General features: G+C 39.5%; 5 protein-coding genes and 1 non-coding gene across 7 annotated transcripts; 3 read left to right on the forward strand and 3 right to left on the reverse strand.

Annotated features, from left to right (window-relative positions):
• Positions 1-1,710: 1,710 nt before the first annotated feature.
• Positions 1,711-15,520, reverse strand: naa15a (N-alpha-acetyltransferase 15, NatA auxiliary subunit a). The gene is made up of 20 exons (XM_062425921.1): positions 15,326-15,520; positions 13,512-13,596; positions 11,651-11,755; positions 11,331-11,488; positions 11,087-11,221; positions 9,628-9,781; positions 9,327-9,446; positions 9,046-9,141; positions 8,572-8,678; positions 8,411-8,483; positions 7,021-7,190; positions 6,768-6,920; positions 6,465-6,593; positions 6,114-6,327; positions 5,010-5,203; positions 4,813-4,921; positions 4,586-4,684; positions 4,339-4,482; positions 2,956-3,053; positions 1,711-2,864 (listed from the first exon to the last, which is right to left on the reverse strand). Exons 1-20 carry the CDS (start codon positions 15,377-15,379, stop codon positions 2,652-2,654), a joined length of 2,610 nt encoding a protein of 869 aa, XP_062281905.1. The 5' UTR covers positions 15,380-15,520; the 3' UTR covers positions 1,711-2,651.
• Positions 15,521-17,237: 1,717 nt separating this feature from the next.
• Positions 17,238-20,639, forward strand: ndufc1 (NADH:ubiquinone oxidoreductase subunit C1). The gene is made up of 4 exons (XM_062425907.1): positions 17,238-17,357; positions 18,682-18,785; positions 20,333-20,408; positions 20,538-20,639. Exons 1-3 carry the CDS (start codon positions 17,312-17,314, stop codon positions 20,390-20,392), a joined length of 210 nt encoding a protein of 69 aa, XP_062281891.1. The 5' UTR covers positions 17,238-17,311; the 3' UTR covers positions 20,393-20,408; positions 20,538-20,639.
• A 2,119-nt stretch (positions 20,640-22,758) lies between these two features.
• Positions 22,759-38,239, forward strand: mgarpa (mitochondria localized glutamic acid rich protein a). Its single transcript, XM_062426179.1, has 10 exons — positions 22,759-22,935; positions 25,550-25,650; positions 25,770-25,875; positions 29,125-29,142; positions 29,459-29,537; positions 31,232-31,238; positions 33,735-34,149; positions 36,503-37,548; positions 37,800-37,846; positions 38,057-38,239. Exons 1-9 carry the CDS (start codon positions 22,860-22,862, stop codon positions 37,833-37,835), a joined length of 1,884 nt encoding a protein of 627 aa, XP_062282163.1. The 5' UTR covers positions 22,759-22,859; the 3' UTR covers positions 37,836-37,846; positions 38,057-38,239.
• A 5,224-nt stretch (positions 38,240-43,463) lies between these two features.
• elf2a (E74-like factor 2a (ets domain transcription factor)) lies at positions 43,464-56,098 on the forward strand. 2 transcript variants are annotated; one of them, XM_062425970.1, is made up of 9 exons: positions 43,464-43,733; positions 45,454-45,537; positions 46,518-46,800; positions 47,653-47,760; positions 50,672-50,788; positions 50,889-50,972; positions 52,280-52,472; positions 52,570-52,809; positions 54,287-56,098. In XM_062425970.1, exons 2-9 carry the CDS (start codon positions 45,463-45,465, stop codon positions 54,849-54,851), a joined length of 1,665 nt encoding a protein of 554 aa, XP_062281954.1. In that variant the 5' UTR covers positions 43,464-43,733; positions 45,454-45,462; the 3' UTR covers positions 54,852-56,098. The 2 variants fall into 2 exon arrangements, with proteins under 2 accessions (XP_062281954.1, XP_062281955.1); XM_062425971.1 differs by having other exon boundaries at positions 50,675-50,788.
• A 773-nt stretch (positions 56,099-56,871) lies between these two features.
• nocta (nocturnin a) lies at positions 56,872-68,295 on the reverse strand. The gene is made up of 3 exons (XM_062425481.1): positions 67,708-68,295; positions 58,361-58,645; positions 56,872-58,270 (listed from the first exon to the last, which is right to left on the reverse strand). The coding sequence occupies exons 1-3, from the start codon at positions 67,922-67,924 to the stop codon at positions 57,408-57,410; spliced, it is 1,365 nt and encodes a 454-aa protein (XP_062281465.1). The 5' UTR covers positions 67,925-68,295; the 3' UTR covers positions 56,872-57,407.
• Positions 68,296-139,536: 71,241 nt separating this feature from the next.
• trnap-cgg (transfer RNA proline (anticodon CGG)) lies at positions 139,537-139,608 on the reverse strand. The gene has a single exon. It is a non-coding gene; the product is annotated as a tRNA-Pro (tRNA).
• Between the last annotated feature and the right edge of the window lie 155 nt (positions 139,609-139,763).

Consider the following 139,763-nt stretch of genomic DNA (forward strand, 5'->3'; position numbering starts at 1 on the left):
CAAATAAGACATCGTTATGGCATAATAAAAGCCTCAGGATAGGTAAAAAAAATATTTTTATGGGTTGGTTGGATCAAGTTGGGCATTGTTTATATTAGCGATTTATTTGATGGAGACCAGTTACTTTCTTTTGAACAATTAAGTATAAACTCTCAAACAAGGATTTTTGGAAATATCTGCAGTTGCGGAGTTGTATGCTGTCACACCTTAAACAATTACCACTTATACCTAGAACTGAAATACAAATTAGACTGGAACAGGAGGGGCACTTCACAAGAAGAACACAGCGTGCTTTTACAACCTCTTGAGGGGGTCTCAGCCATCCAGGTTTGAAGGCCTTAAGAGATGCTGGGAGAGGGATATAGGGGAAGAGATATCTTCATCATTGGATCATGGTTTAAAGTATCGAGGGAAATGCAGACCCGTTTGATTAGTTATAAAATGATTAATAGAACTTATTGGACTCCATGTAAAATGGCACGGTTAGGACTTAGACATTCTGACTTATGTTGGAGATGTGATGCGTTGTTTGGTACTTTTGTACATATGTTGTATGCATACCCCATGATAGACTTACTGTGGTCTAAGATTATCTCCTTTATTAACACTGCGATGTGCTCTTCACTGGCACAAGAACCGCTGCTTTGCCTATTAGGTGTGCTACTGAAGGGAAGTGGGCTACATGTCCACCAGATCGCATGGTGCAGAGCAGCACTTAGATTGCTTCTTATGAAAGGCTTTGTTACAGGCTGCGAGACAAGGAAGAGCTATACATGAAAATATGTGGCCCTTATACAGCAGTATCTTAATATAATGGTGGGTTTAACCCTTTCTGTTCACTTTTTTTTTTTTTTTTTTTTAAATCAGTCTGCATTTGTATGCACATATTTGTATATGTGTAGGTACTGTCTCTGTTGGACTCCCTCTGTGTGTCTGTTTGTTTTGTTTTGTAGGTGTTCTGTTTTGGCATTGTGTTCACTTGTGGTATGGTATGTACGTGTATGTCTTTTTCTGCTGAAAACTAATAAAGTGAATCACAAAAAAAAAAGAAGAAAAAAAAGAAAACGGGCTGTTTGCGGTCACATGAAATAACAACTTTGGGAATAATCCAAGTCACAATGACTGACTTTAATAAAAAAAAACACTGATGATACTGCTGTCTTGGACAAAAGTTACTATTTTTTATCTGGTAATGTCATGAAGAGATGTTTTCAAAACTCACTGATACATGAAATGATCATTCATTCATTTATGTTCCTCTGACAGGTGTCTGTTGAAAGTAATTTCATTGTCAAGCTTAGTTGTGAAGTTAAATCCAGAACACAAAAAACACTAAATCTGTCAGACTTAACTTAAATTTTGAATGTCCAAGCATCCCTGAACACACCAGCGTGAAGAGTTTTGCCACAGTCCCTGCATGCTGCTTTCAAGTTATACCAGAGCAGCAGTTTCATACCTGATTCAGGACCACACCTTCCTCTGCTCCCACAACACTGGACAGGTGGAGGCTCTGAACACAAACACATACCGACAGCATCATGTTCTCTGCTCCACATGGAGACACACACCAACTCCTCACTCAGGAGTTGCAACATGTAGAACAGCTCTGAATACTGCTATTTTCCACACTTTAATAAATGAAGCTGACTGTATGTGTGTGTGAGTGTATCTCAGTGCAATTCATTCAAATGACTCCTTTCACAAAACAAGTTTTATTCAACCCAGTTTTATTCAGAACTGCTTTGCTGGTTGATAAACAGGAGCAGGTTGAATCCAGTGGTTTTCATTGGACCTCTCGCTGTTGTTTCTCCACCAGGATCCAATGGAAGAGATGCAGGCAGCGTTCAACATCAGTGTGTCACAACACTGACATCTGCAGCTCATTCAGTCACCTCCTCCTCCTCCAGTTCATGTTGGGAACAGGCAGCGCCCTCGTGTGGCACGGCAGAGAACTGCAGGACGGCTACAACCTGCAAAACCAGCTACTTTCCCTTCTTTTTCTTTTTTTTTTTCTTTTTGGCAAACAGCAGCTCACATTCTGAACGACGACATCATCACCACCACTATTACAATGGTACCGTTTTGGTTTTGCAAACATTGTTTTATTAATTTTTGTCAGTTTGTAATATATAAATTACTTTTAAAAACGTGAGAAGCAGATGCACCTACAAGAAGGACATGGCGTGAAAACACAGGAGTTATAGAAAACCTAGACTGTGTTTACAGAAGCCATCTTAGCCAGCCAGTGTCCACTTTTTTCAGAATCCTCTTTCGCCTCTTCCATACCTGTATTTATCTGTTGTTGTTGTTTTGTTTTTTGTGTGGACAGGGCCTTTTTTGTTTTTTATTGTTTAAAAAAGTTAAATGGGCATCGTCTTCCTCTATGTGCCAGCTCCTTTCTCTCTCTCTCTCCTGCGGCGCTCAGTCCATCGAGATCAGTGCAATGCAGGGGCGACACACAGCTGCCATAGCCCGGGGGTGGAGGGGGAGAGGAGAGGTGGAGAGGTGGGGTAGGGGGAGGGGGGGGAGAGAGGGAGAGGGGCTCTAGGTTGGGGTAACGGGCATGTTGGTGGACTAAGGCGTCTGGCGGCGTGTTCGCACCTCTTCCTCTTTTTTTTTTCTCTCCTCCTCCTCTTCTTCCTCTGATGAGCTCACATTTCGTTTGCCATGTCGTCGTGCTCTCCTGCCGACAGGTCGCCGTTGGCACTGATGTTGGTGCTGTTGTCTTGGTAACCGGGAGGCATGAAGGACAGGCTGTAGGGGAAGATCTTGTGGCAGGCGGTTCGGTAGGCTTCGACCACCTTCTGCTGCTGACCCTCGCCCAGCTGCCCGTCGCACAAAGCCTCCAGCACCTCAGTAGAGATCTGCACACGCACACACACACACACAGTAAATTTACATTATCAACCATTCAAAAGTCAACAGGGTGTAACGTGTGTGTGAATCACAGCAGACCTGGATGCTTCCTCCTGTCAGCGACTCATCCAAGGCCGTCGCTATCTCACAGGCCATCTTATCAGAAGAAGGCTCCAGGTAGACCATCATCTTAGCAGCTGGAAAACAAAGAGACTCCAGCTGATGACAAGCTGCTTCACATCAAACATTTAGTGTTTCCTAAGATTGCCTGTATTCTGAATAGTGCACAGGACTCCAGGATGTCTTATGCTGAAATGTCTACTGAACTTGGCTGAAGAGAATGAAGGAATTATCAGTACACGCTTCTAGTGCAATGATGCCACCTTCATTCTGAGGGAACTCTTCTGTAGATAGTCTTTAAGCCTTCACATATAGTACCACAAATACTGTGCCCATAAATGGTCATAATCAATGCTATTGGTTGATTATTCTACAAACAAGGAAACTTATTTACCCATCATGTGGGTTTAGGGAGTCAGACCTTGGTTTTAAAGCACTTCGTGGTCTTGCACCAGCATATAAAGCCCAACTGCTGACAGTGTATGAACCAGTACGGCTGCTCCTCTGTTAGCTGTTCCAAAGTGCAAAACTAAAAACCAACAGTGAGACGGTCTTTTACCATAATGCTACGAGCCGCTGGAACATCTGCCTGAGGATCTGAGAACAGCTGGAAATGTTGAAACGTTTATAAGTAAACTCAAAACCTGCATGTTCAGCCTGGCTTTTGATTAAGAATTATTTATATTATTAATACTTTTTCTTCCATTTAATTTGTTTTGAAGTTTTACATTGTGTTATTTTATTATTATCATTCTATAGGTTTTATCTCATCGATTTTATTCATGTTTCTTTTGTCTTTTAATCTCTTTTTTAAACCCAGTTTCAGTCCAGCTTTGATTAAACATCTTTTATTTCATTTTACTTTTGTCTTTTTAATCTATTTTAACCTAGTTTTTTTACTGTAACCTTTAAATAAACTTTTTCTCTTATTTTACTTTTATTTCCATCATTGTTTTTATTCCTTTTCTTTATCTTGTCACTTGTTCTGTCTTATTATCAGTTTGTCAATCAACTGTGAAGCACTTTGAACTACATTAACCTGTATGAAAGCTGCTGTATAAATAAAGTTTGATTGATTGACTGACTTGGTTACCACAGTTACGCTGCTTCACCATCATCTGCTTTCCACAAAACACCACAGACAGAGAGCAAGACAGTGTGTCTCTCTGCTGAGATGAAGTTCTGTTTCTACTGTGTGTCCCAATATGTGGCATCTATTCACCACTAATAATCAACAGCCCTAAAATGTCCAGATGAGATGAGCTGTTCCTCTCTGTTTGTAGGAGAGTTTCATTCATAAAAGTGAAGGAAACAAAGAGGGAATGCTTTGATGATGAGTGTGTGTCAGTGTGTGTTGCTTACCGGCCAGTCTGTGGGGGATGGAGTTTGAATGTTGGCTCAGGTAGTTCTTGTTGTAGCTCTGAGGGTTGCTCTCCCCAAACAGCCTGGAGATCTCCTGCTTCAACACCGTCCTCACCGCCTCCGGCAGGTCCGCACTCTCGCTCACTGCGCACACACACAAACACACACGCACACACACATTAAAGACCCATATTAAGTTTTAAAGAATTAAGATGATCTAGATGTAGAAAAGTGCTCTGTCTCTTACCTCCTTTGAAGAAGCGCACTAGACACTGGTGCAGCCATGGGTTAGAAGGTTCGATGGCTACAGCTCGCTTTATTGACTGCAGCATCAACAGGTACTTCTCTGGAGGAACACACACACACACAAAAGGTTTTTAAACATCATGTAATGTTTGCTACCTCTGCTTCCAGTTTAACTATTACAATGTATGTATGAAAGCTGGTGAGATGCATGCTGGGAGAGTATCTGACCTTTCCTGAAGTAGATCTCGAAGGCCAGGAGGTGAGTCTCGATCTGGTTCCTCACCAGGTTCTTCAGAGGGATCAGGAACTTCACAGCCTCCTCCAGAGGACTGTCCGGCTGGTTAAAAAAACACAAAACACCACATTATTCATCTGTGTTCTACTTTTTACTGCGTGCTCACACAAGCTCGTACACGTGAGCCCACCTTGGCCAGTTTGTCAGGTATTAGCTCCTCTTTCGGCCCTCCGATCTCCTCGTCGTCGTCCTCTTTCTTCTTCTTCTGGTTTTTCAGCTGCTTCTCTTTCTCTGCGTTCTTCTTCTCCTCCTCTAGCTGTGCCTTCTTCTGCGCTCTTCGCTGTTTGTTGCGCAGTTTCTTCAGCTCCTTGTCTGTCAGATTCTCTACACAGAGCATAACAGCATAGATTCAAGATTCAATACTTTATTGCCATGTCGACATAGTCGATTGGAATTTGTTGCAGTACATCAACATTCACTCTCAGCATTCCAGGATAAAAACAAGTGCATAAATAAGAAATAAAATCCAAGTAAAAGTAAAACATAGAAACATTGAAAAACAGTACTGTGGGGGAGAGCAGCAGCAGCAGCAGAATAAAGTGCACAATGCGGTAAACAATAATGATTAAAATCATACATAAAACTATTGGCTATTAAAAAGTCGTACAGCTTGGGGGAACGTGCTATTTTTAAATCTTGTTGTTCTTGCTTGTATGTTTCTCAGTCTTTTATGAGAGGGGAGAAAGTTCAGTAGGCAGTTAGCTGGGTGGGAGGGGTCCCTTAAAATCTTTAGGCCTCTTTTTTGCAACCTGGCCTTGTAGATTTCATACAATATACAGTATTATTACTTTTAACGAAAACTTAACTTATATTACTGTAAGAGCAGTAAAAGTAGAAGAATGTATCAATGTTATCTGCACAAAAGATGGACAGACTAATTGATGAAAAATACTGCTGTAAAGAGTGTGATATGCGTCACAATGCTATATAAACGATAGAGCAAAATATTAAATGATAGACGTTTCTCTCTTGTCACACAATATATATCGTCATATCACATGTGTGACATGTCTAAGCTTCATCTTTATATAGACACTAGCAGCACCCAGCACTTTATATTTGACCAACGTTTAGTCGCTGGCCCTCTGGAAGAGTTCCAGTGTGAACAGAGCACCTATGTAACAATTCTGAGCCAAATTGTAAATGTAGGCATAATCTACTGCGTTCATGTTATGTATCTGCTGTATGACTGGCTGATGTCACATCTTTGGGAACATTAGAAACTCTCACTAACCAGTGTCTGCCTGGCTCTCCTTGTTGTCGTCGGTCAGAGGTTTGTCGTGCAGGGCCAGGTAGATCTGGATGGCGGTGCGAGCTGCTTTGTAGTAGAACGGATGCTGCCGCAGGACATCCTCCAGCTTCAGCAGGTCCACGTAGGAGCGCAATGTCATCTTCCTCATGCAGTAGGTGTGGAAGTCAAACTGGTCGTCTGTGATCTCCACAAAATGCTGGTGGAGATGACGAGAGGGAGGGAGAGAGGAGAGTTAGGCAAGGTGCTCTCAGGTGTAGGGAGCCAGTTCCATGTCTGAGTCATTAATCACTGATGATAATGAATCTTCTTCATGTGTCACTGCTGCAGACTCACCCTCTCGATCTCGTGGCACTTTTTCAGGGCATCGCCTAACTTGTTCATAGCCTTGTAGGACAAGGCACACTCTGTCTGGAACCACATGCACTGCATCTCATTCAGGTTCTCTACTGCCGACGTCCCCTCCTGAAAACATACACACACACACAGATATATTTACACAGAGTGAGAACAAAAAGACATTTACACTGAGCAGTAATGGTATTTGGGAAATACATAAGAAGCATGACTACAGCTATTCTGGGAGGTAAAACAATCTTCAGATTACTGCAACACACACACTTGAGCTGTGTGTCTCACCCGTGTGAACTTGGAGCACATCTCCTCTGCTTCTTTAACCAGGCCGGCCTTCAGCATGTACTTGGCACACTTGGAGTTGATGAAGCGGTCGGCGGTGTCCAGTGCCTGAGCCTCGTCCATCCATCGAGCCGCCTCCTTTATGTTGCCTGCGTGCTGCGGAGCAAAAAACAGGGACACAGGTGAACACCACAAACAGAGAGCTATAAGGTGTGTGTGTGTGTGTTTGTGTGTGTATGCTGAGTTTATACCATACCTTGTAGATCTTGGCCTTGATGAGGAAGAGCTCGATGAGCGTGGGCGTGCTGTCGATGGCCGTGTTGATGTAGTCCAGGGCGAGGACGGCCTGACCTACGAAGTCAAAGTGCTGTGCCAGAAAATACTGCACCCACAACAGAGTGGTGGGGGGCTCCTCCTTTCCATCATCTGTACACACATTAAAACATCAATCAAAAACCCTTTATTAATACTGCTGATTGACAAGCTGATAATAAGACAGAACAAGTGTAGACCAAGGACAACATCAAGAAAAGAAAAACAATGAAAGAAGAAATTACCAAAAAAAAAAATTTTTTTTTAAATAAAATAAAAGTAACATAAATAAGATAAAAAGAATGATAAAAAAAGAATTTTTTTAAAAATTAAATTAAAATAAATGAGAATAAGAATAATACAATCTAAAGAAATTAAATTAAATAAAGTAACATAAATAAGAATGATTAAAATGTAAAGAAAAAAGGTAAAAATCTAAAATTAAATAAAGTAAAATAAAAAAAGAGAATGAGAAAATGTTGATTAAAAGTCAGAGTAAAAAAAAGGTGAAAAAATAAATTTATATATATATATATATATATATATATATATAAATATATATATATATATATATATATATATATATATATATATATATATAAATATATATATATATATATATATATATATATATATATATATAAATATATATATATATATATATATATATATATATATATATATATATATATATATATATATAAATTTATTTTATATATATATATATTTATTTTATAAATATATATATATATATATATATATATATATTTATTTTATAAATATATATATATATATATATATATATATATATATATATATATATATATATATATATATATATATATATATATATATATATATATATATATATATATATATATATATATACACACACTATTCCTATACTATTCCTATACTTAAAAAAAAAAATACATATATGGCCCTAATACGCCGTAGTAATATATATATATATATATATATATATATATATATATATATATATAAAATAAAAGTAAAATGAAATAAAAGAGACAAAGTTTAATAAAAGCTAGACTAAAAACTATGTTAAAACCTGTGATGTCAATTCCCAGCTGATTTTAAAGTGATTTAAATAAACAACAGATTACATTCACAGTTCATCTTAAAGCAACCAATCACAAAGTGTGTTTCCATCCACCTGTTTCTATGTGGATGTTTCAATATTAATCCAACAGTGCTGGATGGAGCTTTTCTGCAGACTCTGCTAAAATGTGTGTTCAGTTTGAATGGGGAATTGACTACAGAAGGTAAAGTATTATAACAAGCTATGACAAGAAAAAAAGAAAAACACTCACCGTTTTCATTAAACATTCGACAGCTTTTTAAACAAGTTTCATAGCCGACTACTAATTCTTCAATGATTGAAACCTGCATGAGGAGAGAAAAAAAAAACTGTTTGTACTGAGAACAACAGGGATGAAACTTTCAGTATGCAGCCTCGTGCTGTCAATCATACCTTGTCTTTGTCAGTGTAGAGGGATTTAAGGGTAGTGAAGACGGGCGGGCAGCCTTTACTGAAGTTCATCCTTAGATAGCTGTCCAAACATTCACGGAACTTCTCCCCTGCCCAGCACAACACACAGTAAACAGAAAGGTACAGCAAAGTGAGATTTGTACTGCAGCATAGCATAAAACTGCCCTTTAACAGTTGGTGGGAGGAGTTTCTGGAAAATGTTGTGGTTTTAAAAAAAATGTTATGTTGGGGTGAGTGTGATGCTCACAAAAAAAGGATTTTATGAGTTAAATAGTTCATATGCACATTAGTCAGTTTTTCAAATTTAAAACCACCACGGCAACAAAACTGAGGAGAGACTCAGCAGCCAGATGTTTCTCTGCAGCTGAGATAGTCACTACAATGAGAATAGATGGTCCACCTTAAGTAATCTGAGTTTAAGTAAGGTGCTGATGCTGCAGGATGTACTGTGTTTACCTGTGAGGAAATTAAGAGGAAGCCTTCGAGGAACCAGGCCTTTAGGGAACTTCACCCAGGCCTCCTCATAAATCTTCTGACGCTCCTCGGCACTACCTGGAGGAACACAGTGAATGAACAGATGAAACTCTGTTGAATACATCTGGAAGCACAGCTGGCTTAAAAGAATAGAAGTACTGCAGACATCTTCAAAACTGTCCATTAACAATGATTTATAAGAGCCACATCAGTCCATCATATAATGTGGACCACACAGCTGTGGGTCTGAGGATAGTACTCACCTGGCTTTAAGGAGTTTTCCAGACCCTGGTAGTAGGCCCAGTTCTCAGGGTTCCTCTCCTGGAGTTTCCTGTAGACCTCTAAAGCCTCCTCAGGCCTCTCCAGTTTTAGCAGCACCTCTCCTATACACACAAACACACGTCTTAATGATGAAATGGCACTTAAACCTAAAGAATGTCTGATCCCTCAGAAGAAACACCACCTCTAACAGTGTCACTTCTATTGTTGGTTCAGTCACTGTGAGGACAGGCAGAGACAGCTTTGCATTGTGTGCACAGTAAAGTGAGACAACGTGGGACTCACCTCTCGTCTCCTCCACAGCCAGTTTATCACAGATCTGTTTCTCATAGTTGTTGAGGTGATCCAGGGCCTCTTTGTACAGGCCGGCCTCCCTCAGGACCTGGTTCTGATACAGCAGCAGTTCACTGTACTCGTAGTCCACTTTGTCTGGAGACGTCTGCGCACACACACAAACACACTCTTAAGTCCCCAGCAGGTGGCAAACTTTTCCCAAAACTTACTCTGTTATTTCCAGCTACAAAGAGTGTCCTATGATCATATTATGTATAGAAATTGTTGGCTTCCTTGTATTTGCTGGGTAATATTATTGCTTCAAGCACAGATGAGTACACAATGTGACTGATGATAAGAGAGTATAAATACATACAAGTTCTTGTATATGTATACATACAAGTTGTAATATCTCTATAAAGAAACAAATATACCCATTGGCTTTAAAAGCTTTAAAAACAGGACAGAATCATATTAAATTAAACCAATTTAAAACTGCTGAAATTTATTTATATAGTTTAATACTTTTTCTTTTCTTTTTCTTTTTTCTCCTGCATCACGATATCAATACCAAGTCATTCTACTCGTTGTTTTTTTTATGTGATTAAGGTGCTTACAGACAGACAGCCATCGATTTCAGTGTAAACACACAACTATTTGCTGTTGTTGCTTGTAATGTTACCATGGTGAAACATGAATGAAGGGAAACATCAGCTTCAGGGTTTGATCATCAGGTCTGGACCAATACTAGTCCTTCCTGCCTCCAGAGGGAGCCGTGTGAAATCTGTTACACTCCCTCACGTGATGTCACTTGAGTTAGCTCAGTTGGGGCTGAAGACGACAAGATTTTTTTTTTTTTTTTTTTATAAGGGAAAAAAATGTGGGGGTGTGGAGTTAGAAAGCAGTGAGGTCATCAGAGAGGTCTGCTGGAGGCTGGCAGCTCCAGACTACATGAGCCAACAGTAGCATCAACACACCTTCACAGAACAGTTGGTGGTTGAGATGCATTGTGGGTAATGTAGTCACCAGGTTTTGATGAGTTACAAGAATGTGTGGGATAATATCTCTGGTGGTGCTGTGTCAGATTTAATCATTTTTTCAACCGTTCATTGTGAGTCTGTCAATATTAAAGGAGTGCAGTGTTCAACTGGTGGAGAACTATTAACACTTATGTTTTTCACCTTTTAAGATGAAAAAAAAAAAAGGAAATGTAGACATGTATAAGTCATGACAACTAAACAAATGTATACTTATACTATACTGCTTGTTTTATCAACTTGCTGATACAGGTAAGTAAATACCTTTACTCTTGCCAAATACATTTAATTCCCCACAACTGCTAAAAGAACTACAAACTTTGGTCTTCTATCACCTCACATGTAATGAGCCTTTCTTTATACCGAGTGGAGCGTCTTGGCTGTATATAATATCTTTTCTAGTTTCTGTTAAGCAGTCTACAGCTTCTTCATACCTGTTGCGTCTTACGGAACTCCTCCACAATCTTTGCGGCCATCTCAAAGTCCTCCAGAAGGTGATAGGCTACAGCATAACCAATCCATGAAGCCCGCTGGGCTGGACGGAGCTGCAGCAGCTGGTAGCGAGTCTCCTGAAGAGAGAAAGAGAGAGAGACAACCACACACACACACACACCTGTCAGCTATAATACTCAGCCAGCTTATTATACAGGTGTGATCTCTATGGGGGACGATGCTCACCCTGTATCCCTCCAGGTCTCTCATCTGGATCTGCAGCAGGGAGAGGTCTCGGAGGATCTGCAGGTTGTCCTTGTCCCACTTCAGAGCGTTGCGGTAACACTTGATGGCCTCGTCGTACTTTTTATCAGAGCGCTGCAGCAGGCCGTACACATGCCAGCCTGAGAGGGTGAGTTCAGGAAGCAGAACGCCAATGCACAAATCTAACATCTACACACATCCTTTTAATATAATGTCTGAGAGAGCAAGCAAGAAAGTTTCAGAGCAGGTTTGTCATGCCAACTACAGGAACTGGGGGCTCAGAGGGAGCAGTGTAAGGATACAGACGTGGCTCTTGAGGTCGTTGCGGAGGCCTCGCCGCACCAGCTCGTAGGCCTCCTCCTTCTTCCCCAGACAGTTGAGGGTCAAACCCTTCATGGCCAGCGTCTCTGCAGCACAGAGCAGGAGAGGAGAGGACAAGAGTGAGACATTCAACATTGATAGAATAACCTACACAACATGGCAGTTTTTTTCACAATACTTTAAAAAGCTGGAATCATCTTTTCTTCAAAGCTTGATGGAACAGTGTGAGTTTCAAATATGTGACACTTTTGGATGTATTATTAATACTATTATCATACCAGCACACACTCCCAATCATCCACTATTAGTTCTGTTATTAGTATTTTGATGCGAAATTATTCTCGAGTTAAAATAAAGCTTGAATGAAAAAAGCCTATAATTCTTATTCAGGATTCAAGAAGTTATTGGACAGTTAATTAGGAGTAGACAGGATGTGAGTGACGCGGACGGCTCAGTCAGTGGCACAGGTGTTGGATGGGTAGAGGTCAGAGCTCTTCCACAGCAAACTGGAGGAATGTATGTGTATGTATACAATGGGAGCATTAAATACTGTTTTACTGCCTTTGATTGAACACCAACTTAGACCTTAGTCACTTTAAGAGCCTTTATGACTGGTGTTTTATGTGCTTGCATCATTTTAACCTCCATCTTTAATCTTGACTTTCACGTTTTCATTTATTTGAATTTATTATGCTTTAATAATTATTCATCATCCTCACTTTTGTGTTTTTTTAAATAACTTGCTGCAGTAATCTTGTATTTAGTACAAAGCACGTTGAAAGGCTCTGGATATGGAGTGTGCTGTATAAATAAAGCTGCCCTTGCTTTGCATGCTGCTGCAGCAACCCAAACCAGGTACCACATCAAAGACCCAGAGTACACACAAGTATGTGGACTAGTATGTGGTGTATGCTAATCAGATGAAAAAAGGCTCAGTTTAGACATACAGTTAGACTGAATGAGACTCAACAGTGAATGCAACAATGAAACTAAATTGGGTGTTTTTTGTTCTATTTTTTAGACAAGCACATTACGGTAACATCTGGCAGGGGGACTACCAATGGAAATCAACCCTTGGCTGTAATTGGGTGCATTTACATCTTTAGTTCTCTGAAAATGTATAATGATGTACATTGTCCCTGTGGAGAAATAAATAAATTCATAAATTAATTTTATGTTTTCAAAGATGATGGAATCATCCTGAAAGAAAGCACATTTACAACTTCCTCTCAAGTTCTCACTCAGAGACCATCAGTCCATAGCCTGAACAACCTGTCATTATACTGTGTTGTATGTCCTTTTTATCACCGCACCTTGAACAGAACTACATGTACACTCTCTTAGAAATGCTGCTGGGACAGTGTGAACGGCTTCTTCCAATGTTCGCAATCTTACGAAAGCTAAGATAGAAGAAGAAGAAGCAGCAGGTGTGCACAGGTGTTGAAAACAGGCACGGCTCCAGATGCTTCACACATTCCTCTGAATCACTGCGATGACCTGTCTCGCCAGTAAGAGGTGGTGGACCTTCCCTCATCTCTGATTGCCACAGCAGGAAAAAAAACGTAGCCTTCCTATAGCTTTTTTTTACTGCCCCCCCCACTCCTTACAGCTTTGCACCCCACTTTCCAGGAAAGTTATTCCCCTTTATTCCTGAACTTTTTAATATCAGTTTAGCTCTGTTCCTGTTTCTGTGTGCCTGTGAGCACAGCTGTACAAGTGTAACAAGATTGCAATGTACCTCCAGCAAACCCAGACATACAATCACAACCTTGTGTCACTTTTTGTGTATCATGTAATAAACGTGTCAATGTGACAGTGAAACATGATTTTCTCTTCTCTTACCTCCATGTTCTGCAAACTTTGGGTTGCCCAGGATCTGTTTGCAGAACTTCAGTCCGTTTCTGTACTGCTTGTGCTCGTAACATCTCTGCAACGACAACGACGAGGCAAACAAAGACAGGTTAGACATGAGACTGGGGCCCGATAATCCTCAGGTCACAGCAGGGGGGTTAAACGTACATGAAAAGGACATTACTGCTAAAAAACAAAGCTAACGCTAACACAGAAACAGCTCCTTTACCACACACACATATCCTCAACAGTCCCGCCAGCATGAGGAGATTGGGCCACTGACATAAACGGAAAGGACAACACTTGAGAACAGCCTTGATGATGAAGTGCTGCTGATGAGATGTGATCAGACAAGCAGCCAGATGGATGTGCCTGGCTCAGTGGAGACAATGGAGCTCCTGCCAACTCCAACTCCAATATATGCACTCCAGTCGCTGACTGACAGAAGAAAGGGGGCAGACACTCCCTGGTGCCCAAAGAAGTATTAGCTTTAGCATTTTTTTTTAGTTAAATGCAGGTTTCCCACACATTGTTACTATTGAATTTTCAAAAGTTTTCCAGAACTGTTCCATAATTTTTTACCCCATTTGCATGACTTTATTTAAGTAGTTTAACAAAGGGAGGCCCACATAGCGCCGATAGGGCACAGTATTGGGTTTATACCTGCCCACCCATCCCAAATCTGGACCGTCAACTCCATCTGTTTCAGTTGGAGAGCTTTGTTGAGGCTTCTGTTGAAAATCATAGCTGTCAGCTTTTCAGAAAACCTTGTAACGATATTTGAGGGGGGGGCTTTTCAAGAAAGTTTGGCTTTCATGGTCACAACCATACATCAAAATGTTTAACAGAGTAGATGTCATTTCCTGTATTCTGGGGCCTTTTAACAATCCCAGAGAAAGCGTTTGGCCCCAGATCACATATTAGAAGTTATTAAAAAGCTACATATAGAAATTGATGATCAGTATATTCATATTAAATTAATCTAATGATTTTTGACATGTTAAAAATGGGGGGTCCAAGTTCATGCAGCCTCGGATAGTGCCATCCCTAATTCGAAACTAATACAAAACATTCACCTCATTCCAAACCATTTCCAGGCCTGGAAAACACTTTTTCTAATTTCATAGCTTTTCCAGGAATTTCATGACCATGGGAATCCTGTTAAATGAACAAAGCTGCTAATACATGGCTGCACACTTTAGGTTCAATACTTCAAAACATATTTGTGCACGTTTATTAACGTTGAAATAAGACTGGCTCCTCGTGACAACTTAAGCTCATTCGCGCGTGCTGTGTTGTGAAGAAGCACGAGCCGTTTTTAATAGTGCAAGGAGCACATTTAGGAAAATGTAATGTAGTGCTGGAGCTAGCTGTGTGAGCTCCACTCAACTCCAACTATTAGCATGGAACAGGAGGCTAGCACGTAGCACAACTTCATTGACAGCGCAGCCACACAAGTTTCCATTGAGCGGAGAGCTAACTCCACTGCCCGCACACAACTCCTGCATGGCTGTCATGTGTCCAGCAGCTTTGTCATTGATATACTTTGGACGTGTTGCAACTATAAGGCCAAAGCGTAGCCGGGACATCAAAATGCTTTGTCGCTATCTTGTTAAGCAGTTTCCTTTCCAGTATGATAGCTACTACGTGCTAATAGCAGAGACGCGGTAATTACAATGTGTTCGGTGTACCTGAATCTTATCGTTAATTCACTAGCAACTAGCTAGCTACTCGCTCTGCACCGCTACAACTGACGGCTACTTTCGCAAACTAGCATTAGCATTTAGCATTAGCATTTCTCCTACCAATATTCTCTTGAAGAGAGCGTTCTCCTTCGGCGGCAGAGTGATTGTGGGCATTGTGTTGGTGTCCTATGCCTCTGTGGGTTCACACATGAATAATATACTCCTAGAGTCAAAGGTGCTGGACTGTTTCGGTGTCTTCAGGGCTCCTCTCCGCTCCTCTCTCTCACGTGTTGAAGCCGAGGCCCCCCTTCAGAGCAAAATGGCCGCCTTGCTTCTCCTCCGGGTCAGGCTGCTGTCTGAGTCTGCGCGTCAGTCACACACTGAAGATGCTCTGTTAATGACGATGGAACAATACAAAGCTTTATTCCACTGGTTCTCAACATGAGGGTCCCGACCCTTACCAGGGGTTACCAGGGGTTACCAGGGGCAGATGTAGGAGTTGACTAGATTCGGAGTTTAGCCCAGAGCACTCTGAGCCAGGGCCAATATTTTTGGATGGTTCACGTGCACATCATTTCATTTTATTCCTCTGTATGACTACAGCAAGTTACATTAATAGTAGTAGTGATTTATTTTGGTCCTTATTAACTATTTCCCCAGAAAAATGCACATAGAAATAAATAAATAACAATAAGCAGAGGTGGAAGTAACAAATGAAAAGTAAATCTAATTGAGTGGCTATTTAGTTGACTTTATATTTTCACATTCATCTGTTACTGAGTAAATAATTTATTTGTGCTTTAGAATGATTCATGGATATTATGAGCTAGAAGAAAACAGACACCAATCAAAATGCATCGATGCATCAAAAACAGACCAATCAAATCAAAATTTCATTACAAAACAAAGAATCCAGCACCACAAAAAAACAGTCAGCAGCTGGTTGAAGTCACTGTTGCCTTTTCTTAAAAAAACAACACACAAAAGACTCTCTCCATCCCCCCAGCTCCGCCCCTTGAGTTCACTAAAGGTTCACAGGGTCACATGGGCTTTTTAATTTTGAGGGTTGTAAAGAAAACGTAAAGAGCCCCTCCAGACATGTTGGAAGATGCTATATATATATAAAACTTGTTGTCTTTGAATAATAATATGTGTCTAATTTTTTTTTTTTTTTTTTTTTTTAAGTGCACATATTTTTTTTATCAGTTTAACTGCTGGACACAAGTTGTTTCTTACTTCACTGTAAAGTCCATTCTTACTGTTCACTGAATGCTTCAAGTCTCCACATCACAAATGTGTATTGTCCAATTGGTCCACAATTAGCTTCCAAACTAGTTATCGCACAAATCTTGTATACACAGACCCCTTAAAATCAGACTTTTAATGAGCACAGAGAAACTTTCCACTGTCAGCAGATGACTCTGTACTTACATCATTCTGCACAGAGAAGAGAACAACATCCAACTGAAGCAAAAAGAAGAATAATATGTTTTTGAGTGGAGGGGGGAAAAAACTAAATGTAATTGTTATTTTTAAACTTTATATTGTTATTTAAGATATAAACTTAAACAACCCTGCACAGCATGAGAATAGTGGCCTTATTTGTCAGTAAGAAGCGTATTAAAAATTAAAACTTAACAGGTGTAAACAGATGAAACAGGTGTCATTTCTCAGTATCACCATGCATGAGAAGAAGAAACATAGGCTATGGGAGGCATACTACTACTGATCTTCTTCTTCTTCTTTTTTAAACAGCATACTTTTGGTTGGTAAGCCAAATGTAATAGAAGATTTCAAAAATATATCTTAGCACATCTCATAACACCTGTGCATATTTGCCGGCAAGTGATGCATTAAAATAATTAATTTTCTCATGGAATTAAGTGGCAACATCCATTTCAATAAATGTAGAAGATGAATTAGATTGTTTTATATAATAAACGCAGTTATGGAAAAATAAAAAACGATCAAATCTAGATATGTGTTGAATCTTCGTTCGACTGATCAGTGATGTTGGACTCGTCTACTCTGGCCTGCCAGGACGTTTAATCAACCTCGCATAGACAGCAGAGCCAGTCCAAGGCAGAGAGAACCTCTTTAGCTAACATGACTTTGAACCGGTTATTAACCCGAGCTGTTCTCTCCAGCAGAGGTAAGAACACGATACATTGGTAAAGAATGAATTCTAATGATTTAGACAGGTCCGTGTTGTGTCACGCTTTATACTACGTGAACACCGTGTTTATTTTGTAGCCTGACCTTAGCTTAGCTTAGCCTAGCATTCGTGCAACGCTAGCACTACAGTCTCATAGGTATTGTTCGTTCCACTAAAGTTATATATTAAAATACACATATGCATGTTATAGCAGTGTTGTATAACATACTGATTTGTTGCAACGAATTCCTTTGTTAAACTATACTTATATGGTATGTAACGTTATCTACGACTAATAACAATTCATCTTCTTCTTTTAAGTATTATTATTATTATTATTATTATTATTATTATTATTATTATTATTATTATTATTATTATTATGTGTGGAGTTGTACGTAATTCACGCCTTGAACAAGTCAATGCTGTTGTTCCTATTATAAAACACATATTAAAGTAGGAGCCATTCTTCAATTGCTTTAAACCCACAGTAGAGGATAGAGAGCACCTTAAAGCTAACCTGATAGATTGTATTTTAAAGGATAGTGACACCATTTATTTCCAAGTCTGTCCAAAGCTGTTCTAGCTGTTATCATTCCTCCTGTTTATACTGACCATTATAGGATCCCTTCATAATGCACTTACAATGGAAGTGATGGAGGACAAAATCCACAGTCCTCCTTCTGTGTAAAAAAATATTTAAAAGTTGATCTGAAGCTAATATGAAGCTTCAGTCGTCCAAATGAGTCAAATCTTCATCTTCTTTGTTTCAACGTTACAGTGTTTTTGGTGCAAAGTTCCTCTTTTTGTTACTATACTTCCACCACAGCTCAACAGGGAAACACTAAGAGGGAATTTGATGCTAAAAAGACTGTAAATGTGTCAGATATCACTTGATATGACTAATCCAGACTGTTGAAGCTCAATAGAAGCTGATCATCTACTTTTAAATGACTGTGTGGACACACTGTGGATTTTGTCCTCCATCACTTCCATTGAAAGCTCATTTGAAGGAGATCTTAAAATAATCAGTATGAACAGGAGGAATGATTACAGAGAGGAAAACCTCTTTCATTGTTCATATAGACACCTGACTGCTGCTTTAAGACACACTTCAACAATTATGAACCTATCCTTTTGAAATACAGTGTAACAGCAGTGCGTACCAGGTTTGGAAATGGTCTTTAGTCATCTTCTGTCAGGTTTTCAATGCTATGCTCAGATTAAAACTCCATAGAACGTTCTGCTATTTCCAGGGTGTGTGTTCATTTCTATTTAACATAAGTGTGCTTCTTCATGGTTATCTGTCGTATCTTTGCAGTTGGATCCAGATCAGTTTTCACAAGCTCCAAGCCTGACACTGCCAACCCAAACTGGATGAGAGTGGGTCTTGCCGTTGGGTCAACAGCTATCCTTTGGGGCCTGGTAAATGACTATCATTTATTTCACAATTGCAATAACAGAGATTAACATAAAAATGATGGAGATTTATGGTTAAAGTGTTCCAGGGTCCATTCATACATCATACATCATACATCAAACATGACATTTATATGAATTGCTTTGAAATCTATACACCAGTTACAGGAAAATTCAAGACCTTTTTAAAATAAAAGAATGTATCATTTAGTTAGTTTGGGCAGTGTTTATGAATCCTGGTCCTGAGGCAGCCCTGTCCTGTAGGTTTTACATGTTTCCCTCTTTCCTTTCCTCTTCATCATCAACTTCTGACAACCACCCATTCATTTCAATCAGCTATCAGTCTATGCATTTCCCATGAGCTTTTAGCATTTAGCTTTATTTGATGTACAAATTAACTTAAATTTCAATATAAACATACTGTATATATACTGTTACCTTGTTGCCACTTTCAACTGAGCTAATATATAACTCTCCCCTTAACTCTGTACATTTATCTTCCTTCCTTCATGAATTTATCGTCAATTAGCCCTTTTCCGTTTGCCAAAAACGCTTTCAGAATAAAATGCATCTGCTTACCAGGAAATGTCAAAATAAAATATCTGAAACAATACATTGTAAATAAAAGCTAGTATGTACTATGTTAATCACATTTACAAAGCACATGTTTCTCAAAGTTTCTATCGTTGGCTGTGTCTGAAATCTCTCCTTTATTCATTAATTCACTACTCTGTATATAAACACTACATAGTTCACTCAATAGTTAACAGCTAATACATTTTGTATTGTTACCATCAGCTGTAGAGTCACATGATGGTATCTTTTAAAATGTGTGGCATTACATTGTGGTATTGTTAGCAGAAAGTAGTGTACATGACATGAACACTACTTTGTTTTGTTCCATGGTGGAATATTTGAGGGCAAAATGTAGTGGAGACATTTCCACACTCAGCATTCAGACATTCAAATAAAATGTTGGAGGGTAAATGTAAATGTAAATGTAGAGCACTGTGTAGTAAATAGGGAGTGATTTCAGACACAGCCTCTGTTTCTATGATTATTTTTACTCAGTAGAGGGCAGCAAAGAGCTACAAGCTATTCCTAAAGCTTCAATCTGATTCAAATCTTAAAATATTTAGTGGATCAGGATAAAGGACAGTGTGCTGAATTTGCCAGCAGCCAAACATAATAGAGGACGTCTTAAAAATCAGATGAATTCATGTTTGAGAGGGAAATTAATCTTAAATATTACACTGTGAGAAATCCTCATATCCTAGAAGGCTTCTTTCTTTCTTATCTTATCTTGCAGCTTGGACATAAATATTTAATTTAATATTCCCAGGTGGCATTAACAAGTTCTCATAATATCTTTTCATTTTAAAGTCATTCTTAAGTCATTTAAAAATACAAACATTATTTATTGTATTTATATTGCAAGGTTGTAATATAAACTTTGTGATTTAGATGGGGTGCAGTGTGAGTATGAGGAAGTTGTTTTGCTCTAACCAGTCAGCACTGTTGAATAACCTGTGGCTTCTGTCTCCCACCTGCAGCTGTTCAAGCAGCACAGCACAGATGTGCACGAGTACAAAGTGAGGAATGGCCTGGAATAACCCCGCACACTGGTTTGTGAGTGTCTGATTTTGTGACCTGATACCTATAGCACCATATACCATATCGGTATACTGTCATGTGTGAGGATCTATATATGGACCAACATATTAAACATGATACTCTCTTTTTTTTTGTCCCGTGTAGGTCGGCAGGTCCTGTCGAGGATACACCTGTTTCTCCACTTGTTTCTATTTCCGTTGTTCCTGATTCCTCACGCTGTATAAAATAAATATATATCATGTGAAATATACATGAGTCATGATTTTGTTCACATACATTGAAAGCTGCTGTGGCATTACCTTCAATACTACTATATTCTACATGAGTGATTTATACTATTGATTTTTTTTATGAATGAACAAACTGTCATAACTAAACAGTGTATCATGGCACCATATGGAACCCTCATACAGACTCTTACATTCCACAGAAGGATTTTCAATATTGAAGACAACAGTTATCTGAGTGAGTAAATCTAAAACAATCTAAAGTACAACATGATTAAAACATAACCTGTAAAAGAAAATATAAATACAGGAATGAAAAGAAGTTCAAATAAATGAAAACTACATCAAGGCAGCCTTTTGTCCACGTGTTGTCTGTGACCTTCCTTGCTCTACATGACTCTTCTACTGACTGAAATGGGTGGAGAGGATGAAAGTCACCATGTATATGAGGAGTGATCAGTGCCACACACGCAGAGAATCAGGTGTGGTAAGGCTCAAGTACAATCAGAACTGTTTTAGGACAGTCAGAAACACTCTACCACACACCGTTTTCACATTAGATTATGGTGGCATGTGCCGACAATCTCTGCAATTTACTGATACTGACATTCCAACTTTCACATCCACCATATGATGTAATTGGCCAGGTGTGCCAACATGAGTTACTTTATTTCAACTGTTAACTGCAGAAATATGTTCTTAAAGGGATATCACTTTTTAAGTCCTTTTTTCCAAGATAAGCTCCCCTTCTACTGGCTATATGGTGAATATATAGTCATCAAATGTCATTAAAATAATTAGCATTATCATAATGAGTGACAGAGTGATCTTTTTATTTCTATATTTTTGCTTGTTTACTTACTTATTATTTATTGTTCTTATTCTTTTTTAGTGATGCTCTTTCTATTTTTGCTATCAGCTTGCTGTTCTAATACTGTAAACTTCTCCACTGTGGCATTAATAAAGGAATATCTTATCTTATCTGCCTACACAGGCTTGAAGTATTGAACTTCATCCTGCTGATAACTTACACAGTCCAATGTTTCCTTGCCAAAACTACAAGTAATTCATGTTGGGCTTAATTGGCACTTTCACGTCCAGACTGTGGAAGCCAGACAGGAGTGCAGCACTCAGGTTATCTCAGTGTAAATGTGTTCAGGTTCATTGTGCCCACTGTGGATAGGTAACTCTACCGGCTCCTTCTTAGAGGGATGATGATGGCTGGTCACAATATATCAACATAACATCCACTGGTTCAACCTATGGTAGAAAAATGGAATGTTGAAGCTGTTGTCTTGGTGTCTTTGTGGTGTTCCTTATCTTCAAATTGATTTAAACAGTTTGGGGTTTTTTTCTTATATTGAGGCTAAGGTGGTATTTTGGGTAAAAAGAATCTGGATTCTAATCTTTTCATTTTCACTCATTCTGTTTTAATCAACATTAAAATGTCATTGCACTTAATTGATCATACGTCATTTGTTTTTATAACACATTGATACTTTATATATTTAATATAAATTAATAGGGGTTTTTTTCCCCCTAACAAATCTGTCTCTTACCTTTGTGACATCTCTGTTCTTTAAACATTATTGTGCCTCTCTGGCAATTACCAGTCATAATACCTGGAGGCATGTTCCAAATGTAAACGTCATGCTGATTCCATGCAGGTTTTGTGTAGTGTGTACACACTGGAAAAAGTGACAATATTAAGGCTATAGTGTAGTGATTGTAAGGTGATACAGCTCTAGATACTACTTCAAAAACACATTAAAATAACAACAACACACACACACAAAAGTACATTTGAGAAAATACTTCCTGCTTGCTTCTTGGTGAAGCTTAATTGGCAGTAGTGTTCTAGAGGTGTAGTTTAATGTTTTAGGGTGCAAGTACCTATATTCTTGTAAGTATGTTGCTTTCTTGTACACAAAAGACAGTATATTATAAGGATTAATATATCTACAGAACATACTGTAGCCTATAGTCTAACATTGGTGAGTAGTATGCGATTGTTAAGCATGGTTTTTTTCCCCCTGGGTATTAATCACTCCTCATACAGTCGCTCTCTGGCATTAACCACTCCTCATACAACGACACCGCACAACATTAATTGCGCAATTCGAGGGCTGGTCTCTGTCCTCCACCTCCTCGCACGCTGCCTACCAAACCCAGATCGGCCATTCATCCAGCATTTGCTGAAGCGGCATCATTTCCACCGTAGCCCTTTTGGAGCACAGCGATGTTTTCCTGCAGAGCGGCCTTGCAGAGGTGTGGACCTCTGGCACGGAGAGCAGCCTATAGGTTGCCTCGGGATGGTGAGTTTCGTCAGCCAGCCAAAAGACATTATAACACCTGGGTTTTCTTCATTTTTCCATGAGCTTTGTGTTTAAATGCGACGGTTTGTCTTCAGTGTTCGCCGTCTGTCGCCTCTGCATTGTTACAGACGGAATAGTACACTTTGTCCTCATGTGGTTTTCTCTGCATAGCTGCATCCTCAAACTGGAGGATGGCAATGGCTGCCATGGAATGTGAAGGTCAATTTGGTTAAGTTGTGTAAAAAAGGCCTTCGAGGTGGCTTTTGATCCCTCACATTAGACTGATCGAATATATTCGACAGTACATTTGACCGTTTAAAGGGCAGCTTTTTAACTTTGAGCTCTGATTGGAGTATTTCATAATGACACAATTAACACGTGTACATCTGTCAGGTTATCAGACAGGACAGCAGACTAGCAGATCCAAAGAGATAGCCACAGTTTGTTAGTTTGTTGCCTCACTTATTGAATGTAAAGTATACGTTATTATGACCAGTGTAATTTACACCAAACCACTGTCACCAGTATGAGAACAACACACGCTGTTTCTTCTGTGTGATGTGACGTGTTGAACACTTGTAAATCAGTGTGAATGTATAGAACATAGACATAATGTGACCTTCACCGGTCTATAGGTGCAGTGGAAACATGGTTGCCTCTGTCGGTCACGTGGTTGTCGTGTGCGCGCTTCTAATGTAAAGAGTACAGATGAGGCACGAGCTTGTGCCACGAGCCGGTCGGTGGACTGGTGGACCGGGCTCGTGTGTCTTCGTGTTTGATAAACGTTACATAAGCGACACAGTGATGGCTGGACACCCGCGAAACTGACGGTGTCGGCATTATGAAGAGATACGGTGATGTCATGTTGTCTTTCATCACTTGTGTATGCCATGTCTGAATGGAAGACGCCATTCCTGCTCATCTGACAGGGGCCGTTTCTCAGTTTATGTTATATTTTTTTGACAAGAAATTAAATAAATGATTTGACACAAGGAACATTAATATATATGCCATTTTCCTTTTGAGTACAATATCTAAAAAATGTCTCCTGATTTATTAAGGAAACATCTCAGGTATTTCATAATGATATTAGGTGTTGATATAATGTGTTGGCTTATATGGTGAACAAGTCAGAATAGCAAAAAGTGTTCCAGATTATATAGTAACTAGACCTTGAGTTTTGAGTTGTGTTATCTAGGTTTAACGTTCCCTCTGACTGCTCAGGTGTAGCGACCCTTACTTTCCTCCATGTTGTTCACGTTGCCTGGCCTCCTCTGTGTCCTCCTCTGCACCTCCCGGTTTCTTTGACCTGACAAGATACACAGACCTAAAAAAAGACGCTAGCATGACATGCTTTTACCACCAGGCACTACTTGGGAGGGGGGGGGGGCCCCCTCTAAAGTGATTACATCACCGCACTGTCCGCTGTATCCCAGAAAAATCCATCCAATGAGAGAACAAGGATGCTGAGCAGGGGATGCAGGGGATGCAGGGGATGCGGATCTTGTGGATCAGTGGTCCCACTTAACCAGAGAAGGGTATCATGTTTTAATCCTGTGACTTTTTGACCTGAGACCCCTCAGCTAGTCATAAATGTTCAATACTTTACCCCCCCACCCCCCCCCTGCTAGCTCATACCTCCGATTTGACTTGAGCCGATTAGCCGGTATAAATAACAGGGAGGTAGGGAGCGGCGACAGAGGCCTGTGCACCGGATTAGCTCCTGAGAATATAAGAGGAGTTTAACACCCTCAACACTGGACAAGACAGTGCTGAAGGAGGAGTTGGAGGACTTTGGAGATGATGGATTTTGAATTTTATACAGTCACAAATTCCTTCTCTTGTAGATTTGGTTAATTGAGCAATAAAAGCCATTCAGCATTCAGTTTTGAGTTTTAGTTTTGTGTCCAACTACGCTTTGTCTATTAGAAGTGTAAATCTTACTCTTCGGTGTTTGCAAAGGGGTTTTTTTTAAGTGCGAGCTGGTTTCAAGAGCGTTTGCTAAGCTGTTGACTCCGGTCCAAGTTGTCTCCTAGTAAACAAAGCTCGCTCTCCTGCGGTATTTTTAGTCCTGCTGTGAAAGAAAACGCTCTGCTAAACCGAAGCAAATATTTTGCCGAGTCATAAAACAGAATTTGATATCTACCTCCGCCTCTTCTTTTTTTTTTTTTTATTTCACCTCACTCATGAAATTGCAGCATGAAATTGGCCACACCTCACTGTGGTATTTAGACTGAGGATGTGGAGTTGAGTGCATCACCTTGCCCATGTCAAACGTGCACTGACTGAGGCATATTATTGCCAATTTTTCAATCTATTGTGCTAAATCCAATCAAGAGTGGGGGGGCATCATGAGCCAGTAGAGCGCCTTAAGGGAGCTTTCTCATCAATCCCTCTCACACAGAGAGCTGAAGCTTATGGGCTACTGCGGCACATTATTCCTATCCTGCAGGTTTCCTTTGGCTTAATGATCGTAGGGACACATCCTTTCACGTCCTTTGTTACATTTTGGGGGTCAAAGCGAGAACACATAAGCTCTTTGAAGGAAAATGTTATGAAATAAATGCAGACAGGTATGAGAAGCATCTAACATGTGATCTTCAATCTTTTCCAGTCCTGCAGAGGCGGCAGATGTCATCTGTTCCTGGCGGGTCTGGGGAGAACATAGTCTACGCCTTGCTGTGTGGTGGAGCCTTCGTCGGCTCTATAACATATGTAAGTTGTGCTGTTTCTATCAGTTCAGGTTCAACCCACTGCTGCCTCTGCTATTCTACATCTAGCAGCAACAAGCTACTAGAAATGTATGCGACTCAGACTTTGTCCTCTTTTCTCAGGCAATCAGCACTGTGACCTCAGACAGCGAGAGGTTCAATGATCGTGTTGCACAAATCAAGGCCAGACCAAAGGCTGATTGGGTCCCTAAACCATGGCCACCAAAGAGTGAGTATTCCTTACCTGCCACTAAAACATGAGAACGCTCAGAAATGAACAAACCATCTCTAGTTGAGGGGTTGGTCAAATCTAGCTCTCAGAAATGTGAGCTCATTTATAAAAAATAAAAAAAACTACTCTAGATAGATAGATGGACTTTATTCATCATTCCGATTATACACCATACACTGCACATCAGAACAAGATTCTGTTGCAATGGCTCAAAAATAGTGCAAAATATAAGAAAAAAAAAGTGCTGAACATTAAAAATAAAAAAACAGGGGAAATAAATCTATGTATAGAGATACAGAAATATATTGCACATTTGCATAAATATATTGCACAGCAATAGTTTATAAATTTGTACAGTCCAATGTAAAACCACATCTTAATTAAATCCCAATGACATGAATCCCCCCCCATACACACACACACACACACACACACACACACACAGGTACGGTATAGTTGAGCACTGTGGTTGTTCAGTTGTTCATTTTATGGACAGTTCCTGGTGCTGAAATGAGGCCGAGCAAACGCAGCACATTAAAAAACACACACTCACACACACATTGCATTAAGTAAAACTGTATTGCGCTCAACTCAAACACAGAATAATTCATCAGTAGTATTGAGTCACAAACACACAACAAATTAAAACTCTTTAGCTCCTGTTGACTATTGCCTCGCTTAACAGCAGAACTAATAATTAAAATATAATGTCTCATTCTGTCATCATGTGAGTTGAGGTATTTTACAGGTGCTGGTGGTGTAAAGCTATTACAGCACAGAATGAGACTTTCATTAAAACAGTCAGAGTAATTCAGCACGGTGCTGAACGTGAAAGTACTAACCTCCTGATATCTGATCTAACAGTAAATAGTGTGTACTAAAGGTGCGTGAAGCATGAAGTGATTACAACGAATACACTCATGTTTATGTCTCGCTCTCAAAAAAACAGCGAGTTCACCACCCCCTCCCCCCTCCCCTCCTCCAGCAAAGGATTGTGGGACAGTCTCAGATTATCCTCTGCTAATTTCAGCAGTGAAAGAACGTCCCTGACCCCACGCTCCACTGCAGAGCCTGACTGTAGCTGCCCAGCTCAGTCTGAGGCCATCCTGCTGTGTCAGTAGCTTAGAGACACACATACACACACACACACACACACACACACACACACACACACACACACACACACAGAGAGAGAGCTGCTGGTGTATTTTTAACATGGTATTAGGCTTTTGATTGGAACAGACAAACTGAAATGTTGTGGTGCTCCCAGGACAAGTGCCAGACTAGTTAATCACTTTGAAACAGGCCTTTTAATTTACTCTAATTTGATTACGATTTATGGTAACAGGTGATTTATACATTTATGGCAACCCTTTTTAGGGGGATTTTCTTTAGGAAAAAATGCGAAACCATCTTTGGCCGTATATTGGTTTTCATAGTTTTCTGTGACAGTAAACTAAACAACTAAAACAGATCGAATACATCATCATGTGCTGAGGAAAGCTGCGAGGAGTCATTTCTCTGACCAAATCATTAGATCGCTGTGAAAATATAGAGCATAATTCATCATAATTCTACCTTTTTTTTTCTTTTTTCAACCACAAGTGATAGTCTTGTTTGCTGACTCATCATGACCCACTTAACACCTTCTACGAACACTCTGCAGACAGAGATGTGGTTGAAAGTACAGGAAGTGGACTTAAAAGGTTTTTATTTAGTTTCCCTTCCTGTCTGCTGAATGTTTAACTCTTGGTCACATCTCTATCAGTGATACATGTTTCTCATTTGATAAGGTGAAACAGCTGCTCTGACTTCACTGCTTAGAGGCCTGATCAGAATATTTCCTAACCAGTTTGTTGAATTACTCTTTAATCAGATTCCAGTGGAGTTTCTTCGCGTTTTTTTTAATTTAAAAAAAATAAAATTTTTTTTTAAAGCTTTCCGCATTGGCAAGAATGAAATGAATTGAAACATTTACTCTGCACATTATGATAAAAAAGTTGTAATTAACAATAGCAAAAAAAGTGTCACCAATCCAAACCAACATATCGATTTAATTTGGCAAATTGCTCAAATGAGTCAGCCTCTACTCTCTGGTAGCTCTGGACCTCCTCCCCAACACACACACACACACACACACACACACACACACACACACACACACACACACACACACACACACACACACACACACACACACACACACACACACTCACTCACACTCTCAGTGTATTGTGTTTGAATGTGACACAACACACCCACGACTGGTTGTTTATTTGTTCGGACAGATGAGTTAAGTGTACTTGATCCAGTTTGTATTAAGTATGCAGAAAGCAAACAATGTAACTGGTCTCTGTGGACTGATGCATCATCATCATCATCATCATCATCATAAGCAGCAGCAGCACAGGCACTGTGTACATTCACCAATGCAGGCAAGCATATAAAGCCACTATATCAAGTGTTTGTCTTATGACTGCTGGTGGTAATGAGTAATGAGGAAAGTAACCCCAACAACACATCACATGAATCCTAATGTTTCTGAGCTTTTTAACACCATCACCATCAGAACACATTTTCCATTTTTACATGAACATCTTCATAGTCTCATGGGCAGAATTAAATATATTACATTGATTTTTATATGATATTGTATGTTAGCGATGGGAATTCTGACTCTTTTGAGTGAGTCAGATCATTATGTTCAGTTAATCTCTTTCAGCTTCCAAACGGCTCTTCATTAATTACTACTTCCTGCTTTTACAATTCAGCCGAATATAACATTGTGTGTCACTTATGACTGGTCTGTGTGCACATACATCACTGAAGTTATTCAGTGTAATTGTGCTAGACTTAATCATTTCCAGATAACCATTATTTAACATTATGTTTAATATAAAAATATAAATGTAAAACACACCAAGTATATTTAACAATTCATTGATATTAAATGTGTAAATTAGAATTTTAAAAGCTATTCCAATCTAATCACACTCCAAATGGAAAATATATGTATGTTTGTGTTGTATGTAATAGTAATAATAATAATAATAATAATAATAATAATAAAAAGGGATTTGTTTTAAAAATCAGTACATTCATGTTCCCCAGTGGATAAACCCTGTCTGATTATATATGTTAATGTGCTAACCCAGCACCATAAGAGGAACAAACCCACACATTCTAACCTAACCTGATGTATAGTTTTCATGTGTCACTGACCCTTGTGTTTCTGTCTCTTTCCAGGCAGGGATGAAGAAGAAGGTAAGTCCTGTCATCACAGATCTTTTTTGTTTTGCTTTTCATTCATCATCACTGCCTGAAAAAGTTGTTATGTATGCTCACTGAAATGTCAACCTGCACTCAAGAGAAATGGGCCTGATCGTTCTTCTAACATTCATGATTTCACTATCCTGATTCTAACACATGTTCAAATGGAAGTTCGTGATCATATTTCATCCGACAGCCAGCAGTGAGAATTTTAATAATGAGAAGTTAAAACTAACAAATGCAGCATGAGCACAGCATGTAACCTACAATAAGAAGAGAGTATGAAGCAATGTTGGACCCACATGTGCAGTCACGTACACTGTAAGCAGTGTGATGTGGTTTCTATCCAGCTCTGATGATGATGAAGAGGAGGCTGGCTGTGATAAAAGGTGAGGGAGGAGAACTGCTCTGCTTCTCCTCAGTCTAGATGAGATTAGAGGGTGCTGCTCAGTATCCAGTAACTCCTCCTCTTCTATGTACCGTATCATTCAGTGCTAGGGGACAAAACCCGTAATAAAACACAAGAAATATCTAAATTAAACTGGCAGATTTCTATAAAATTACCAAATATATTCATACTCTCCAGAGGATGAAGTGTTTCCAATTTGGACACGAGTTTCCTTCAGTGTTTGACATATCTTGCATAAAAAAGAAGAAAAGAAAAGAAGTTGTAGAATAAATATCACAGCCTCTACAGACTATTTGTTTTTTCTTTTCTCAAAATGTCATTATTGCTTCTGCCAGTTCATATTACAAGCAGACTAATAGAGGAGAGACATAAACATATGTCACATCCCGGGTGCATGTTCACATTTATATACTATATACTCCGAATGTTAAGTCAACAGTCATTCCATTAATACTATTTTAGAAATGAGTATGATGTAATAAACAGAGCAAAAAAAAAAGTTAAAGATAAAACAGTGTAGAACTATCAAACATAGACCGTGACCTTTTTCATTTAACAGTTATATCTATATAATGAATTGTTTGGTCTACTGAACAATAACTTGATAGGATGCTATAAAGAGATTACATCATTACTTTCTCCTGTTTGATTGGCTAAACTGTGACTTAAGTTTGGTTGCAGTTCTCTATTATTATAGATTTAATGTGCTGCAGAACTACTTTGGGATTAGGTATTTTATCTTATTCATCATATAGAGCAGGGGTGTCAAACTCATTTTAGTTCAGGGGCCACATACAGCCCAGTTAAACCATTGCACAATAACCTATAAACAACTACTTTACTATAATAAGCCATATCATCATCTATTATGCCAAAGTCTTTTACAGATTATTTTGCACAGAAGCTGCTGATTGACAACATTTTGCACAATGTTCAATATATAAATGTTTTAAATATGAACACAATATGTATTCATTGTTTTTTCAGAGAATTGTATTCTGGTCAGGGTGGGGAAAAAAAACTCTGAATCAGCAGAAACATTGGAATTAATGTAATTTTCATACTTTGCAAACTTATCCAGTGGGCCAGATTGGACCCCTTGGCTTGCCGATTCTGGCCCACAGGCCCTATGTTTGACACTTAGTCAGATCTACACCCTGCTGTGTGAACTCAGCCTCACATCTCTTCCACATTGTATCATTGTGGCCTAAAGACAAGTTGATCAGAACAGACCCTCGTTTCTTTGATACCACTCAATCCCTCCTTTCTCTCCCTCTCTCTCTCTCACTCTTCACTGTGTACCTCCCACACTTCCTACGTTACACTGACTCAACCAGTGTCTTTTTTAGAAACAACAACAGTCTTGTATTCTTTAACGAACTCGAGTCATTGAAGGACGTCTCCGCTCCAAATGAGACAAACTGGTGACTGTCATGATTTCCTAATAAGCAAAGCTTTTAATGGAGCGCTCGCCATTGACATCACCAGTGCATCTTGCTACAGTAGCAGCCCATATCCATTTCCTGCAAATTCACATTCATTTCCTCTGTGGTTGAATTTAGACTGAACATGATATTGTTGTATAAAAATGACTCTTTTTTTTTATTTTTAAAGTTAAAATAGAAAACTCTTCTTCCGTTTTTATCTAACTCTTCTGTGTCTTTACTCTTTCAGTGTAATGGTAAAACTAAGGTCCTCTGTGGCCGCATGGATATTCTTCCTAGAACTGGACTGGAACAAAATCCCTCCCTCCTTCCTTCCCTCCTCTCCTGTACTACTAAGAAAGAAACAGAGTGCACTACTCAGCCCTAAAACCTCTGGACAGTTCTTCTCTCGTCATTGTTTCACCTTGTTCTGCTAAATGTTAAAAGTTAAAAAAAAAAAAAAAATGTGAAGAGGATAAACGGACGTGACAGAACTATCCACAAACCAGTTCTTTGGTCAATGGACTATATTACCAGTGTAAAACATCAACAGTGGTTTGGATAAAGTGTTTTTTTTGTGGGACATTAGCCAGTTTATCAACTTGACCGCTGAGCTATCCATGCTAACACGTTAGCACGCCCTGTTGCTAGTGACAGTATTTCGTTAGCATCATTCAGAGAGCTCGGTTAGCTCATGTAGCCTTCTAAAAACATTTCCTTATGTAGCTTACATCGGGTAGTGACAAGCTTTTCTAAATGTCATCATGGATAGCTTTAAGCTAAGTGGACAGTGTTGCTAGCAGCGTACATGGCTACAGATATTCAAGCTAGCAGCTAAAAACACAGTGATTGAACTAGCTACAATTATCTTTAGCTTCTTTATTTATGTCCCCAAGGGGCAATAAATATATAAAGACCTCATCCTAGCTAGTTATCTTGACATCAATTCTAGTGTTGGAAATACTAGAAATGTTGTATTTTCATATATAATTACACTTAAATGATGTAATTTAAGAGCACTTCCAAAAACTTGGATGGTAGTATTAAATTCCCAAAAGAAAAGCAAGACAAGCTTTAAAAATGTGGTTTATCGATATAAAGCCAACATTCAAAAAAGGAAAGATGACCACAACTCCCAGTTTTGTTGATTTGGCTTCTATTTGGGCAGAATCAAATGTACTTTTTGAGAAACCTGATAATGCATGAATCGGCTTCTTTTTCCGATTCTTGGTAAAACTCACAGATAATTCCTAGACGGAACTTACAATGCTGCAGGTGGTGCTAAAATAAACCTGTAGTATAAGTTTGGTGATGGTGTGTGCTCAGGTGTTAGTTTGTATAGCCTATATTCCTTTTGCCATGAATTAACAGCATATGGAGGCTATTATCACTGAGCAGTAAGTGTTCAGGTGTTGAACAGCAGAGTCTAAGTTGATTGCCGGGCTGGTCTCCCACATCTGTGTGTGTGTGTGTGTGTGTTAGTGGTCAAATGTCAAACAAACAGCAGAGATTAAAGACGCACAACCTACCCGGCCCGTCTCAGTGTCTCACTCAGACTCACTCTCAGAGTTCCAGATAACTCATAGCTTGTTAATTCAGATGGTAAGAACAAAGATTCAACTTCACCCCCTCTACCCTGCACCGCCACCCCCTCTCCCTCCTTCTACCTCTCCCCCCTTCTCCTCCCCTCCCTCTCTGTGTCGTGCTCCTCCCTTTCTTTGAGTTTGCATGCAGTTTATGTAATTAATGTGTCGCCTCTGGATTTTTTTTATTTTATTTTTATTAATCTGCTGCAGCAATGGTAAGGTTTGGAGTGGGGATGTCTAGAAGCAGTACTTACAGATCAGTCGGCAGGGCTGCCAAAAACAAAACGCTGGACAAATTAATCAGCTATCAGAAGCCATGTTTCCATCCAACTTTCTGTCTGTCTCTCAGTTACACCTGACACATATTTGACATTCACACTGTGACCCCCTACACTGCCATGCATGTGAGATGAGTCTAAGTTAAAGCCCAAATCAGTACAATATCCACTTAAATCCATGTCAGATTGTGTGATGTAATCCATGCTGAATTGTAATGATACATTATTTTGGACACAGGCTTTTTTCCGTCCCCAAAGCTCCAAATCAGTGTCAGTGTGATTTAAGACCAATGTCTTTGATTGACACAAAGGATTTCACCATGTTTTCTTTCATGATAGTGAATTTTCACATAGACCACTTAATAACAGTCCTGTGTATCAGGCCTTAAAGAATATACATCCATACAAGACATGATGTTTGATATTGTAATATATCAGTGAATTATTGTAGAACGTCAGTGACGTGTTTAGATGGCCATGAACACTTAATTTAACAGATGAGAGAAAAGTGTTATTTTACTCATAGAAAGAAAAGTAGAAAAGTTTTGTAGATTTTTTTTTTTTTGTAAATCAAGCATATAAGTTTTTATTGAGATACATACATAACCCACCACAGTATTGTTATATAGTGTTATACAGGTGAGTGCCCTTTAGGACTTGGCTGCAGGTGTGATGTGAGTAGCTGTGACACGATGCTTATGAGGGAAAATAAAGAACATGCTTTTTCGTGTAAAGTTGGATGGAAACGCAACTGCTAATCTAATGCTGCTAGTTTTTAAATGGCAAATTTTGCATTTGACAAGATTGTGCTTGGTTTACACTGAAATGCAGCACTGTGAAAGTGTATGTGTCTTTATAGACCAGCCATGTTGCTCAGGGAGGATGGTAGTGGGAGGGGCTTGCTATATTAAACAAGGCTACTGACTCTCTAATATTCTTCTCCTTCTGCTTTTCTGTTCTAGGAGGAGAAGAGGAGGAGGCTGCAGCTGAGGAGGAGGCTGCAGCCGAGGAGGAGGAGGCAGCTGTTGCTGAGGAGGCCGGTGGAGAGGCCGAGGTTGAGGCTGTGGAAGAGGAACCTGTCGCTGCTGCTAACGGCGAGGCGGAGACCGTAGTGGAGGAGGTCGCGGAGGTTGTCGCGGAGGCTGCCGAGGTCGTCGCCGAGGTGGCCGAGGGCGTCGCCGAGGCCGCGCAGGAAGTGGAGAAGGTGGCGGAAGAAGTGGCCCAAGTGGCAGAAGCTGTCGAGGAGGCTGCCGAGGCTGTCGCAGAACCAGCGGCCGTCGCCGCCGAGGAGCCCGAAAGCAACGGTACGACTTCATCTGAGGAGGAGGCCTGAGGTTCCACACATTCACTACAGGGAGACACACACACACACACACACACACACACAACCAAACATACACTTGACTATCTCTAAACCACTTGAAACAGCAGGTCTTTTCCTCCTCACAACCCTGGGAACAATAACACTGGTAACTTAGTCACTGTCTTTAGAAGCACTAGAGATTAGCTGCTACTCCTCAGGTGTCTGGCTTCACCTCTTATTGACCACTCTCTCATATCTTTCTAAAAACTTTCTCAAAGGATATTTTCTCTTGTATTTATTGGAGTGAGTTTAAGGGAGAACACACAGAACGCTACTCAGTTTCTTTCTCTCTTGTTTCTTCACGTAAGGATGGATATTTTTTTTCGGGTGTGCAGATTAAATCACTGTATATGATGTCTATATTTGTTCCAATGTGGCCTAGAAATGTTTTAACAACCAACAGGTCCCATGATTTACAGCTGCACAATGCAGTGCATCAACATGGCATTGAGGTCTGTATGTGACGCTCATTTGCAGTTATGGGTGAAATAAAAGTGATCACTCTGTGAAGACATAACATAACATCATTGAAGCAGATTGGCCCTGATTCCGCATAGTTAACAAAACTAAAACATAGCATTCCTTATATACCGTACTGGTTTTAATGTTCAACCAATCACACTAAACTAAATAAACGTGGCAAGAGAACAAGCAGGAAAGACCCCTCAAATGTTGTCGTAATTATTCTTGTAATGCGTATTAAGCCCCTAATGTAATTCTGAGATCTGACTAATTGATTCTAAACCTCTGTAATGTTGTAAAAATTTTTTGCCAGAGCAAGTAGACGCCTGTTAATCCTTTTAAACTGTCATACAGTTATGTAATATAACCTACAGCAAGAAGAGATGGCTCTGAGATTGTGTACAAACTCTGTAACTGCTGCAGTGTGTTTTTTCTTTTGTTTTTTTCCCCCCTCAAGTGTAATGTGAAACTGTTAAAGAACTCACCAGGTTACCAAGTGAATCGAGCTATACGTGATCATAATTTTATTTTGCTTATAACTGGATAATGAGCATTGTGAACAGTTTACGGTAATTCTTCGAGCCATACAATAAAGCTTCTATCAAACCGGAAAGATTTACTGCCGTCTTTAATTTGTCTGAATTGGTCTTTCTAAGGACGTTTCTATCTATTCATTCCAGTTTAAGAACTTAATTTTCATGACCCGTTTTTTTTTTTTTCCCTCACAAATTTACTATATATTTACTGCAAATAACACCAACAATTTGCTTTGCCGTCTCATGCTGAATATTTGTTACATGCACATTTTGAATCAGGCTCCCCATTGCATTTCCGTCTCACCACTTATTGTATCTAACTTTTCTTGTATCAGAAATGCACTGGGACTTCTGTATTCATCAAAATATAATGTTTCCTTTTGCACTGTGATATACTTTTTTAGGGGTATATTTGCATGACATATCTACTGTATGTTTCATATATTTTCTTAAAAATTCCACACTCAGAAGTGAGGTTTTAAAAGGAGGCATGCTGGGGTGAAAGGTGTCTTGCATGTCTTTTGGAACTTTGGAACAAAGTATGACTCATTCAGCAGCACCATGGCTGATATGGGCCTATTTTGACATATCATAGACACTGTATAACAGTACTGCTATATACTGTATTTTGGCCAGTAAGTAAAGAAATTACAGATATGTCTGACGTAATAAGAAACAAACACATATATGCTCTATCACCACCCTATATCTTACCAAATAGATACCAAGGGATATTTATCGAAATTTGTTGGGTGTAATGTTAATAAGCAAATTTTGGTAGATTTTAAAATTAAGTGTGTTTTTTTTTAAAAAGTCTCATTTATCTGAATCGGCCGCACATTCCAGGCATGCTTCAAGATTCTCCTTATTCACTAATCTCTACCGTTACCTTCTAAGATTTCAAAGGAACATACCCAAACCCTACCGGAATTGCCCAATATTAACAGGCATGCTGTTTTTTTGCTCATGTCTGTGCACAATTTCTCTGGTAATCCGTTTCTTCTGGTCTTGTATGGAAGTACTTTATTGGTTTGTGACACTATATTGAAGCCTCTCGTGACTAACACGGCTTTCCCGTCCTGCCTTTCTCTTCAATTTCTTCTGGGGGTTCACGTTGCACCTGCATGTAGTCACAACCCACCAGAGACATTTTCTGGCACTAAATCCGTTAGCACTAGGTTTTAACAAATGCTCGACAAATTACCTTGGCTAACCACCTCAAGTTGTATGACCTTAATGTGGGAATATATAACTTGAGAATCAGTGATGTTTGGATGGCTGGATTTTGTGTTGCAGTGCTGCTGGCAGCTGCCTCTATTCTAGAAGTACCGAAGATACCTGAAGCAATAGAAGAGTTGGCACCTGAGTCTCCAGCACCAGAAGAAGCAAAGCCTGTTGAAGACATTGTACCAGTAGAGGTTGCACCAGCTGTTGAGGAGATTGTGGCACCAGTAGAGGCTACACCAGTGGCTGAAGAGACCCCTGCATCTGTTGTTGAGGCACCAGTGGTTGAAGAGGCTCCTGCACTAGTTGAGGAGGCACCAGTGGTTGAAGAGGCTCCTGCACCAGTTGAGGAGGCCCCAGTGGTTGAAGAGGCTCCTGCACTAGTTGAGGAGGCACCAGTGGTTGAAGAGGCTCCTGCACTAGTTGAGGAGGCACCAGTGGTTGAAGAGGCTCCTGCACCAGTTGAGGAGGCACCAGTGGTTGAAGAGGCTCCTGCACCAGTTGAGGAGGCACCAGTGGTTGAAGAGGCTCCTGCACCAGTTGAGGAGGCCCCAGTGGTTGAAGAGGCCCCTGCACCAGTTGAGGAGGCACCAGTGGTTGAAGAGGCCCCTGCACCAGTTGAGGAGGCACCAGTGGTTGAAGAGGCCCCTGCACCAGTTGAGGAGGCACCAGTGGTTGAAGAGGCCCCAGCACCAGTTGAGGAGGCACCAGTGGTTGTAGAGGCCCCAGCACCAGTTGAGGAGGAGTCAGTGGTTGAAGAGGCCCCTGCACCAGTTGAGGAGGCACCAGTGGTTGAAGAAGCCCCTGCACCAGTAGAGGCAGCACCTGTAGTTGAAGAGACCCCTGCACCAGTAGAGGCGGCAGCAGTTGTTGAAGAGACCCCCGCACAAGTAGAAGAAGTTCCAGCAGCCCCTGCTGCAGAAGTAGCCAGCTCTGTGGTGGAAGAACCAGCTGCAGCGCCAGTGGAGACCCTGGCAGAAGACCCCAAGAAAGAGTACATTGTTGTGGTTCTGGAAGGAACACCTAACGCAGGAAAAAGGCCCAAGGTGCTGGGAGTGGGGCCCATGGGTGGTAGGATCATCCCAGCTCCAGATGATGATGACGCCCATGCTGCTGAGGTACCAGAAAACTTTGTTTCTAGGCTGATCACTTATATTGTTTAAAGACTTAATGCAGAGACGTTGATTATTTAAACCTTTTAAATCACGATTATTACATTTCTCAGCCCGAGTTGAGTGCAATAGTATTGAGTACCTATTGTCATCAGGGTCCTTCAATAGAAATGTATTGATATTTTGACTCCTGCCTGTTATAATCATTGTAGGCTGTGAATAAAATCTAACTCGAATGTTTAAACTCTGCTACTCAGGGTAAACGACGCCTCCTTAGGATGCAAATGCAGTAGTTCCAACTAAGGTACTGAGCCTTATGTTTAATTCTACCATGTTAGAGTGGCTGTGGACATGATGTCATTTAAAATTCAACATGAGGGGTAACCTCGGTCCACATTCCTAACCTTTAGGTTTAAGTACACTGTTGGGATGTAGAGTTATTTAACATACTCATTCAGTCATTGAACATGTGGTACCATGCCATTGACTTTTGTGTTTCTATCCTCCATCACAGTAAACTCCTGAATGATGACTTTATCCTGCGGAAGAAGAGGATGTGCCTTTCTCCAACACTTATCCCCCCCTCCTTTCACCCTGAAACACAAGGGACTAATATGTAGTTCCTGTGTTAAGACACACACACTCTAGTGTTTGGATCAATGCCTGTTTAATATAATAACCATCCTAACATGTTAGCAGTGGCCCCGTTACTGACACTCCACACTGACTTTACAACTCTTGAGTTCCAGATGAGCCCAGCAAGTAGTTCAACAGATCTCTGGTTTATCTTTTAAGTAGACTCAATAACAAGTCTTCCAATATTTGTGAAATGCAACCTGTTTACTGCTACAATACTGAGCCATTCAGTTACACTCTTACTGTTACAGAGTTAACCACCTCAAAAGAAAAATCACTCCAGTAGAATACATTGTTACTCATCAGCAAACCTTGTTAGACTAATCACTGCCCAATCACTTGTGATGTGAACCTACAGCAAGGAGGGTTTTGTATCACCAGCATTCTTCACATTACCCAAGCTCAGGTTCTTGTGCTTTTCTTGGTGTTAAAACAGCTGGAAAATACTTGCTTTAGTTTTTTTAATTTCTATTTAAATGAAGAAATGCTTTGACTGGCTCAACAGCCCGTGTAGCTACCTTGCTACCTCAATTTTCCTCTTGTTTTAAGTCTTTAAATGACACTACGGAACTCTTCTTGATGCTATCACAGTGATACACTTCCTATGCTAACGAGACAATTGCTGAGCCGGTAGGCTTATTCTGCTATATGATCACCAAAATAACTTATCCTGTAAGACTTATTAAGGCAGGTATTTTCTAATTTCCCTTTTACTGTCCTCCCTTGTTTTAAGAGTGTAATTTAATACCGAAACACAGAAGAAAACCGCCGCTATGATGTGTTCATTGGGTTCAAACTGCATTCTCCATTATGGCCACACCCCGGTTTCTGATGCCACAGCAGGTGTTTTGCCCTAACTTGTACTGGAGAACACCAGTTGTGACATGATTGATTGGGATGTGGCCAGAAAAGAAAACACTTGGAAACTGTGTGTCATCCTTGTGTTACCTGTTCTGTGCAACATACCAACTGGTGCATCAAGTTTAAAAGTTTGGACCCATAAAGAGAAGCACAGCAGGTGTTCTTACTTCCTTATATTCAGTGTTTAATTACCTTTTACACATACAATAGGCGAGTTAGTTCCTCCTTAGCTTTGTAGACAATCTAATGAATGTACAAATCATTAGGGACATCTTTCCTGATAGTAAAACAATCCACACATCTCGATAATGTCAAAAGTCCTCCTCACATCCTCTTTGTTCCACATCTCACCTGAAGCCATAGGAAACGTACAAGGATTAATGTTTCAACCTAGATTAACGATCAGTGTTTTATGTTTTGAAAATTGTACATTTATAGGTGTAGCTCTGTGTCATAGTTCCACGAGGACAAGTTAGGAAGTTGGATTGGGGGAATTGTCCTTTTCAGTGTTTGTAACCTGTTATCTTCAAAGAGCTTTTTTCCTTTTTTCTGTGTGGATGTGTAATGTAAAGGCTTACTGCAAGTATGAAGAGTCGTGATATTGATGTGCTGGCGTGACATGAAGTTTGTGTGTTTGGGAAGTGTTTTAAGTATGTTTGAAGAAAAGTCTCCAGTGTGAAACGCTTTGACCGCTCTTGTTTGTTCTATCTCTCTTCCCCCGATTCCCTCTTTCAACTATTAAATCTGTCTTTGTTAGCTTGGCGTACCGTATTTTGGGAGAAAAAGTCTGAGATCACCGAGGTATGTTATTGAACTTGAATGCTAGTATGTATTTTTAAAAATGGAACGTAGATTCATAAAATGACGCTGTCCTCGGTGCTTGCAGGCTGGTTTCCATAAAATGATATGAATGGATGCCTTTGTTTTAGCAAAGGACAGAAACTGTGATTGTTTGACACATTATTATTATTATTATTTTTTCTTTTCTTGTTTTTGCAAAATAAAGAGGGATTAAGAATATCATTTTGTCAGTGATTTAATTTTTAAAATGTTTTCCTCTGGAATACTAAAGGGTGTACTATCTAGACCTGTCAAAATAATGATATGAACTTATCGTACAATAACATAATTATCAACACTTCACATTAGCAGCTAAGATGCTATTCATGTCACATTGACTAAGCTAGTAGTGTCCTCCATTCCTCACTGTGTACGTCCTGAGTGGAGACTGTAGAAGAATTAAAGGTAAATAACTATTTTTACAGACTCTCCAATCCCACCCTCTGCCCACCTTGCATTATTATACTATTATATGATCATTATATCAGTGGTATAAAATGACATTCAAATGAGCTAGGGTGTTTTTGCATGCAATGATCCTCTCTCATATAGAATATGGTTTCACAAACTGGACTTTCACTAATATAACTTTCCCAGTCAGATTGAATCACTATACAAAAGAGCACTTAAAATATTTGATAAAATATACATCATCACTAACATATACTTCAGAAACATAACCTCCTCAGTTTTGATCATTTTAAAAAGTTTAAATATGCCTGCTCAATATATAAAACATTAAAAGGACTTGCACCAGCCCCATTAAGGGACTACATCAAACAGAAAGCAAACAATCTACTAGGGCAACCACAAGAGGGGACTGTGTAATACCGTTCAGACACACCACTTTAGGTCAGTCAGTACTCTCAGTCAAGGACAGTCACATTTGGAATAGTTTACCACTAACAATACAGGAATGTGATACATATGCCATATTGAAAAACACATTTGAAGAACTGGCTCAAGAGTAATCAATCCTGCACTCAATGCATGCTCACACACATGTACGTGTGGGCATGCATTGCACCGATTTATTACACTGGTTCGTTGTGAATCTTGTATGTTTGTATAGTGTAATTGTTTTAATGTATTGTACTGTATGTATGTATGAAATCTGTAAGTTCACTTCTGATATGCACTTTACATCATCACGCACTTTATACTTGTCTTACGATTGTGTAATGTATTCTTGTCTTGTGTGTGTGTGTGTGTGTGTGTGTGTGTGTGTGTGTGTGTGTGTGTGTGTGTGTGTGTGTGTGTGTGTGTGTGTGTGTGTGTGTGTGTGTGTGTGTGTGTGTGTGTGACCTGCCAGGGGACAACAAATGCAAATTAGCAGTTGTGCTAACTCTGGAGCATTTACATGTGTATTTATTGATACCTGTGTCCATTAATGTGCAATGTCCCTTTTAAATAAACAAATACATAAATAAATACAATGTATCGCGATTATTTCTGAGGCAATATATCATCCAACAAAAGTCGTTACCGTGACAGGTGTAATACTATCCAGGGTTTTCCTACAATAACAATGTATACACTCGTACAAAAGTAATCTTTGTCAATCATCAGTCATGACCCACCAGAAGTGTGTGGTGGAGTATGTATCTACCCTGCCATCTTACTTTCTTATTATTTTTGCTGTGTTCAGGAAATTTCCTCAGGCTGCAAAAGATACAAAAAAAATCTAAAGATCTCAAGACCATTAAGAGTGTTCAAATCAATACTTTGGTGCATTCTCAGAAAAAGACCTGGATGTCCATGGAAGACAACAGTGATGGATGATCATAGGATCTTTTCCACGGTAAAGAAAAACCCTTCACAACATCCAGCCAAGTGAAGAACACTCTCCAAACCATTCATAAACCTCAAGAATAGAAAGATGCACTTTGATAAAAAAAAAAAAAAAAAACATCTAAAAAGGTCAGACCAGTTCGGGAACAACATTCTTTGCACAGATAAAACCTGTACCAGAATGTATGGAGAAGGTTTGGAAAGACTCATGATCCAAAGCATACCACATCATCTGAACACTTAAGTCAATGGAAGTAGTGTGATGGTTGGGCATGCATGGCTTCCAGTGGCAGTGGGTCACTGGTGTTTATTGATGATGTGACAGAGACCCAAAACATACAGCGAAAGAAACCCAGGAGTTTCTCAAAGCAAAGAAGTGGATCAATCACCTGAGTTCAACCCGATTGAGCATGCATTTCACTTTCTGCAGACAAAACTTAAGGTAGACACCCACAAACAACAACTGAAGACAGCTGCCTGCAAAAGATTCTCCACAAGATATTAAAAATTTTACTTTTTTTTTTTTTTTTTTTTTTTTTACAATTCCAACTACATTTGAGCCCCTGAAATGAGTGGACTGTGCATTTCCTCACATTTATATACAATATTTTTTATCCAACCCCTTGAATTAAAGCTGAAAGACTACATTTCAATTGCATTTTAGTTGTTTCATTTCAAATCCTTTGTGGTGGTCTGCAGAGTGAAAATGATGAAACTGTGTCACTGTCCAAATATTTACGGACCTCTGTTTGTCTGCCTGCATTCAAACATCAAATATGACCAGAAATCCTCTGAAGCTGTCTTTTTTCCATTCAGAAACTCTTTCAGAAAACTGCAACCCCCAACATCTCATCAATAACAATCACCTTGACTCTAAAACAGGTTTTAAATACATTTTTAAATACATTTTTATTTCTTATACCATTGTTTGAAGTACCACCATTGCCATATTGCTATAATATAATAACATAGAACACATTGCAGCAAGTTGATAATCACAGTAATTACATTAATATCAGCTTACATTTGCTCCAGTAATGGTCTGTTTATTCAGTTGTTTTCTTCTCTGTTTACTGAGATGACAGTTGATGCATAAGTCATTTTTTTCTGGTTAACCCTCCTGTTGTCTTCCTGTCAACCAATGCAACTATTATCCTCCTGGGTCAATTTTGACTGTTAATAAATCATCAAACATAAATCATCACCCAATTCTGTGTTTGACCTTTTTAGACAACTTTATTCTAACTCTACATATATTTTTTGGAAACGATGATCAACAGGCCTCATTCAAATGAGATCATACCTAATTTCTGAGTTTAAAAAAAGCAAAAATTATGAATTATTTTAACTACATTTAAGATAAGAGGAATATATGTAGATGGATTATCACAAACTGATATATGTCACAAAGTTTAGTCAGGATACAGTTTTGAAACCATTGCACATATTTGAATGGCGGTACTTATTCACACATGTGGATTTCTGAGGCAAAATTGACCCAGTGTCTGGTTTGACTGTTTTTATAAAGCATAGAGTACAAATTATCACCCAATTCAATGAAAGTAGTAATGGAAATAATGCAGTATAGAACCATCCTTTTGACTTTCAGGCAATTAGATGAAATAAATCCATATTTCTGATATAAAAACATGAGGGTTAAATGTGTGGTTTGATCCAGCAGCAGATACAAGCTTGCATCATGACACAGCGCACATACGAGCTTACTGCGTTAGGAGGCTTTCTCCTCGTGACGTCACGACGGGCTGTGCTTTGACCCGCTTGGATCCGTTCAAGCGAAGAGGCGGCGCGCCGGAAAGCTAAAGGATAGCAAGAGACGAGCACTAATCAAAACACAACTCTGGGGCCTGGATCTACGTTCACCCTTCACATTTCACTAAAGGAAATCGATAAGTGTCTGCAAAGTGATTTCTGAGCGACGGAGGACTTATAAACACTTGTTTGTGCAGGCGAGCTGAACGTTTCGGCCTTGTCAACTTGGCTAACGTTAGGCCCAGCTAGCGCTAGCTGCGGAGCTTACTTATCGCTAGCAAAAGCAAAACAAGGTAAGAGGAGGGAACCTGTCGCATTAACACATCAGCAGACTCTGATAGATCATAACTTTAAATACAGATGTCTTAATTAGCTCGTTTTGCCAGCCAGTGACAGTTTACTCCTTCAGCTATACCTTAAATACGATATACAGTATGATAGCTAGCTCAATAACTAAGCTTAATGCTAGCCATGGCTAAGTTGTTGGGTTGTGGTTGATCTCCATTATAAAAAGGAATGCAGTGTTAATATTTTATTGCATATATATCTGAATATGCAAAGTTCTATGAAGTGCATAGTGTCAGCAGCAGGTGTATGTAAGTTTATACAGTCGTGTTTGAATAACAGAAGCTTTAGCTAAGCTAGCTGGTTAGCTTCAGAGTTTAGAGTTGAGGCGCACTGACGTACAGACACGCTCAGAAAGTAAACATTAGCCTGTGAGCTGACAGTCTGTGTTTCTCATGTGTTCTGTCAGAGCAGTGGAGCTTCATATGACTGTCAGTGCTCTCACTACATCTTCATGTCTTTAATGCAGTGGTGCTGGCATCTAGCCAACACTACGGCTATCTTTGCATCATCTGAGATGCAAAATATTGAGGAGACTTGTTTTGTTAAGATTGAAGTGTCAGCTAAACTAGCTTCAGATGCTCTACTTCATTGTACTTATCGCCATGTAAGTTTCCTATAAGTACGATATACAACTGTATATCATTGTTAAACCTTTCTTACATACGTTAAGACATATTTATGAGCGTAAACTTTATGAACTGGTTTCCCAATTATGTTTAACCCTTAACCCATAATATCATAGAAGACTGTTGTCAACCAGCTGCATGAGGTTTAATGTGACTGAAAATCATCAATTCCCAAACACTGTTAGTCCTATCATTATTCCAAATGTAGGGATGCACTGATTCTTGGCCAATAGTAATTTTTAAAATAAGAATTTGGCTGATCCAATAAATACATATTTCTTTCTCTTTTTTTAATGTTATTGTTTTTTGTCGTTATTTATTCCAAAGGAATACAAAGAAATCATTGTAAAGAATTTTTTTTTTTTTTTAAAGTAATTCAGTCTATCTTTGAATGAGTACAAATTCATCATTTAATAACTTAATATTACAGTTACCTTACTTAAGTACTTCTATAGCTACTGTCTGAGTGTGACTGTTCCATCGCAAATAACCAGAACACTGACATCTGTGAATTGTTTCTTATTTGCTGGTAGGCTGATGTTACTCAACAAGGGGAATATCAGCCGATACTGATATTTGGCCGATATATAACAGTGCATCCTTGTTATACTCCATCCTGACCCGTCATGCTTTTTTTTTTTGAAGGTGTGAGACCTTCATCTGCCTTCAAACTCACAAACCGCAACAAATATTTATTTTTCTATTGAGTCTCATTGTCTCGGGTGTTTGTGATCGGACTGTGCCTGTAATGCTTGTTGAAGGTCTAACATTAGATCACTTATTAGCTGAAGTTACCATCAGGCTGGAGTTACAGGACGGCTCATTGACTTTGCTGTGATATAGTTTTCTCTCCTCACAACAAAGACTGCAACATTATTAGGAGAAGTCACAAGGAGAGAGACAGTGCCGTGGGGCTTTCACATCCCCCATCCCCCCCCAACACACACACATACACACACAGGAAATCCTTCATCTCTGTTATGAAAGCACTGTGTCATCTCCATCCTGACCCGTCATGCTTTTTGAAATTCTTTGGTAGGAATGAGTGATGACCTCGGTGGTAGTGTCAGACGGTGGAGGGAACATAGTGGAGTATGTCACCGTGGTGGAGGAGTCCCAGCAGGTGAGCCCCCCCCCCTCCACACACAATTACACACACACCTGCACAGCTCCAATCTTTACAACTGATACATTTGTGTAACACAGTGTGGCTCAATACATCTGCCGACTTAAAAAGCTGACATGTTTCTTTTTGAGCTTTTTTATAAAACTTCATTCATTATTGTTAATTTTCTATTATACCAGTAGAATCTCATCATGATCATGTTGTGTTATCATTATACAGAATTCTGTGAGCCACTCATTTCAAGTTATTAGTTATTAAAAATGACCAAATGAGTTAATGTAGTGTATGAGTTAGATCTGATTTAATGCAGAAGAGTGGAACAGTTCTTTGCACTGGACATCAGTTAGATTGTATTCTATGTGATTTTCTATACATGTGTTTTATAACATTCTTATAGATATTTAATCATATTATTATGAAAAAATACTGGTTACACCAATTGACACTGGGTTGCATCATGTCATTGACCCACATATGTTTGTTTGTTTTTTCTTCTGTGTGTTTTATTTATTTGTCATTTATGATTATTACATTCCCATTTACTGTTTCAGTGCAATGATGTCATTTTATACAATAAACTGTAAAGTGTTTGATTATCACATTTGAGAGATCAGATACGTTAGGCCCTAAACTTTTTACAGTGTGTTATGATAGAATGAGCAGGTGTGCAGTGTGAGTCAGTCGAAAATATTGACACACAACAGACATGAGTGGAAGAAAAATAACAGATTCCACATAAAACACTGTGTCCACAAAAATCCAACCAGTTTGATAACAAGAAGCAGAGAGCTGGAGGAAAGATCCAAAACACACCTGTGTGTTTTATTTTATTATGAAATGAATCTAAAAGTCAGTGGATAAAAACCCAGTTAAAAGGAAATGACTCTTATTTTGTAGGTTTCTATCTGTTAGAATAACACTGTTTGTAATGGTGAAATATTGCCCAAATAAAACTGCCTTTTTTATCTACTGTGCAGTGCGAGCAGCAGCCTGTTGAGGAGGAGGAGGAGGAGGAAGAAGAAGTGGTGCAGCAGGAGGTGGAGGCGGTGATCGTGGGGGAGGTGGAAGATGAGGAGGAGGAAGAGGAGGAAGGGGTGGTGCTGCAGGAGGAGGGCTGCCCGGCTGTGATCGTGGAGGAGGTGCCCAGCGCTCAGGTGGAGGAGTGCTACTCGGCGCAGGTGCTGGTGTACGACGACGAGACGTACCTGATGCAGGACGTGGCCGACGAACAGGAAGTGGTCACTGAAGTGGCGGAGAACGGTGAGGCTGACACGACAAATCTCATTGGTTAAAAAGTGATGAGTCAATGTACATTAACCCTTACACACTGTTCATATTCAGGCATTTCACACTATCCCCTCATAATTAGTCTATATACATCATTTTGGGACCACAAATCATCATCACTCTTTAATAAATGTGCACAAAATATTTTTAGAAAGTTGAAATAATTACATTTTTTTGGCATTTTCTAGGTCACTTGAACATAGTGTAAGATTTAATCAGCAGCTGGTTTTTAATTATTCATCATTGAAGTCATTTTTCAAACAAAATCAGCAAACATCTACTAGTTCTTGGATCTTAAACGTGAAAATTTGTTGTCAATTGAATATATTTTGGGGGTTTTAACTGTCGGACAAAACTAAAAATGTAATAATGTCATCTTATGTTGCAAGGATACTGTGACGTTATTGAATAGCCAGGGGTACATTACACTAAAATGCAAAGTGAGCTTTTTTTTTTTTTACTGCTGAATTTACATTTAAGACATCTCCACTTATCCATCAGCTGTGTGATGAAACTATGACAGCTGTAGACTGCCCCCTGCTGGCAGCTGCTATACCTGCCTCCTAAAAGAGAAGATTACAGGAAACAGGAAGGGAGGCCACTACCAACCACCAAACAAGGAAATCATTTCAATATTTCAAAACAGCAGCAGGTTGTAGCGGCGGGGCGATTGTTTGTAACATTTCTGTCAGCAGAAACAGGATCTGCGTGTCGACCGTCCTCCTCGCTGAGCATGCAGTGTGTGTGGTGTTCTGCATGCTGACACACTCTCTCTCTCCTCTCTCTCTCTCTCTCTCTCTCTCTCTCTCTTTCTCTCTCTTTCAGTGGAGATGTCGGGTCATGACATGGTGTGTTTTGACAAAACATTCGAGGCAGCCGAGGCTCTTCTTCACATGGAGTCTCCCGGAGGACTGCACAACGAACGCAACACAGGTAAACACACTGTCACTACTTCACTACTTCCTCCTGTGGGTGATAAACACAGGAACTATAAGTGGACATGTTGCCTCTACATGTTAGATGGCAGATGATTACAACAGTCATATTGGCAGTGGGTGTGTGTGATATGAAGAGAGATGAAGATGAATCCACAGATGTCTTTTTCTCATTAATTCATGACATTGAGCAGAGTTGACAGACATTTACTAACAAGAAAAAACCTCCACAATCCACATCCTTTTTTTTTTTTTTAACCCTTCATAGTCCCAATTATATCCTCACAGCTGCTGGTCTCTTTCCAGCAGCTGGAATCTAGTTCCGGTTCTGAGCTGGTGCCGGTTACTTTTCTGTTGCTATGTAATCGTATTCGCATCCGGTCTCCTAGCAACACTGACGGCACTAACTTCAAGCACAGCATCCAAACACTTCTTTATGACCTGATTCTTTATTATCACTGAACGTAGCAAAGATGATAATATTTGTGTCATTCCACACAAATTCACACACAAGCTGAGTCACACTTCCTATACTTTCCAAAGCTAAGTGGCTGTGATGTCATACATTACCTCATTGCTGATGAAGCACTTTTCAGACCCTGGCAGACGGATCCCTTAACAGCACAACTACTGTTACAAGGTGAGCACATCAGGATCAGTTGTGCACATTTATTTTGGGACATTCCAAAAAAAACGAGAGGTTCCTGTAAACCAGATGTAAGCTAGAAAACAACATCTGTGAGGAACATAGAAGAGCTCCTGTTCAGGCTTTAGCTGATTGTGTTAATCCAGAAGAGGCTGACATTCCATTCATGTGTCTTTTTATGACTCAAGTTATTGTGTTTGCTCCAGTTTGCCTCTCTATGACAGCGTATTGGGGCGATATATATGTAATAAAAAAATAAAAAAACTGACCTGAAGAGGGGGAATTTCTGAGATTAAAGTCACAAATTTATGACAAATAATATTGTATATTCTCTGATATTATAAAGTGGCAAATTTGTGAGAAAAAAAATGGGGAAAAAGGTGTTTTATTCTGCCAAGCAGTCACATCACCTCACATTGCAACATTGCAGAGACGTGGCTTGTCGTGCATTATGCCTGCTGTGGAAGAACTGATCAAATTGTACTTTTCAGTTGAGTTTAGCAATAAGGAGATAATTATTATCTTAACCCTGAATCACCATATCATCCTAAACATCCAGACTTTGAAAAGACATTGGATCTCATCAACTTGGGAGTTGTCTTTCTCGCAAATTTCGACTATATAATGTCGGACAATATAATTTGAAAAATACATTTTTTTCTCATATATTTAGGACTTTAATCTCAGAAATTCAGAGTTTTTTTCTTGAAATACCCCCCTTGCTGTATTTGTTTTATCGAGCCGTCGTCTGAGCTGAAGCAGACCCGCTGCTTTCACTTTCTGTATCAGTTCATTCAGACCTCAACTGCTCTTTTCAAATGTAGCAGCAGCTCTGTGTCATTGTGTCACTTCCTTTTTCCTGAACACAAGAACAATAACATCACTTACACAGAGCTTCATAGTGGTGTTTCTGCAGGAAGTGAAATGAGCTCCTGCTGACTTTTTGTGGATATAGTTTGTATCTTACATTTGTGTAAATAAAGCAGCAGTTAAAAAAAAACACCGGTGCTATATTAAAATAAAGTGCAATCAAGTGTCTGATAAAATCATATTAATAACAATAAAAATCATTTAAGAAGCAGCTGTTGTGCAGATGTATAAAAGTGCAGTATGATGCGTTTAGGAGTCTTATGGCTTGTGGGAAAAAGCAAGATAATCCTAATCATCTTGATGTAGTGAATGACAGACAGCTCTGTACACAGCAAGAATGACAAAGAGCACATTGAGCCTCATTCACTAACACACACACACACACACACACACACACACACACACACACACACACACACACACACACACACACACACACACACAGAGTAAATGAGATAATGAAAGATTCAAAAATATAATAAATAAATAATATATAATGTATTTTCTGTCAGCTCACTTTCTGACAGAAAATACTCACTTTTTGACACTTTCTATAATCTTTTATAGAAATGGGAGACATGGTTTTTAGTTGGTAAATGATGCTCTAATATGTGTGTGTGTGTGTGTTTCCAGGTGTATAAAGATTTAGTTGTAGTTGTGTAGATCTGTGTGAAATCTTATACATTGCCTCAAGTGACCTCACTTAAACATGTGGAACATCATGACAACTATGAGAAAAAACAGATCTTTTTCTAAAACGTTCTCCACAGTGTGTAAATGTGGAAGAAAAAAAAGGCTCATCACTTTGTAGAGACGCTGTCCTATCAGAGCAGCAGCAGGAAGCTTTTCAATGGATGAGAAGGAAGAAGAAGAAACAAAGAGTTAAACATTGACCACATGTCTCTGCTCAAACTGATTTAATCTGCTCACTTTCAACTAAATGTCAGGATGTCGCCATGGAAACTGAAACAGTATACAGTTACTACTTCTCTGGTATTCTGCTGCTTTTTTACTCATCTCTCCTCTGCACATGCTCAGTAGAAGAAGAATGAGCCGTTGCAGAATCACTCTTATAATTCTTAATTTGAACATATTTTTAGACAGGTGGCAAATCATATTATTACTAATATTCATTCATAATACATAATATAATACAATGATTACTAATGAGAGTCCCACATTAAGAGATGCACATAATCCTGCACAAATTGGCACAAGGAACACTTTTATATATTTGCCATTTCTTGTCCAAGTGTGATATTTGTATTCTCTTTTCTGATATGATGATGAGTATAAACAGTTCATCACAGAGTACACATGTTAAATCTTTAGTCGTGATCCAGCAGCAGGAGAATAATAATGTGAACCTCTTTATTGTTGCGTTTGACCCCAGCAGAGGACGTGATGATGGAGACGGTGGTGGAGGTGTCGACAGAGTGTGGCCCCATAGAGGAGGAGGAGTCCTTCCCCATCCCTCCTGACTGTGAGCCCGCTGCCAAGAAGAAGAGAGGTCAGTGTTACTGTGGCAACGCTGCTGCGGCTCACCTGTACTCTACATTGATACTGTTGGAGAGTTTAACTGTGTGTGTGTGTGTTTGTGTGTTACGCAGGAGGACGTAAGCCAAAAACACACCAGCCTGCATCCAACGGTTCCTTTGACCTGGGCATCAAGAAGAGACCGAGGGAGGGAAAAGGTGTGTGTTGGTGTGACGGTCTATCTATCAGCTCATGTAGCAGCCATGAAAACTACTGATACACACATCAGTTTCGGGGTCACAGTTCAGTCTGTTATTAGTACCTAACATACAGATCTCTCTTGTCCTGGAGGTGTTCAGGGCTGTGGATAATTCCTGGCTTGTTTATATAGAAAGTGGATAATGCTGTTAATATAAGCAGTGGATAATTCCTGGATGACAGCAGCTCAAACATCCACAACAGACACATACATGACACATTAAATACCATAAAAAACGCTTTATAAGACGCACGCAATTGTTCAAAGAATCACATCAAGGAGCCCTAAATTGACACAAATTACACCACAGACCCCAAGATTTTTGCTTTCAAGTGTGTATTACAGAAAGTGTATGAAACTAAAACAGTCATACATTCTGTCATATTGTTACTTATAGATGGAATTATAGTGAAAAGAAATGATTCCCCTTTTTGCTGGGGACCCCCTGGAAACAACTAAAGGACCTCTGGGGGTCCCCGGACCCCACTTTGAGAACTATTGATATACATAACATATAAAATAGATCATACAATACATGCAATACACACACACTCACATCAATTTGTATAGCACTTTTCATACATTGTGATGTAACCCATTTACATAGTCAGAACAAACAGGGAAAAAATCATTAAAAATAGGAACTAAGGAAACACTTTCATAACTCAAGAAGTTGCAATGAGGAAACACCAGAGGTAGGATAAAAATGTAATATTAAATCAAATAAAAAGGTAATAAAAGATGAATAAAAAGATTAAAACTATATAAAAGGAAAGAATAAAATAAAGTCACTATAGAATAAACTGAGTAAAACCAGTTAGGAGTAAAAAAAAAAAAAAAAAGTTAAGAAGTAAAACAGACATAAAAGGTGGGTTATAGAATAATGATAATAATGTAATAAGTAAAATAATAATAATAAAATGCTGAAGCTTGGTGTCTACAGGTTACACAAACAACTGTCTAAACAGGTCTGTGTCAGCTGTTTTTTTAAATGCATAAAGAGAGTGAGCAGACTGTGAGGGTGCAGGCAGAGTGTTCCAAAGTTTAGGCTCAACAACCTCAAAAGCTCCATCATCACAACAGAGCTCAAGTCCTGCCACAAGCTCATTCAGGAGGCACTGGTTTGTGTTTCCAGAAGCCGCCTTCTGTCTGTGCTCAGATGTACCACTCTATCATTTATACCTATGTGCCGTTACTGATAGATCATCATAGGCAGATAACAAGACTCTGACCTTATTTCATGCTGTTCTGTTGTGTTTCCTTCAGGCAACACCACCTACCTGTGGGAGTTCCTGCTGGAGCTGCTGCAGGATAAAAACACCTGTCCCCGCTACATCAAGTGGATGCAGAGGGAGAAAGGTATCTTCAAACTGGTCGACTCCAAAGCCGTGTCCAAACTGTGGGGGAAACACAAGAACAAGCCCGACATGAACTATGAAACCATGGGCCGAGCCTTGAGGTTGGCACGCCTGCACCAATACCTGAGAGTAATAATCATTCTAAAGAAAGACAAGGAGCTAAACATGGTGTGTGTGTGTGTGTGTGTGTGTGCGCAGGTATTACTACCAGCGCGGCATCCTGGCCAAGGTGGAGGGTCAGCGGCTGGCCTACCAGTTCAAAGACATGCCCAAGAACATCCGGGTGATCGATGACGAGGATGAGGCGGAGGAGGCAGAGGAGGGCGAGGGCGTGGTGTCGAGCCAGCAGGGGCCCGCCAGCCTGGGGGCCAACTCCCCCGCCGCCACCCAGCCTCAGCAGACATACGTCACCGTCATCCCCAGCAACGCCACCAGCAGGTCCGACACATTAGTCCCAACCACGTGTTTGAATGTCACAAACAAAACAACCAGTGCTTTCAACCACAGCAGTCTTCCTCACCAAGTGGAGTTTGTTCTGTTGTCATGGAGACTGTAGTTAGCTAAATGTAACATCTTAAAAGTCTATCATGATCCAGTAAGTTATACACTGCTCAATGAGCTCCAGATAATCATGAAGACCCCCTTTCAAGTGTAAAATCAAGTGGAATCATGAAAAATTAATGTACACGCAACAGGGGGTCTCAACTATTATGGGATGTCCGTGAGAGATAATCCTGCATTTCATTTGCCTCGGAAGTTTGAAGTGGAAGCTAGGAATGACGTCACACTTTACTTAGAAAACCAGTTCTAGCCATTGATAGCAATACCAGCTGATAAAAAAACACACACAATCACCATAGCAACAGGGCCACAGAAAGATGTTAAACAGTGCTGCGTGTACGACTGATTTAATGACACACAAATAAGACACAAGTGTTAATAAACAGGATATTACTCCAACTTTCACACTGTTGATACACAGGGCTGCTATCTAGGATTTTGAGGTCAGGGCTGGTGAGGTTCCCCCCACATTCCGAGCCGGAAATCCGACTTGTAAGGTGGTGTTACATAACAGAACATGGAGCCTGAAATCAACATCACATTTACCTCAGTGGAGCTCTTATTAATTAATTCTAGTGAATATAAACAAAAACTGATTGATGATGACTCATCTTCAACATAGTCAGTAGTTAACGTCAAATATGTCTCTGATAAGTACAGGGGGGACAAACTCATTTTAGTTCACATACAACCCAATATCATCTCAAGTGGGACCAGTAAATCCATTGCATAATGACCTATAAATAATATATAATATATATAATATGTAATATAACTTTACTATAATAAACCATCTCTTTACTTTAGAAAAATGAGCATGTACTCAGTAAAGTTTGTGGGACTTTGCTTGTTTGTTAAAGCGCACATACTTTGTGTTCACGAGCTCAGATAATCCTTTATATGTCTTACGATGGGGAAATTTACAGTTACAGCAGCAAAGTGTAGGATAAGAATAAAGAATGCAAGCAATAAGAACAATTAAAATTAAAAAATACATATTTTTAATCTTTTTTTTTTTTTTACAGTTTGAAAGATCAAACCAGCAGTTACAAAGAAAATGTTTATTAGGCTGCATCACACATGTAGAGGAAGTCTTTTTCCTCCAATCACTGCTTGACTTAGACATCTACATTCATGCAGATATCAAACATATCTGATATTAAATGTACTTTCTTACTGAGTTACACATATAACCTGAGTTTAATGCAGTTTAACTCGTTCTCACTGTCCTACTCTTTATTACTGTGTGTGTATAGTGTCCTCTTAATAGAAATGAATGTACACCTGGCAGTCAGTTAGAATGGAGGAGATGCTGCAGGGATATAACTCATCTTCTTCTTCTCCTCTCCTGCAGGCCCCTCAGAGCGATGCCAGTGGTCATGACTAACTCTCTGGGTCAGTTGACGTTAAACAACTCCTCCATCCTCACCACCACCGCGGGGGTCCCAGTAACGGTAACCAACGCCAACACCCCCAAACTGGTCATCCAGGCGCTGCCCACCATGCTGCCTGGCGGCTCCAAAGCGGGCGAGAAGATCACCATCATCACCATCCCAGCCAATCAGCTGGCCACGCTCATGCAGGCTAACTCATCGGGCCATCTGACGCAGCTCATCCATGCTAAACCTTTGGCTACACAGCTAGCGCAGGCAACCATCAAAACAGCCGCCGCCCCGTCACTGCAGCTGGCGGCAGCAGCAGCAGCGGGCCGGCCGCAGCTCATCCTGGCAAAGCCAGCAGGGGCGGTGGCTCAGGCGCTGCCGCAGTTCTCCATACAGGTCCACCAGCATCACCCAGCTCCACCCAAAAGCCCCACCCAGCCCCCAAAGCCCTCCAGCAGTCAGCCGGATGCAGCGCAATCAGAGGCTCCACCCGCCTCCAGCCCGCCTGCAGCATCAGCACAAACCCCAGCATCCTGAGAGCTCTGCCCTCAGCCAGGCAGGGGCAGAGGGTGGTGGTGGGGGGGTGGCCACCGGGTGGGGGGAGGAACAGGAAGTGACTGTGGACACTGCTGAGGAAGTGCAGGACTCTCCCCTCCCCCCCCACACCGCAGAGCAGAGATGCTCTCTGATTGGCCCAGACTGTCAGCATGCTTTCACTACAGAGCAGCTGAAGCCCCTCAAAGGATTAAAGGGACTGTTGTACAAACAAACACACACATGTACACACACAAACACACACACACACACACACACACACACACACACACACACACACACACACACACACACACACCCTTCAGAGCTCAGAGATGAGCAGCCTTAGATTGTAAATGAAACCAGTCCTTTTTTTTTGTAATCAAACGTAATATAAAAAGATAAGACTTTGTTGTAAACAGAAATGTAAAAAGCATTTTTTTGATACTCAGCGGGTATGCATCAGTACAGAACTAGTTTAATTCATCTGTCTCTTCTGTTACTCCACAGCACCGTCAGTCTCCACACACCTCTCGTCTTTTTGTACTGTTCATAAAAAGGGAGTGAAAGGATGTCTGCGTCCACATAAAAGAACTAAAAAAGTGTGCTCCAATTTGAAGTATAATATACTATTTTTTTCTTGTACTATCAGTGTATTGAAGTAGATTTTACTGAAATATGTATTATAAAAAAGAAAAATGTGAATTAAAATGGTCTTGTAGTCTGTCTTTTATTCAAAGATACACACACACACACTATTCTGAAAAGTGTAGAGAAGTAACTTTCTCGGGTTTAAAAGGAGAAACTCAAGTAGAAACTTTATTTCATGAAGTGACACAAAATTAAAGTTATGTTTAACTATGCATTCAAATGTGAGAGGTGAGTATTTAGAGTTATTAGTGCAGAACCTCTGCAGCAGCACTTCAGGTGATGGAGCTAAATGCTTGAAGGTGTTTAGTTGCTAATCAGTGGAGGAAGTTAGCTGCAGTGAGGTCCAGTACTAATGGTGGGTGATAAGGTCTGGCTCACAGTCAAAGGTGCTGGTGCAGGTAAAAGTGGACACAGACACATTCAAGTGTTACAAAAAAAACTATTTTCTGCATTGTGTGAGCGAGGAAGAGAGAGACAGACTGTACTTTGCTCTTATGACATTCTGCTGTGCTCGTGTGTGTGAGAGAGAGAGAGAGACAGACTGTCTGAACGGGTGAGTGAATATAACTAGTTCCTAACTGACAGCAGATTTTTGGAGCATGTAGTATTTAATTGTTCTGGATTGTTTCAATAATAATAAACTGATATTTGCATAAAGCCTCATATGTATCCACTCCCATGTTATTGTGTTTTAGTAAAACTTGAAAAATATTCCTTTGAAATACATTTAGAAAAAAATGAAATATGTGCAATAATTTGTAATTAATCGTGAGTTAACTCATGACAATCATGCGATTAAATATTTTAATTGGTTGACAGCCCTAATATATAAATAAAAAGGAATGAGTGGGTGTGTCCTTACTTTTGATTGGCTCTGTAGCTTCAAGCTGCATGGAGGACTCCATAGATTCAGCTGCACTTCTGTACCTTTTCTCTTTCTTTTTTTAAGATTGCTAGCTACACGCTACCAAAGCAATCCTGTAACTTTAATTAACTCAACAGTAGAAAAATGTGCACAGCAGAACTGAAGATGTGTCTGATTCCACACATTATTCTCATCTAAGCCTGCTGCCTACATCACCCACAATGCAACTTGACCGCCCACAGGTTCAATCAGTGCTAGTAGTGGCTAATGAAGTCCAGAGCTGTTAGAGCTCGAGCACGACAAAGACTTTTATTTTTTTGTTTTTAAACATAAGTTTTGGAAACAGTCGGAGGTGAAAAATCAGTCATTAGCTGACGAGTGCTACACACCAGTTAGCTTGTAGATCTTTGGTTAAACTACAGGCTTCATGTTCTGCCTGCTGAAACAAATATAAGATGCATTATCAATACATTGTACCAACATGTAAACAAACAGGACAACAGAGACCGTAAAAATAATGACTTTATTATATATTAATATTTCTCCTCATGTTCAATGTAGCCACAGCAACAACACCGTCATGATAAGCAATATCAATCTGAAAACCATTGAGGATAACTTAAGTGCATTCTATATGTTTATTACAATATAACCTACTGATAGAATAGAAAGAATAATTTAATAAAATTAAGTTACTACAGTCTTGTGTGAATATTGGAAACAATAAATAACTGCAGCTGCTTTCATGTGCTGGAGGACAACCTGCAGCCATTAGCTGCCACCTCAGCTGAAGTTCAGTTAAACAAACAGAAAGTTTAGTTAAAGTTTAGACTTCAAAAACACTTTTGAATACAAAGAGTATTTTATTGCTTCAGTGTAACTCTAAAGCCCACCCATCTCCACTCCATCAAATCCCAACTTCTCACTAAAACTAGGAATCATGTATACCTGCAGGACTGATGTCCCAGTGTCCCATCATGACTATCTTTAAAACAGATTAAAATCAGTCCTCCAGTTGGTCCAGAGCTGCTGTGATTGACAGCCTACATCAACCTATGAGGCTCCTCCCTGAAGCTGATGTCACAGAGCAGTGATAAGTGGTCAGAGGGGTAGTGGAAAGAGGGGAGGCGGTCTGGACCGATCTGCTCTTCATTGGGAATGTCCAACAGGCATTCCACACCTAAGGCCTCCTGGGAATACCAGATGTAATCCAGTGTGCTGCAGCTCTCTCCAGAGGGGCGGATCTTCCAGGTGGTGTAGGCCGGCTCCGTCTGTCCATCAGAGCTCAGCAGCTTGTAGGCAGAGTCCAGTCCGAGGGGGGAAGAGCTGAAGCGTCTGTAAACATCCTCTGAGGGGTCTGCGTTAAAGTCCCCGCAAACCACTAACGGGTCTTTGCAGGACACCGTCTCGCTCTGTCCGCCGCTCCCACACGTTATGCTTCTCAGGCGCTGCAGCAGGTCGGCTCCCTGCGCGCTCCGCAGCCTCTCCCAACCACTGCGAGCTTTCAGATGTGTGACGGCCACACACAGCCGCCGGCCTGTTACCCGGCAGTGCAGCGTCTGCACGATGGCTACCTGGTTGGTGGGCAGCATCATGGCCGACAGTCGCAGGTGAGCTGTGGACTGGAGGGAGAAGCGAGAGCGGCGGTAGAACAGAGCGCAGCCGTCGGGGCCGTTATTCTGCTCTACATCCAGACAGGGGGACCATGGTTTGGCCAGGAAGCTGCCATGGTAACCCAGGCTGGCCAAGATGGGCTGGAAAGTGTCGTAGTAGTGATCCACTTCCTGTAGGCACAGGATGTCGGGGCGGTAGGTGAGGATCTCCTCCAGGATCAGGTACTTCCTTTCCTGCCACTTAAGAGCTTCCAGTGGACAACGAATGAAGCCGTCCTTCCCCTCACCCAGAGCTGCAACACAACACACACACAGTTTGTACAGATGTTCATACCACATATCATCTCTACACATGTACACTGGAGTCATCTATAGATCTGTACCTTGTGCCAGTATGTTCCACTGCATGACTCTGATGGAAGGGTTGTGCTTGTGGCCGCAGGGCGCTGTGCCACTGGGATAGACCAGGTCCCGGTGTGGCCTGGCTGGACGCCTCAGCAGGGCCTCCTCACACTCTCTGAGCAGCTGGTCTGGGTCCATCTGAGCCATTTCCTCCTGGTCTGGGTTCTCCTCCGGGTATGTCTCTGGGTGGGCCAGGGGGGCGCTGTTGAGGGACTGGGCCATCGTACCGAACAATCTGCTGCTGTTGCTGCCTCCCATTGGACAAACTGGAGGAGGGAACACATGTGTGGTCATTAAAATGTGCTTTGTAAGTCTGCTAACATTAGCCACAATAAGCTAACAGTCATACCAGGCCAATAAAGATAGAATCAGCAGTAGTGTTTATTTGACATGCTGACAGTCTGTACTGTAGACAGGACAAAGGTTTTTTTGGGGCTATTTTTGGTTACTTTGGCCTTCAGAGGTTTCAGAACATTCTGACTAAACATTTATTGACACCATCACTGAAGTGCTGACCATGAGAGAGCAAACAGGTCAACAGTCCAGTACATGCAGAGACAGGAAAGGACTGACTGGCGGTGTGAACAGACAGCTGTCGGCCGGATGTGTCTGAAGATTATACAGAGACTGTTGTGTCTGATTGGATCAGTCAGACACAGAAAGAGACAGCTATAACAATGGCTGTGTTGGTGCAGTGTTGTAGGTATAGATGTATGTATGACCCTCCATCAACAACAACAACATACATAAACTGATACACAGTCCGATTGGATACTTTTATTCATCTAAAGACATAGCTGTCCAGTGCAACACCTTACTTTTCCAAAGCTACTTAATCCAAGTACTGCTTCTAAACTATTTAACTCATCAGCTTAGTTTTAGAAGTTGAAATGTTGAACTGAGAGAAAAGACTCCTGAAATGAATGTAATACAATCAGCGAGAAAGATGTATCACTCTGTGTGTGGAGGAACTACAGAAACACAAAGTGGAGCGATTTCCCTCACAAATGATCTGTGAGTCGAATAAAACTACAGGCACGGAGTTTATGGAGAGACAGTAAAGTATCATCAGCATAGCAGGTGATAATGCTTTTCTGTAGGACGGAGAGGTCAGGTCTTGAAGTTCAGGTGATATCACACATGTGCACCATTAGAGACCATCAGTCTGACACACCATTGGTCACTAGGAAAGGTGCAGATGTACTTGTACCCCATTGAGCATGCATTGTCTGATGTGTATACCAGTACTGCAATATTCGTATCATATAAGGTGGGACCCCTCGCTCTTGAAGTTTGGCAAATAGCTTTCCATGATTGATTCTGTCTAACGCTCTGGATGCATCCAAGAAACATAAAAACATTGTACTATTTGTTCCTTCTATACATACTAACCATCTCTTTCAGTGCATTAATACAAAAATCTGTGCCGTGCTTACTTTTAAAACCAAACTGGTTGTCAGTGGAGTTTATATATTGTTGGAGTCTATCCAAAAGAATTTGTTCCAGCACTTTGGAAAATACACTTGCCAGAGCAATGGGTCTATAGTTTTCTAGGCTAGATATCTTTCCAGTTTTGTCTTTGACAACAGGTACTAATACTACAGCAAGCATAGAGTCTGGTAATACTCCATGCATTAATAATCCAGTAAAACATAAAGCAATCAACACTGAGACTGCTGCTAGCATATTTTAGATGCTCTGCCGCTATTTGATCAAGGCCACATGCTTTGTTCAGTGATAATTTCTCTATAGCGTAACGTACCTCATCTGGTCTAATAACCACACCATCATGGTGAGGAACATCTCCAACAATAAATACATCACCTTAAATACAATTAAAAATATCACAATAATGTTTCCTCCATAGCTCAGCAACATTCTCAGAACCAGTTCTACCAGATGCTAGAAGGAAGAGGCATCTTACTGTTGTTAATAGCTTTAACTTCCTTCTAAAATTCAAATGTTTTATTCTGCTGAAGCTTTTTGGCCATTGAGTTAGACCTCACTGAATCCTCATTTCTTTTTATAAATCGTACGGCATACTTAAATCTAGCATTCGCTAGTTTCTTTCTTTCGCACTCTGGGCCATGCCTTGCTCTTCCTGATGTCATCCAGTTATTGAAGTCTTCTTTAGCTTCCGCATGTAATTCATGTACATATTCATTCCACCCAGGCCTTATATTATGTTTAACCCTTTTTTGGCAAAATAATTTACTGTCATTGACTAGACACTTCACAATTGTTACATACATGGTACACAGAGGTCCTTATTATGTTTTTGGTTCTTACAGTTAATGTTACTAAATATTATAGCCTCAATTGGTAGAATACCAACCAAAGTATCAAACTATGAAGGAAAAGCAGTAGAAACAACACAACCTACAATTACTTATTATTACTGTGTACCTGCACATTTTCAGCACTTCTCAGCTGTATATAGACAATATATCGTCCAACTAAAGTATCGTGACAGGTCTTGAGAAGCTGGATTCAAAAGTAGAAGCTGGACTCATAGGAGTTTAACTTTTTTTAAATATTGATTATGCGATGAATGTCTCAGTCCTTTAGTTGAGGATGTTGAATTCGGTGCTTTCTAAGATGTTTAGAGAACAACAGAGCTCCTGCTTTAGGATTGCTTAATGCTGCTACAGATACACTTTAGTCAGTATACAGTAAGTCTGCCTGTCTCTGCCCTACTGCTCCACTCACTGTAAGGAACTGTGTAATATAAATATCTTACCCACGGCCTCCATGTCTGACCAAATGTTTTCTCCCCTCTTCTTCCTACAGACCAGGACAGTGTGTGTTTTTCATTCCCTGCTGCCCTCTGCTCTTTTATCCTCTTCGTCTACAGCGCTGCATCTCTTCCTGTCTGTCCATGCTGTGACTCATCCTTTATCTGTCTCATCCCCCAGTGCCTTTGTCTCTCCCTCTCTCTCTCTTTATCTCTCCCTCTCTCTCTCTCTCTCTGAATCATCACTTCCCTCGCTCCCTCCCCCCCGCTCTGGTCCAGTGTGTGACAGACTAACCTCTGCGAGCTGTGACACACACTTAAGCCTGTCTCAGACATGGAGACAGACATGAGAGACGCTCCCTGAGAAAGGAGCAGGGAGTGTAAAAAGGAAATAAAGGAAGTTGATAAGAAGAGAAAGGGTTGGTCAGAGCTGCGGGGCGGGTGTCGGTGTGTGTGTGTGTGTGATACATACAAGGGTGCGTTAGCTAACTAATGGACTAAGTGGGAAGGGGTACTGATAAGAATGGGCACGTTGTCCAACAGGTGAGCATGGCAGGGCTATCTGCTGTGGACACACGCTGGACACACGCTGCACACACACACACACACACACTGCTAAACTGACAGAGACAAAGAGTGGATTGTTCTTTCTGTCAGCACACACTCTTTTCCTTAACCTGCTTTAATTGACTAATGTGATTTGGGGTCAGTGTTTCCTGCTGACTGTTACACTTCAGGGTAAAAAAAGAGCCTTCAGAAACAGCATTTCATCTGCGGGACAAACAGTCTCCATGGTTACTCCTAAATACTGTGTAATAACTGTCATGTGTGCCTTCTATTTCAAACTGGAGGTGAATATAGAGCAGATCTTGGTGTTGTCACCATTCACTGTAATGTCATGCTGTTATGTTTTTTCATGTAGGTGATTCATGATATGTTAACAGTACATGTGAGGACACTGATTGTCAAATAACTATAGAAACAGTTAACTTTAGTTAGCTTCAGTTAGCTTGTTTAATGATGTAAAATGACAACATCTGTGCTGCTTCTCATGATCCTGACAAGCCAGTTTATCAGGCACCTACATCATCTCAAACTGTTCTCTAATAGAAAAAAATCTCAACTCCAGATCCACTAGGTGACTTTTTTTTTTTAACCCTAGAGCTTTCACACTCATCTCATGGTCTTCTGAGGTTGTGGTTGAAAGCTCCAGAAAAAGCAGGGAGCCAGGATATATCTCTCAAATTCAGTTTTTCAAAGTGTGTTCTGAGGTCTCTGTTTAAAAAATTCACACACTTAACAATTAAGTTGAGGCTTTTTTAGATCAAGTCTTATTTTCATCTTGCCTAGGAGCAGGAGGGGCTGTATGAAAACAGTACAGCACATTCCACGCAAATCACAAATATTCATGTAATGGATTACATTAGCACTAAAGACAAAGTGCAGCTGACTGTGAGGGGAACGTCATTAGTTTTGCAGGTATTTGATCACAAAGTACAACTGATCCACAGAGGAAAATGAACATCTGTGACATATTTCATGACGATCTATTCAAAATGAGTTACAATATTTCAGTCATACCCCAAACTGTCAAGTGTAACTGGCCGACTGACATCACTACAGCTACATCACCAGCTGCTGCCTCAACATGACCACACAAACGTATCATGTCTATTATATGTCAACATCTACTATCAGTGCCTCTCTGCTGTACATCAGGCTGCTTTTTTAGCTGTAGCATCAATGTGTCTATGGAGGCTGATCAATTCTACAAAGAGTGACATCATGTCCAACCTATCAGAGGACAGTAACACTAACTGGACCACATCTGATTTAACTGTTGGCCATATAAACATAGAACACCAAAAGATACTTACATGGAACACAACTCAATGAAAGGAACACACACACACACACACACAGTTCAGTCTCTCCTCTGGTTATCCACCTAACGCTGCCTGTAGTCCTCTCAGTCAGGCCGAGCTCTTCCTCCCTGGCTGCTGGCTCAGCAGAGCTGTGCTGGGAGCATCTCTCCAGTCTGCTGGATGAGTGGATGGAGGCACAGTGTGACTCTCATGAGACAGTCCCACTGATTGCTGCTGTGGCAGCCAGATGAAGGAGGTGACTCAGCCTCTGACTGGCCCATTCAAGAATGCTCTCCCTCTCTGTCACACACACACACACACACGCTAAGAGAATGGCAGCTGTGCAGCGTAGGCAGTCCACAGAGGAAACTCGTGCAGTAAACTGGAAATGTCAGTCAACAATGAACCTTCAGCCAAGCAAAGAATTTGCATTCACTGTGTGTTCACTCCACATTCACCATATCAATGAATACACACTTGTGTTAAACACTTGGTGCACACTGCACCAGATGACTGTTTGCAAGTAGTTCTCATATTGTTAACAAGTGTCATGATCAGAGTCAAACAACAATTAACTGATCTACTTACACATACTGTACACACACACACACACACACACACACACACACACACACACTACAGCACTAGAGCAAATATCACAATATTTTTGACCAAATACCTCGATATCGATGTGGCAACAATATTGTAGAGTTGACTGTTGATGCTTTCACAAAATATTTGCACAATGAGATTTTTGATAAAAAAATCATCAGTAATTTGTATATAATGACAAAGTGGGTAAAAGACAAATAACAGAACAGCTAGAACAGTCTGGTAAGTTAAAAAAAATGACTTCATTTGACTGTAATGCCGCCTTTAAAAGCAGGAAAAGATACACTTATGCTGTATAACGATAATACACTTACACCTAAGGGAGAGCAGAAACATGATAAAGTGGGTAAAAGGCAAATAATAGAACAGCTAGAACACCAGGAAAAAACACCTATGCTATATCACAATATTACGATATCCAAATTCTACGACGATATCTAGTCTCATATCATGATATCGATATAATATCGATATATTGCACAGTCCTAACACACACGAGTGTTTTTTAAATATTATCACTGTATTCCTTCTGTAAAAGAATTTAACAGAGCAGTGAGTCAATTCCCTCATTCACACTGGATCTCTCTTCTTTTTGTCACTAATTGAATTTTAAATGAAACATTTTGTATGTGGGCACTGTCGGTACTTTCTGGAGAGACATTTAACTCAGCAGGAGCAGCACAGGTGAATTAAGTAACATTAATAATGTGCTTGATAAAATGCTCTGCTCTCATGCATGCTGGCTCTCTTCATGTGTTATTAGTTCCACCTGTGTTCTACTGCTGAGTGTCTGCTGGGGAAAAGGCCTGTTAGGACTGAAGCTCCTCTCACTGCAGTGTTTCAACTTGTCTTCTTCAGAGCTGTTGGAATAGTTGGCAAAAAGATGCAGAACACTTGATTGGCATTTAGGACCAAAGTGTTCTTGTTGATATGACTTGTTACTATAGAGACACTCTGCTCAAGTAATGGCACTTCTTTTTTCTAAAAGTTTTTTTCTAAATAATGAAAAAAGATAAATGTCTGGTTCCATTTTCTGACAGGAAGTCAGACTGAGGAAAGCTTACTGTCTCGTACTTTCCCATTTCACAACCAACTCAGCAGTAACACACAGTTACCAGCTAAACACAACAAGTCACAATGTCATTATCGCCCCAGTAATAAGTATACTAAATAAATAAGTGTTTGAGCAGAAAAGCAGTGATCAGAGTCACTCCTCTCTGACTAACATCTGTTCCATGTGTTAAAAAGCACTCTGACTGCTGCTGTGTGTGCAGCTACAGGAGGAGCCGCTGGTGGCAGCGGTCCAGCTGTAGGACTCAGTGTAACAAGACAGACTGTGCTGAGTGGAGCTGGTTACACACAGATCAAATTCCAGGTCATCATCTCGTCTGCTGGGGAAAACACATGCCAATTAAATAAATGACCAGAGTCACATATTAGATTAAGTGGCAGTGGGTGGGAACTGAATGCAGGATTGTCCTATTTATAGGTGGAATGTGACATTAATGAGACACTGAGCTGAATTCCACCGACAGAGACGGAGACTTAAGACTTATAGTGTCAACAATACCAAGCTAACTCGAGAAATTGAATGGAGGTTAATAAAGGCCTGACTGATGGATTTTGACCCTAGGGTGTACTCTGCCTTGGCCCCGTGTCTTCTTCTCTGGAAGGTTATGCAACCCAGCCTGACCAATCCCATTACAGATGGAGGCCAGCAAAGATACACCACGTAGTTACATAAAGAGTTTTATCCACCAGAGGCCTCGCACGCAACAATTAAAGAAGCTAATTAAAGGAACCAATTTGCTGCTGTCCCCTGGCTATGTGGGAATATGTAGCAGTGTGTATGTGTGTGTGAGTGTGTGTGAGTTTGAAGCTTCAGACTTGGTTTTAGGGTGAAGGTTAGAATTGGGGTTAGATTTATTTTAGGGTTAGACATTTAGACGTGATGGTTAGGGTTATGGACTAGGACATACATTATGTCAGTGAGTGACCTCAATAAGATAGTTATACAAACACGCGTGTGTGTGTGTGTGTCTCTGGCTGTGACCCAAGCACAGGCATAAAATAGAGGCCTGACCTGCTTACTTGAGACAAAACCTAAAATAGACAAACCTGCAACCTGTTAAGAGCTGCGTGACGACTAAAACTCTTCTTCATGTACACGTCTCCATCAGGACTCTCTGCTCTTTCTTCTTCTCGTGTGGTAAACCCTGCCAAACATTTCAACCATGCCAGTAAACATTCAATCCTCTCTTCCTGGAATTCCAGGACAGTGGTCTGTAAATCCAGCTGCACTGACAGACAAAGCTCTTTCTTTAGATTTTAAGTTACCAGGTCAATCCTGTGCATTAGCATCTCAGCACCAGGACTGATCTCTACAACTGTCAGAGAGGCCATTTTCATCTTTGACCTAGACAATGGACGGACACAGACACACACACAGACAAACACACACACACACACACACAAAAGGTAACGTCCAGAATATTTGAGGGTTGCAGTGCATGTGTGACAGAGGCTCTGGTTAAGTGGAGCTGTGGATGTAGTAAGATGAGTTTGGATGAAAGTGAGGCTGCTGGGACAGATTAGAACATCCTGCATCACAGCGTGAGAGTGGGAATAAATATAACTGGGTTGTTGTTCATGTGTGAAAAGAGCACCATCTATAGAAGAACACTGGTTAGTTGACAGCTGAATCTTACAGATGAGTCCTTTAATCTCTCATAAATGATAAAAAAGGTCATTATTGGCTGATGTGGACGAGGGTCTGAAAGTGCTCAGAATAATCTATGATTCTATGACAAGACAGCAAACTGTGTGGATGAAGACCCTGTCATTCAGTGCAAAGCTCAGGAACAAGGAGTAAGTGGACCTTGAGTGAAGGTTGTTTTGTTTAGTGTAATAGTGCTAAATACACTTATTCAACAGAGAATTATTGGTTCTTGAAGATATTTTCTTTTTTTCTTTTTCTTTTTTTTTTTTTTACATTTAAAGGAGATATCACCTTGGGTTCTGGGACTCTGTGATGGACATTTTTATGATTATTTTCTGACATTTCACAGACCAAATGAAAAAGTGAGAAAATAACAGATTAATAATAATAATAAAAAAAAGCATTTTACACTAGTTTCAGGTATTTTAGAGACTCTATAATAAAGGAACACAAACATGAAATATGAAACACGTCATTCTTATGTGACAGTTTGTTTTGTTACACCTGAGAAAGCAAACGACACAGCAGGTGTTCTAAAAAGCTTTCACGTTGACGTAGCTCTCAGTCCATAAATGACTACTTTAAGGAACATTCTGTCCTGTGCTGTAACTGTAACTCTTCTCATGTTCTCATGTGTCATTCTATGATGGAACTCTAAAAAGGAGGACAGTCTGTAACTCTGTTATTAAATGAAAAAAAAAGATCTATATGTTGAGTAAATAACTTTTACTCTTTTAAATCACCTTATTGTAAAACCTGAAGTCCACTAATATCTCATCTTTTTTTAATATAGGGTGGATTAGGGTAATGTGGGACATTGACTAATATGGGACAAATAAGCTCCAGTAGATTTATCTCTTTTTCTATTAAATTATTTAAAGATAACTAGTATATGCATGCTGTTATATTGTAAATATGGGTATGCACATTTCATAAAGTTTTGACAGATAAGGCAGCTTTGTATATATCAAAGTATTTCTAAGCCTAAAAACTATTGTCTAACATTTATTAATTCTGAAATGATTTGGCATGAGGAATATTAATATATGTGCCATTTTACTTTAAAAATGTCTTCTGATTTAACAAGGAAACATCTCAGTGATTTCATAATGATATTAGATGTTTATATAATGTATTGTATTTAGATGTAAATAAGGTAAACAAGTCAGAATTGCAAAAAGTGTCCCACATTACCCTGATCCACCCTACTACTAAGAGGTAAGGTGGTGACATTGATAAAGATAGTTAGTGCCTCATGGACTGTATTGTGTGACTTTCCATCAATTGAGAAATCTCATTGTGAATGATGGAGGATGACACGTCATATAATGATGAATGTAGTTAACACGATATTATCACTGTGAGTCATACTGGAGGAAACACTGCGGTGTACGGTACCTGCTGCTGCCCCAGGTGTGGACGCTCCGCTCGGCTTCAGTTGGGCACCGGTCCCGTTGGCACCCCCTCTTCCTCCTCGGACACCGGTCTCACAGCGCCGCGCTACCGCCGGGGCTGAGACCGCTGCCGGTGTGAACGGTCTTCTGGTAGTCGGCCCCCCCAGCGAAGAGACACACAGCTGGCTCAATAAAGCCGAACAGCGACGAGTTGGATTCATTATTGACTGTGACTGAGTCGAGCGGAGAAAGAACTATAAGTTACTGGCAGTGTGCCGCTGTCTTTTCACCGACGAAACCGAGCCATGAATTCAACAAAAAGCGTGAGAATGTTCCCCCCGCACGCGGTTCATAAACTTCCTTTTCACGTTGTTCTGTTGAAAGTAACAGACTAAAAAACCGGTCAGTTACATCATTTTCTGGTGCGTCACGGAACGCCGGCTACAGAGGGGTTAGCGGCTAATGAGCTAGTCCGTCCCGCTTTACCCAAGGCACTAAAATACGTGTGATATAACTATATTCTACAACACATATATAAACATAACAAAAAGTGTGTTTGACAGTTTTACATTCGTGTCCAAGCCTGAATTTTAACAAAAGACTCATATACTCGCCCCCTCTGCTGTCACCAGTGGTTTGAGCCGCTTTGACATTTGTAGTCTACCAAGAGGCAGGAGGGAGGTAACGTTCCATAATCAGGCCAATCAGCTTACAGAGCTCTTGTTGCACACGTATGACGCATTTGACGTCAGTAGGACGCCCAATGTTCTCTGATGTCTATTCATGTGTACAGCCTGAAGGCTCCATTGACTCAGAACGGGTTCATCGTACTTTTTTGTGATTGTTTTAAAAGAACATGGAGTTTATTTTGCTCGCTATGCTGAAAGAAAGCAAACGTTGCTCTGGAATCAAAGCTGTTGTAATGCACTTAAATCAATCAATCAAACAGGTTAATGTATTTCAGAGTGCTTTACAGCTGATTGACAAGCTGATAATAAGACATTGCTAGTGCCAACATGAAGAAAATGATTAAAAACAATGAGGGAACAAAAACAAAGAGCAAATTTGAAGACAAAAATTGAGACCAATGCACGCAAGAGAAAATAAGGATGATAAAAAAGAAAGAAAGAAAGAAAGAAAGAAAGAAAGAAAGAAAGAAAGAAGCCTATTTCTCAAACCAGTTGGAACCTGCTTACCTTAGTAGATTAGCCAACATACTGTCAGCCTAAAGCAGGATTAAAAAGAGCAAGATCAGTTTATCATAATTTATCATCTTCTTTTTTTCTTTCTTTTTCTTTTCTTTTTTTTTAAAAGTATGTTTCATAAGTTTCTGTGATGCCATGTGTGGATGTGACTATCATTGGGTTCTTTTTTTAAAGAAAGAAGAAGATTTATCACACCAAATTAGTAAAACATTTTTTTCTTCTTTTTATTTGTATTTTTTATCAATATACTAAATCAGTGTGAGCTTTTTGGCAAATATGAACAGTGAGCTTCACATCATATGAGTGTGTGGAAGCTAACAAAGCCACTCTCTCCCTCATTACAAATAAAGCACAGTAAGCTAGACAGTAAAGGTGAACTGGTGAATTGGAGATTAACTGTAAGGTCTTTTATGCAACAGCGTACTGTGAACTCCTCTGTCCTCTTCAGTGTTTCTTTTGGCTCTGTATTAGCTGTGTTAAATAATGCTCTAAAGCCATTATATAACCAGAGGAGAGGTGAGTAGTGTGAGGATCTAGGCCTGTTTGTCTGTCAATTATTCATCAAGGTGAGAGACAAAACAAGGCTGCACGGGTCATCCCAGGTCTGTTTTCAAAGTACATTTTACGTAAAGTCATGGTATATGTGTACATATATTATACGTCATAAGACACTGGAAAACAAGCAAAGTAAACAATCCAAGTAATGAAAACAACTGAAGTTTCATAAGAGAAGACTATATCAAGTATACCATGTTTTTATTGTATCTTTGTAAAAATTCAGATATTTTAGAAAAGACAAACAAAAAACAAACATCAAGTGGAACTAAGTGTCTTTATTTATTACTATTTCTTTTATTAAATCAAGAATTTGAATCATTTCACATGTTCCAAATGTTAACATTGATTTCCCCCCAACCTCATAATAATGTTTTTTTCTCCATTGACTAGAATTTGCAGCCTATAGATTTATACAAACCACACAGAATGGTTCATAGTTTCATAACTCCTGCACTGTTCCACATGAAGCCTTTAGAGATCTGGTTCTGCATCAGTTGTGTTGCAGGGCACAAAATCATTGCCTTGTTCTTCCATCTCTGTGCTGCCATCTGCTGGTCATTTAATGTAAAGGCAGAAACTCAATTCTTTTGACAAACCAAATGGTACCAAGCCTTAGATTCCTGCAGGTTCCTTTCTCCTTCTTTCACCACATCATTTAATAAAGAAAACATCGTTAAACTACAAGACATACTGATCAGACTGTTTGGTCCTTTTATTTTTGATAATTATTTTGCCAGTCACTATAATTTAGATTTTTTTTTTTTGTGTTTAATAATGTCATTGCTTCTATTCATGATCTCACTGTTTCTATTTGTCTTTGCTTTTGTCATTTAACTGTGAAACACTTTGTTAATAACAGTGCTATACAAATACAGTTAAATGCATATTATCATAATTAAGAATAGATGGGTTCACAATTTTTTAAAAAGTCAATAGACCTTTAGAATATCCCTTTATAATGCACTTACAATGTAAGTGATGGAGAACAAACTCCACAGTCCTCCTACTGTGTAAAAATGTATTTAAAAGTTGATCTGAAGCTAATATGAAGCTTTAAGTCAAGTAGATATCTTTCAGCGTGACATTCTTTTTAGTGGCAAAGCCACATCTCAACAGGGAAACACAAAGAGGGAATTTGATGCTTAAAAGACACACTGAGGATTTTGTCCTCCATCATTTCCATTGAAATGAGATCTTTTAATAGTCAGTATGAACAGGAGGAATGATTACAGAGAGGAACACCTCTTTCACTGTTCATATAGACACCTGATTGCTGCTTTAAGACCCTTGAAAAATTGCTCAAATGCTATTCATTAGAGAGAGGAAGCTCTATATTTGCAGAGGTGTGTACATATTGAAAAGACATACATATTAGTAATATATGTCGTATATAATTGATCAAAAAGTGTTATGAGTAATTCTTAAAAACTGCAACCACAGCAGCATTGCAATGACCTCATGCTCATCATTATCATCAGGACAGTCACATATAACTGAGACTGTTACTTTACTTGATGTAACAGTAGTCAAAAAAAATGAAACTATAACCACCTTCATGTTTTTTGGTATATAATGAGAAAATCTATACATTGGCTTATAGTTAATGTATGAATGTAATATTTATCCAAACAGCTGCTAGAATTGAACAAAAAAGGCAGCAGACAGCAATACTTTTCAGTGAAGATACAAATATGAAATGGTCTATCATGAAGTATCAGGTCCCTATAAATAAATGTTATTTTATATCTATATTTGAGCATGTATGATTGGCTGCAGCACGTTACATACAATCTATTATTTCTATCACACTGTTGCACTGTTATCAGTATCACACCAACACATAACCCATTTATACTGACAGTTTTATGAATCGATTATTGTCGCTATAAATGTGCTGTGATCACTTTTCCTTCACCTTTATGGACCGTTGCTCATTAAAGAGAGAACAGGTGTTTGCTTTAGGTGTGTTTAATGTCACCCTGTAGATGTAAGTACTGTATGCAGCAGCTGTGGCATGAATCAGCTCAATTAGTGACTGCTGAAAATGTGTGACTTTTATCAGCCTTTACTAGCTTTTTGTCACTCCCAGACCTCCATACTGCCCCCATACTACTTTTTCATATTTTGGCAACAGATCAGGTGAACTATGTAGTTGACTTTTCCTTCATTTAACAAGCTTTTAATTGTAATGATTTGTTAATTATTATTATATTATTTATTGACACAAATATTCCCTCTGCAAATACCCTGCTAGTTAGTCATTCATCCAGAGAGATCTGAATAATGCATGCTGATTTTATCCACTGAGGACACTATTGTGACAATTTGTGCCTTTTTATGAAATAAATTATCCAGGTGTCAATCTAAATCGAGAGAGAGGCTGGTTTCAATTTAGTATAATTGCACCACGAGTGGCTCTTAAATCATTTTGGTAACAGAGAGGGCTTTTTAATGTTATAATCAAATTACTGAGTTAACTACAGTATTTGATTAGCCACACTTTTATTTCTGGGTTGCAGTGTTGTACCTACTTTGGTGAAAACAACGTTGCTCTTTCCAAAGTTAACAACTACACCTAACAACATCTCTAAGCTCACTGATTTACACATTGTTTCTTATTTGTTTAATCTGTATATTGACAGAAATGCAAAAAAACATCGATTTCTGGTTTACGGGGAGTTACATAATGGAACTATTTCTTGACCAGCAATAATTTATACATCTTCCATGGACTTCTCTGTAGCAACTTCAGCTCTAGTGCATGTTGCCATTGGTCTTTGAACAGACACAACTCTACCAAACCCAGCAAGTTCACAGTGAAAGCATAGAAACTGTTCACAGTTACTGCATCCGACTGTCGTTCGCCAAGAAATAGTTCCAGCGCCTGACTCCCCATGAAAGCAAAATAACTACTTTTTGTTTATGTTAAGATTAAACAAATTGCATTATTTAAACTAGATAAAATGTGGAGAGGTGTTTGGTTGGTTTATTATTCCACTTTTGACAGGGCCAGGGTAACAATGTCCCCTGCTTTCAGTCTTTATGCTCTCTGTATTTAACACACAGTCACAAGATTAATGTCAAACTTTTTAGCTCACTCTGAGAAAATAAAGTGAATAACCGATTACACTGTCTGCCAAAATATGCTACTTAACTTATCCTCTAATGCTGATTCAGGTATGTGAAATGAACTGAAGTCTAATGACTTGGACTGCATTCAGAGCACCAAGAGAACGGATGGTAAAAGTGAGGTGTAATTAATGGTAACTGATGCTGTAAAGCACCTTAATGCACCTTCACTGAACCCAGCCTGGCTGGCGGGCTGTCCTGATTTTCCAGACTTGCCTAATACATTCCTTGTTCTTCACAGTGATCCTCCTACAGGTTGTGCTTTGGCTCATCAGGTTTTTCCATGTTTTTTTTTACATAACAAAAGTAGTGATTTTCCAACCTTATGTTAAATGTAAGTCTGGTGATATTCTATATTTTTCTTATTGTTAACAAAAGCGTAGAATCAAATTCAACAGTGATTTGATCTACTAATCAAACGTGTGTGTTTATCAACGACTGATATATCTTCATTGTCTGTGCCATAGAGCTCCATTATTGTCCAAAACTTATTAAAACACATCAGTGAGCCACACTGTTGCACTAGCTGACATGTTCCCTTCATCACCATGAACACACACACTGCAGTTAATTATGATGCAATCACACACACCATCCTGCTGCCAGAAATACTCACTAAAACACCAAATGTGGATGTAGTCTTCAACACATGCACAATTCTCTCCTGATTGAGTAACCTTTGTTAAAACCTACAGTGACCAGCTGTTTTAGGAAATCACTGAGCCTTTAAAAAAAATGAAACTTTGTACTTTAAAGATTTGTGTCTTCAGTTGGAACCAATGGACTTGGGGCAGAGAGCCACTGACAGGGTAGGAAAATCAGAGTATTACAAGGCAGACTAACACATTGACAGATTAACACATTGCTTGTTTTGGTCTGTGTCATTAAGAAAATAAGAAAATAACGGCTGATTAGTTCATCACTGAATATAAGAGCCAGCAATATAAAATTACGAAGAAAATACTAAGACACAGTGGGCAAAGATGGAGGGTGCAATTATTTCGCTGATGCTCCAAAGAACCTTAATACACTTTAATTAAACCCAGTGTGGCACACTGTGATGATTTCCCACTTACCAATTATATTCCTTTGTCTCACTGATGCTCCTGCAGGTAAACTGGCTCATTCGGTCTCTCATTTCTTGCTTTATAATCTTCTGTGAGGTCCAACATCTTTTGAAGCTCACTACTATTGACAGACATCAAGTAACAGTAGCACACGGTTCAACCAGTGTATTGAGAAAAACAACACTTTCTCTAATAAGCAGGAAAAGCAGTTGTCTCCATAATAAACCTGGATTTGTCCACTGAGAAGAGGAGGCATTGCAGCAGTTGGGGGTGTATAATTAATCTTCATAGTGAGTTGATAATGTGTTAATGCAGTGGTTTTACAGAGAGCCCGGAAAAACTGCCTCAGTGATGCAGAACAGAAATAGAAGTTGCTGCTCAGTGCTGATATCACACTATATGGAGATGTGAGAAGGAAAGGTTATGACTTGTGCTTCCATCGACATATAATGTATGAGCCATGATAAGACCTGAAACACAGCACACCATTTCCTCAGCAGTTTTGTACCTCATTTGACAAAGTATTGCTGAGAAAGCAAAAGCAAGTGTGTTAAATGTTTGTGCCTCTGTGTGCGCATATGTGTGTGTGTGTGTGCGTGCATGTGTGTGTCTCTGTGTGTGTGTGTGTGTGTGTGTGTGTGTGTGTGTGTTTTTAGTGAGAGGCTGATTTGTCCAGTCTGTAATATTCTGTTATATTTCTGGGTCATTACCCAGAGCAGGGCTTTTATCCTCTTAAATGTAGTTTAAGTGGGGATCTAAGCTGTGTCTCCTCATGCATACACTTTTAGGGCTTGGGCTTGTGTGCTAATATTAGCTAAAACGGATTAGACGGGAGAAGTTACCACCTCATTTTCACGAGAGCAAAAACAAAATCCCAAATTAATGAAACCTCTTATATTTTGAAAGGAAATTGGAATGCAAATCACTCCGATAAATTAATGATGCTCACAGCGCTGGCTATTAGGTAAAGATCAAAGAGGTGTGGGTGCATTAAGGCCCTGGTTATTTGGGTAAGTGTATATTTAAGGTGTCATAGCTTTATCTGGACACTAGATGGCACTAAAGCTCCATGATGGAACTGCACCTAAATCTACAGTATGCTCATGAGTTCTCAAAAATGAGCTTTTATTACTGTACTCACATGAGGGCAATGACATGATTTTCTTCAAAACAAATGTATATTTCCTTCATGGTACTGTATCTTACCATACTCATTTATTTCACCATATCTACAATGGAGACATCTGGCAAAAACAGGAACGTTGAGGTTCAGATTTAAAGCTACAAGGGACCGGTAGAGGTTGAGTGGGGGGAAAACAAACAAGTCTTAAAATGCTCTCCAGATGACATTAATATAAAATTTAAATTTTATGTGCCTATGCAAATAAGCCATTTCAGACTTTCAGCCACCCACACAGTTTAATAATCTCCTAAGGATGGTGGTAATCCAGAATCAGGTCACCCAGCATGATGCAAAGAACAGCAAAACTTGAAGAGACTTCATGTGTGATAAAGGAGAGACACTTCTTTAGCTGACTGTGTTTATGTAGCTCTGGTCTAATCCAGATGCTAAGTGCTGAAAGTGTGTGCAACGCCAGATGTTGATCTGAATGGGAATTCATGTTGAGCTGTTTATGACAAACTCATAGTGTGAGCTACAAGCAGCAGCAACATATTTATTTAGTCTTATTTTGGCTAGAATTGTGTGTTCTAGTGGAACTTGCTGAGGCTGTGGATTATACTGCAGGAATGCTTTGAGAAATTTCTGTAGATGTTTCGGAATCCATTGTAGCTGAATCCAGGCTTACAGCTGTTCTCTGCGAGGGATTAAAAAAGCCAACTTTAAACAGCCTTCCAAGTCTACAAGGGGAGAGAGTTTAATACTACACATTTTAAGTGGAATGTCACTTTAAAGAATAAAACGATGTTTGTTACAACTTGAATCTATCCTTCAGAACACCAAAGTAAACACTGAGGCCTCAATATGTGTCACCATAGCTACAACCAAGTTCAACAGGTCAATAAACAGGTGCAGAAACAGCAGTGACTATATAAAGCCCTCAAAGTGTGCAGTCACTTAACTGTGATAATTGTTTACAACATGGATGATAAATTTACATCTCACTTTTGTTTTTTTTCTCAGTTTGGTTAACCCATAGGATGTTTTTCTAGTAATGTTGCCAAATTCTAAGTTCTGAGCAATTAAATAAGTATAATAGCTAATTAAATTATAGCCATACCTCTGAAATAAACTCCAAATTAACCAAATTAACTATTTATTGTCCGTTTGCAATATATTTTACTATAGTCAGTAATATACACTCTGACTTTCTTGCCAGAAATGGAATATAATATTCATAAGTATGTTTTAATAGTGTATCATCACCTTAAAATAAGAACTGTTGTGTTTTTTGCTTTTCCATTGGGGATAGTACCTGGTGAGGTTCCAAGCGAGCCGAGCCGAAACTAAAATGTGACGTCAACAGACTGCTGGCCACTGATTGGTCAGAGAGTCGTCACTAGAAGAGTCATGAGCGCGACGTCCCACAAAAGAATCAAACCCGCCATTTTTAAATCCTATGCGTAAAACTACACTGTGGTCCTTCGACAAGGTGCAGATGTTCTTGTGTGTTGTGGCAGACGCGCAGCCGTGCTATGATGACCCCGCCCACGTTGAGGAGGTACAATGAAGTAATGGAAAACGATGTGCCTGGTACCAAACCGAGTAGAGTCGAGTCGACTCGACTCGAGTAGTGCTAGAACTGTATAATGGAAAAGTGCCATTAGATGCTAGGAAGGAGAGCTCTATTCAGTTGGTTGCAATCTACAACCTCTCGACTAGATGCCACTAAATTGTACTCACTGGTACAGAGCTGTTCTAGCACAGAGCTGTTTTCAGCAGCTAGCATGTCTGTAAGCCTGATCAACAGTGCTCAGAGCTGATTGCTAATGTTAGCATACTAACAGCCTCATAATGACAATGCTAGCATGTTAGTGTTTAGAAGGTATAGTGAGCCATGCTCATCATCTTTAATTAGCATGTTGATATCATTATATTTACTAATTAGCACAGAACACAGAGTACAGCTGAGGATGATGGAAATATCAGCTGTTTTTCCGGGTATTTGGCCATAAACCAAAGAATTAGACAAACTAAATTGGCAATCCAACAATTATAGAAGTAGGTCACTCTACTCCATCCAGTAGATGTTGAGATATTTCACTCAATATGTGAAAACTTTGACCTGCTGGTGGCGCTAGGTGAAAAGTCATGGGGAGTGGCAAACCAAAGTCAGAGGGATTGTGAAAATTGTTAATGGATCTAATAGTTCTTGAGATATTGTAGTCTGGACCAGATGTGGATTGATCAACTAAAATTGCTGTTCTCATGTTTCCCTTATATTTGAGCATTTTAGCATATAAACTAACTAATCCTTGATATGTTTGTTAGCTTTTCAATGCTGTACATACTCTACATCTTCCTCTTTGTTACCAGTGTAAGTGTGATGATCGTATTTACGTACCTTAGGGGAGAGTACCTTCTTCAGTTTCATTCTGACCACAGAGGCATTAGTCATTTCACCAGCGACCTTAAATTACAGCCAAATTAACGTGTTGTTTCAGACATGATCATGAGCCCTGGTGGTTTCTTTCAGTGTAGAAAGGTACATCAGTAATTACAGCAACAATCCAGTTTCTACCAGCATGATATGCTGGGGAATTGTTATTTAATAAGAAAACACTGGAAATAAGATTCACCGATGTGAATTACTACTATTCTGTGATGGTCCTGTGATTAAAATTCAACAAAATTCAATGAGAGTCTGTAACATTGCCTGGCTGCATCTCTTGAGGTCCAAAATTAGATAAATGTCTGACATGAAAACAGCCTAAAACTTGCTGCCCTCCAGATTGCTGAACAGAGAAGGGCAGTCAGCGGGGCCGAGCAATCGATGCCTCCTTCACTGTTTAGACCTGAACACTATCGATTCCCTCTCTCTGTGAAGTGGAGGTGTTGATGGACTGAAGGTGCTGCCTAAGGGAGTGGAAGAAAAGTGAAAAGGAAGGAGGAAGGTAGAGGAAATGGAGAGGGCAAAAGGTGGGTGAGCCTCCACCAGTGAGCTACAACCCAGAGATCTCTCTTGAGTGTGCCTTCACAGCATACACAGCCTACCTTTTCCTTTTTGGACAAGCAAAAATAAAACTTAACACTTCCCATCATTGTGTTTTTTACTAACCCCCCACATCCATCATTCCCCTGTAGAAGAGTAGAGCAGAAAATAGTGGTGGAGTTCACTTTGCCTGGAGCTATGGGGTGGCCCTGACCTGCAAGAGGATTCAAACAGACCCTCTACCCATCTGTTCCTGTGTTCTGGGTCTTTCCTAACCTTTCACTGTTTAGATAGAAATGGAGTTGAACTAAAAAATAAAAAAAACTTTAGAGACAGGTGGTAGTGATGGATAGGGTTCGTTCTTCTCCTGAGCGAGGTTAGAGCAGGGATGTTTAATCTGGTTTTCTATGTAAAGAACAGTTTCTGCTTTTAGCCTGGCTGTATGTGGAAAATGTAAACACTAAAGCAAGTAGTATCACACTGATGTACATGACAGGAATAGAGCGTTAGCTTACAAATTTCTGTAGTTGATTATTAATGAAGTTTTGCCGCAGGGCTCACTGTGAGAAGATGTTGGCTATCCAAAAAAATTAAAATAAAAAAATAAAAAAATAAAAAAAATTGGCAAGTTGAAGACATCCACCTGCAAAATAAAAATCTCAATGTTTCTCCAAAGGTACCATGGATCTAATACATTCAGTTATAAAAAGACAGTTAATTCCTAGGTAAGGCTGTTTGGCAGGCACAGAAAATCTTCAAACTATTGGAATATTACAAGATTATGAATGTTTTTGTTATAAATGGTTTCTTCACAGGGCTGGAGAAACACAACGATTAAACAAAAAATTAACAGAATTATGAAAACAGAGTTATGTTTAATTACCTCTCAGGAAAGTCACAAAAAAGAAAAAGTTAGCACAACAGCAAATCAATGGAACATGACAAACAGTTATTTTTTGTGACACATCCATGAATAAAACTTAACATTTTTAGTTATTTTAAGCAAATGGATGCCAAAAGGTATATGGGATTAAATGATAGTGACAGGTCTGGTAGGATGGAGGTAACAGGTGACAAAATGATAACAGTTGCAGTTGGAAGCTCTGGAAAAGGCTTATGAGTAGATCAAGAGGTACTTTGTCAAACTATCTCCTCATGACTCAAGACCATCCATATAGAAGAATGCAGTAGGTGTGAAATGTTGCTTCTCTGGTGACTGCACCATCTTTAGCAGTTAAAACAAGGCAGGCAAAAACAAGGAAAACAGTGCCAGAAGAGACCAGACAGGTCCAAGAAAGGACAAAACAGTGCAAAGACAAGATATACCAGCACTGAGACAAAACAGCAAACACCAGACAAAGACAAGACAAACCAGTGGAAGGAGACAAAAGATGGGGAGGCCTGTCCACCTATCACAGAGATGACAGTCATAATTAAAAAGTTTGGCCAAACAGAGAAGAATCACCACCCTCCATTCCAAAAAAGGAGAAAGCCAAACCTGGTACACAACCATTCAAGTATAATTACCACATACAGCACAACTACTGCCAAATGGCCCACTGGCTCAAACACATGACACTAAAGCTGTAACACAGGGAACTTGGCCACTTGACCACATTGGTGACTGAACAATCAGAGTCTGGAGAGGTGAACTGGGGCCTTATACTGCTGTGGCTTGTAGAATTGATTTATTGATCAGCTGCAGGTGGTAAGGTTGAACAGCTGAAGAGAGAAACCAGGAGGCCACACCAAGCGGACACACACAAAAACACAGAGAGGGACAGATTGGGAACAACATGAAACAGTAAGAAGGAAACAATGGGAAAACACAATGTAGAGGGGAAGAATAACTGACTTCTTAACAAAAACATTACAAAGACAAAACAGTGTAAAGACAAAACCACCATCTACAAACCATTCAACAGCATCACAAAATGTGCTTAATTTCACGGAGTTGGCTTTGTCGTTGATGTCGTTGATCTAATTAGAGGTTTGGTCTTGTGACAACAGGTGGTTGTATATTGGAAACAATCAGATGCAGCTAAAAACTCTGAAAAAGGACTCCTAAGTGGAACAAGAAGTCTTATTCAATCAATCAGTCAGTCAATCAATCAATCTTTATTTATATATCGCCAAATCACAACAAAAGTCATCTCAAGGCACTTTTCACACCGAGCAGGTCTAGACTGTAGTCTTTAATTTAATTTAAAGAGACCCAACATTCCCACATGAGCAGCACATGGTTACAGTGGCAAGGAAAAACTCCCTTTTAACGAGAAGAAACCTCAGGCAGAACCAGACTCTAAGTGGGCGGCCATCTGCCTCGACCGGTTGGGATTGAGAGAGTGAGCGGGGGAGAAACACATTGAAAATCAACATTGAAAGTACAAGGTCTAGGACAGGAATCGGTCATCTCAACATCTACAACCCCAGGTTACCTGTGAGATGAGAGAGCACAGAGAACTCCGGGAAATAAGTCTAAGTTAGTGAATGCATTAATAGTACATGAATGTTAATGGATATAGATGGATAGAGAGATGGAGGAGGAGAGAGGAGCTCTCCCCGGCAGTCTAAGCCTATAGCAGCATAAACTAGGACCTGGTCCAGGACAAGCCTGGCCGGCCCTAACTATAAGCTTTATCAAAAAGGAAAGTTTTAAGCCCACTCTTAAATGTATAGAGAGTGTCTGCCCTCTTTATTCTGAACTATTATTTCCAAGGTCAAGAATAAATGTTATTTTTTTTATTTTCAGAGCTTGAACTATGATCACTCAAAAATAAATTAAACAAAATTGTTGTGTCTGTTGTTTTTTTAATTCCTCTAAATTTAATTGAGCCTGTTGTCTTAAAATGTCTTGAATTTGAATCTTTCTTTCTTTATTTCTTTCTTTCTTTCTTTCTTTCTTTCTTTCTTTCTTTCTTTCTTTCTTTCTACTGTACACTCTCCTTTTTGGAAGGAGGCTGTTGACCACAGTGGTATGGTGAAAGAGGCATTTGTGTGTTTTTCTGAAGACATGGTGTGACTTGATGTCTCCCAATGACAAAGCTAGAGATGGATCCACTCTTTCTGCCTCTGATAGGGTTTTATAATCGCTCTGTATTTTCTGCTTGACATCTCCAGGCGAAGGTTGAGCTCTCTAAAAGCGTCGGATGGAAGCCACGAGGGGGATGAAGCAGCGTGTCACTGCTCTCCAGCTCTGTTTTTTGCACCTTCTTGCCCTCTATTTTTTTTCTTTCGTCCCCTCTGATAAGATTCACATGTTTTCCTCTATGCTCGATTGGCTCTTTACTCCACTGTGGGGCTGGTGCTGGCAGGACTCAACCTATCACCTCCTCACCCTTCACATCTCTTGATTTATCTTTTGATTTATTTCTCTTTTTGTTGCTTTCTCCTTCTGATACCTCCCTGTCCTTCCACCGGTGGCCTCTGCTGTGGAGAGCTGCGAGGGCCGCGGGGGGGGGGCAAAACCAGCTCGAATCAATGTGTGCAGTGGATTAGCTTTGAAGATGCATTTTAGGGTGCTATGTAGATTCATTTGTGCTGGAGAAGAAGTGAGGGTGACGCGCTGTCAGGGAGTGTCGAGGGAGGGTAGTAATAGCTTGCGTGTGCGCTGAGGAGGGTGAATGCAATCATCCAGGGTTGTGTTGCCATTTAACACTTAGATTCCCCCTGAGAATGACTTTCCAAGGTGTTTGGCCTTCACAAGTAGTTGCTGATTATTTTACAAAGCGAAGGCCAAAACATGCTTACTATAGATACACATAATCAAACACACATATACAGTACATATTCAGGAAGGAAAAACACTCCAATATAGCACATATCAGAACAGCACAGGTTGCCTTAGTCACATAAGGTTAATTCGGGTGAAGAAATAACAAGCGTGTTTTTAAAAATATATATACATTTCATGCTGTAGGGAAAAAAACAGGCATTCCTCTCTGCAGTTCACAGTTGACACTAGTCTTGCCACTCCAGATATACATGCTACATGATTATAGGCTACTACTGGCTGTCAATAGGATCTGTGGCCATGTGGAGACATGAGTTAACATTTCCAAACCCATACCTTGCATTCCTTTAATATAGCCTACAAGGTATTTATTTCTTGCAAAGTGAGATGATAGTTGTTGTTAGCAGCTTTCATCAGTAGGCATATTTTCAACAAAATAATCAATAATGGACAGTTCATTGTCAGACCTATTCCACACCTCTGTAATGTAACAGTGGAAGAAAGCTCTTTTGTTGAATTTTAAGCCAACACCATGATTTGCAATAGCAACTCCGACAAAGCTGATTGGTCAAAAAATTGAAGGTCCCACCACTCCTTACAAAGCTCAGTGTACAGAACAGCAATCCAGGCAACACACAGTAAACACCGTTATTAATGCTTTTGTGACCCCCACCTTTGATAACACTGTTCAACACAGCAGTGACAATTAGACTATTAATGAGCCCAACCCAAGGCTTTCATTTCAAATGATTAGAGATGTATACAGTTATTATGAAAACTAGAAAGTGAGACTTAGATTTTCACAAAGCATTTTAATTATTATAATATTATTGTTCATATCAAAGAGGCATATTATCACACATTTAGAAGCAGAGTAGAAGTTTCTGGCACAACTTGACCTACTTCCAAGGTGCATGGAGAGGGAAAAAAAGTCTACCAAGGTGAAAGCTCCAGCAACACTTATTGTTAGACCAATGGGTTTCAGCTTGCAGACTTCATCAGGGTTATCATAAAACAGCAGAAAACAATGGGTACTTAGTACAGAAGTGGCTTAATGTCTAATATGGCATAGTTAACCTACATGTATACATACACATTTAAACATACATGGGTCAATGACGTATAAGAATTTTCAACAACTCAATTTTAGAATAAAAAAACAAGCATATCTAATGCAGTAGTTCAAACATTCAGAATGTTGTGTACCTGACAATTCATATTACAATTTGACAGTGATTTTAGTGGGTTTTTCAAGATTAATTGGCACTGGCCTGAAAAAAAAGTCATTCGGTGCGACCATGATTCATCTTGAAATATCTTATCTAAATAAAAGATCATCATTTACAAACATTTAAAAAAAATTCAAATACTTTGTTTCCAAACACTTTATATTACTGAAAACTGAAAAAAAGATGTGAAGCATGTTAAGTAAATTCATTTATTTCAAGATGAATCATGGTCGCACCACATGACTCTTTTTAAGGCCAGTGCCAATTAATCTTGAAAAACCCATTAAAATCACTTTCAAATTGTAATATGAATTGTCAGTTACACAACATTCTGAATGTTTGAACTACTGCATTAGATATGGTTGTTTTTTATTATTCTACAATTGAGTTGTTGCAAATCCTTATACGTCATTGACCCACATACCTACATACACATACACACACAAATACATGTATAAAAATGCTGCAAGTGGGAAGAGCAGGATGAGCTAAAAGATAAATTATAGAACAATGTAAAATAATACATCATAAAAACCATTAAGAAACCACATTAACAAGAGATATTTAAGAACCTCTATAAAAACTCCATTTAAAAATCCTCATTCATGCCCCCTGGTAATAAACTTTTGCAATAAAAAAATTCCAAAATGCTTCTCCTCTTTTTCCTAAGAAAAATGATATCTCCACCTCTTTGGCTGAGCTTAATCACTTCTGTGCATGTAAAAATGACAGATGAAATTTGATGTTGCCTTTCATTGAAATGTCTTACAACATGACTGGTTACATCATTCCTTTTAATAGAGCTCCTATGTTCAATGATACACTGTTGGAACGAGATGTCTCACCCATATATATTTTACCATATAGACAACATTTTTTGTTTTACAAATAATAAAGTCTTTAATCATAATGGTCTCCCCATTGGTTGGATAGGGGAATTCTTAAGGTTTTTGGTATACTGGCAGTTTATGCAGGCTCCACACTTAAAGTTGCCTTGAAGAGGTTTTGTTGTGAGGTTGCTGTTCAGGACTCCAGAGTGCTGACATGCTCTAGCAACCCTGTTCCTTATTTTTCTTAAGAAAGTAAAAAAGATGTGGCTTAGATTTGGAGGATTTTTTTTTGCTTGCAGATAACCCTCTGTGCTCTTTGAGTCCACTTTGTTTCCTGCACATACAAACCAATCTTATTGGTAAGTTTTTTCTCTAAATGTGGATAACATCTCTACTTTTGTCATATTGTTCTAGAACATCATATTCTTTTCAGTCTGGTAAGTTGGCTCACAGGAAGACTTTCCTTATAAGGAATCGAGTGAAAGCTTCTAGCATGAAAAAGTGTATTTCTTTCTGTAGGTTTGGTGTAAAGGGAGGAAAAGAGAACACTATCTTTTTTTTGTTACATTTATATGAAGAAAATTAATTTCTTCAAAGCTGTAGTTAAATGTGAATCTCAGGCCTGCAAAGTTACCATTTAAAAACTTTAAAAAAAAACATAATCAATGTAACGCTATTAGGAAATAATTTATAACTTCACATTTTGTCTTTGTGTTGTGCATCTCCATACACATCTTAACCTGACTACGCATTGCTTTTTGTAAGACATCAAAAGCCAAAAAACATATATAATCTATTTAATTCATTCATTGTGTCAGATCTTTATTTGAAAAGTAACTAAAGCTGTCAAATACATTTGGAGTAGAAAGAAAGAAATAGAAAATAAATATTTCCCTCTGAGATGTAGTGGAGTAGAAGTATGAAATAGCATCACATGGAAATACTACATTAAGTACAAATACCTCAAAATTGTAAGTCTCATACTTGAGTAAATGTACTTTCTACCAATGATAGAAACTGATGTCAAAGAGAGATCAGAGATATCCTGACTGCATTTGTCAATCAGCCAGTGAGACTCCACATAGCTTAAGACCTCTCCACCTGTTCCTTACCTCACTCACTGTTCCACTCACCTACTTGATGCTTCCCAGCACAGCGTTCATGGATTCTGAGCCAAATGTAAAGTACTGTAAACACAACACCACCTTATGAATTAAATATGTAAAAGAAACAAATATTCTGCTGTTATTGGGTTAGCCTGTCATTTTCTTTATGCAAACTGCGCTGTGGGACAAAGCATAGAAGCCGTGGTTCAGGCCCATTAAATGTGATTGTTGCAGCAGTTACATGACGTTTATTAAAATTTTGCCGGTTGGCTCGGCAGCAGCGCGTGTTAACTCGGTTATTTTTAGGCGCTGGTAATGGCTTACAGATTATAGCAGGTTGCAGGGCCGACAACAGAGCCTCATAATAAGGACTTAATGAAATATGAGCCTTCAGACTTATTCTTGTTTAAAAGATGAGAACTCTCTCTCATTCTGTCCATGTATGTGTGTGTGGTTTCGCTCTGCCTCTTTACTCCTCGCTCGCTCTCCTCAGCCTTTGCATAAGAGGCTGTTTATCAAATCAACCGGCTGTAAAAAAAAAAACATCGAGAAGTAAAAAAAGAAAAAGGAAAAGAAAGAAAGATGGATTACACTGTACAAGCACAAAAAGTTTCACTCCCATGAGTTCATTATTCCTCTGAATCTCTCTAATGGAACAAGCTGAATCCTCTAAACAGCTGTAGTAATAATGAAGACGGATGGTTTATATGCCAGGGCACACACACCAAGCACGCTACCTGAACTCTGAAATATTCTCTACTTTAGTTTGGTCATTGTGTTGCAGCTGGGGGAACCAAATTGAATACCCTGACATATTACAGTGCACGTCTCAGTTTAGGATAAAGATAAAACTGGAGTCACATGACCATTGACACAAGTTTGCAAACTTCTCATACTCATGAGTCCATGTAACTTGTGACTAGTTTACAAGCCTGGCCTCACTTGCAGGTAAAATGTGTACCTAAATGAACCAGGGGAATCTTCCACATAGCAGATAATATAATATATTTACACTTGAATGAATTCTCTCTAGAGGATGAATCCATACATTGTTGGTTTCTCTTTGACATCCCACCTTTAGTAACACATTTACTCAAATACTGCAGCTACTTGTACTTTATTTGAGTATTTCCATTTTATGATACTTCATACTATACTTTGATACTACTCCATTACAATTCAGTGGGGAATATTGTACTTTTCACTCCGCTTCATTCATTTAACAGCTATAGTTACAATTAAGTTAAATGACAATGCATTCTTAAATATTAAACCAGTAGTTCACCTTCTTTTCTGCTTGTGACCTACACAAAGCAGTGTGTAGTTGTGTCTCCTTGTCATGTTTCAGATGTCTTTTAACTGTTAGCAGTACCACCAAAGAGATATTTCCCCTCAAAATGTCTCACATGGTTTCAAATAGATAATTGTTCAAGACCCAAAGAGTTTAAAACTCACAATAAAAGCAAAGGTTTCACAAAAGTCTGAAATGAATCCAAATTTGTGGGTTTGGCTGTGCACATGAGATTTGTTGACAGGAAGAAATATATAGAAAATCATCAGCCATGTCCTTTAAATAGCAAAACTGAAAACTCACTTGACAGGTTTATGCATGGTTTTGTGGCTTCCTTTTATTTGGTGTGAGGTTTGTTTAGGTAGACTGATAGTGTGAGGCAAAGCCTGAAAGTGGGTTTTAAAGGCCAAAAGTGTGAGATTTGACAGTGTTAGTAGGATCCAAGCTAACATTTAGGATACATGTTGGGCAATAGTAGCCTAAATGCTAACACTATAGCATATACTCCTGGATGTATTATAAGAGTTGGATAGGGGGCCGCTGCTCAGCCTTGCAGCTATTTGTTCCCAGTGGTCACTGGTGGCATAGCAGTGAAAAATCCTCCTGCGGCCCAAAATGCATTTACCCCGTAGACCACCATTGTAAAGAGGAACATTTTTGATCAATGGAGGTTTTATATTTGTAAAACTTTCCTTGAGCTGAGAAAAGCTATTTAAAAATCTGTGATGTCATCACAATGTAAAGTCAATTGGCCGAGAAGGAACTGACCATTTTTGGCATTTTCGCCAGCCGAGCAATTCATATACGTAGGACTGAATGGGTGCCACTTTTGGTCCAGTATACAGCTCTTATAATACATCCATCCATATACTATGTTGAGCATGCAGTAGTAGGCTCCAATAACACTTTAGCATATACACATATGTTAAGCGTTAGTAGGCTCCATGCTAACACTCTAGGTGATGTTATGTCAGTCATCCAAAATATAGGACAATATTATGAATATAAATGAAATTAAAATTCTATTCTATTGTAGAAGGGGTGGACCTATCCAGTCGCCTCTCTTTAAGTTCCTTTAAATGTATTTAATTACATATTTTAAAATATTGTGTTAATTATTCATGATATATTTATAAAAATAATGCAAAATGTATTATTTGATGGAATTGCTCCTGATAAATGATTCATGTTCATTTCTACTTGAGTCTTTCTTGTTGAGTTTATTAAGCAAAGTAGGAATAAAGAAGCAGACTGATAAACGACAACGATTCAATCATCTTTACAACAGCCACAAACATATCTTGCAACCTTTTACTTTCAACCAGACTTTAGCAGACTTCTCAGCATCTCCGGATGTTGTTAAAAAGGATGACTTTGCCCCCTCAGCACATACCAACTGCGACTCTCCATTTCAGGGGAGTGTGCAGTGGTGTTTAAATTCCCAGTCCTAACTTTCCATTTCATTTAACTTGATAAGTTCATTAAGAAAATGAAGCGTGGGGCCCTAATGAGGCCTTGTTAACGAGGGAGATCAAATTGCCTCGATGAGCTCAATGTTTAATTAGGAAGGGAGAGAGGGCAAACCGAGAAATAAAGAGAGATGGTGAGAGAGCAGTGAGATGAATCTTCAGGAAGTATGTGGTTCACACAAACACACACATGCAACCATTTATTTTTCTAACCAACTGTTTAATTTGGTTAAAAGTTAAAATAGAATAGAAATATAATTTACACATTGACCCCAAAGCTTTATCTATCTGTGTGATCATCTTTTTAATTATGGTAGGATTGGATGTGTATGGAAGTGAAAATGAAATCTACCTTCTTCACATCAAGGTACATTGCACTGATTTATATAGTTCAACTTGTAATTTCTATGATGAGAGTTCATTACAGCATGTGCAATATATGTGCATTATATTTGGACTGATAATGATCTGTGACATTTTGTTCTTGTTGTGGCACCACCAGTTTTTCAAAGTGATGATAAGATTTAGACAGTTTTTGTCATATTAATATCATCTTTGATCCATGTCTCATAGATTACCAGGAGAGAACAGTCTAGTCTGTTGCTACTCATTGCATTACGAGACAGCAAGCTTGAATAGGACGAATTTTCAGAGGACGGACTTCTGACTCAATCAAGGACAGAGCTGCACTACTGAGTCTAAAAAACAGGGCAACAGAAAGCAGTTAGAAATCCATTAATAGTAAATACGGCTGGTCTGGAGGAGAACCCACATAAACTCAATTAACACCCTCCTTTTTAATATAGTTTATTGCTATAAGACGGTAAGACAGAAAAAGACAAAAATGTTCCTAGTGGCCCCAACAGACTGCCTTGTTCTATAATGAACAATACAGTCTCTATTGTAACATAATGTCACCAAAACATGTAACAATTTCATCTACGCAGGCCACTTTGATTAAATAGGTCATGTTGTAAGGATATAGAAGAGAGTCATCCATGAATGAGCGAACAATAGTGAATGTACTGTAATTGGATAATGCCTTTTTTAGTCGCCTGACCACTCAAATCACTACAAACCACATTCGCCCACTCACACACTGATGGCACAGCCTTCAGGAGCAAATTTTGAGGTTCAGTATCTTGCCCAAGAACACTTCGACATGTGGACTGCGGGAGCCAGGAATCGAACCGCCAACCTTCTGATTAGTGGATGATCCAGTCTACCTCCTGAGCCTTAAACCGCTCCCCTTGTGAAGGAAAAAATTGCAGATGATAATCATCAACTTGATAGGAAGCACCAATTAAAACAAAACCATTAGATATTCTGAAACTCACACTTTCTCAGTATTGTTATCACCCACTAAGTAACAGCTTGTTATAGAAGATGGCTTTGTGTCGGGGGAATGGTCAAATAAAAGATCTTGACACATAGTTGACTCGTGGAAATACTGTTTTGAACAAAAGGTAGCAGGAAATGTGGAACTAAAAAGCCTCAGGCGGCTCACTCACAGGATGCTTTATGCCTGTAAAGCATGTGTGAAGAAAGGTGTTGAGAAAGGTGTGTCTTTATAATGAATCACAAGATAAACTTTTCTTAACCGTCCAATTAACCTCCAGACTTTTAATAGAGGTTTAGACTGAAAAAGAACATTTCAGAGTGGTAGACTTCAGAGTTTTTTTATCTTTCCCCAGCTTTGCTTGACTTGATATTAGTGATGCTAGATCTTAGAGGCGTAAGGAATTTCTTCTGTTACTAGGTACAAAAATGTGACAACTACAAAATGGATCAACAAAACTGCTGCAGTGGTTTTTCAGTCTGTCTTTTGGCCTCAAGCAGTCATTGGACAACTTACTGTGACAACAAGCAGTGACTGTGACAGCTAAAACTGACTCATTTCTAAACTGACCACAAGCTCTAGTTTATATTACTGAATGTTCCTCCATTCCAGACTTTTTTATCTGCCCCGTCTCTATTAATGGAGTCTTACAGACACATACAGACTCAAAAGCTGGGCCTATTAATTGTGAATGAGACCTGGCTTTGCAGTGTTCTGTTCCCTGCTGAGCTCGAGAGATTCAAAAGGTGCCAAGTGACACTTTAGAGAGAAGTTGAAAAAAGATCAACCTGAAATAACTTTAAACAAAAATAGAAGAAAAGGTGATTGTGGCCTTCTCAGGTTTTTCTACGGTGTGTATTTAATGAGCTACCGGTACCTTACAAAGAACCGCGAGTGGAAACAAATTGCCGACGGCTATGTCAGAAAACAGCTGTCCAGTCAGAGCAGAATATGTAAATTACATGCTCAACACAACACACACACACACAGCTACAGATTTATGAGAGGCCAGAGACTACTGACTACTCTGCATCCATATGTATGAATGCACCACAGATACAATTCAGTATCATTCAAACTGAAGAGCCGTCAGCCTTGCTTTTGAACACAAATGTAACTTTCCGTTCTTCTGAAAACACCTGATAAATAAATAATAAACAAAGAAATGAGCATATGTAACACAAATCACAAACACAAACATCAACAAAAACATTCACTAACATATTTATCATACATATCAAAAGCACAAGAAAAAGTTATAAATCTAGCATTAGCATTTTACCATTACATTTAACCGTTACCTTTACCGTCACAGATTAATCAAGAACAAATATTACTAAATAAATAAACATAAATATAGCACATATAATACATTAATACAGTACAACGAAACTCACATTGCCTTGTTCCCATTCCAGCTAGTCGCCTGATTAACACCTTTTCATTCACACTATTAATTAACCTGCCTTTTTTGCAGTCAGGGTAACAACTCTCAGGCAGCTCCAGATCCAAAACATAAAAAAAAAAAAATTCTACTGTGAAAATAAAAGCTTACAGAGAGTGGATGTCTAAGGGAATTAAAGGAAAAATAAAGTTGTGTATGAAATTATTATTAACAGTTAACAGTCATTTACAATACTCTTAACATGAAGCAGCAGCAGAAAGGAATGTAGGGTTTGCATTAGCAGGAACTGAACACAGTTCTGATATGACTGCAGAGAACAATCAGCGAGGCCTCTAATTAGACTCTCATTTTGCAAGAATTGCTTCCTTCAAATCTTTTGTGTGTTGTTGCGCAGATTGAATACTGAGAGGGAAAGGTCATATTCACCAGTAACAATCTACTGCATGGAGAGGCAAATATAGAATGCAAATCTAGTACATCCATTGGCTCTTATGAAAAAATGGTAGCCATAAATTGTATCAAAAATGAGTTTATTATCATGAAAATCTTAAAGATTACAACTAGCCTATTATGGTATTAGTCTGTTATTACTTGGAATTAAGCACCAAATTATTTATAAGTCAAACTGCTTTTTACTTGTTAGATTTGTGCAGTGTTTCCTGTTGGCCTATTATTAAGATGCAGCATCACCCTTTTCAACTACCGCTGGTGGCCTTTCTTGCATGTAAGTGACAACTAACTACAGTTCTGAGGCTGAAGCCAGTGCAGAAGTACCTTAAAGTACAATGTCACCGACACCTACTGCGCCAATTGACTCCTATTTAAAAGCCTCAACTTCTCTCTACAAATACTAAACTAATCATTTGAGTCATTATGGTCTCTGTCTGTAGATCAGGCCCACTAATAAGTGTGCTGGTGGTCATTTTGGACATAATTGCTACATTAATAAGATTTGAAGATTTTCTAGTAGCTTTGATGTTTGCCATGCACTGATCGACTAGCTGTTTTTCTGGGATCACTCTTCTGCTGGGAACTTTGGAGAGAACCAATTATTAACGCATTGTGTTACAGTCATGCTTACAGTGTGCAATGTATTCATCGTGTACTTCTCTTTCTAGTTTGTGGATTTCCAATTTCCTCAGTGATTTCTTTTTATCTCCCTATTGAAGTTCAAGTCCTGCAATTTTTGATTTTCACATCTGCCAACTCTATTTGTTTTTGCAAATGTGTGTTGTACAGACATCTGACACTTTGTGAATTGTGTAAAGATATCAATTAGAACAGCAGGAACTGTGCATGGTGTGGATGTCCTTCGGGTAATACTATGTTTCAAGACTGACTCTCAGGCTGTACAGCGTCTGGGTTCTGTTACAAATATGATATTTTCTATGAGCACCACATCACTGACCTCTTATCCAGTATGGACTAATAAGTTATGCCGCAAGATTGGCATGATACCACCGACACAGTCTCTCCTGCAGATGTTCCTTCACCCTGCCACATTCAACAAAACTTGTCTAAATAGGTGCAAGCCTAAGCCTTAAATGAATAATACTCACTGGATTAAGGTTATTCTCTGGTGGCTCCACAATAGTTTGCATGTTGCCAGACACTGCAAACCAATGTCAGACAGTCCACCTAACACCATATAAATGGTTGATTGTGCAGTAGTGCTGGAATAATATAACGTATATGAAAATGGCAGTTTCTGTAGGTGGCAAAAAAGTTTGTGGCCAACGCACACCTCCACAAAACGAATAAAGCAGATGCTAGACCAAACAACCAATAAGCAATAAGAAAAAAGTCCACACACTGCAGCTCCCAATGCAGGTATTTATTAGGATATCACTGGCGTGATGTTCCGAGCACAATGCTCTTCTTCAGACTAAAAAACAACTAGAACATCGCCATCTTAAATACACAAAAGGCCATGGTCACCTGACAGTCACATGATGTGCCCATCCCACTTAATACTTTTCAGGTGTACATATAGGTGAAAACAAAAGAATATATAAAGAAAAAGAAAAATCTTTGTATGTAAATGCAAAATGGTAGTACTATGACCCATATATGAAAAAGATAGGAGTATAGTCTCTTTTTCTCAACTTAAGCAAGTTAACAGTCACAGGAATGTCACAAAAAACCTGGCAAGTTTCTATAGGTGGGACATAGTCAGTGCCCCTCACCCCTCTGATCCTTTCTAACACAGGCCTCCCTTGGTGTAAGTCAAAGACCCACTTCTTCTGATGGGGTGAATTCTGGGTCTGGTGGACCACTCCCCTTGTGTCAGATACATGAGCCTTTTTTTAAACTGCTAAAATCAGTACAGAAAATGTAATCAGGCAGCATCTAAGTGATTAATACACATCGTTTGTACATTGTAACAAATCAACAGTTTATTGAGGCATTTTTGTGTTCAATAATGTTCTTATATTAAGTCTTGTTGCCAGGTCCTCTTATGTCCAGTCATGCTTGTTCTGTATCAACACTGATTCATAGGAAACAAAACAAACAAAAAAGATCCAGTTCCTACTCTTGTTCCCCAGTCGGGGTCATCACTATGTTCCTATGTTCCTACAGCCCTATGTTCCCTCATTCCTAAGAAATGTTCCTCCCATCAAAATTAGGCCCTATGTTCCCTCAGGCCTACATTCCCACAGCACAGGTATGGCCATCCCATAATGCACAGAACCTGTTATGTTATGTTCTATGAAAATGCACATAGACATGCTCCCTCCCTGTTTTAGTTCTTGTGTTAGCTCGTTATGCCATAAATGTATGTTAAATAACTTTTTGATTATTTCTATATTGAAATTTTCGGACTGTATCAAATAACTTTATCCAAACAAATGTGATTTGTGGGGACTAGCTAACCCCACCCATCATATAATACACTGCTCTTAACAGATAGTTAGCAAGTAGAGCTGTATTATTAGTTGGAGGCGTGTTTGGATATCACTTTGCAAAAAATCTTGTTTTCAGATCTCATTTCTTCTGACTTGGATGCTATGACATGACTTCAGAAATGATTTATGTGGACATGCAATGTGTAAATATGGTATATGAGATGTAGTGAAGACTGAAATGCTCTGCTGCAGAAACAAATAGCTTGCTGTCGAGTTTCGGATAATCCGACACTTCATTCAAGAAAGAAACCACAACAATGACAAGTGGATGCGATCCTTCGGAAAATACTTGTATCTTTGTTCTTTAACATCACAAATTGAATGGTGGTTACTGAGTGGAAACAAGCGTGATAGTTGGCTGTGCTTTAAGGGAACTGTGCCCAGAGCAGAGCAGCTGTCTGTGGAGTTGAAACCCCCTCCGGCCCTCTGTTCTCTGAAGCCCACACAGCCTGCCTCTGTTAACTTCATCCATCAGGATCCCTCAACACACAATAGATGAAATTCTGTGTACATAGTCTCCTCGCCCACTTCATTCTTGCATATTTCTAAGGCCGCTCCAGACCCTGCGGTGAATCCTCACTGTGCTTTTCGGAGGAGTCTTATCTTATTATTCTCTCCAATGCTCGAGCGAGTCGGTCCAGCACTCAGAACGCCACTCCCCGGTAAATCAAAGTGTCTTTCTTCTTTAAACGAGAGGCTTTAAGGATTGCCGGCAAAGCCTCACCTCTCTGACTTTTTCTTCCTCTTCCTCCTCCTCATCCTCCTCATCGTCATCTCCATCTCACAGGGATGCGAGGGTCCTGGCTCTGTTTTAAAGGTTTTCCACCGTGTGGCCGGCATGTTCAATAGAGCTTTCAACAAGGGGATGGAGTGCGATGCATCTTCCACTCGCATCTGTTTCTCTCTGTCTCCTCTGAAGGGCAGCCATTTAGGGAATGATCAAACTTAGATTACTTTCTACGCAATTGTGTGTTTGGTTTCTTGGAACTGACACACCCCTGTTCAGCTGTGCAGCAGAAAAATCTGGTCCCCATGCATCTGCGGTCTCACTGGGCTCCTTCCCCTCCTCATACATACACCCTCATACATTCACAAAGCACTGACTCAACAGGTCAACACATGCACCCACAGTCTCATCCTCTTCACTGCTACCATGCCCTCCTCTCTTCACTCATGGTCTCTACTAGTTTTAAACTGTCTGTATCACATTTTCTTCTTTTCACACTCTGCTACAAACACAGCTGCCTCTACAGGCATGAAGCAAACAACATTGAAGTGAGCTCCTTGGTATTGTACATGAAAAGCATCAATGTTAGATACTTGTAATGAACAATATAACTACAAAAATACTTGATGTGAAGGCTTTAGACTGCTTCAAGTGAAGTAGGTCGTCTATGTCTAAAGGCAAGAATAGTTCTACCTGCTGTGACTGTCATCTTGATGTGATGAATCATACAGTTGAGTATAACACAAACACTCACGGACAGTCTCTCATCTTAAGAATGTGTGGTGTTGCATTCAGTTGTCCGACAAAGAGCGACTGAAATAGTCGTGTGGAGAATGAAAAAAAGAGAGCTTGAGAGAAAAAGGTCAAATCCAGACTGGGCTGCAAAACATTATACAGGAAGTTGTTTGTTACTTGTTGGATGTATATATACACACGTTGTATTCATTTCAAATACATGTACTTCAAATTTCTTAGAGTTTTCATTTTCAGACCTCTTCATAACTTATGAACAGTGTAAGGGAGAAATTAGTTCCATGTAATGTAATTCAATTACAAAATAGATGTAACTGTAACCTGTTACTGAGAAAAAAATGTGTCATTAAATGACAGTTACTGATGAAAATGTTGATGATTACAAAGGAGGTTACATCTGAAGTCACACCTTTAAGATTTTACTCATTTTTTAATATTGAACATGTTACTGAATACATATATTGATGTTTTTAATTCTTTGAAATCAATATTTTCTTTTATATTTAGTCAATAAATCATGATGTGGGCTTATTTAGAACACACATGGACTTAAATGGTGTCACAGTACCAATTAAGCTCATGTCAGACTTTTGACTTTTTTCATCAAATATCTTTATTTTATATTCCAAAATCTACATGAACTAATGAATACATTTTACAATGAGAGATAAATGTTGCTTTATAAGAAATGATCTCTCTTATAAATCATGTCAGTATCCATGAAAAACAGCTGAACTTAGATTTTGGTGCTTAATGGGAATGCACTTACCCTAACAGCTGAAAACATTGGTTAGAACATTAGAAAAGTCATCAAAAAGTCATCAAAAGTAATAAGTTACATTACTTTGATGAAGTCATTGAAATAGTTACATTATTTATTACAGTTTAAATAGAGTAACCTGTAATCTGTAACCTTCCCAATACTGTTTATAAACATGTGTTCACCTGACTTCAAGAACTCCACACTGCAAGCTGGAAATCCAGAAGGTGCTCCATGTGTAGTCCACCACCCTGAAAGTTCATACATTATCTCACAGCAATGAAAAAACAGTCACAGTCTCTGACATGCTGATGTGTATAGGCAGTACATTAATAACTTAATATACTTGCTGCCAACGTTTAATGTTGCTGGTCATTAGCTATTTAGAACCAAGGGTGTAGATTTGGTTCGATCTTTAGAAGGGACACTTGGCCTCATCAACCACACCCAAATCTACACCTATGATTTAGAACTAGTTGCTGCAAAGTTACTATTCTCGTCTATTCAGAACAAACTTACCTCATTGTGGTACTATCCCTCCACCACAACTTGGCCAAACTACACCTAATCTTTTGACTTATTTGGACTTCCAATGATTTTCTCATTTTCCTTGTGTTATTAGTGTTTTTTCTTGTCTCAGGCTCGGGCTGGATTGGAAACTATCGCTGCTGTGTTCCTGTAAAGCCCATTGAAATGGTGTAGTGACATTGGCATATACAAATAAACCAAACCTCTCTCAGATGAGGACAAATATTAGCAATTTTCAAACTGTGGTTTGGTTCCAGCTGGGCACTGAATTGGAATAGCATCGGAGTCGCACTTGCCTAATGAAATGAGCTTGAAAAATAGATCCTCAAGATTCAGAATAAACCACTCCAAACACGCTTGGTTTGATATAACCCCACTCTCCTCCATTATGTTCAGCATCTGATTGAAATAACTACTTCAAAAAGCAGTAAACGCTACACCCTTCTCTTCTTTGCCTTCATTAGCTTCTCCATCATGTTTTTTCTTCTTCACTCCACACTGTCACTTTTTTCTCTCTGCCATCAATTTGTTCCCTGCTCTCCCTCTGTGTGACTTTCATTTTTCTTGTATCTCTCTTTGCATGCTGCCATGCTTTTAACTCTGATCACCTTCATCTGCCTCTGCCTCTTCTGCTGCTTTTTACTGATGCTGGGCTGATGTCATTCCAGTGGCTGTCCTTGAGCACAGAGAGGTGCTTGGCGGTGGATAAAGGCTTTAGAAAAGGTAGCTACTTGGACACACGTACAGAATAAAATTAAGTAAGCCACCAGTGTTGTTGTGAAGGTTACCTTCAAAACAACTGACCTGCTTTGAAAATGAGGATGACATTTACATACATAAATGTCTGTTTGCTACACTCATCGATTCATAGCACAAGCATTATTTAACATTCACTTTTCACTACTCAGTGTAGCTGCTATAGCTTGAGAAAGTCCTCTGGTGAAATGGATGATGGACTGGCGTTGGAGCTCACACTGGTTTGCATAGTTCAAAACATAGAATAAAAGGAATAGTTCAACATTTAAAGAAAAATGTGTTGATTTGCTAGATGCTGTGATTGATAACAGTCCAGATTTGGGTAACCTAGCTTAGCATAATGACTGGAAGAAGGGGGGTGGGGTAGCCTTGCTTGATGGAGGACAAAATCCCCAGTGTGTCCACACAGTCATTTAAAAGTAGATGATCAGCTTCTATTGAGCTTCACCAGTGTGAGTTAGTCATATCAAGTGATATCTGACACATTTACAGTCTTTTTAGCATCACATTCCCTCTTAGTGTTTCCCTGTTGAGCTGTGGTGGAAGTATAGTAACAGAAAGAGGAACTTTGCCACTAAAAACACTGTAACATTGAAACAAAGACTTGATTTGACTCATTTTTGACAGCTGAAGCTTCATATTAGCTTCAGATCAACTTTTAAATACTTTTTTTTTTACACAGAAGGAGGACTGTGGATTTAGTCCTCCATCACCTACATTGTAAGTTCATTATAAAGGGGTATAAAGCTCTTAATTAGTAGCAACACAAGAAAAAAGAGCACAGAAATGTCCACCAGTCCATCAGATACGGGGTGTCACTTACCACAGTTTGGGTTTGAAAATCACATCAAAAACCCACAAAGAGCAATAAAAGAATATGCCTGACCTCTGGAAGCTAATGAGGTACTTCAGGCAAAGTTATAGTGTTTGTTGGCATCAGAGGGCCACTTGCTGGCAAAGTTGAATGTTAAATGTTTCACAAATGCTAATGCCCACTGTGGATTCTGGCAGATACCACCAGCAGAGGACAAAAAACAAGGAGCTCAGTACACTCATCGCCTTACTGCAGGCGTTGCAGCCTCAACATTTTGCCATTTGGCATGGACTCAGGATCAGAGCTCCTCCACAAGATGCATGTCTCAGTTGCTGGACACAGTCGGTTAGTGTAATTATCATGAAGGCGGTTTTGGTCTGACTCCAGAAAGCTGGCCAGATGCTGAGTGAAGAGAGGACACGTGCCAACGTAGACCACAGGCCAAGACCAGAGCACAGAGAGGAGTCAAATCACACCCTGCTGCCTCCAGATCTCACAGCCTACTGGACACTGAGCAAGGATCTGCACAAATTGAGAAGGATTCCTGATGTATGGGAGATTCAGCTCATTACTGATTGGACTTCAGTTTTCCATTTTCTTTCTGAAGCACTTGGCATCTTCCAACCTCAACACAGGATTTCCCTAAAAGACTGCAAACAATCTCATGGGGAAGTGGGGAGCCGAGGCATTTATCAACACAGTCAGAGATAAGCTGTGAGCTACTCAGGCTGCATTACAATACTTACTACAGAAACAACAGTGAGACCTTATTTGCAGTCAGCTGACAGACAGTAAATGTGGCTCCAGTTGGAGTTCGCCAGGCTCATCAATATGTTATGTGAGCTCAGAGAAGGTTCATTCCACAGCCTTTATAAGCAGACATGTTAGCCTGAGCACATGAGGGAAATGTAGATTTAGAGTGTGGTGGCTCTGAATGCTCAAAAGGCCATAATAGCTGATCTGACTGTGGCAAACAGTAGAGGTTTAACTATTCTACCAAGAAAAGTAGTCTCTCTCTCTCTTACTTGTAGTTAACTCTTAATACACTGAAAATTATTAATGGAAAATCCCCCTGTCTTATTCTCACAATTGTGTAGCTACTGTACTGGAGCTAGTTGCTTTTCTATTTTCTTATTTTTCTTGCTTGTGATAAATAGATTTTGAGTTATAGAAGTGCAGTTTGTGAAAAGGACATATGTCACATATATACACAATCTGAGGTTGATCTTGAAAGAGCAGTTGAGACACAACAGTCCACCCATAAGGTCCATTTAGTAGCTGTTCTGTAGCTGATGTCCATGATCAGTTTCCCAGTTGTCATCAAATTGCATATGTCTAGATTCATGTTTTTATTGAGCACTAAAAGGACTAAAGGGCAAAACGAGTCCCTGCCTCTGGGTAAGTACTCTGTGTGGCCCTGAAAAACTCCTGGGTGGGGCTTGAGGTTTACTCTGTGCTGATTGGGTATACTCAAAGCGGGATGTGACGTCAACAGAAAGCGCAATTTTTAAAACCTAGCAGAAGAAGAGTAGTAGTAGAAGATGGAGATGGACAAGAAGACGTATGTTGACCTTGATGTTGTTTTCTTTGTTGAGTTGTTGTGCTTTTGGTGCGGCGCCTCGGTGACGTCAAAACAACACAATGATTATGCGACGATTGAGACTGTTGCAGAATGATTACATCACCTCCAGAGTCCGGTGGGTCCTATCAAGGTCCTACTCTGTAATGGAGACACAACAGCTGAGAGGACCGAGCGAGAGGACGTTCCTGTAAAGTTCCTGCCTCCTAAATTTTACCCAGAACTACTGATTTACTGTGGGCTAAATGTGAGCCCTTATTTTAGTTTACATTTGGGTGAGTCTCCATGAGTCATTATTAGCAGCAGCTCCAGTTCACACTGTAACTATAACTATACAGACAACCATCACTAGATAACTGTTATTGCTGCATTTAAACCTGATGATGATGATGATGGCGATGATGATGACGCAGTCCTTTTATATGATTTCTAAACATGTGTAGTTAATGGACATCAGAGAAATGGCTTAAAAGAAGAAATTGTGCTGATTGTCCTGTATGTGTATGACGTCTGTGTGTTCTGGTTTCAATTGTTAATCAATAAATTGATAATGAGGTCATCATTATGACCAATGAATCATGGTTTTGTCTCATTTCTGATTGATGCAATTTAAGATCTTACAGTTGCTGTTTGTGTTTAGAATGTCAAAGGTTATAATGGAACTTAGGTTCTATTATTGACTGAGTTTCACAATCAGATTTTTTTTTTTATTAATATACTGTAATGTACTTTTAAATCCCACCCCTGCAAATCCAGGACCTCATGCAGACACTTTCTCCACCTCTGCACCTTCCAGTGATCCAGCATCAAGCGCTCCTGTCCTCTCCACCTCAGACAAGCCCAGCAGCGCAGAATCAGGTTCTTTAATACTATTTTTATTTTATGGTTGTTTTTTTTATTGTTTGTTTCTAAGATAAAGAAAATCTCATGTAGGAACGCTGGCGGTGGATTTGACTGCGATGTGAGGGTCAACAGATAAAACTTTGCTTAGAGCTCTAAATTGGTCTGGGTCTTTTCTGCTGACTTGATTTCCCTCCTTTTCTTATTGGTTCTCCATACTGAGTGATTAGATGAGTTTATGCCTTGACTGCTGTTTAAATATAGTTGATAATTTGCTGTGAATTTTTACTTCACAGATACAGTTCTGTTGTTAGTGCTGCTGATTTTTGATATGGATGCTGTCATGATTTGGTATCTCCCTGTTTTTTATTTGAAAAAAAAACAACAAAAAACTAATAAGATATTATTAGAATTAGAAAAAAACACAGCAGACATACATACACAGGATTAAAAAGCGAGACAGCAATTATTACGAATCATAGATGAATAATACTGAATGAATGAGGCTTAGTGAACGGGGATTATAGCTGACAGTTGGATTTCACATCCCTTATCAATTAATTTCCTATTGTCTTATTCATTATGCTGCATGTTTCTCAATTTATGCTCTATTACTTGCTCATTATGCTTAGTCAGGCACAGAGTTACACATTTATCCTATTCTCATTTTTTTGACATATATTATAATTATATAATTCAGGTCCATGGGTTGTGGATGGGGTCTTGAAACTGTGGTATTGTGAAATCAGTGAACATGGTATCATAAGTGATGTAACTATTTTTTATGATGAATAACGATTAATTGTTTAGATAAAACATTTCCCAGTTCCAGACAGTCAGGATATTTTTGGTGTTATGTGATTATTAATTGAATATTTTTGGGTTTTGGATTGTCGGTTAAACAAACCAGGCAATTAAAAACTGTGTTGGACATTTTTTTAACAGTTTTTTTTAGATGTTTTACAGAACAAAACAATTAACTAGTCAATTAAGGAAGTAATCGCCAGATGAATCAGTAATGAGAATAACTCTTAGTACACCAGAAAAACAAAATAACTGATTATTGACTTAAGGAAGAAGCGTAAAAACCACTGCGAGACAGTGGAGAGAGTTTTCGGTCTTAGGTTCCTGGGCATTCACATGTCAGAAGACATCCCATGGTCCATCAACATACACTCCTTGATCAAGAAGGCCCAATAGCTGCTGGTGTCTTTCTACCACTACTCCATTGAGAATATACTGACACACAGGATCCTGGTCTGATATGGCAGCAGCTCTGTGGCTGACAGGAAGGCTCTGCAGAAGGTCATCAACACAGCACAGAAAATCACAAACAGGCGCGTGCCGACCCTGGATGACATCTACACTTGCCGCTGCATCCTAACAGATCCATCACACCCTGTCCATTACCTGTTAGACCCTCTGCCCTCAGGAAGGCCCTACAGACAAATCACAACAAGCACCAACAGACTCATGAATAGTTTCTATCACCATACTGAACACTGCACAAAAAAAGAACATCATAAATAAATCCTGTACTATGAGGGGCAATACTGTTATTTATTTTTATTATATGGAATATATGTGCTAGTCTATAGGGACGTTGGCATCGGGTGTGCGATTCCTGTCTCCACTTGTATGATTTTCAATGTTGATTGATTGGCACTGTGCCTCTCTCTCCTCTCTCCCTCTTCTTCTTCTTTTCCCTCTCCTCTTTATTTCTCCTTTGTCCCTCTTCTCCTTCTCCTTCTCCTTCTCCTTCTCCTTCTCCTTCTCCTTCTCCTTCTCCTTCTCCTTCTCCTTCTCCTTCTCCTTCTCCTTCTCTCCCTCTCCCTCTCCCTCTCCCTCTCCCTCTCCCTCTCTCTCTCAACCCCAACTGGTCAAGGCAGATGGCTGCTCACTTAGAGTCCGGTTCTACTTGAGGTTTCTTCCTGTGAAAGGTTTTCCTTGCTACTGTCACCAAGTGCTGCTCATGTAGGAATGTTGGGTCTCTTTAAATGAAATTAAAGAGTACAGTCTAGACCTGCTCTATGTGTAAAGTGTCCTGGGCAAGTAACTTTTTTTCTTCTATTTGAGCTAAACACAGGCAGTGCAGCAGAAACTTAGTTGTATACCTGTACAATTACAATAAACTATTCTATTCTATTCTATTTTATTGTAGGAGCTCTAATCTGCACCACCTTTCAACATTCATTAAAGTTACAGTCTGTACAGTAGTGATGGAGTTGTTTGGTTTATTACAGCATGTTTCTGGCAGAATACTCTACTTCAATTTTTAAAATGTTACTTTCCAGTGATAACAAAAGGAGAAACTTTTTCAAGTTCTCAGACAGACACAGAAAAACAAACCTGACACATACTGATGAAATGTAACACTGATGAGTTTGAATTTTTCAGGAACAAAACACTAAAGTGATTGGGAATAACTGACAGGCCTCACATTTGAGTTGTATTTATGTATAGTTGACTATTGTCATCGGACAGGCTGAAAAATGACAAAATTGTATTATTCTATTAAAAGAAATAACTTTTCCCCCTACTTATTTTCCAACCAAACTCTTAGTTTTGGTTAAACGTTCATGCTAAGATGTGGAAACGGCATGAGCAGCCTGACAGTCGCAAATAACATCGACAAAAACAAAGCCTGTGTGTTCATTTGTGTGGGTCTCTCTCTCTCTCTCTCTCTCTCTGTGTGTGTGTGTGTGTGTGTGTGTGTTAGTGTGTGTGTGAGGTTGCAGCAAAGCTTCAAACAGCTCGGTGCATCTGGCGGCGCCGTTGTGTCACTCCAGAGCACGTCTGTGTCTAAGTGGAAGCCTCTGCATTGTTAACAGAAGGTTGTTAATTTGAAGACAGCACTGTCATTAGCTGCTGTGGTACGATTCCAAACTGAGAGTCATGACTCCAGCTGGGCATCCAAACCTCAACCATGTTGGAACACCAATTAGACACTCTGTTTTCAGTGTTTGTGTGAGTGTATCAATCCTGTCCATGACTCTCAATTTCAAATAAGTTAGTTTAGTTAGTATATTATACATGATAGGTAGTGTCATAGAGGGGAGATACATTCCCTCCTGGTAGCTGCAATAAAGGACTACAACCTCATCCCTTAAAAGAATGCAAAACCCATAGTCATCAGGGCAGTCAGGACAAAGGTTACTGCCCAGCTGATTGTCCTAGTGAGAGAAAAAGAAGTGAGGAAAAGAGGTTGAACAAAGAGCACAGGGTTTTTGTTTTGTTAAAAAATAAAACGGTGATCCAAAATTCTTATTTATATATCTGCTTTTGTCTTGTTTATCTTCTGTCTGCAGGAATGAAGTCGACACAACGCCTCGCTGCCTTCATTTTCTGCACCCACTCCTCAAAACCTCTTAGAGGAAAGCTCCTGACCTGTATATTTAAATACACATGTATGTACATATATTTGTGAATTATATTTACTTCATGCAAATTAATTCTAGTTTGCAATTCTAAGTATAAAGTTGAAATATAAAGTGATGGTATTTCAGATTTTTGCTCACACAAGTGAAAGAATGTTCTTACTGAAATCAACTCAGAATGCAAAAAAAAAAAAAAAAAACCCCAAACACCCCCTCCCTCAAAAACAAACAAACCCTGCCTTCATAACTTGATGACATTCCCCCAACTTGAGCTGCACAGGTCCAGTTATGGCTACCTGTTATCTGCACTACCTGATGAGTGTTACTGTAAAACTGCTGACCTAACCTGACCTGTAGGGGGCGGATGTATGAGTGACAAGATTCGGGGCTTATCCCTGAGCACCAGGGCAATTTTTTTTGGATTGTTCATGTGCACAGAGTTTAATTTTATTACATTGTATGACTCCTGCAAAAATTAGCAGTAGTAATGATTTAATTTGATCCTTTACCTGTACTCTTTTTGAGTATTTTCCAAAGTGAGTAATTTTACTCTATTTATTTTTTAAGTATGGTTTAAATGATTTAAATGAAGTTATTAGTTATATTTGTACATTCATCCATTATTATTTATTTGTGCTTTATAATGATTAATAGATATTGAGAGCTAAAAAATATCATTACAAAACAAACAGCCAGCACCACAAAAAAACAGTCAGCAGCTGGTTGAAGTCAGTGTTCACAAAAAGTGACTTCAACCAGAATTTTCTTCTTTCTTTAAAAAAAATAGTTGCTCACCACTAATATGCTGATGACATGGACTTAGTTGGCCTTCTACAGAAGACAGACCCAAAGAAGAAGAGTAAGATCAAAGAAGTGATTATCTAAATACCAAAACAGAGCCAGTTTCACTTGATGGTGAACAGGTTGAAACTGTGGATCATTTGAATTATTGGCACAGTTATAGAGTATATTTTCAAGAGATGCTCACAGTGTCTTTATCTCCTCAGGAAACTGAGCAGCCTTGGAGTCAGTCAGCAGATTTTAGAACTGGTGTATAAAACATTTGTTGAGAGCGTTTCAACTTTTCACCTTCCTGCCTGGTTCACTCACCTACACTGTATATCTAACAACTAACTGTCCAGGATCGTGTCAATGACCAGCAAAAAGACCTCGTCATCACTCTTCACTGAAAGGACAGGGAACAAAGCGAGGAGCATTTTAAAGGACAGTTTCCATCCTCTATAGAGTCAGTTTGAGCCTTTGAGCTCCAGAAGATGCTATATGGTGCTTTTCCACTATACAGTTCTAGCACTACTCGGCTCGACTTGACTCGGTTTGGTACCAGGAACGACCTTTTCCATTACTATAGTACATCCTCAACGTGGGAGGGGTCATCATAGCAACGCTGCGCGAAACTGCCGTGATGTCGTTTTATACACGACACAAACACATAAACAATGGAGGACATGGAGGCGATGGTGTACTTGCTGCTGTATGAGGCTTTTTGTCACACACAAAGCAAGAGAAGAGAAACTAATCACTGTAACACTGTTGCTGGTATTTAAAAATGGCGGGTTTGATTCTTGTGTGGGACGGCTCATGACTCTTCCAGTGACTCTCTGACCAATCAGCGGCCGGCAGTGTGTTGACTTCACATTTAGTATCGGCTCGGCTCGCTTGGAACCTCACCAGAGCAGGTACTAAAAAAGTACCAGGTACCAGGTACTATCCGTAGTGGAAACGCAAGTCCAGCCGAGTCGAGTTGAGTAGTGCTAGAACTGTATAGTGGAAAAGCGCCAACAGAGTCTCTCTGGCTACTAAAATACTTTAAAGAAATCCTTCATTCCTAGTGCTGTCAGCATCCTGATCACAGCAGAGTGACTGACAAGATCCAAGCTACACATATGAAATGTTTTTCATGTGTAATGGGGTCTTTTATGTTATATATCTGCAACCCAAAAAGGCCCCCACTAGCTCCGCCCCACATTCAAAACAATCCAGTTACCATCTTACCTTCTGATCATGTTCACTGTTGTTGATCTGCAGAGGATCACAGTCCGAAGTCTCCAAAATCCTGCTCGCTGTGAATATTGCTGTCTTTTTGGAAAACGATTGGATAGAGACACACCTGATGAGTCCACACTGCTTGAAAACTTACTCAACACCCCCTGAATATCTTGTTTCTGCTGACCCGCGGTGGTTTAGCTTCTCACTGTGCTGCAGTCATGTACAGCTGTACTCCAGGACTCTGTGGCATCTCTGTTGGCTGTGAAACAGAGCATCACATCCATCAGTGATGCTGGCGGTGGTCAGCAATGAACCAGGCTCTAGACTTTCAACACGCTGTTAAGTTCTTATTTAAAAGAAGAAGTAGGAAAGAGCACAATATCAACACAGCATTCACTCACATTGTGTGCATCAGCTGCCTAATTGTAAAAAAACTATTATTCTCACTCAGTGCATTCCAGCATTACACTGTTTATAAAATTCCACTTCCACTACCAGCTCATCTAAATGCTGTGTGTGATTATACACTCCTTTGAAAAGTAAAGCCTGGAGCTTCCAGAGTGTCTGCTGTCATCACTGAAGGACGTTGGCATCTTGAGCTGCGAGCCAGACAGACACTGCCGAGGCTCCTCTGGTGTACGGTCTCAGATCAGAGCCGAAAACCTCCAATTATAAAGCTGCTCTGAGACATGAGGGTGTCAGGCCGGGCGCATGCAGTTTACACTTGGAAGCTGTGAGGCAGAGGCTGTTTGCTTGGACAGCACTTAATGCTGCCACAGCTTGACTTGCATAAATTTCTTAATGAGTTAGATGAAAACTGTGCAAACTTGGCTCGGGCAAATGAGGCTCAAAAAATAAATGAATAAACTTACAAACTCAACAGCTTGAGAAAAAGCAGGCGGGGGTTTAGTAAAGAGAAAGCACAGCTACTTCTTTTATTATAACTTTATACTACACGACTGGTGTAAAAATATATTAGGTGTATGAATCTACCTTTTAGAAAGAAGTCATCTCATTGACCAAACATTATGTAAACTCCTACTGCATTGGGTCACTTAAATAAGTTCCTTCAGTAAGAATATCATACTCACTCACATTCTGAAGATATCCTCATCAAAGTCAGTGTCGCATTTTACAGGTTATTCTATTTTATCTAGAATGACCTGCAGATTGCTGCTGGAATGCTAATCCGAGTGTTGGTTTTCAGGTGAAAGCTGTTAAATAATAATAATAATAATAAATCAAAGTCCAAAAATCTTAAAGTTAACATAGACTTTCTTAGTGTCTTACACCGACCCTGACCGGTGTATTAATCCTTGTGAATCCGAAGGACGGATTTACACTTCTTTTTAAAAAAAAATACCATGTGACCCCAGGAGGGCTCTGTAGTTTTTATATGCATGGTTTATTTTAAGTTATTTTCGTACAAATGCTTAAATGTGTATGAATATTTTCTGATATTACAATCTTCTCATTATTTTATTTTCTGGGAAGCACATGGTCTTATGATCCTCTGAAAGGGCTCATGTCCAAGAGCAAAATTAATCAATTTATTAACAAAAACAAACCAACAATCGCCAATTAAAGCTAACGGGACGCCCAAACTAAACAAAAAAAAGGGAAGACACCCAGACCAGACCAAAAAGGGACTTAGGATCTGGGCTCTTCCCTCTAACACATAACAACTAGACCTAACAGAAAGAAAGCTGTGACAGACCTATCAAACAAACAGAAATCTAATAAAGACAAAAATGAACAGAGCAGACAACACAAACACACAAGCTGCTGCTGGGAAGTGGAAGAGAGAGAGTGATCCAGGTTCCTCCCTCTCTTTATAGGTCCTGTGACAATCACTGAATCACAGCACCTGGAGAGAAACACACCATAATATAAATGGAATGTCATACTAAGTTTGCCCAGCAGGGGGGGGGGAGTATGTAACAATTGACACTTTAAATTTTATTTAGTTTAATTTAGCATAAAGCTGCAATAAACGATATTTTTATGAACAAATGGATCAAATGATTACTGTATGTATAAAGGTAATGAAGTCGCTTGTAGTGATGAACTAATAGAGAGTTCTCCTGGGCTTTATGTTCTTTCAGCTCATTGGTTTGCTGTTGCATCATATTTACAGTTCATGTTCACTCTCAGTCTGTTGATGTGTAAATGGGTAACTGTACTAACACAGCAACCATAGCACAGGACCAGTGGCTGGAAATGATCCATGATATCTTTGTTATGAAGAAGTTGACATACATTGTGAGAATCAAAGAGGACACTTTGAACAAGAAGTGGGAAAAATAGAACATTTATATGAGATGTGACACTGACTGACTGGGTGAATGCATAATTGGAAATGTGTACTTGCATGAATTCCAAACAACTTCTGTTTTATTTGCTTTTTGTTTTGTGTGTCCCCTAGTGACCAAAAAAAAGCAGCCTTTACTGTCTGATATTTAACCTAAATATATTTATATGTTGTTTTAATGTATATTTTTTTTATCATATAAATGTATTCCAATCATTTATTTTATGAAATGAACATTTCTCTTGACATTTCTCTTCATCTTTCATTAAATTTGAGCATTTGTAGGTGCTAGCAACTATAAACTGTGCTATATATGAATAAACTTGCCTTGCAGCATTGAACCCATTCTTAGTCCACTGAACTATTAAAAAAATAAATGGTCCTTAAAATGTCAGCAGTAATGAATTACAGCCCAAATGATTCAGCATCTGTGTCCTTTTACGAGCTTTTGGTGGACCAGTCATTTCAGCATCCATTCAGATCTGATAGATACATAATGGTCAATGATGTGATGCAATAAGTACACTTGAATACACTGTAGGTGGATGAAATATTTATTATTTATATTAGCATTCAGTCTTACTTTTGGTTAAAAAAATGCTGCAAATGTCATAAAACCAACACAAATACTAAATGTACATTTTAACAAACCTGATGCTGCTTTAAAAACTAGTTTTTAGGATATTTTTGAATTACTCATCTTACCAACCCTTATTTGTCACTGAGCCATATACATAGAAAAATTGCCTTACAGTGAGTGTGTATTATTACAGAAAGGATAAATAGTATCTTTTCTAAACACAAATGGTAGTCAGTTTGTATCCTTCACTTAATTATTAAAGATATTAAATAATGCTAATTGAATTCATGTTTTTGTAGTTTGTCTGTAACTATTTTCTTGAGGTTTACCATTTCTGTATTTTTTTCTAGTTTATTGTTTTGTAATTAGAATAATTATTCATAAATACTACTTACTGTATTAGTTTTTTTTATTAAGGTTTTGGGACAATAAAAATGTTTTGACTGATAATTAATGTTCTGCATTTGAATTCATTGTGAGTCATATAGTAGAACAGCACTCTGAATGCAGTTGTCTGTGTCAGAGTATATATTATACAGCTCAACATGGACAGCAGCTGTTTATGTAAATTGAACTGAAGGATCTGCAGAAGCTGCCAGTCCAGTCCTGATGACAGCTGCCATGATGACAACGTCAATAGTAATGATGAATAATCATTTCCACGCGGCGCTGAAGAATGGCACTCATACTTTTTCACCCTGTCCACAGAAGAGGGAGGAGATGGATGGATCGATGAGTGAAAGAGAGGAGCATCTTAAAGTCTGTGTCAATGGAGGAGAGGAGGAGAGGAGGAGGGGAGGGAGGGAGGGAGGGAGGGAGGGAGGGGGGGGCAATGACTCCTGGAGATAAAGACGGGATTGATTTGTGACACTCGGCTGGAGAGAAGCGTGCAACACAATAAGATACGAGAAAGATTCATGATGCTCATAAAACATCAGAGATCTTCTCGGCATATTCACACACACACACACAAACATACACACACTCTTGTAATTAAGGGTTGGAGTTAGGACTGCACACAGTTTATCAGCCATCAGTTATCTGTCATTCCTCATGTTGATCAAGGTGGATGATCAAATCAGTTTGACTGTCTGACAGGTCGTACCTCAAAGTTCACTCACTAGCTTTTCTCAGAACTAAGTGGAGATACGTTTTCTCCATGACAACTGAGAAAACTCCATCAGCTCATGAACACCAGGAGATGTGGTAGATATGTGTGAAAACGGCTAGTAAAAGCTAATAATTAGACCTCAAGATAAGTATTTAAAATACTGTTTTTTAAAGTTGAAGAATGAACATTTAGGCTCAACTTAGATGTCAGTCTTACATCCGGTCATTTAAAACTGTTACATGGAGCAATTTAATCTGATTAGATTACTTAAACTGTATTAAAGTCTCACTGTTAATTCAGCCATATCAGCCACTATAAGTTTAAAGATAGTTTGCAGATATCAGTGTAATTGTTAGCTAATAGAAAATAAATTGCAGAGCAGTCTGAGATTGAAAAGAAACAGTATCTCTGCTGCATAGTTGATCACTAGGGAGCGCTGACACAGTCATCTGTAAAACATCTCGCTCAGTACATAAATACAATTCTTTGATAACCAAAATTTTATGGATCTTTATCAAAAATGTAAAAAACTCAAAATAATATCAGTGTTAGCATCAGAAAATGGTTTCAGTCAGGCTATACACTATATATCACCGAGATCCAGATGTGGATGCAATTACTTTCATTATTGATTATTTAATTAATTGTTTAGTCTCAACCATAGTGAAGTTTTAAAGTGACAATGTTATTTTATGATTAAAAAAAAACATACAAAAAGTTAAAGTTAAATCATATTCATCCTACGTTCTATAAAAGGAAATCAGAAAAAAGACACTCTCCTCTACCCAGTCAACACATTTCATAAAATGACTCTCAACTCCCAGCTACTGCCATTTCTAAATATCTTACTGTTTCCTGAAAACGATTATTATTAGTAGTATTTGGAATCCCCAGTTGAGACATATAGTGACTAAAGGGAATGAAATGAAGTGTTTGTATTTTGACTCCCATCACTTGCCACACCTTGACCCAGCACCCCACCCACATCCGTTTCTAATGTTGACCCCCCTCCAGCTGTCCTGTCACATACACCCTTCCTCTGCCCTTCCACCTTCAGAACTCTTTTGACTTTCAACCTCAAAAACATCACTGTTTTTCACACCAGTATACTTTCATGTGTGTGACTGTCTGTTTGTTCAAGCATGGGTGAAAAGGCAGATCTGTCGGCGCAGTTCAAATGCCATCCTTTGCTCTCTACACACCATCCATGCCCTTTCACTGTCAACCACGGGCTTCTGTGTTTCTACTCTAACCCGAAAAAAGGGAGATGTGACATTTGTGTGCGTTCTTAGTTTTGTTTCCCATCCTGAACCCGGGGGAGGACCAGACAGCAGCTTCTGTTTATTTATTTGAACTTTGGAAATGCAGCATGGACTTTTATTGTACATTCTTCTGTGAGGTTGTTGGAAACTGTCTTAACTGCACAATCTTGGTGTAAATTGCTTGTTCCAGCCTGATGAATGTCACCTGTTCAAGAGGAGGTGCAAGGTAATGAGAGTTCATCACTAGCATATTCAATTCCAATAAAATGTACTTCTAAGGCTACATGTTCTGCTCTGTTTGTGGACGAGTTTCATTCACAACAATGTTCCTAAAGAGTGAAAACAAGAATTTGCATGGTGCAGAAATCAACCTAACAAATGTATCAGTGTCAGAAGCTGCATTAAAAGAGCTAAAATGATTAGAAAATGTGAAATAGAAAATGAGGGGTGGTCATGTGACAGTCACAATATTACAGCCTACAGTAGTATCAGGCAGTGTTGGGGAGAGATATACGTTTACTGAGACACTAAAAATAATCATGGCTGGATAATCTGGCCCTTGAGCAGAAAGGGGCCCTCAATGATAGGAGAAAAAAAAGTGTGCATTTCTTTTCTTTTTTTTGTCAGGCTCCACAGAAATACGACACAAGGCTTGACTGATTCTCTTGATGTTGATCGTTATGGTCACTGTCGGAAACCTAGTATGTCCCAAACTAAATATGGAGTTACAAGGTTTCCACTCGACAGCAGCGTTATCCAATCAGAAAAAAAAAGTTCTTTGGGGGACATGAGCTTCAATGCCCAGGGGCTCCTGGGGATATCAATCCATCCTTTAAAATAATAAGCTATAAAAATAATTCACAGTATATTGGGTGCAATGAAGACAAAGCTAAGTTTGTCTTCTGGATGACTTAAATTTTGTTCATAGCAATAACATACCAGAAGACAACTGGTCCCACTTAAGAACAAATATGTCAGCACAGGTGGTTCTAGCATGAGTCCCAGTGTATCCAGTGGACAATGTAACCTGTAAGCATAGTAGGTGTCTAGTGTTTGTCATATTTTTAGTCAAATTTGACTTAATTAGCTATAAACTAATATTTTGATCCATTCCATGAATTGGCCTCTCTGTTTTTGAGAAGCCACCTAGATTTTACCAGGGATGGATTAATGAGTTGCAGCAATGCGTGAGTGAGGATAGAATGTGAAGGATGGGTAAGACAGAAGCTTGGGCTCCTATGCACTCCATCACTTTAAACTGTAAAGACTCATCAAAATGACAAGTGTCTATAATTCCAATACTTGCTCAAAGGCCTCACATTAGATATCACATGGGTATATGTCAAAGTATTTATGCAAGAAATTCTTATGTTGGAACTGCTGCCCCAGACTTAAAGAAGCTGCAGAGGCAATTTGATTATTGGGGCATGGGTTTCCCAAATCTGTTACTATGCCTTTAGCCTTAGACATCTGTCCCACTGATCACTACCGCTGGACAGAGCACCACCCTGGTTTTTGGTTTGAGAGGTCCCTCTTTGGCACTTTACCCCCTCCTTTGTTGATTTCTGTCCAGCTTCAGAGGGCTAAAACGTATCCCATTGTCTTGCGTTTGCAGTGAATTTGGAAGAAAGTATCTTTTAGTCAAATTCTTACTAGTTCCTTTCAACATGGTTATCACTTAATCCAAAGCTCCCTATTGATAAGAATTTTACTGGAAAATATGATGTGGGTCCATACTTAAATCTTTCACTATTCTGAAGGAGTGAAGTAGCTAAATAATTCTGAGCACTTCGTCTTCGGAGAATGTCTGAAGTTCCAAAAAAGACTAAATCAAAAAGTCACCAGGAGTCGTCCAGCTGAATGCAGTTAGAGTTTTGCTGTCTTATTGTCGACAGCCAACATACACAGACAGAATCTATGCATATATGACACAAAGAGCTAAAACTTTTTTATACTGTCTATATTGCTGACCCTTGCAGAAAAGTTTGGACCCCCTCCCTCGGTCGAGTGAGTTTCAACCAATCCGCTTCTTTCTGCCCCCAACATGTACTCACGTTCTTCGCCCCCTCTTTCACCTCAACTTGAACTCACGTTCTTGGCGCCTATCCTAAAGACGCCTTCAACCACCTTTTATGGCTACTCCATCCGTTTCTATGCTAGCAGGTGTTTTGCTCTAGTGGGATTTTGGATTACATCATTCTAGGCTTCCAGTTCTGTACCCCTCCATTTACTAGGTGCTGCCACCTATCTTCCTTGGCTGGTATTAGCTGTGTGGGCAATGTTTATCACAGATTTCTTTGAGTACAATATTACCCAATTACTCTTATTACTGCATTCTTTTCTATAGTACTACTAATAATAATAATATAAAAGTGTGGTATATATAATCACATATATTGTGGTTTCTCATACTTATTCAATCATGAAGTACTTATTCACTCAGTAGTTGCAGAATCACATACACCTTCTTCGTTTAACATAATGCCTTCAAATTTGAACATCTTCAGCAAATAATAGTCAACAATCAAATACCCTTTTAGCAGATACAACATTGTTCTTTGTTAGTAATTATCATCAAAATTTTACACTACAGGAGCAATATGGTATATCTCAGAATCAGCTCTTGAGAAACCTCCAAATTAAACATCTTCTTAACCAGGCTGTTCCAAACCTTCAAGTGACTCTGTCAAGACACAATACCCTCAGCTTTCTTTGGTAAGGGCAAAGAACCCTCAAAATACTACTATTGCTTTGCTGGACATACTAGGCAAGCAGACAAATGGCCTTGGTGTCATTCTACAAAACAGCAAAAATCCTCTCACAAGGTTATTTTTTAGTTTATTAGTACAATTCAAAATTCCAAATAGAGTTTATTGGACCACTACAACACTGCATAGGTTGGGGTTAAGAGAAGACCCAGCATGGTGGAGATATGGGGAGGTCCAGGGCACCCTTATTCATTTGTTACAGTCCTGCCCTAAGGCTCAGAGATGGTGGACAGCAATTTATGAGAGTAATTAAGAGAACATGGGTCAGGACATTCCATTTAGTGTCCTATATATTGGAGGATCTCCAGACAAGGATCCACTCAGTCCTCAAGCTTGGCCGAAAGCCCCTTATAAGGGAACTAAAATTTGTGGATCTTCCTCCATCCAGCTTACTGTACACTCAATTAGTGGTGCCTTATGAAGAGTTGACATACAGGATGGTAAACCAGCTAGACTTGTACCATGTTAAATGGGGGAAATATATGGATCTCATTACAGGGCCATGAGATATCTTCTGCTAAACAATCAAACAAACCCTGGACTGTCATAGGTGAGAAGTTGTAACCACCATGTGAGTATTTTGAACCTACCAAGCTTGACTCATCTTTGTTGTGGTGATGTAGGCTTTCAACCCCTGTAGTCTAAATGTTTGTATTAAAGTCTGTAGAATGTAGACAACTAAACACTTCAACACAGTTACTTGGTTTTTTTGTGTGTGTGTTTTTTCACGTTGGTCCTTTTTCTTGCACTGTTGGTGGATATCTTGATCAGGGTTTATGTACTGTTTTCTGTCATTTATTGTGTTGTAATATTATGGAAACATGAATAATAAAAAAAAACTTTGGTCATAAAAAACTGTAATGAATCATGGTGGCTCAGATATAAATTATATGACTCAATATCATCCTTCACCGAACCGCAGCTGCACTCAGGCTACTCTAGTGACACTAATAGATGCAAATGTATGACTGTGAGACACTTTACAGACAGTTACAGAAGACACTTTTTAACTTGATATTAGCCTTTTAAATGAGGACTGGAACCAAAGCCTCCCACCCTGCCTCTGTTCTGCTTGCACCAGTATTAACCTGACCTCCACCCTGCTGGACCCCTGTGAGACCATCATGATGCATTTTATGAAGATAACCACTATTGTTTTAATATATATATATATATATATATATATATATATATATATATATATATATATATATATATATATATATATATATATATATATATATATATATATATATATATATATATATATACATGTTTGCACAGGATATGAAGAATCTTCTTTGAATAATTCTCAATACAATATACAGCAGCTTTAATGAATCACAAGCAAATACTGATTATATGTGTGACATTTCATTTTCATAATCTTAAAGCTCCTAAAGCCACGATGAGTAGAGTGTTTATACGATTATGTATATGACTAGAAGAAAGTAACATACTACTAGTCATAAGTCCAGGTCATACCTTGATTCATTCTCCAGCTAGCTGCTAGCAACTGTTGATTTCACTTAGTACACCCTATAGTTGGGTCAGATAAAGGTCAAATAATATTCTTACTACAAATGACCTGCTCCAGAATTAGCTTGTGACTGGACTGAGACCACCTCCTCTAAAGGGTCTCTGTGTGGTTGTTCTGGTCCAAACCTGAGTCCTGCCCAAATGAATCGCATCAAGGAGGAAAAATCGACCAGATGCTGATTGAAACAGACTAAACAAGGCAAGTTTGAGAAAACCCTTAAACTGAAATTGAAGTTGAGCACAGAGAAACTTTCCTCCCACAGCAGATGAATGAGAAAACAAACTCTACACATACATCGTTCAGCATAGACGAGAAAAGAAAAACATCCAACTGAAGGACTGAGAAGCAAAACACATTGGAGGGGGGCGTAAAAGTTATTCTCATGGCAGATGTTTTTGTTTCTAGAAAATTGAAACAATCCAGGTGAATATTGGTTGATTCTAGGCATTGCTTCCATCCCATTTCTTTTCCGTCTGCAGGTGAAATTTATCAGGGAGGGTTGCCTGAATTGCTGTTTTTCCACAATGTATTTTTTGTCACTACCAATGTGGGGCACCAAAATCAGAAAGTTTCAACTCCTACACATTATATCACTCAGGGAACATTTAAAAGTTCAGTCCCTTTTTATAATGCTTATTTTATAGAATTTCATATACTAAACATAGACATACTACTACTAGGAGTTATTATGTTATAAGTAATATATAATGGTCATGTGATACACCTTGCAGTGCAACCTGGACACATTGTCAGTGATGGACCCGGGGTCATCGGGTGTTTTGGGTCTGATCATCAGTCACCCTCACCCGGGCGACCCAGTCGGGGGTGATCAGGCCCCGACTTGTCATTTGTCACTAGTCGCGAACAAAAGAGATGGGGCACTTAGAAGGGTGTTGCCACTTGCTGGAGGTGATGCCAGTGAAGATGATATCTGCTAAATAATCTGCTATAATAATCATCTGATAGAACGCTTCAATTAAACTAGTGAAGCACTGGTGATGATCATTGCCACCCACCACTTTTACCTCAAGAGGTGCAGATGTATCAAGTTCACTTAATAATCAAACCAGCCAGTCCTCTGATGTTTTTGAAGAGAATTGTATAGAAAATGTACAAAGCCTCTTCTACATAGTATCATCATGACCCTCAACTGATATTCTACTACAGGCGGTTCATGAAAGTCATTATAAAAGTGTTACACTCTCAGACAGAGCTTTATGGAGACGTCGGTGAGTAAAATAACCTCCGAGCTGCTATATTTTCTCTCCGACTGATCCGGAGAGAGGCTGCATCAATTATGGGCTGATGATGTCTGCCTTGTTTTTTCAGCCTTCTCTGCCAGAGAGTATCTAACTACATAACTACATTCCATATGGCTGCTACACCTCCATCTCACCTCTCAGCACTAAAGCGCACAGGTTCTTTTCAAGTTCGTAAAGCAACACTTTATCTTTGATGACTCTCTCTGGCTTCAAAATGCAATAAGCCAGCAACAGTAGAGACACCAAAAAGGTGAGACAGAATACAGAGTATAAACACACTGATAGAAAACATAGAAAAAATATGTTCCAGGGCAAATACACACTCTCTATACCGTTACTGCTGATAGTATAATTCTGTAGGTGTTTTTGCCTGAAACTGCAGGGGGCACTGTTGTCTCACATAATAACTGAGCTGTAATCAGTCACACAGAGGCTCACACACACACACACACACACACACACACACACACACACACACACACACACACACACACACACACACACACACACACACACACACACACACACACACACACCCACATAGACCAAAGCAGGAAGCCAACAGTGTAATGTGGCGTGGGCAGCAAACACACAGTCCTTTCATTATGTCAAAATTCTCAAAGTGAGAACTGTAGATCAAAGTCGAAGGATCCAAACTTTCATGAGAAATGTGTTTATGTCTTTGTAGAAGTGAGAAATAAGAAAAATAAGTCACCTTTATTCCTCCCCGAGACAATTTCCAAACAACCTAAATGCCACAATCTAGAGGGGAAATGGCTTACACATGGCAATAAAAAAGGATATCTGTGCATCTCGTAATTGGTCACAATAGCCATATAATAATGTATTTTTAGGAAATATGGAACTGTTTGGTGGCAGGAAAAAAAAACACACACACACACACACGCACAAGAAGACAAAAACAACAACAACAACAAAGAACAGTGTGATGCTGAAAGAAGGCAGCTGACAATTTAGCTCCACAGAAAAGGAAAAGCTAAATGTAAAAATGAATCTTAATTGTATTTCTCCATCAAATGGACTGACAGCATCCTGCTGCAGGAAATTACCGGCACTGAATGTGAACTCATGCACACACAACACACACACACACACACACACACACACACACACACACACACACACACACATACCCACACACACATGCACACGCAAATGAAGCCTGGTGGGAAGGCTCGGTGGCATAATGTCAGCGTGGCCCAGCATCAGGGTGGCATTAGATCACTGCTGTGCCCTCTGAGCATCCGAGGGTGCTGCTGCTGGAGGCAGACCCATATTTCAGATTGCTGCTTTACTCTGTGAGAGACCTTAAACTGATCTAATTATAATAAGACATTTGGGCTGAATTCCACAAAAACATGCACAATATAATTATCCTGTGGTTCAGCACAGAGTTTAAGTGACTCACGTTGCTCTATATGTACATCTAATTCTCTTCAATGTTGTTGTTGTTGTTGTTGTATAATATTTGTCATTTTTGGAGTGCGTGCTGACTTTTAATAATATATCTGCAAGAAATACTGTCATCTACCTCTAAAACCTTAACAAATCTTAACAAATGTAATATACTATTTATAAAAAAAATGATTTTGGACAAGTGGGGAAATGGAGCTTACTTGCTGTCTCATATATTTATTTTTAGTATAGGAAAATTCTGGTTTATTTCCCATAATTGTGGCCATTTTAGCCCTACTTGTTATAGCTTTGCTCTCTCCAGCTCCTTCACAGAGATTCGGGGAACTGCGACTTTTGCACAAAACCATGTATATTGTAGCAAGCCCCTGAGCTTCCTACAGCTTTCCACATAAACATCATTTTTATGTGAACAATTTCAAATGTTTGTCTCTCAGTTTGAACAAAAGTAAACACTGAAATCACCTCTACAACTATATATTCGTCCACACACACATGAAGCTGAATTTTACTGCAGGTTTGTGTTTTCTGAGGATTCTCAACAGTTATCTGCAATTATCCGGCAGGAGATGATTATGAGTCAGTTCACTTTGATGGCCAACAGCATCTATTCAAATGGAGGAAGAAAATGAAGAATGGAGGCAGAAAGGCATCCTACAGTAACAATTTGCCTCAGAGAAACTGCTGGTGTTCCTGCTCTCACTGCTTTCCTGACGAGGGAGCAGGAAAACCTTTGCTGCAGACAGATGAGAGCAATCAGCTGTGTAACTACTACAAATGACTTTGCGGCTCCGATCAACATTGTCGTCCTGGAGACTGTTTGACCTCTACAGAATCAACTGAATGAAAAGAGTGAGGACGGCTGAACCACACGGTAAGAAAAATACAATTACAACATGTAAGTCTTTATCATAAAGACTGCACAATGTCTATCTTGTAATTGTACTCTTGCAGTTTGGAATTTTTGCAGACATGACCCATTTTATTTCATCTATAGAGTAACTACTTCTCTGGCATGAACACACGCTGACCTAACCACAACCTCACACATGTAATTCAACCAGTGTGCAAGCTGCCTCTGATAGGCTATATGTAGTTCACTATGCAGTTAGCCATAATGGCTGCTACAGGTGGCTAGTTCGACATGGTTCATGTAACAATCAGACTGATGTTCTCTATATAGAGATTATAGCTATTACTAGTTCTCATCTCCTGTCCCTAGTTAGGCTTTTAAAATACATTAATATTACATATAAAACCAATAATGATAAAAAGGAAAAGAAAATATTTAAACCATCTTACATACAATTAACAACACATAGTTTTAGTACATTATAAAATAATGAATTAAAAATGCTCACATCTCTGATTATGCTTCAGCCAAACTTACATTTTTGTTAAAAGTCTTAATATCTTTCATCAGTTGTATCTCGGTTGGTAGTGTGTCCACAGACAGTGGACAGTTATATGTTACATGTAAGTGTGTCTTTGTATGTGTTAATAAAGATCTGAGCAGCGTCACATTACATACAAAACATATATATATATATGAAGTTGTATATGAATGTAATTTTAGGAGACAGTGTTGAACTACGTTAGTGTAGACCAAACATTCCTCTCATTATTTCTGCATGTGCAGTACATTTATAGGGGCCATGGAGGGTCTGTCCCTCTTTCACACACACACACACACACACACACGCATACACACACACACACACACACACACACACACACACACACACACACACACACACACACACACGCATACACACACACACACGCATACACACACAAACACACACACACACACACACACACACACACACACGCACACGCACACACACCACACTGTTTCTTCACACAGCTGTAGACTGAAGGAAGGCTGCTGATGAAAGACGGCAGAATTGACCTTCAAGACATCCTGACTTGCTGTGTGTTCTTCACACCCCTTTCTCTCTCTCTCTCTCTCTCTCTCTCTCTCTCTCTCTCTCTCTCTCTCTCTCTCTCTCTCTCTCTCTCTCTCTCCCTCTCTCTCTCTCAGGCCCAAACCTTTACACGAAACAAGAGACCAGGTTCTACAGCTCAAAACAGGCCTCACACCACACAGAAATATCCAGTGTTCTAATCATCATAGTCCAGATATAAAGGAAAGACTGTAAAAAACGTTGACTAGAAAGAAGTCAGTCACACATAAACAGACCTGACTATTAATCATATAATTCATGTGCAAACATGGCTGGTTCTACCTGTCAATGCATCTTGCTGGTCTACTGCACCAAATCAGTCCAGCTGCTGGCAATAATAATCACCAGACATGAAGAAGTGGAAATTGATGGCATGAGAGTGTAAATAGTATTCATGTCCAAACACTTCACATTATGGCAGAACCTCCACAGCTGATTATATTTTAATGTGTCATAAATCTATTATTCTAGAAAATACTTAAAAAGAACCACTTACACTTACAACAATAGTTACTCTTTCATATACAATAGACCTACCTGCTTTAGATAACTCAATGCAATTGTTTTATTGACTGTATGAGCCTATTTCTGACTGTATCTCTAATGTTAGTTTAATCCTATACTCATTTATTAACTTCAGCATGGCCTCATGAACAAGTGTGTCCCAGTAAGCTCTGATAAGCCTCCACACACTTGGAGTATTAAAGGATGATTTCACAGATTTTCAAGTTGAATTCTATGTTTTTTATTATGAGAAGTACCTACATGCAGTATGAAAGACATTATATTTTCTTCTGTCTTCTTTTTATTCAAATATTCCTCTTGATCCAGCTACAAAAGTCCACCAGATGACACAAAATGCACAAGGATTACTATGTATTTTGTTGGGAGTTCAGGCAATTTGATTGAGCACAACTTTTTTTTAGGAAAATCTTTTTGACACAGGGATCCTGTAAAAGACAGAGCAAAATGATAAGTAATGTAGTGTATTGGTTCAAATTCCTAAACAAATATGTAATTATTCATACAACCAAAAACCAACACAGTGAACCTGGGCCCAGTAGGGGTCAGCTGCCCACCAGCCTTGACCTCAGCAAATCAGTCCATTCCATGCATGCCATGAGATAACTGCAAAACCCTGTACTGTATCATAGTAAAACCATCAAAGCCAGCACAGCTATTGATGTGTATCACAGTGCACAGCACACAGTGTAGGAGGTATGATATGTTTCTGTTATTTACATACTGTTATGATGTTGGCTATCTATCTTAACATGGTCAAAGTTCCAAAAATTGAGGTTAATGTATGTAGAAATGCTCTCTGTATGTCAAAAGTCAGACCTTCAACCTGCTCTGAACGCTAAGTTTGTGTTGAAAGACTTTTTTCTATAAGCTGACATTAGCTTGTCATGCATGCCCACAAACAGCCATCTGTGCTGTAACTTTGGTTGTTAATGTTGTTTCTAAGCTTTTTCCACGTGTTCATGTTGTTCACTCACATATTTCAACATGTACAGATGTATTTGAGAAGTGACATTTCAAGTCAAGAATGACAAAAAGAAGTAAAATCCAACTTCTATAGTGTGTTTCATGGTTTGTTAACGGGGCTTCATGAGTGACCGAAAGTGACAGCTTCCAAAAACTAACCACTCAGAACAATTAGGGCTCATCAGGAGCCAGTCGTAAAGAGACAAGAGCTAAAATATCCTGTTTCAGTCAGAGGCTGAACTGAGGGGCTGTATAAAGGGTCAGTAAGACAAATAAGGATGTTTTTAAACTGGAAAACATATTCCAGTAGTGCCCAAAAATATAAATACAGACCTGTCCTTTGCCATAGGATCAGAACTCAGTATCAGCACATGCTACTAAAGGACTCAGGTCAGGCAACACAAAACTGCATTTTTTTCTATAAAAAGTTCTGCAAAGAGAAGCTGGGCCATGGTTCTTGAAGAAGCATCTCTTTACTTTATAACTTATCTGGGAATAAAATAACACACATTTTTAAATCCCAGTCAAAACTGTTGGCTGGTACTATAACCTTCAAGTGGTGAAAAAGTACAGATACTGCTCCTCTCACATTTAAAATAGATTGAACAATCATGTACGCTCTCAGGTGGTAGCTTCAAAGTGAAGGCTAGTAATGATATTGATGAAGAACTCAGTTTTGACAAGAGATTTACATCTGTGCACTGAGCCACAGACCTTCTGAATGCTCCTGGTTTACTGTGTGGAAGTTAGTTTGTTTTAATTTGGCTAATTAAAATTTTGTTTATTGATATTGTATGCAACTAAAACACTTAATAAAGTTAAATGATAGCAGCCTTCAGGCGACACCTGCTTTATTGCCTAATCTTCAGGCCCTGTCTGGAGAGTTAGGATCTAGTCTACTCTGTATTGTTTCAATAATAGTGTGCTTACACAGTGCATTTTTCTAGTTGACTTGCCAAAAAAACAATAATTAACTATAATATGTACTGCACAGAAAGACTTTGGGAGAAAAGGAGGGGTCATGTGGACACCTGCTAATTTTTAATCCAGCCTTCCATTACTGTCTCTGCTTGTCATTCTGTTAAAACTTAAGGTGAAACAGTTCAGAGCAGCTCCGCAGGCCTCAGACATCCTCTGTTTTCCACTGAAGCAGGTTGCTAATAGAGTTGCCATGGAAGAACTCTGCAGCAACAGGATGGAATCCCTCGGGCAGGAATCTGCAGAGCTGGTGCATGGAGAGTTGTGAAAAAGGTAACTTTTTAATTAAATACTTTTCTTGCAGAAGTAATGCATTTTTCACAGTCCTCCACTATAATATTTGATATAAATACAGAAGAGACGAAGCTGTCAGTGTTATATAGGCACTGCTGATATACGAGAGGCCAGACAGATATAACTTTTGAAAGGTTAAGTCTGTTTTAATGGTGCAGTGTGTAGGATTTAGTGGCAAATCCTACACACTGTACCCTCCCTCCTTATCCCTCATCCCTTCCCAAGCATGTAAGAGAGCCAATGTTTCGTTTGTCCATTCTGGGCTACTGTAGAAACATGGTGGTGCAACATGGTGGCCTCCATGAAAGAAGACCCACTCTCTATGTAGGTTCATTCTAAGGTAACAAAAACACAACTCTTATTTTCAAGTGTTTATACACTCATTAAAACATACTTATGAATATTATATTCCACTTCGGATGGATACCACTGCTCCTGATCTATTTAAGAACACTTTTCAAAATGTTACAAAGTGCTTCATAAAGGTAGCAATGTAAAGTCTGAAAAAACAAAAAACAAAAAAAACAATTGAGTGAAGGAAAATGCAAGAATTGAAGAAGGAAGTAAAAGACAGTTCAAAGAAAACTCCAGAACATCTCTGATAAAAGTGAAGAAGAAACTGACTCAGCCAACCTGATTTCCTTGAGCAGATCGTTCCAGAGCCTCGAGGCCCTGACAGCAAAAGCTCTTTGTCCTTTAATTTTCAGCCAGGTTCTCTCAAAGAACATACTGGTGTGTTTGGTACTAAGAGGTCAAAGAAATAGCAGAAGCCATGAAGAGCATTAAAAGTAATCAGTAAGATGTAGAGATGTAGAGAGCAGAACATCAATACAATACTGCAGAGCTCATTTGTAAGTGGGAATTGGTCAAATCACTTGTCCTTGGGCCCATACACATTCCTTCCAACTAAGATTTTACATTGTTGAATGTGCTTACAAGCCTTTGAGATCACCTTTTTGGTGGATATAATAAAAACTATTGGTTAAAGCCTGTTAGTGTCAAACTGCACATACATCATTCTGCACAAAAGACATATTTCACTTACAGATTGAGAAAAGATTGTAGTCCTTATTTAACAAAAATGAAAATGTTCCCTTTACTTTAACTGAAAATAAAGTAACCTCTATCTTGTTTCATGTCATGAGTAAGACAGATTTTTTTGGGATATTTTACAAAATGCCTAAAATGTCTTGAATTATTCAGTAATTCACAAAAATGCTGCAATTTGAGGAAAGTTTATTTCTCTTCTTTTGTTTTTTTCTGTTTATAATCTTGCGACCACTCAGTTTTAACTTGCGACCTCTTTTGGGGAAAACACATTAAAGTACTACCACTTTTAAATGGTTGGGCTGCTTGTGGTAATTTAGGCTTTTTGAACCATTTGGGCAGTTTTCTCAGATGAAAAGTTCTTACAATCCTTACAATACAAATTACATTTATATAGTACTAAATTGTTTTCCTAGTTACATTATGGTGAGAGAAAGTCCCCGAATTTGACACCAGAAACCAGGGTCCTCATAATGAGTCCTGTGCGTGTTTAGGTGTTTAGTAACAAAAGCACTTTGGTTGAGGTTAGTGAAAGATTGATTTTTGCCAGACTACATTAATCACCAATGTTTCCTCATTTATGTTTTATACATATATTTTATATACAGTATATTTTTCTCTCAGTATCCTGTTCCTGTCTATCTCTCTGTCACAATGAGGCATAGCTAGTGAACATAATGCATAGTTAGTTACATAAGAAAGCTTTAGTGACCTTTCCCCTCCTTTTCTTAAAATATATTGCTATTCATTGCAGTATGTATACTGTTTTCTGTGTGTGTATGGAAGTCAGGACGAGGAAGGTTTTGTGATGTTTTGATGTTTTTACATGGTTTGTAATATGATTGAAAAATCAAACCATAATCCAGGGGTTTCCAATTACGTTTCCTCCAAAACACATTTGTCAAAACCGTTTAGTTGTAAATAAACATACATTTCAGGGGACAGAGTCGTATTGTGTGTGCTGCATGAAAATAGATCCTGGTGTAAGAAATAAGTAAAGAATTGTAAAAGCATCTAGACACGTGTGTGCAATATACAGACTACAGATGGGACATAATGGAAGCAGCATAAGTGGAGGGAATGATAACATCTCTGTCTAGGATCATTTTGAGCTTCTGCCTCCTTTAAAATTACCTCCAGTAAATGGATGCGAGGCTGTTGTGGAGCTTGGATGTTGGGGTGTTTGGACACATTGATGTGTGAGTTTGTGTGTTACAGCAGAAAAAGACAGAGAGAGGCGGAAGAGACAGCTGTGAAAATAAGGGAGATAGAGAGAAGTGACAGGGCCTGATTGAAAGGCGTCACTGACAGCAGATGAATGGATGACTGCTGTCATGTTGCAATGGGTAGAACAGCTACAGTCTCTCTGCTGCCTGTATGTATGTGTGTGTGTGTGTGTGACTGCAGTGTTTGCTGATCTTTCTTTTATGTGTGATAACAGCAGGGGGTGAGGAGAATGGGACAGCCACTGTACAGTATGTAACTGCACTAAACCCTGCAGGAACATCACAAATCTTACTTCATGACATTAAAAGTAGCATTAATCCATGATTGGGCTGCTGAATTAATCCATCCTGTGATGGACATATTGGGGACATTTTTAATCACAGGCATTTTGATTAAAATCAATAACCACAGGAGAAGTTTATTAATATGGATACAAGAATGCACCTCTCTCCTAATATATCCTCCTCTCCCATATGTTTGAGCATGTGTGCGTCAGTAGAGAGGGCGTTCATAGGATATTATCTGAGCACTTCTAAATTGAATTAGATACACACAGACAGACAGATATATTTCAATATATTATATATTTTATAGGTTGTGTCACACGTTCCATACATACAACAAAGTGAAATATTGACGTGTCAAGAAACCATCTGCTTGTTGTTATTGTGTGATTTATTTATTTTTTAACAGTGGAACAAATCTCCATCGAAATGAGTTTCTTTTTTTAACCTGACTGAGTGAACTGCACAACAATTCCCATGTGCACGCACCTTGTCCCGGTGCAAATGGTAACATCTCTTGAATATTAAATCTATAGCACCAATCTCACCAGATAATCCAGCCATGGCCATGAAATCACCATAACTCATTTATTGGTGCCGGTGACTGTTTAATGAATATTTGATAAAGAAATATCTATCTATTTATCAGGCGATTGCCGGATGGTGCACAATGAATTTCCATAAGGACAAATAAATCTATCTATCTATCTATCTATCTATCTATCTATCTATCTATCTATCTATCTATCTATCTATCTATCTATCTATCTATCTATCTATCTATCTATCTATCTATCTATCTATCTATCTATCTATCTATCTATCTATCTATCTATCTATCTATCATGTCTAATAAATTGGGATCTGAGCACCATTTTTGGTTTGATGAATCATTTTAACGTCTGAGATATTCTAAGTTCTTCAGCTGCGTTTCCCAGTAGAGGAGAGTTAAGCAAAACGTCATCTTTGTTTCAATGTGTTGGTGTACAGATTGGATCCTTATTAACTTGACCACCATCTTAATAAAACTGACGTGATGATGGTCGTTACCTACAGCAGTTCTCAGTGAGTCAGGAATCTTCTGGATGCATGTCAATCAGACTGAGGACGCTAACATGTGTTGTGAATTGCCCCTAGGCTATTTTCACACCTGGGCTTTTTTATTCAGTTGAATTGGACACTGATTGGTGTTCCATCTTGATGCGATCCATGGGCAGGAAATGTAACAGTTGCTAGCAGTTGCCTGAAGAACTAATTGAGGTTGGACCTGGACTAGCACAACGTAGTATGTTGTATTTGACCAGATGACTTTCTTTAGGATCTTCTTCCTGTGTTTGTGTTCTCGCTCCCACCCCAGACACATCTGACCAATAAGTTGAGTTAGTGTTCTCTTTGTGTCACTTATTTTTTATTGTATTTCAATAGGACAAACAGACTTACAAACAAACACATCAGGGTCGTAGCTCAATCATCACATCATAATACAAATATGTGTCATAAAGTAAAATACACCCAGTATTTCTTTGCTTATGAAGTTGTGGCAATGATTGGAGTGATACATCTTCCATGGGCTGTTGTACCATATTGAATAGTATCAGTAGTAGCAGTAGTAGTTGTATTAGCGGCCATGGTCGTAATCACATAACGTCACATAGGTTTGCACAGTCACATGAGGAAGGTGCAGATCAGTGTGAGCTTTAGAACTCGGCGAACTTCCCTGTATTCCTTCTGTCTGTCAAATGAGCTGACAGTCATTTAACCGTGAAGGAAAACTAATAACCCAGATAATCCTGTGAAAAACACAAGAGACAACAGATTTTGTTTATCTCCTCTTGGCGGGGAGTTTGGGAGTGATGTCCTGCTTTCCCTCGTGCATTCTTTGTTCTATTCTTTGCTGGCGTGTTTATCAGACTGCATTGTGGGAAGGGTGACAGCAAGACAAAGATAAATGGGATGTTTTGATCGCTGTTTGTGGTGCTAATGTGTTTTAGTCACTCAAATAGTCTCAGTGGAAATGGAGTTAATGAGCAGTCTTGTGTATAGGTGGTGGATTAAAGTTATTATGTTCAATGAATAATGCGTGCTTGTTCGAAGCTGCAGTGCTCTTAAAACATATCCCCCCCACCCCCACCCCTCTTGCTCCCAGGACATTGGCGAGTGTCAGACTGCTTCTTGTGGTTTTGCTTCTTGTTGTTAGGGTGAATGGTACACTTCCACACATACAGAAACACCCACAAATACAAGGGTGGAATAACAACTGCAAAAAGCCTGCATTAAGTTTGGAGCACCAATTATCATCCCCGCCATCTGGACGACCGGGACATGAAACGACTCACAGTCACTGGGAATAGGCGTGAAAAATAACAGGTGATTTGCGGTGTTCATGTCTCATTTCTTAGTATTGGACCCCTGTTAGAAGTTTTGAACCGGTACGGTCCATTATTTCCCCCCGACCAAAGCATCATTATACTCTTTAGATCTGAGAGCTGAAAGATTTAAAACATTTCTCTCACTCTGATGAGAAGAAATGTTCTCTCTGATCAGAGCGGAGAATTACCTCTGTGCAGTTTTGATGATGGGCTATTCCATTAATCTGCTACAGCTTCATATTGTATTTCACCTACAATGTTTCTGTTTTTGCTTAATGAGCTGGTTTTATTATTCACTTTTCCTCTTCCCAACAGTTTAATGATGCCAAAGTTGAACAATTAAGACACTTTTTAAGATGACTTTTTGAAGACACGCAAAGTGTTTTTGGTGTGGAAGTGCTAAGAGGAATGATTGATTCAGAGATCTGTCAGCTGTGACAGGAACACAGCAGCGCTGAAGAAGCTGTCATATAGCACTGTGAGCCATTGCTCAAGGCTGTCAGGTTCAGCTTCGAGGCCAAAATACAGCCTGGTAGTTATCAAGCTTCCCTGAGCACCAACAAAACACCAATCAGAGCTGAAAACAAACTAAACGTATATACGTATAATTGAAAAATTAATTGAATTCCAAACTCTGTATAGCCTTGATTTGTCCTCTAAATAAGTTTATGATACTGTTTTTAACATTTTTGTGCATCATATAGCTTTAAATGATACGGAAAAATAATGCATGATGTCTACTCTCTCTACTTTCAAGCACATTTAAAGTAAGCACGCCAAGTCTTCATCCTAAAATTAATGAGTTACGTTATGGGGACTTGATTTTTGTCCCCAAAAGGGAGGCACGTCTCCAAATGTGACTTTAAACAAATTTGAGTCCTCAGAACATGAGGAATAGCTGGCACACACATGCACGCACGCACGCCTTCACGCATGCACACACACACACACACACACACACACACACACACACACACACACACACACACACACACACACACGCATGCACACACACACACACACACGCATGCACACACACACACACACACGGTCTGTACCCTGCACTAATCAAGCAATTTGACGGCCAATTTATTTTCTTTGATGTTTCAGTTTTAACACTACTGTTCAGGTGTGTAACACAACATTTTAGTGACAGTAATAATGTTGCAGATACCATTCAAAAAATCCTATTCACTCAAGTCTACTATTGGCTGATTCACATCTGTTCTTTCACTCTTCCCTTACAATGACTGGTCTCTTTCACAGCTGTGTGGTTAGTAATATCCAATCATATTCATATGTATGGACAGCACGGTCATTATAATCTGACACTTCTCATTATTACTCTGCAGCTCCTTCCATCCAAAACTCATTATGTGCTTTATGTTTGGTGTTGCTGATTTAAGTTTAAGTTAGTGACTGCAGCTCAAACTGTTGCAAAGTAATAGCAGATTGGAAATGCATTGCATCTTGTCACATAAAAGGCTGTCGTTTTAGGAAATATACTTGTCTGTCTTATCCACATACTACTTCCAACAACTCTAACAGTCAGCTCTTAGTTACATCATCTATGTCCTGTTTAAAACAACAAGGTGCAGTGAAGCTAGCAGTATCACCTTGCTACCAATTTTAGTTCAAAGCTAGGCTAACCACTTCTTGGACCTACAGTATTTCTGTACTGGACATACAGATATGAAAACCTCCAGTGCACATACACTGAGAATGGACTTTACAGTAAAGTAGGCTGTGGCTCAGGAGGTAGAGCACGTCGTCCACCAATCGGAAGATCGGAGGTTTGATTCCTGGCTTCTTCAGTCCACATGTTGATGTGTCCTTGGGCAATATACTAAACCCTGAATTGCTCCTGATGGCTGTGCCAATGGTGTATAAATGTGTGTGAATGGGTGAATGGGATGAAAAAGCACTTTGAGTGGCCAAAAGACTAGAAAATCTCTATATAAGTACAATCCATTTACCATCTTTTGTCCAGCATTTACACTTTAGAACTGAATAACATTTGCATATTTATAGATAGAATTTTCAATGAGGGAGAAGGAGGAGGTGTCGTTTTAAGGATTCTATAAAGATAATTGAATTAATCAGGCAGCATATATGTATGTGTCTTAAAATTTCCAAGTCCATGTTTATATTCTGAGGCGCTACTGGAATATCTTTGCATGATTTACAGTTTAAAAATTCCTTATTTATCTTATACTGGCTCTTTATGCAGCTGCTCCATTCAGCCTGTCTGAAACATGCTTCTATTCTGATTGGTTAGTTTCTGGGAGCTGTGTCACTTGTGGCCACTTGGTAGGCTACATTAAAAAAACATGAAACAAACTATAGTAGCAGTATTTCACTTCTTTTTCTCAGTCTTTGCTTGAAACTCAGTCAACTTCTCAAATACATCAGTACACGTTGAAATATGACAGTGGGCAGCCTTAGCAACCAACAGAACGGATGTGGGCATGTGCGACAAGCAGACGTCAGCTGGTAGGAAAAACTGAACAACCAAAGAGTAGTGAGCAGGTTGAAACCTGACTTTTGACTTGCAGGGAACCTTATTACATACATTAACCTCAAGTTCTGGACCTTTGACCATGTAAAGTTAGATGTTATAACAACATCCAACGTATAAAATACAGAAAAGCTAATATAATATGGACTAGGAGGTTCTTCTAGGAGGTTTTTTGTTAATAATTGAACTATTCAAAGATTCTTTACATAGTATATACATCAAGGTAATACAACACAGTTCCCAGTACCTTAGGCTTAGGCTGTCCTTACTGTTTAATCCCAGGAACATTGCAAACATGTATATAGTATAAACCCAATCTCTGGGTTCTTACCTGCTAAGTACCTTCCTACCTACACTCAACCTACTGATTTATACCTGAGCATCAGATTTCTATTATTATTAATCCCCACCACAAACTAGGCACATGTATTGCACATGACCTGTGTTAACATTCTTTCTTGTATTCTTTCTTTCTTGGAGTTACATCTAAATAAGTAATGTTATTTTGCCATGTCTCATTACTGAAGAGAATACTGCCGTGCAGTGATGTGATGTTCATTCATTCATGTATTCACACAGAGCGGCAGCTGTGATGAACAGAAGGTCTGCAGTGTCACAGCTTTGTCATATGTGTGTTAATAAAAAGGAAAACTGAGAATCTTTCTTCAACTTCCTACCTGTAGTTGTCTTCACCAGCATCAGAAAGACAGACAGGAGAAAACACAAGTCCTTGCTGTCCCCATGTGGTATCTCTGTAGGGGGTGTAGCGCCTATGCTTTGAGGAGGTGTCAGTAATGCTGTTGCTCATCATAACCAACATATGCAACAGCATGAATTCTTGTTTATTCTTGTCTGTGTAAAATAGATTGTTTTTAAAAATCATGTACTGAAATAAATGGGTGGCTGTGTGGAAGGTAGGAAAACATCTAAAATTGATGTGTGGTTTGGAAAGTTGTCACCAGTGATGTACAGTATATTTCTTTTTATGATGTAGCAGTGAAGACTGATGGCGCTAATGGTTATACAATAAACCCCACACTTCCATAAAGTTCTTGTCATTTTCACTTTACATAAAATACATTTCCATCATTATTGCTATGTTATATATTCATGTCTTAGGTAAAATAGGACTTGCTATTGTGTGATAGTAGATGTTTAGTGATGTAAAAGCTAAAAAATACACTCTCTCTGCTCTCTGAAACATGAATCAAGGTTTAATCACACATTTATTGATCAAACAGATCCACTATTGATGCTTTCTTAACAGATCTGTGGTTCAAAAAGACACTTTTTATGAGGAGATTCTTAAACCGGGTCAAAACTATTTAGAATATGAACAGTATAACAGGGATAAGACTCATTTGTTTGAGAACAGTTTCTCTGTAGCACCAAAGTGGCTCCACATACTGTATGTATATGACTTGTATATGCCCTTTCAGAGTGTACAGTATGAAATGTTTTAATTGAAACAAGCAGGATCAAAGGAACATTTTAAGAATCAGAAATTTAGTTGTTTAAAAAAACTATCAATAGCAACAATATCATACAGAATCACAACTCTGACCAAAATCCTTGTGAGAGGCCTCCATTCTTCACAGCAGCAGCAGGGAGTGATGGAGCTGCAGGGATGATCTAAGTGTGAACATTTCTAAACGCGCTGCAAATAAGGAAATGATGCAAAGCCAGAAACGATGCAAATCAAGAAAACACCTGCATTAAGAGAAACGCTGCATAGAGAAAAAGCACTGCATAGAGAAAAAGCACTGCATAAAGAAAAGGCGCTGCATAAACCAGTCACTACAACAGAAGTACCCCAAACCTACAGGGGGCCCTCTAGGTTGTCTCAACTAAACATTACTTTACCTTGCAATGCCGTTACTTTTGACTGAGAGACGCTTTCATTCACAGCAGCATGGGCATTGCGCTTTTTTTTCAGAACTTTATTGAACATTGAAAAAAATACAGACTCTCAAGAGGATATTAATATCAGATCAAAGTTAAATACAACATAAAAATAGAGATACAAATTTGGGGATTCATGTAAGGAAAAACAAAACAAAAAAACAAAAACAAAGTGCACATAAGTTTCCATGTAAATTAGACATTTAAATCAACATATCGGAGCAGAGACAAGAAAGGAAAGTCAAAAATTAAAACAACAAATAGCGAGCAATGTCCAGACTTATTTTTCTTGCAGTTTTGTTCGTTTACATTTTTTTGAGACATGAACAGAAAATCTTTAAATCATTAATAAATCCAGGGAAGGAGTGCAGTGAATATGATATTTACCCAGTAAATAAATTATATTAATTATGTCTGAAACAGAAAAAGGAAAATCATCCTTGTAGAAAATAATATGACATAGTTCAAAAGATGTCTGACCAATTTTCAATGTTTGACCAAAAACGTTGTGATATAGGACATTGAAAAAATAAATGTTCCAGTGTTTCATTCTCTTCATTGCAGAAGGAACATTGATGCAACTCAAATCCAAATCTTTTTTTTTTTTAGAAAGTCTGCTACAGGATAAATTTTGTTCATGATTTCAAAATGAGTTTCTTTAACTTTAGGCAAAATAGGCCATTTAATACATTTAGAATACCCTTTGTTTAATGTAGCTCAATTAACCAAATTAGAACTGTGTCAAATGATCCCTCTGCAATAATCATGAAACTGAATCTGGATTTCAGAGCATTACCAATAAACATATTACTACATTTTTTATCAGTCAGATTACATTCTCCCATCAATAGATTTGGTAATACTGTTAAAGCATTATTATATATTAAAAAGTTCTGAATTAAGTGAAACAAAGGTAAAGGGAATGGGCATGGCACTGAGCCTCAGTCGTCTCACTCTCTCCCTTATACCTGCCTCCCGTTGAGTCGAGACAACCTAGAGCGCCCCCTGTAGGTTTGGGGTACTTTATGCAGCACTTTTTCTCTATGCAGGGTTTCTCTTAATGCAGGTGTTTTCTTGATTTGCATTGTTTCTGGCTTTACATCATTTCCTTATTTGCAGCGCATTTGACGTTTATGCATTTGTTTTCGTTTCTTGCAGCATGTTTTTTATTTGCAGCGTAATTTTGTAGTTGTATTTGTTTTGACTTTTGTTTGTGTTTTGGAGTTTGCATCGTTTCTGTACTTGCAGCTGTTCTCCCCCAAATGAAGCAGTTGGCCCCGGTCGACCACCGTACTTCAAGGGCCCGTTTCAGAAAGCAGGTTTAGTGAAAACTCTGAGTTAGTTAACCCTGAGATGAGGGAAACTCTGGTTTTTCGGTTTCACAAAGCCAGTTCAGCTTAACTCTGAGTCAATTACCCTGGCAACATACTCCGTGAACCTAACCTGCTCGCTGGCAGGTTTTCTTCAACTAACCCTGAGTTTCTCCTCCTTTTTACTGAAGCCAGCAGACTGAAGGAGCTGTCAGACATTTCTTAAAGAGTTAATATTGAAGCACAAATACGAAGCAGAAATCTCCGTCAGAGGGTGATCAGACCCCGCTGGGATGTTTTATCTCTGATGATGTTCTGTTTGAGTGTTTCCGTTTTTCTGTAGGCTACAATCGATCATTTTATCTGAACAATATTCTCAGCCCTTGTATCGTCTGTACGACACATCGTGGACATGCTCTCAGTTCAGAACAAGTTTTTTGTGTTGCACTTTGTTTTTTTCTTTGCCAATGGCAGTTTTATATGTAACATATGTGACGCTGAGCATGTTACCAAGGCAACCGTCTGTCAGGCTGTCAGACACGTAATATTTTAAAGTTATTGATAGCCAAGTGGTTACTGCACATGCCTCATAATGACAGTATCCCTGGTTTGATTCCTGCGATTCCTGCAGGTCTTTCCACTCCTTTTCTCTCCCTGTTTCCTGTCAACCTATACCAGCTAATGTTAAATTAAGGTGAAAGTGCCCAAACATAAATATTAAAAAAAAAAAAGAAAAAAGAAATGTGACTCTTGCACTGAAACGTTTACACTTTGGTAGTGTTGTATGTATAAAGGCATTTAGGCTTTCAAATATACAATATTAAATAGATACTGGTAGTGTTGGGATGGCTGAAAAATTGACTCTCTTTTTTGCTTAGAATATTTCACTAAGTACTGAAATATATCACATGTTGAATGTAGCCACTGAATGCTGTTTAATGAGGGCCTGCCCTCATTAAACTAAACAACCTCACAATTGATTGTAATTAAATTTTACCTGACTTGTTTGAGCTATATTTTTATATATTTCATATTCATTGCTGCCAAGTAGGTCTGCATTTTGTACCTGTTGGGGTCTGCATGAATATTAAATGTGTAACACACAAACACATACACAGAATATAAATGTTGAATAGGTGGAACACTCGAGACAAAACTTTTTTTCATTAATACTCACACATTGACTTGGTTGGTAATTTTCTGCCACATCAGCTCATGTTCTTTTGCTGCTGCTACTGTATTTCTTTTTTTCTTAAGTATACTCATCATCTGCATGTATTCATTAATATTTCTAACTCCACTAGGGAGAAGTAGGAGGACTGAGCCCTTTGTTTCACCTGTTGCCATGGTGAATCATGTTATCTTGGCTCCATTGATGAGGGCTTGGTATCTCCTCATGCACAAGCTTCACTCAGAGTTACTTTGACTCAGAGTTGATTGAACCAACTGTTATCACCTGTTCTGAAACCGAAAACTCTGAGTTTGACAGCTCAGAGTCGGTCAACCTAGTGTTAAGGTTTTAACTCAGAGTTAGTTAAACCTGCTTCCTGAAACAGGCCCCTGGTCTAGGCACAGCAGTTTGTTTCTCACTTCCCTTTTAATATGTCATAGCTTTCCAACAGTTCCTCAAGGTTTCAAACTTGCAAAATTAGTAAAAAAGCAAAAGGCACTTTCTTAACAGTGGGACTCATCCGGGATTTCAACCCAGGACCTCTGGCTCCCTAAGCGAAAATCATACACCTAAGACATTTGGTAGATGCATATGTGAATACTATTCACGTCTGCATCTGCATCTGCATCTACATCAAGCTTGACCGCATTATTCGACCTGTGGGCTTTACCTTTGTCACTCATAGCCATAGAGGCCGAACTGGTCCGAGAGTTGGACATTGATGACCTTATCAAGGACTTTTCCTCGAAGAAGGCCAGGAAAAAGCCGGTGGTTTAGGTGAGTTTCACTGTGGTTTTGTGTGGTCGTAGCAGTGGCTCTTTACTGATGTTCATTCATGTTGCCTTTAGTACTTTCACGATATGTTTAGGTGGTTATATTTTAATTACGGTGTGTTTAACTCCATAATACTGCAAGGGCTGGCTATTTGAGCTTGCTTTCTCTCCCATAATATGTATATTGTCCTGTACATGGCAAGTGCCAAACAAAACAGACCTAAAATGACAGTAATTTTGTGTGGTTGTGTGTTGCCCGGTGTTGTTATATGCGTAATGGAAAGAGCGCCTTTTGCACTCGCACTGTTTGCGTGTGTAGGCAGGGGCCCGTGGCAAGTTTGTGTCCAGGGCCCGTGGTCAAGATAATCCGTCTATGGACACACTGGGCATACCTCCCAAATATCTCAACTGATAACTTCTGGTTTAGGTACGGCAATTTGTTTCTCACTTCCCTTTCAATATGTCATAGCTTTCCAACAGTTCCTCAAGGTTTCAAACTTACAAAATTATTAAAAAAGCAAAAGGCACTTTCTTAACAGTGGGACTCATCCGGGATTTCAACCCAGGACCTCTGGCTCCCTAAGCGATAATCATACACCTAAGACATTTGGTAGATGCATATGTGAATACTATTCACGTCTGCATCTGCATCTACGTCAAGCTTGACCGCATTATTCGACCTGTGGGCTTTACCTTTGTCACTCATAGCCATAGAGGCCGAACTGGTCCGAGAGTTGGACATTGATGACCTTATCAAGGACTTTTCCTCGAAGAAGGCCAGGAAAAAGCCGGTGGTTTAGGTGAGTTTCACTGTGGTTTTGTGTGGTCGTAGCTGTGGCTCTTTACTGATGTTCATTCACGTTGCCTTTAGTACTTTCACGATATGTTTAGGTGGTTATATTTTAATTACGGTGTGTTTAACTCCATAATACTGCAAGGGCTGGCTATTTGAGCTTGCTTTCTCTCCCATAATATGTATATTGTCCTGTACATGGCAAGTGCCAAACAAAACAGACCTAAAATGACAGTAATTTTGTGTGGTTGTGTGTTGCCCGGTGTTGTTATATGCGTAATGGAAAGAGCGCCTTTTGCACTCGCACTGTTTGCGTGTGTAGGCAGGGGCCCGTGGCAAGTTTGTGTCCAGGGCCCGTGGTCAAGATAATCCGTCTATGGACACACTGGGCATACCTCCCAAATATCTCAACTGATAACTTCTGGTTTAGGTACGGCAATTTGTTTCTCACTTCCCTTTCAATATGTCATAGCTTTCCAACAGTTCCTCGAAGTTTCAAACTTGCATAATTAATAAAGAAGCTGAAGGCACTTTCTTACTAATGGGGCTCATCCGGGATTTGAACCTGGGACCTCTCGCACCCTAAGCGAGATTCATACCCCTAGACCAACGAGCCACGAAAAACATGAAGTCTGGTATTTGCCCCTCCGGTGAGTACTATTCACGTCTGCATCTAGCTTGACCGCATTATTCGACCTGTGGGCTTTATCTTGACTCTTTTATGTCTTCCGTGTTGGATATGTCATTGTAATAATTGTCTGGAACTCAAAAAAATGTGCAGCACGTCCATGGTCCACAAAATTGCTTAGATGCTGTCTACACCTGTCCTTAACCAGACATGTCCACGCTACTAATTGAGACAATTGCCTGGCAACCTATGGAGAGGACGCTGGCGCTGCTCTATACCGGCATCCCATCTCCGAACTTCTCCAACTACACTCTTCACCAACCACTCCTCCCGGGCACGTTGCATCCAACAGCATCAATGAACTTGGACTTCCTTGTCGGCCACGATATGTCCATAGAGGCAGCCGTAGAAAGTTTGTTTACTCCGGCTCAGGGAATTCAATTCCTTCTCTGTGGGCCAATCGGCACCCTCCAAAGACACAACGTCATCACCATAACAATCACATCGTGCGCACTGTTTACCTCACTCCTCTACCCAGAGCTCCTCAACCCATCACCAATAGAAACCCATCTCATCTGAAATTTGCTCTTCTCAACACCCGTTCACTTAATAAAAAAGGACTTCTCCTCAGTGAATTTATTTCTGACTCAGCACTGGATTTTCTCTGTCTCAACGAAACCTGGCAAAAACCCATGGACTATTTTTCACTCAATCAAGCCACACCCCCTGGATACTCCTACATTGACAAACCTCGTCTGGATGGTCGAACTGGAGGTGGAATTGCCATCATTCATCGCCATGACATCAAAACCAGTGCAACATCCATCCCAACCCCTTCATCATTCGAATCCCTTTCTTTTAAACTATCTGGTCCCAAGCCCCTGGTCATCGCAGTCATTTACCGTCCCCCCAAGCCCGACCCTGCCTTTCCCTCTGATTTATCTGCATTCCTTACCCAGCTCTGTGACTTACTGTTCACCAGGAAATGTATAAACAACATCTACAGCTCTACAAAGACACCCTGAACTCTACCCGCTCCTCCTACTACTCTGAAATCATCCAGTCTGGCAGCAGCAATCCAAGGACCCTCTTCACCACCATTAACACACTCCTCAAACCAATGGACACCATCTCACACTCCTTCTCAGTTGAGAAATGCAATAACTTCCTATCCTTCTTCAGTGACAAAATCAGCACAATCCACAGACAGTTGACCACCTACCCCGCTCCATGTCCCGAACCTGGGCCCCCCCTAACCACTGGTAAATCCTTCTCCACCTTTGCTACCATCACCTCCTCTGATCTCTCCTCCACAGTCTCAACCATGAAACCATCAACCTGCAACCTTGACCCGCTTCACACCGCACTTCTAAAGGCCTGTCTCCCTGCTCTCACCACCCTCATCACAACCACTGTAAACTCCTCTCTTTCCTCTGGCCATGTCCCCTCCTCCCTAAAGCTTGCATCAGTCACCCCCGTACTAAAGAAACCCGGCCTTGATCCTGATTCCCCTAACAACTACCGCCCCATTTCCAATCTGCCTTTTCTATCAAAAATCCTCGAACGTGTTGTTGCCAAACAACTCATCACCTACCTAGACTCAAACGACCTCTTCGAACTCTTCCAATCTGGTTTCCGCTCTAAACACAGTACAGAAACTCCCCTCCTCAAAGTGACAAATGACCTTCTGCTATCCTCTGACACCGGCTCCCTCAACATCCTCATCCTCCTTGACCTCAGTGCTGCCTTTGACATGATCCACCACTCCATTCTAATCTCCCGTCTTCAATCCACCCTCGGCATCACTGGCACCGTCCTCTCCTGGCTCAGATCCTATCTCTCCGACAGACACCGATTCATTGCCATCAACAACTGCCAATCAGACACTGCTCCTCTCATCCACGGTGTCCCCCAGGGCTCTGTGCTTGGTCCACTCCTCTTCATTCTATACATGCTTCCACTTGGTCAGATCCTCCGTCACCATGGTCTCCAGTTCCACTGCTACGCCGATGACACACAGCTTTACCTCCCCTCCAAAACCATCACTGCCTCCACCCTCTCAACCCTCTCCAACTGTCTGACTGCCATTAAGACCTGGATGCAAAATAACTTCCTCAAACTCAACTCCAACAAATCCGAAGTCCTCATCATTGGTCCTGACTCCCTCACCCACTCCACTCAGAACTTCTCCCTCAACATTGACGGCTCCACCATCACCCCCTCCACCAAAATCCGTAACCTTGGAGTTATCCTGGATCCCTCTCTCTCCTTCCTCCCCCATGTCAACCATATCACCAAAACCGCCTTTTTCCACCTCCGAAACATCGCCCGCCTCCGCCCCAACCTGTCTACTACCGCTGCTGAGACACTCATTCATGCTTTCATTACATCAAGGCTCGATTACTGCAACAGTCTTCTCTACGGCACCACCACCAAAGTCCTCAATAAACTCCAATACGTCAATACTCCAATACCTTGCTGACCTCCTTCATCACCACGCCCCCTCCCGATCCCTCAGGTCCGTCTCTGCCAACCTGCTACAAGTCCCCCGGACTAAGTGCCGGACCTGGGGTGAGCGGGCCTTCTCTGTTGCTGCCCCCACCCTATGGAATTCACTCCCCCCTCACATCAAAATCTCCCCAACCCTCTCCTCTTTCAAATCTGCACTAAAAACACACCTTTTCATACTAGCCTTCAACTCCTAGCTCCCACTGGACTCATCATGTTTTAACCTTTGTTTTTGTCTTCTTCTGTTTGTTTGTTTTTTAACCTTTTATAACTTATAAACATTTGTTTCATAGCTTTAAATAGGGAAATAGGGAAATTGTAAAGCGTCTTTGAGTACCGCATAAAGCGCTATATAAGTTTGATTTATTATTATTATTATTATTATTACTACATAAAGGGCCGTCTGCCTGCAGTTGTTTGTTCCCACCAATCAAGAGCACACAAGTTGACCAATCAACCATCAAAGATCTGTTGATTAAATAGGTCAAGTCTAGTGTTCTCCTGCTTGGTTTCAATTAAAAACTTCAGCCACATGGCCGTTGATGGAACAGTTTGGACACCTCTGCCTCATGAAATCCTTTGTGAGAAGAGACCGGATAAGCAGCCTTTCCGTTACACTTGAGGCATTTTCTGAAGTCTCCTCCAGAGTAGACATGCCCAGCATTACGCCCAACTTTCACCATGTAGGGGAACTGGTTGAACTTTCAACTCCTTGTCAAGATTGCGTAGCTTCACAACAGTTCCAAAGTTAGTCAGACAACTGAGTAGGAGTCACAATCCTGCCCTGAGGGCTCGTCCGGGATTTGAACCCGGGACCTCTCGCACCCGAAGCGAGAATCATACCCCTAGACCAACGAGCCACAGCATGCACAAGAAAAGCGTTTGGAGGTGGCAGAATTTGGCTAGGTGTACTTTTGTCCCAGCAACCACTGTTAGATTCATCCATCCGTCCACTTGTCTTCGCTTTCCACACTGGGCATACCTCCCAAATATCTCAACTGATAACTTCTGGTCT

This window comes from Scomber scombrus, chromosome 9 (assembly GCF_963691925.1).
Source record: "Scomber scombrus chromosome 9, fScoSco1.1, whole genome shotgun sequence".
Classification (NCBI taxonomy): domain Eukaryota; kingdom Metazoa; phylum Chordata; class Actinopteri; order Scombriformes; family Scombridae; genus Scomber; species Scomber scombrus.

Coding starts and splice junctions, on each gene's coding strand:
- naa15a (XM_062425921.1), bottom strand. CDS start 15,379: ATGCCCACAATCACTCTGCCGCCGAAGGAGAACGCTCTCTTCAAGAGA. Junction 6,328..6,464: donor AGTGCCACGAGATCGAGAGG/GTGAGTCTGCAG, acceptor CATCTCCACCAG/CATTTTGTGGAGATCACAGA. Junction 3,054..4,338: donor CATCCCCCACAGACTGGCCG/GTAAGCAACACA, acceptor TTTGTTTTCCAG/CTGCTAAGATGATGGTCTAC.
- ndufc1 (XM_062425907.1), top strand. CDS start 17,312: ATGACTTTGAACCGGTTATTAACCCGAGCTGTTCTCTCCAGCAGAG. Junction 17,358..18,681: donor AGCTGTTCTCTCCAGCAGAG/GTAAGAACACGA, acceptor GTATCTTTGCAG/TTGGATCCAGATCAGTTTTC. Junction 18,786..20,332: donor CAGCTATCCTTTGGGGCCTG/GTAAATGACTAT, acceptor TCCCACCTGCAG/CTGTTCAAGCAGCACAGCAC.
- mgarpa (XM_062426179.1), top strand. CDS start 22,860: ATGTTTTCCTGCAGAGCGGCCTTGCAGAGGTGTGGACCTCTGGCACGG. Junction 22,936..25,549: donor CTATAGGTTGCCTCGGGATG/GTGAGTTTCGTC, acceptor AATCTTTTCCAG/TCCTGCAGAGGCGGCAGATG. Junction 37,549..37,799: donor ATGACGCCCATGCTGCTGAG/GTACCAGAAAAC, acceptor TCTGCTACTCAG/GGTAAACGACGCCTCCTTAG.
- elf2a (XM_062425970.1), top strand. CDS start 45,463: ATGACCTCGGTGGTAGTGTCAGACGGTGGAGGGAACATAGTGGAGTAT. Junction 45,538..46,517: donor TGGTGGAGGAGTCCCAGCAG/GTGAGCCCCCCC, acceptor TCTACTGTGCAG/TGCGAGCAGCAGCCTGTTGA. Junction 50,973..52,279: donor GAGACCGAGGGAGGGAAAAG/GTGTGTGTTGGT, acceptor TGTTTCCTTCAG/GCAACACCACCTACCTGTGG.
- nocta (XM_062425481.1), bottom strand. CDS start 67,924: ATGAATCCAACTCGTCGCTGTTCGGCTTTATTGAGCCAGCTGTGTGTC. Junction 58,646..67,707: donor CACACCTGGGGCAGCAGCAG/GTACCGTACACC, acceptor TCCCTCCTCCAG/TTTGTCCAATGGGAGGCAGC. Junction 58,271..58,360: donor GTGGAACATACTGGCACAAG/GTACAGATCTAT, acceptor GTTGTGTTGCAG/CTCTGGGTGAGGGGAAGGAC.